Here is a 140,545-nt window from a genome sequence, read left to right on the forward strand (position 1 = left end):
TATTCATAAACAAAGTGATTTATACATTTCTGGACAGCTTAAGTCTCTAGGAATATGAATAATTAACTTTCAGAAGGTAAAAACGTCTCCAGAACGATGGAGAGATGGTGTTTTGAGACCCTTTTTAGACCACCAGAACCCGATCTGACGGCGAAATTTTGGTGACCAAATGTGCGCTGCGCTACCACTCCATCCACACAGTGGGCTCCGTCTATGGAGGGCCGTTGCGGACGTGGTTGGTTGGGGCATACGTGTGGAGAGGCAGTGTGCCCGTTTCCATGTATGCCCCAAACGAGTTGTGTCCGCGGCGGCCTTCCATATCCATCGCCTCTCCCTCGATTCTTCTACCACTCCGACTTTGCCACTGTCAATATCAGTGTTATTGTCACTGTCATCACTAAATTCACTCTCTATGTCAAACTCAAAATCTTTCCGTACAATATAAGGTAAAAATTGGATGTTTTAATGTCTCAGCCGAGAAAGCAGAGGCGACTAAAGACATGCCAGATATTGCATCCGCTCACCAAGAAATACATGTTTTATGAATGGTGGTCTCGATGTCCCGCTGCACTCGTAAAGGGTTTTGTTCATTTCGTGACGTCATATTTTAGGGCTCGAAAAAGACGGCTGTTCCGGAGCGAATATCGGTGAAGCAAAACGGTCAGTTTTAACTCGCGATTTCTCCTGTGGCAGGAATATCTTTTAATAAGTCACATTAAAAATCTGTTTTAGGAGACATTTCCCTCTGCTTTCACACCTTCCTTTATATGATTTTCTTGATTTTAATGTCTCGTTCACCATACTTTAAGCCTTCACTTTCCAGAGTATTCACAGAAGTAAGCAGATAATACAGAGTAAGGACCAGAGGTGCTCAGTTGACATGTTCTAGGTCTAGCTTTACAGTTTGACATGCATTGCAGCATTGTCTAGATGCTTTTCACTGCCAAATGATTCATTCTCATTAGCTTTATGTATTCTACAGTCAATCCCACCCCAACATGGTGTGTACACAGATGCAGATTGAAAGTCTGAATGGTCCTTCAATCTTGTCAAGTATTCATGTAATTTAAGATTATAGTGTGTATTCTTCAGTTTCTTTGTCTTTCTCTGTTCTGGGACATCTGATTCCACTTCATATTGATGTACCAGTGGCATGCCTTGTACAAAATCCTGTATGTGTGTGTAGAAATTGCTACAGGGCTTTGTTAAAATAGGATAATGTATGCATTGAGTGCCTTCTTTCTTTGTTTCATTCACGAATTTTTAATTGTAAAATTCCATTCAGGCTTGAAATGTCTTCCTTTAGTTACAGACTGTATTAAACTACAGTGAAAACTCAATATTATTAACGAGATCTATGGGACCAAGGCAACTTCTCCTTTATACATGTACTGTTGAGCTGAAATTTTCGCGTACAGATATTTTCGCGAATTGCTACTTGGAGGACATTTTTGCATTTTGTTAATTTCGCGGTTGCGAGGGTCTACAACTGTAACTGAACTTAGTTATTCACATGTTATTTTCGCGGTTCAAAGGCGATTCGCGAAAATAAAACCACCGCGAAAATTTCAGCTCGTACGGTATATGATATTTTGTTACATCAAGAGTCAATAAACAATACAAAACAAAAGAAATACATTCATTGGGACTGGAGAAATTAGCTTGTTATATATCAGATCTCTTTTTATCGAGTTTCCACTGTATCACTTCCATTATATGTATTCATAAACATTGTATTCAATGTGGATTCACAGCATATTTGGGCCTTTTGTGTGATGTATCCATTGTCTGAAATGATACATGTGCAGCGCTATATTCTGTGGCTGCTATTACTTTTATGCATATGTGTGCAGGTGGAAGTCTAACCCTATAGCACCTGAAACAACCAGGGCTGCCCCTCTTGAAAATCATTATTAAACTGCCCATGGCGGCCCTCAAATGTGCTGGTTCGGTTTATGTGTGTGTGGATTGTAGGCATGTAATATTGTGAGTGTTTCTTTGCCTGGCTGAATGTGTTATCCTTATCTGGAAGTTAAAAGACTCAGGAGCATGTGGAAAGAAGGATGGCCTAATACAATTGATTTTCATTCACTGCCCACAAGGGTATGTACATTCGCAAACCATGAATAGCGCACGCCTGCTAGAATACGAATTGCACATCAGTGAAGAGTGCATTTAAGCGTATAGCATATCAGTAACAGGCAACTCCAGTGGAGGTTCTTAATACTGTACTCACATAGAGATCAGTGATGAAGATGTACATAATTTATAACAGGGATTATGTGATTTTACAAGTTTAGCCAGCCTTCCCATTGCATACTTCTGGGTCTTTAATCTCTGAAAATTATCAATTTGTGTGAACCTATGTGAAGATGTAGAGGATGACCTTGCAAACAACATGCAGTTGGTGAAGGTTAAGTTTTGAGTACAATTAAATTGAAATAGTTTTGACAAGCATGAGCTGAAAGCTGAAAATAACTGCCAGTTAGTGCCAAATGTGTTATGACAATATTGTCTAGCTGTGTTCTGCAAGAACTACTTTTGTTTTTAGGGTTGTGGAAAGTTTCCCCTAAGTTATGTGGATTCTGTGATTGCAGGGAGAGGAGTAAAACAAGTCCGTGAAGGTTAGAGGATAATTGGACCATCCATTTAATAGTTTTATGAAAATATACATATCCTATGCTGAAATAGTCATCTTTAACTTTCTGAAGGAGCAAGCTCAAGTGCCATTGCGATGTCCTGAAAGAAAATTATTCATTATGTGAATCAAAATTTTGCAAATATAAACAAAATTTTATGGCCTAATTTTCTTGGAATTTTTGCTGCTATCTTCCCAATGTTTTTTACTGAATTCAGGGAATCCACACAATGCTTGGGTTAAGTTCCACATCAACTTCACACATTTATAAAGTGTATTTCTTTGTTGACAGTGTCCAAAGTTGTATTTGATGATGTCTGTCATGTTATGTTGTTGTTTTTTACCCAACCAGAAAGAAAATAAAGGAGAAATTTCCATTTCTTTCCTGAATGTTGTCTTTCTCAGAGGTATGCAGTATGGGGTGTAATCTTGTTTTGAAATACAAGCATTTAGCCTACACAAATCTTTGTTTCTTGGTAAAAAATGAAGAAATTTTTTCGTGTAAAAAGAGTGGTGCCTACAAGGAGAATACATTGTAGTACTGATAAAAACCAGTGCACTGCGCTGTGTGTGTGTCTGTGAGTTTGGAAAGGCAACCAAACATGCACCATGTAGCAGATATACAGTACATGTATACACATGTTAGCACTGAATCTTTCTCAGTGAAGGTGATCAAGCAGTCTGAATTTTCATCTTTTTTTATTGCATTCGACAAGATTCCAATGGGTGCGACTTTGCGAGGTTGCACATTATGTTCAGATGTTCAGAATACTTGTCCTTTTTTTTTCCTTTCAAAGTTGCAACATAATTTGAATTTTTTTTGATGGAAATTTGAATATAACCTGATTAACATGTACACTTGCCCCTCATGGTTCTGCTGACTTCCGAACATCTCTGACTCAGGATAGATGTGAGGAGTGGTAGTCTTACATCACTTTTTCAGATACACGTATAACATCTTTGTTTGCAAGAGGCATCTACTTGCACAGACCCCAGACTTCAAGCTGAAGAATCTGTCTCGTTCCTTAGTACTGGCTACTCAAGCGAAGTGTTATCTTGAAGGTGTTACGCAAGTCAAGCATTAAGACTGAAGAAATAGGTCCTCTGGGTCCTCGAGACAGGGTCACTGACCTAAGGAGGGGACTGCACCCCCCCCCCTCCTCCTCACACACACACACACACACACACGCACACGCACACTTTTGGCTCTTACAAACAAACCAACCAACCGAAAAGCAAAACAATCAAAAATATAGGAATAACACACAACAACATTAAGCATTACCCTTAAGTCCCCGGCCCTAAAAGTTTTCACATCGAGTGCTTAATTCCTCTCATCATAATACATTTACACTGTATCCGGGCAATTGCCCCCCGAGGACAATTTTAGAGTAATGATTACATTTAGGGTTGGGAGTTTGGGTTAGGGTTAGGTTCAGGTTCAGGATTAGGATTAGGATTGGGGCCAAGGGAAGGGTCCAGGGGTAATTGCCCAAGGGGTATAATTGTCCTAGACCCATTTATAGAATGGTTTACCCAAAATATGTACATGGTGAGATGACCCCACGGATTTGATGGTGCACCAAATGCCATGGAAATATTGCTGTGTGTGCTGGAGAGACAATTTGGCAGATGGTGTAAACTTTGAAATGACAAGATCTGAACATCAACAAGAAGATGCACTGGTACACATGGGTAAACTCGGGGCCAAAAGGAGGCTGAATAAACTTTCAGAAAAAAACAGGTGATTTTAGTGACCGTTTTACCCAAACCACAACATCAACTGGAATGAGAACACAATCCTTGTCAAAATAAAGATGTGAGAGGCCCTGTCACATTCACATTCAGGATAAATGGGGGCGCAGAATTGTGTTGACATAGCAAAAGTAAACTTTATATCAACCACACACATTCCTCTTTTCCTGGACTGCCACAACACGACATGTACCTACTGTCATGAGGTCACACTGACAAGTCTCATAAAGCCTTTCAAAAGCGTGTGGGCAAAGTCTGGGGGAGATACAAATTTGCTGATTGTGAGCTCAGACATTTTCAGCATTAAAGGGACATTCCAGACGATTTTCATAATTTCACATCATGTAGTACATAAATCGACAACTATATGTATAGGTTTGTGGAATTTATTGTGGTTCTTGAGCAGAGAAACAATACTTTGAAACAAATTACACTGAACAAGGATGATGACATAGGAGGTTCACATATTTCAGAAATGCAGCAGTGTAATTTCATTACAATACCGCTTGCTTGCGAGTTCACCTGTGTATAATCTATGCATGCCTTCTTCTTTTGTTCTGCTTCCTTGAGCCCCAACTCATGCATTCTTATGGTGACTCTGCCATGTCATCATCCTTGTTCATTGCAATTTGTTCTAAATTTTGAAAATATTTTTATTCTTCATCCCAATTATCACAAATTCTGAAACTCTGTCCTCAGTAAAACTAATTTATAGTTGTTCAAAATAAATGTAAAAATCTGAAAATCATCCGGAGGTGTCCTTTAAGGGTACTGGTATTGAATCTACACCATACTGTAATGAAGAGATATGCTAATTAAAAAAAAAAAAAAAAAAAAAAAAAAAATATATATATATATATATACAGTGTATATATATATATATATATATATATATATATATATATTTTTTTTTTTTTTTCAAATTGGAGCCTCTCTGTGTAAGAAAGATTTTCCCCCTCAGTTCCTGAATGCCTTTCCTTTCAGCACAACCTTGGTATAAAGGGCTTTTCACCCCTTCCCCCCCCCCCCCCCCCCCACACACACACACACACACATGCACACACAGAATCCAATCCTGGGACAGTGCAAACTAGAATATGCTGCAATTGTGTAAAACACTTTCATAGCCTTTATGTCTAAAATATTATGCAGGAAGCTTATTTCACACTCGAAAGAAAATCATACACTGCAAGACTTGTGCATGCTATCAAGTTTCAAGCAGTCCTACAGTTACTATAGATAATGTGACCCTGCTTCACAAAACCAACAAAAAATCACTAGACATGGATTTTAAGTTAAGAGCAGATTCTCAAAGGGATGGTACAGTATTGGTGGAGATGAGAATTGGGCTTTTAACTTTTTGCGAGATATACCAAGAAAACACTTATGGAATAGTACAGAGCATACCATTTTAAGAGGAATTCAAAGTTTATTTGATGAAAATCAGGTATGGAATGACTGGAACATCCAAAAACAAAGTAAAACAAAGCGATCGTAATAAAGTGTGGGTCCCACACTTTATTAGAATCGCTCTTTTTTGGATATCTCAGCCATTTCAAAACCAATTTTCATCAAATAAACGTTGAATTCCTCATAGAATTACATGATCTTTCATATTTCATAAGAGGTTTCTCATTATCTCACCAAGAATGTAAGAAATCTGAAATTAGGTCTCAACCAAAACTATACGATCCCTTTAAAGTGATGTATTACTCCATTCAAACAGACTCTCCTAGCCTGTCTAAATACTGGAAAGAATTAAAGCACAGGAAAAGTGTGACCTGAGAGAAGAGGCTCTGAATTGGTATTGGGTATATTCAAGCTCTAAATCTTTACCAAGACATTTTAGCTGTTCGATGATGGGACAAAGAACAGGATGTCAACCACTGGAGCAACGACAATGTTCGAGAAAAACTGCTAAAACACAATTTATCATTCTTTTTGTGATCCTAAACTGTACCTAAACATAAAAGACTTGCTATTTCAGAAAATATGGAAAACTCAAGATTGGTTGACCCATTTGACCTACATGTATTTTCAGTCCTCGCACAAAATCAGTGTGTGCAACTTTTTGTTGGTTTTGTGATGCACGGTCAAAAATACAGCTGTACATATATTGCACAACAATCATTCAACCAAGTTCTATATAGAAATACAGTACAATGTAATCAAAATAACTTACAGGAAGATCAATGCTAAGAATACTGAGAAAAGTCAGATAATTTATTCAAAAATATGACAAATATTGGGTATCAGGTGATAACTCTAGCTGGCACAGTCAACTTCATTGATACCAAGGTACTGTCTTTCCAAGAAAGTATACCTGGTACTTTTACAGTTATGATGTGGAGTATGATGAATACTACAGGGAATGTTCCAGTATATTACAATACTCTTCTTTCACAATCAATGTGATCCACTCTGAATGAATACCTAAGTGAATACTGCCTCTGTTTTGCAAACATATGACAGATTCACACAATCAGTGAGTGGAAGAGATATTATACAGTCACACATGGATGAACTGCTATTGTGCTAGCTCTCACACACCCAGTGTAAGAGATTATGACAAACAAAACCACACAAAATAACATCAATTACTGACAAATACAGTAAACATTGCCTAAGTCAAATCTATTCGGCTGAGAAAATAGCTTTGACTTACAGAAAATTCAACTTATTAGGTATTGAAATCAATAGAATGTAAAGAGGACTTGAAAAGACCTTCGACTTTGACAATTATTTGATGTATCTGAGGTCAACTGTATACCTGAATGCCAACATGCTCAAGAACAAGTGGTACTCCATAGAAATAAATGTAGCATGATACTAGTATTGTATGCAATATGCATACCAGATACTGTTGTGTTTTGTTTTTTTCCATTATACACTAAAAATTATGACAAAAGTACCAATTTAAATTATATCAAATCTCACTGGAATAAATGTCTTCCCAGGATTGGCAGTATGCAACAACAAAATGACAAAAGTGCATTAGAATCTCCAAATTCACTGTGGGAACAGGGTTTTCAATGCACAACTGCACAGTTTACAGAGAAAAATTTGAGTAATCAACAAGATAATCTTGTTATAGGCCTATATACCTACATAGGTATACATACTGTATGTTGTTGTGTGTGTGCATGTGTGTGTGTGATGTATTCATTTATGAATATAATCATCACACAAGATCATAGCTAAAAATAATTCTATTTTTCCTCTGGTGGCCCATTTGGTTCACTAAAATCTTTAAATCTTAAATTTTGGAGGCCCAACAAAGAAAAGTACGGTACTGGCCTGGATATAAATAGAAACATAACAATCAATTTTTAATGTTAAGTGCATGATTGGGCCACCAAAAGACGGCCTTTTCCAGAAAATTTGGTGGCCCGTCATCTAATTTTTAGTGACCCTGGGCCAATGGGCCACTGCTGGAATGAACCTCTACTGTCTCTTGAATCAACCTCTAATGTTGAGCCTTGCATATACCCATCTTCTATAGCTTTATACATATACATTATTCTTTCTCTTATGTACAATAATGTTGTAATGTATATATTACCCTCCTCTGGGAATTCTTTAGAGCACAATGGTGTCCCATAATCACATGACATTACATTTACTGTTGCAACCTCTTCATACTATATTACATTTGATCTTCAATATTGAGAGACAAGGCTTCAAATTTCAAGTGTTGTGGCCATATAAGAGAGTCTGAGTTTAAGAGCCTCTACGCAAGAGGAAAAATTGACTTTTAATTATCAACTCAACATGATCTACATGCTGAAGCTACCCCATGAACAATTCCTGCCAAATCTGATCTTGCATTTTGAAGAATTATGAAAAGGTTAATAAGTTTTCCTTTAGGGCCTGAAAACACCACTCCTGTGCTGGCTATGAAGTATTTCATCATCTTTCTGCGCAGGTACATGCACCAAGATACCAACACAAAATTAAATACCACTTCAGAGAACTAGATCTGGAAATTATGTGTTCATTGTTGTAGCCCCCAACTTCAGAGACAGAGAATTGTATGATTGTATACTGTGGAATATGTGAACAGCTCCAGTAACTTTGTATCCCCTAATTGTAGAGAATAATACCAGCAGAGGATAGAAACTCTAATCAGTTTTGAACAGTGGACATGTTAATCATAACAATTTTCTTCCTCAACATGTCTTTTGCTACCCACATCAGAGCATATGGTGTCCATGGCAAGACGATGGACATAAATCTGATCAAAATAGCTCACATGAATCCTTAGCTCAGATGAGGTACAGCAAAAAAAAAAAAAAAAAAAAAAAGTACACAATTCTGTCATATTGCATTAATAATAGTACTGAATTAGGAAATATATATTCACATCTAAGTATTGAAAATCACACATCTTCATGCAAAATATATGTACATGCAATTTCATATACAGCACCAAGTCTTTTGTGGCTACATGCAAATTTTACTACACCGTTGTTGCATTTTGTCATGTTGGATAACGGAAGACATATTTATATACTAGTATAGCCTCACCCAACATACACAACCATTTCTACCCACAAACTGGTGTGCCAAGTTTCAAAGCCATGTACAGTGTAGGAAAAAAGGTTACAGATTTTCAAAGCAGTACAGATTTCACAGCTCTTTCAATACAGATTTCACAGTCTTTCAAAATGGATTTTACTAAAATGGGAAAGCATGCTTGCTTACTTTCTTCTGATGTGCTTTCATACATACACAATGTTGCATAGCTCCCACAAGCCAGTCTCATCTGAGCCTTGTGTAACAATCCAATGTGACTTTTCCACATTTTCATAGAAATGACAAGAATGCACCCTTGAAGTTTTCAAGATCTGGATCTTCCTGGTTACTTGAATGATTCAACATTTTTCAGTTTCAAGTTTTCAACTCAAAATCCCCTTCTCAAGAAAAGAAAAGAAAGCAAAATGCAAACAGGAGCCACATACTGTTTAATCCAGGACTCAAATAGATAAGAGCACCACTTTTAAATAAGAGGAAAATAATATCACGGCAACATCTCCAAGGCACATTTTGTCGCCTTCCTGGCAGAGGGGCCTAAAAAAGGCTTGTGCGTTCGGGAGATCACTAAAAATGATGATTACAATGTACATGTATATTATATAAAAGAGTTTTCAAAACTCTATCAATATCTATCCACCAAACCAAAATTTGGTTTTGGGTTAAAATTTCATGCCAAGGCCATTTTGACAGGCAGGCGACGATTCATACTGCATATTAACTGGGATGGAGACAGCAGCTTAACAGGGGGGAAAATGTTTTATCAGGTATTTGTACATTACAGAAACTTCACATTAAATAAATCTTGACAAAGGAGTAAAAATGAACTCAATACATGGAAAAAGAAAATTTAGCTGATGGTTCCATGTTCCAGTCACAAAAGAATATCCATTACTCTAAGGCTTTATAAGTCATGCTGCACTGTCAGACAAGGCTCCCACTCATTAGAGCACCGAGGTTGAAGAGCATCTTGCAAAATTACTACTTTCCAAAGATTGATTTTGATACATCATGTACATTGTTAATTAACACTGGCAAGTGAGAGATCAAATACTGCAATCAGAAAGCTTGAAGTATGCGCATGGTCTTTTCACTGAAAGGTCGATTAAAAGTGATTTACCCTAATATCTCTGACTGACTGTTAAATATCCATTACTCTAAGGCTTTATAAGTCATGCTGCACTGTCAGACAAGGCTCCCACTCATTAGAGCACCGAGGTTGAAGAGCATCTTGCAAAATTACTACTTTCCAAAGATTGATTTTGATACGTCATGTACATTGTTAATTAACACTGGCAAGTGAGAGATCAAATACTGCAATCAGAAAGCTTGAAGTATGCGCATGGTCTTTTCACTGAAAGGTCGATTAAAAGTGATTTACCCCAATATCTCTGACTGACTGTTAATGGGTTGATAAAAACAGTATTTCTTCAGTGGCTAACCTGACATACAACCTATCGGTATCTTCAATGAATGCCAACATATACCTGTTATGTTTGGGCTCATTCGTGATAAAGCATTGTGGAACTGTGTGAAGTTTTTAGATGAAACATTTTTTTTTTTTTTTTTTTTTTTTTTTTTTTTTTTTTTTTGGGGGGGGGGGGGGGTTCACAAAGACTAAGTTTGAAGTTTGACTTGCTTTTATGGGTGGCCATTCAAGTCCCTTTGTTTGGCCTGTGCCTGGCAAACAGTATCATGTATTTCAGGTGATTTTTTTTTTTTTTTTTTAATTAAAGGGATGGACAGTTTTGGTTGAGATGGGGTGACAGGTTCTAAGATTATTGTTTTTTTTTATATAATTATTATTATGATTTTTGAGATGAGAAACATCTTTTGAAATATGTAAAAACAAAAAATTCTAAAAGAAATTCAAATTTTATTCGATGAAAATTGGCTTTAAATTGGCTGAGATATACAAAACAGAGCTATCCTATTAAAAGATGGGACCCATCTTTTCCTAGGATCTTTTGTTTTACTTTTTTTGGAAATCTCAGCCATTTCAAAACAGATTTTCATCAAATGAATTTTGAATTTGTCTTAGAATTGTACGCTCTTTAGCATTTCATTTAGTGGTTTCTAAATTATGAGCTGAAACTTCCCCTCAACCATTACAATATCAGTGACGGCCATCCATGGGCTAAGTGCAATTGAAGTTAAACTTAGATTTAAGTGCATCTACATGAAACAACCCCAAGGTCTGTTTTCTTTTCCTTTTTGAATTGGGGTGGGGTAATCCCTGCTCCAGATAAGGTGATAAGAACTCATTCATTTTGATTGACTGGTGACAACTGTAGCAGAAGGTAGAGGGGGTCACTTATAAGGGCCTTGGCTTAATAAGAAACAGAGTGAAGGCAGTGTGTCTTCACTGGCCTTTTCCTTGTATAATAATCTCCCAATAATGGCATGTAGGTAAAAAAAGGAGGGAAAAAGCAGACACTAGAATGAAGAATTGCATCATAGAGCAAAGGGCTTCCCCCATGAGACTTTGGAGTCAAAGACTGAATGTGTAAACACATTCAGAAAGGACTTTGATTATCCGAAAAACATCAAATCAAATATGGCAAGGTGATTAGATAATTGGTATCAAAGTTCATCTGAGTCATATCAGTGGAATGTTGTCATATTACTCTCTCAGGTCTTATTTGACTTATGAATTTACTTTACAACAGGACAACTATGAACATCTTGATGAATAGCCATGATGGGAAAAAAAACCATATACTCAAATTGAGCTAATCATGGAATGCATGTATGTTACTTACTTCAGATCTGCTTTATATAAAAAAAACAACAACAAAATGAAAATATCTTGTTTGGCATATAGAATATAACAATTTAAGGATTCATCATGAAGAATTAAGCTGCCATATTCAAGATATCGACACCAACAGTAGACAAGACATGTGCATCACAATCATTTCAGTTAATGGACTTCAAAGGATGGACAGACAATAAACACATTACTTTGCATAGTAATACTCTACACACTCTACACATTTTTGAAACTGCATTGTTGAAATAGGAAAGCTCAGAGATATCTTACACAAACCATGAGTCATAGGATGAAATACAAAAGTTTATTTACAAATATTGTTCAACAGTGCAATGGGAAGAACCGTAGCTAGTAAGGAACTACATGCATTTGTAATCTGAATTAGATTATCTTGGCTTAAAAACTACCTCCACTATCTCTACCAGAAGAATAAAAAATTGAGCTGTTCATGACTCAGCTATGTCAGCTTGCTGTAACCTGTGAAAATGATGAGAATTAGAACATCTAAAGCAGGTAACCAATCACAAATAATGTATAATTTACTTCTGGAGTTTCTAGAAATAAGATTGGTAGTTACTGAAGTAGAGAAATCTCATTATTACATTGTCATGATTGTTGGGACCATGAGTTGTAAAAAAAGAAATGCATGATGCTTGAATTCCAATAAAAAAAAACAACAACCTTACTTTAAAAATGTAAAAACTGCTTTACTGGGAAAGCAATGTTGTAAGCTATGTCGAAGCAGTGATAGCAAGAGAGCATGACAAAATCATAAACACATTCTCTGAATGGTCCCACTTTTCGACAGTCCACTTTACCATAGGACAATATTTAAAGAAAGGTTGAGCCCAAAATATGAAGTTTGTGAAAAGGAGACATTTACTCCAGCAGATGTAATTTTAACAAGATTCTTTGCCAAGAGGAAGTTTTACAACCCCTCTGTGGTCAGTTTTGATCCAACCAGGCCAGGGGAATATTGCTACTGAAATTATCATCTTCTCTTCATTTAATGAGCTCCTCTGACTTAATGCACTTAATATCACAGATTTGGTGGTACTGGTAAGATTAATCATATCTGCACAAAATCAGACTGGACTTTACAGAAATTTCTCTGTTTCCTTGAGATTGACACATGCAAAATGAAAAACTAAACATCGCCAGCGCACACACTTTTTCTCAAGACATATGGTCAATGTGTGTCATGATTGGATGTTGAATTTTTTTGTAAGTTCATCAGCTGCAGAGGCATTCTTAGTCTCTCTCAGTGTAGTAATCAGTCTTTGGTATGTCAGTTTCTTTCCTTCTTTCTTTGACACAGCATACAATAGCTGAAATCCAAGATCACTACGATACAGATATCTGTCTTTGATGTTGTTGATTTTGCTCTGCTTCATTCCCAGCGCTCTGCACACCTTCTCAACGTCTGCATGTGAAATCTCCTCTGCAACTGCATCCAGAAAACCATCCTTCACTTTGTCACATCCTGTGCAGTACATAAAAAATTTATACCAGTAATAATCGACAAAATATTGTCCATATCGTTAGGAAGTTATTTAAGATTACACACTGCTTTTGAGGATGAGAATACTATTAGCATGATAATGGAAATCAAAAGAAACTGGATTTGTGATGGTGGTGATGTTTGTAAATTATGTTTTTTCAAAACTGGCAAATTAAATCAAATTCTCAAATATACTGGCAAAAGTTCCAATTCAGTGGTACCCATACAGGCAAATGTGTATTGTATCACTAGGAATGGATGCTGTAATAAGCTCGACTCAGCATACCTTGCATGTTTCTGTGATATTAATGTGACTAACAAAAGACATGGTGAGAGAACATGCCCCTTACGTTATGCTGAGTCGAGGGGAACAAATCAACATACATTTGGAGTTCAGGGGCCCTTCAAAGCAACAAACCACTTGTGTTCATATAGATCTACAGATGATTGTGACAGTAGCAGCACAGAGCAAAAGCAGGAATTGTATTAATCTCACCTTTAATAACCAGAGACTGACTGCAATCGGAATCCTCAAACTTTTCTTGTGATGATAGCTCAGATTCTTTGGGTGAAGGGCCAAACTCTTGTTGTGATGGGTCAGACTCTCCCAGTGATGGGCAAGGCAATTCTGGCAGTGGGTCAGACTCATTTTGTGAAGGGCCAGGTGATTGGCCAGAATCTTGCTGCCCTGGTCCAGACTCTTTTGGCGATGGACTAGGCTCTTTCGGTGATGGGCCAGACACTTCCAGTAATGAGCCAGACTCTTTTGGCGATGGACCATGCTTTTCTCCAGATAGACTTGGCTCACACTGCCTGGTATTCAAAGGTTGGACTGAAGTACTCCTTCCTGCTTTTGCTTGTAGTTGGTCATGTACAGGTGGGGCTGTAAACTGTACGGTGCCTGTTACATGGTTGACATGAGCTGTTGGTCTGACTTCTGAATTTGAGTTCCCTTTATGTGATTACAAGAGAGTAATGTTAATCACAACCACAATGCAACTTAGATTGAAAAAGTAAGTCATTACCTCAGAACTTTCCAACAAAAAGACAAAACAAAACAAGAGACCTGGGGGCCTTGCGCTCACCTGAGTATCGCATGCTTCACCTTCCATGCATTCTTGTAGACTCTTACCTGAGAACATTTAGAAACTTGTCAAGTAGGGTAGCTTTGAAAGCTTGGGGCGTGGTGTCCATTTGCATATTCCATCACACTGGTAAAAAATATCTGTCAAGTACATTGTACTTTATAAAATATTGGACTATGCAGTTTGAAAAAAAAAAAAAGACTTAAAGCTCCATCACTTCTGGTTCTAGAAAAGAAGAATTGTAAATATTTAATGTTAGGGGGATATTGAGCCCCCTAAGGACGCCAAGGGGAGCATGGTGCCCTGTTGAACAAATTGAGATCTTAATCCCCTGGCATGCTACAATACCTGCCAAGTTTGGTGAATATTCATCAAGGGGTTTTCAAGTAGAATATGAACATGTACAATTCAAGTCCCCATTTGGACCCATCCCACCCACTCCCCTGGGTTCGGGGGGGGGGGGGGGGCACTCCTGATTCTGCTGTGAACAAACTTGAAACATCAGTCATCAATATACTGACTCATTATTGTAATAACTCAGCTCAATCACTTCTGGTTCTAGAGAATGTCTTCAAAGATTCCCTACTGGGGGTGGGTTAGGGCCCCTGGGGGACCCTAAGTGGGGCATGGTGCCCATTTGATGGAATTGAGATTCTATCCCCCTGGGGATGCTACCTGCCAAGTTCGGGGAAAACTCATCATGGGATTTTCAAGAAAAAGCTGAAAATTTACAATATGGCCCCAATCTGGTCCCCTGGGGCCCCCAGGTGGAGCATGGTGCCCATATGACGAGATTGAGATTCTATCCCCCTAGGGATGCTACCTGCCAAGTTTGGTGAAAATCTATCATTGCATTTTCAAGAAAAAGATAAAAATGTACAATTTGAGCCCCATTAGGACCCCTCCCCACCCCCTTCCCTGTGTTCCAAGGGGGGCACCCTTGATTCTACCATGAACAAACTTGAAACCACATTCATCAATGTACCAACTCATAGTATAAACTTAGCTCTATCACTTTTGGTTCTAGAGAAGAAGATTTTTTAAGATTCCTTAATTTTGGGAGGTTTGGGCCCCTCCGGGGGCCCCCCAGGTGGGGCATGGTGCCCATTTAAACAAATTGAGATCCTATCCCCCTAGGGATGGTACCAGTAATGTTTGGTGAAAATCGGTCATGGGGTTCTCAAGAAGATGAAAATGTAAAAAGTTTAGGCATGACGCAAGACGCACGATGTACGCCGGACAAAGAGTGATTGCAATAGCGCTCAGGTGAGCTAACAAAACGCAGCAATCAAACAAAAATAAAAAATTTAGACTACTTTTAACATTCAAATTCCATCATTAGGAAAATCATTTTCACCATACCCAAAACATTCCTACAATAAGAAGAATATTGCTTACAAAACTTACTTTCATCACAACTATTTCATCATAAAGAGTTTTTTCTTTGTTGCATAACTCGTATTATTAAGCAAAAATTGATTCCAAAATCAAAATACCTTTAAGAGAGTTAAACTGTAAAAAGTAAATAGAATGGAAGAAGCTTAATCAAACTATCAGCCATATGGAATCTCATAAAGTGTGCATGTTTCCACAAAACAGTGGTTTTGGTTACATGCACATGTACGCAATTGAGATATCATGTCATTACCTTATTGGTTTCAATCCCATTGACCTACACATAAAACTACAATAAATTTCTCTTGAAATCAAACAAACAGGAATGAAACCATTTCATTTACATACATACGTGAACAATAACACTTTTAGTAAATGCACATTACACTAACATAACGTAACAATTTTCTCTTTTTTATCTGACTTTTTGAAACTTTCATATACCTGCTTGACTTAATTATTCTACTTACTAAAGTCAACAGGAAAACAGAGTACAGTTTACCTGAAGTAATCTTCATCATATTTTTTTAAGTACAAGAATTACTTCCATTCCCATCTGATTATAATTTTAGATACAACAACTGTACCGTGCGGTAATCACATCCAGTTCTTACCCTGTACATCACGTGGAGGAGGCTCGCCAGGTAATTGGGTCCCCTGACCACCCTGCCCATGGATTCCAGGATTGCCATTTTCATCTTGCATTACTGTCACTCTCTGCAGTTCTGCAAGGTGAATAGTAAGTTGTGCTCCTCATGATAATATAATCTTAGCAGTGACTGTACCTTTGCTATGGATGTGATCCAACAGTAGCATTGGAAAACAATAACAATACAATAACAATAAGGTCTTATTTAACCAGGGTAGCCTCTTCAGTGTTGCCACTGCTCTATCCAGAGGGCCCTGCCATTATTATTACCCTAGCGTTGCCAGGTACCCATTTGTACACCTGGGTCGAGAGCGACACAGTGGGTAAAAACATCTTGTCTAAGGACATAAGCACTGGGCGGGACTCGAACTTGGGTCTTCCGATCAGGAGTCGGGAGTCTTACCCACTATGCCACTATGCCCCCCAAAGACCTTTATCATGATCCTCACAGCAATGTAGTAACGTCTCCAATTTCCATACCCTACATTGTCATTCTTTCAGTATCTCACAATTAAAGCATGATTGATAACAAACTGTGCCCAAAATGGTCGGAATAGAAAACAACATTTTCTGCCAATTCCCAGCTGCACAATGGGATGTATAGGTTTTCAGAATGACACCCTTTGGGAAATGTAAGAGCTGAAGCACAGGTAAGAGTTATTTATTGTACCTTTATCATTTAGAGTTATCCAAAAATTATCACCAAGAGCACTCAATATTAAATAAATATTGCTATGCACTGAATAATATCTGCCTTAATCAGTATACATATCACATGCAATATCAAGTGACAAAGTATTTTCTGCATAATTGCACACTAAGAGGCTATAAAGTGTACAATTGTACCTCATCATTTGAATTAAGTGAGTTTGATATCAAAGAGGACTGAATCCTTGAATATGTACATATAGATTGGGTAAATGTGGCAATATTACAGTTGAACAAATCTGTAAAGTTTGAGGAACAATCCATTCAAAAGTTATGAATCTTTAAAGCTTCGCTGCCATCATCCCTGGATGAGAAGATCAGTTTGTTAAATCAACAACGGAGTATCAATAACACATTTTACAATGAAACACTGAAGCAAGAGATTAAAGTAAAAGTGAGTTCAAGGTTTTCTATGTTCCTCCAAATATGTTTGACAACGATGGGCAAACATGATAAAAAGAAGTACCGAGTATTAACACACTCACCTGCATTTGAATCTTGTAACTGACAAATCAATATCCTCTGCAATGTACACTTTACGCAGGTGAAAACTAATGCAATCAACAGGACAGCTACCATGACCAGCAATACAGCTACTACTGTGTTATTGCCTGTATGCAAACAAAATTAGGTAAAAAAAAAAAATAATAAGCAGCAACCACAAATTTTTTCGGTAAATGCTAATTTAGGCATGTAGGGCTACACATCTCAAGGTTAATGAATCAATGCAATAATTTTAGAAGACAATAGAGACTGATTAAAGCCCAAAGAAAGCTTTGGTACGCCTGCAAAAGTTGTCAAATTTTGCTCCAAAATGTGAACGTATGCCTAGGAAATGTGCGGAATAACGCTGCAATAACAAGATATTCGATGGGTAACAACGAAAATGGGAAATATTAACCAAAAACGTTCAGTCTCAGAACTTACCCGAACGGGGTCAGGCTAGACTCGGACTCGGGGATAACTCGGCCTCGCTTTGCTTGACGGCGGGATGAGTTGTATTGGTTGTCCCTCTGGATTGTACAGCGTTGTACTATGCATATGGGAGCGGCCTGTATAAACTACATTGTAGCGTTCTGGCTACTCGCAGTAATGGTCCGAGTTGTTACAACGCGCGCATCAAAAACCTTTTTGGCGTGCATGCAAAATTAGTGTGCACCTCTCAAGCACCTCTAAAAACAATCAAAGACACTTGATAAACAACAACAAAAACTTCAAAGACCGCGCGTCTCAGCAACTGAGGTGATGTGCGTATACTATATAGGCTTGAGGACCGCGCGCTGTCCATTTGTTTTGTACAGGATTAGCACGGACTTTCCTGTCTGCTCATCAAGGCCTCGTTTGGTACCCGTAGCATAGAGTACTGATGAACGTGGCGATCACGAACTGTGTGTAAATTGTCTGAAATAGGGTCGAGTTTTCCCTGAGACCGAGTTAGTCTGGAGCCTTCTGGAATAAAAGTCGGTCTACCGACTTTCATTATTTTTCTCAAAATACTCCAAAACGACTCATCATTCCAGCAAACCGCGTCAGCCAGGTAAGTTTCTTTGTAGACTCTTTCGATATATTGCAAGCAAATATGAAATGGTGCCAGACGGGTTCTCAGGCCCTTACCAGAACTTTGTTTTCACTTTAAGCAATCAATGTTGGAGATGATCAGAAAGTGGAAGTAGTATAGATAAAATCTATCAAAGCGAACAGATCTACTATCGCAAACTACACGTCTTGTCTAAAATTTTCCAGATAGGTGGAATTCTGAATATGGCATACATGCCATTTTGAATACCTGGTACACAGCATATTGGTCAGGTTTTTGTTTCTCATATCATATGATTACTGAAAACTTAACAAATTGCACACACACACACACACACACAAAAAAATATATATATCTATCTATATATATATATATATATATATATATATATATATATATATATGTATATATATATTGCTTCCGTTAAGAAATATTTTGTACAGTGTATCCAAATTGGGAAACTGTTTGTTGATTTGCACAGTCATATTCATTTCACATTTCATCATTGTGGTTCTCAAATATGAAATTCAATAACTTGCAAAATTGTCTTACAAGTCCTCATATACAAAACATTACAGGTGTGAAATATATGATGCAAACAGTACCTCTTTTATCCACCACAAATGCTTTCTTCAAACTGTAAAACCGCAAACATTTGCAGCACGATACTTTTGTAAATTGGGGCTGATGGCATTTTTCTCCTGGCCTTCTGTTGCAAATTACCACTGGCATTCAATGCATTGTGCAGACAAAACCTTTTGCATATACTTACTTTACCTTTACAAATAAAGTGTATCTTCACGCATCTCAGCTCCTTGGTCATTTTGCAAAAGTTTCACGCATGCTAAAATGTTTGGTTTTATAGTATGTATCTACTGAATTTACCAAATAGGTTTGGAGAAAATTAAAGAGGCCACTGTTCCTACATACCTCCACGATCAGATTTACAAGTCTGAGACTTGTCATTGTCTCTGTCCGTTGCATTTGCATCACTGGGCTCTTGCTGTACTTTTGTGGGTGTGTGAGTTTCCATGGTGTCATTGATTGTGTAATCAGCAAGGGGTGTAGATTGGGATGAATCTCTCCACGGCATGGAAGAGACTGTAGAATCAGACATCGGTTGTCTGGTCGTAGGGCTGTCTGCTCGCTCTGCACATTGCCGGTCCTGCTCTGGATCGCATTCTCGCACAATCTCTTGAGTTGCCGTGCACTCTGTACATCGTCTGCATTGTCTACAATTGTTTCTGTATGGTTGGTATGTTCCATGTGGACAGGTACTACACCTGTGAATCGGATTATATGACAGCTGGATTCAGGAGAATCTAGAAACATCTCAAGTCAATATTCCTGCAATTTTTGAATAGTCTGGTTCACTGTTATTGTGACATATCATGACAATTATTGTAGGAAGATGGTTTACTGAAAAAACTAGAAATGTCGCTACAGCGACTGGTTATACCCCCGCCAAACAACATTTCATAAGCTTTGGTCAAAACAACATTTCATAAGCTTTGGTCAAAAAACTGAGGAAGTAGTTAAATCCACAAGATCTTTCCTTGATCTGCTATTAATATGCCGATGGCAACGTACTTTCGGGTACTGTCGAAAAATGCGTCTTGCACATCTACAACCAAAGGCACACATCTGTACCAAGTTTCATGGAAATTGGGCAAAAACTGAGGAAGTAGTTTGCAACACAAAATTTTCCATCATTTTGGCTCATAATATGTGAGCTGTTACCATGGCAACATACTTTTTGTCACTGTCAAGAAATGTGTCATGCTGACCTATATCCTAAGACAAACATTCAATATGAATTCCATGAGAATTGGAAGAACACTGATGAAGCAGTTTTGTCATGAAGCATTTTGCCCTATATTTTACCAATAACATGCCATTACCATGGCAACTCACTTTTTGCCACTGCGGAAATATGTGTCTTGCACATTAACATATTCAGATGAACATCTGTACCTAATTTCATAAAAATTGATCAAAAACTGTGGGAGGAGTTCGCAACGCAAGATTTATACCCATTTTTGCCCATAATATGCCGTTACCATGGCAACGTACTTTTGGGTACTGTCAAAAAATACGTCTTGCACATCTACAACCCAAGGCACACATCTGTGCCAAGTTTTATGGGAATCGGTTGAAAACTGAGGAAGTAGTTCGCGACGCAAGATTTGCAACGGACCGACCGCCCGACCGCCCGACCGCCCGCCCGACCGCCCGACTGTCCGCTGATTCCTATATACCCCCTTCAAACTTCCTTTGGCGGGGGTATAAAAAAAGAGTACTGATGGCCTGTTGGAGACTAGTCCTGAGTATACTAGCTCTGGCAGGTGTCTACGGGAAATGTATGTTGGAGCAGAATCAGGCCTTCCTCAGCAGGTTAAGTTTAAATGACAAATACTATGCGATTTTGACAGCAAACAGTGAACGTACACATAAAACCATAGTATTTGTGCTCACATATATGGCTCATATTTCTGATAAATACTAGTAATGTGCAGTTTCATTTGCTAAGTTGATTGCTGTGAGTACTATCAATTCATTCGGAGCAGGAAAAAAAGAAAAAATAACCAAAGGTCGTTTCCAAATCTTTTTTCATGTCTCCATTCATTACTGTGTCATAATTTGGTTCTTAGATTCTTCTGAAAATGTTTAGAGCAAAATGATTTAGTATTGGTATTCCCACACTTATTTGATTATATTTTTGGTGTACAGATTAGAATGATCTGTTCAGTCATGCATGAGGGAGAACACATTAAAAACAAATTAGTCACTTTTGAAGGAGATGGGGGGGGGGGGGTCTGTGATCAACATTCTGCTTCTGGTGTATCTTATCATTTCTGGTGTATCTGTATAAGTGCTGTTGTTATGTTAGCATCCATCGTTTGACCACCACACCTATCCCAACACTTTAATGGTCAGGTGAGCACAATTTTAGGGCACTTGCCTTACATTCAACCCACCTATAACAGCAAAATCCATTTCATTTATTAAAGAAAATGACTTCAGATATTGTCACCAACATGTAACAGCACATGAAGGGTTTGTTTGCAAAAACCGATAAGTCCATTTTTGAAGATTTTGAAGTACGATCTCTGTCATAAAGTACAAAATAATTAACCTTTTAAATGATATATTGGTCACTACATAATAAAGGTACATTGTATATTTTTGAAGTTATGGTCAAAAGAAGCAAAAATTTTCTTATTATTCTCTTTATTTTTCTTGACCTTTAATCGCAAATATCTCCATTTGGCAAATATGGACTTATCAGTTTTTGCAAACAAACTCTTCACATGTTACTGAACATACATTGTAAAGAGGGAGTCATATTGTGGTGGAGTATACAGTAGGTCTATGGGTGGGGTGAGCACATTATATTTAATGTATGTGCACTTTAAATTTGGCATAAGGGGGTCAAACAATGTAAGATGAAACAACACCAGCACTCAAACATACTGTCACAAATGTACACACAAGTAGTTATGTACATGTATCAAGGCTGTATGCATGGTTGTTTTAATGTGTATGTACACGGGATGACCAGATTAATGGAGAACATTCTATATGATATAGATATAGTACATACAGGCTGACCAGATCAGTGGAGAATTTTCTACGTGGTATAGAATGTAGCTACAGTACATGTATGCATGTGACAGGAAATACGTTATAGCTCACTCAATCTAGAATGATTTAACCCATTCCAGAAAATTCTAGGAAGTGCTTACATATTTGGCTGAGTGAGGCACTGTCCCTGTAACCCAATGTGATTGGTAGTTAATTTTGGCAATGATGTTATGCACATTGTTAGGCAGTGAGTCATCCAGGATTCCTGGAATTTGGACTTGCTAGTATGTTCAGGTATGTGGCCCCAGTAGTCCAGGCGCAGCGACCAAGAAAAAATGACTTCGTTCAACCCACCCCGCAGAAAAGGTTTGACTGCATGGGGTGGTCGGTTGGACCCTCTGGAACACCCCTAGGTAGTATGTGATATCAAATTGTGGTATCAATGAAATTTTACAGGCCATTTTAGTTGCGACATGACCATATTCTTCGAGAAAGCGTCTGCGCAAACTAAGACTACTACACGTACCACTAGCGCTGCTACAGGCGCCAATGCCAGTGGTGCGTGTTATAGTCTTAGCGTACAAAGACTTTTTCCGCGACAAACATCGGTTTTTGCCTGCAAACTAACTTTTCACGCTAAGCTGGGGTCGGTGTAGTGTAGTTTCCAGACGTTTTTATTTCGTCTTTATTTCTCCGAGTTGAAGCAAGCCAAGTGAGAGTGCATACCCAGCGATTGTGACGCCCGAACTGTTTTTTGTGGCAATCACTGAGCATGCACTCTCACTCGGCTTAGCGCAATACAGCAGGCTTCTGCACAATATACAAGGTGTAACTCAGAGAAATAAAGGCGAAATAAAAACAGCTAGAAATTAAGACTAGGGTCGGCAACTCTTGTCGCTATTGGGGCACTGAAAATGAAATAATTATCACAGTTTTTGCATTTATTTCACGTAGGATTCATCGAAACGCCTTAAAACTATATATGGGCATGTTGCTAGAGATGTCAGCAATACAATGGGATACATTGTAAGGTATAATATTGTGCATGGTTACCATGGTAACCGGATGCCTACAGGTGATTGGTAACTCCCAAAAATATCTGGAATTTAGACAGGTTTGTTTCTTTTGCCTTTCGTGCACATCACTCATTGAAGATGAGCTCTACACTGTAAAATTAGTCTGGATAAAAAGGGAAAAGACGCCCAAGATTTTTCCCTCATTCTCTCCTCAGCATTAATTCATTACTGCACGTTTTGAATGAAATTTACATATCATGATATTTCATTTTATTATTATTATTATATATATATATATATATATATATATATATATATATATATTTAACAATAGCTAACGAACACAAAAGTACGCTTAATTCTTTGATGGATAATCCAGCGCACGTGTATATTCCTTCTTTAGAAAGGAATTTATCGGTATTCTTGAATGAACTTCCTTTAAGAACATAAACAATTAATTGCTTTCCTCTGCTCTTTTCCAGGATTGTTTTGAATAACCATCGCTCTGTAAATACTCGAAAGAGCTACTATAGAATATTGGCTTTGCTTTCTGTATTCATCTTATTTTTAAGGGAAATTTGTGTCCATACATTATTAAAAACGATATACATTTGCCTATGCTTTGAAGTCAAATTTGTGTTGAAAGTACGACGGGTGCAACTTTTTCATGCATTTTACTATTCGAAAATGATATTTTTCTTTCAATGGCCGTTTATTATGCCTTTGCTGACAAATTTTGCTGTAACTTGAGAATGCTTCAAAATATTCTTCACATATATGTCGTACACTTTATGCAGAAGGAAGGACATGCTTATTGAGCTTTTTGAAATTATGGGCTTTAGTTTTTGAGTTATTGACAACTAAATTCTGATTGGGTAATACTGGTTGCCATGGCAACAGGGAAAACTTTTTTAATGAAAATCAATAAAAAAAAAGGTGTGTTTTTTTTTATTGCATCTATAAGATAAAAAAAAAGTGTGTGTTTTTTTTATTGCATCTATAAGATAAAAAAAAAACAATGTTTGCAGCAGCAGGAGGCATTTTGGGGGTTACCAGTCACCTTTAGGCATCCGGTTACCATGGTGACCATGCACAATATTATAACTTACAATGAATCCCACTGTATGGAAGACATCTCTAGCAACATGTACATATGTAGTTTTATGCAGTTTTGATGAATTCTTCATGAAATAAATGCAAAAACTGTGTGAGTTTGTCGTTTTCAGTGCCCCAAATAGCGACAAGCGTTTACCGACCCTAGTCTTAATATCTAGCTGTTTTTTCGTCTTTATTTCTCTGAGTTGCAGCTTGTGTATTATGCAGAAGCCCGCTGTATATATTGCGCTAAGTGGAGTGAGAGCACCCACCTAGTGATTGCGATTCGGTCGTCACAATCACCGGGTATGCGCTCTCACTCGGCTTGCTTGAACTCTTGAAATAAAGACGAAATAAAAACGGCTAGAAACTACACTACACCGAACCCAGCTTGGCGTGAAAAGTTAGTTTGCAGGCAAAACCCTTGTTCATTGAAGAAAAAGTATATGCGCGCTAAGACTACTACACGCAGCACTGGCACTGGCGCCTGTAGCAGTGCTAGTGGTGCGTGTAATAGTCTTGGCGTGCGCAGACTCTTTTACGTTTGTTCCAACAAATCATGATGAAAAGTGGCCAGTAAAATTCTACTGACACCACAATTTGACACCACATACTACCTGGGGATGTTCATAGAGGTCCCATCTACCACCTTGTCTGGTCAAACCTTTTCTGCGGGGTGGGTTGAACGAACTCCTTAATTAAGCCTCTTACAGGAATTAGCGCCTTGACTACAGGTTGGAGAAAATTACAGAATGTACTAGAAAGGGGTGAATGGATAGTATATAAGCCGGAGAAATTCTGAGGTAGGCAGAGTATCCAACACCTCTGCTCTGAGAGTTACGTCACTTCTGGCTCTGAAGCGACTTGTTATAGTCAGTCCTGTGTTATCTGCTGACCTGTTATGTTTGTGGAGATAAGGCCTACGAGACATTTTGCCTGCAGAGAATTAATTTGCCTACGTTGGAGATAGACTCCATATTTTAATGTCAACGGACATTGTTACGGCAAAGCTGTGACGGGCTGGATTCCTCGCTGGACATTATAAAGTGAATCATCATTCAACGCATCAACTGGACGTGGTCGTCATAACGTCTGGATTCTACACGTTTCGCTGTGAACATTATACCGTGGACATCTACCGCGGATTTTACCCCGGATTTATACTGTGGATTAATGCAACCTGTGCCTCTGGAGTTACGTCGGAGGAATCATTCATCGGTGCGTCGCGGATCATTCATTTGTGCATGAAACAATGTATCTGGACACTTCATGGGAATTACATGGATTATGTGATTTAACATACTTGGCTGTAATGCATGTAAGTGATTCCATTACCGATTTATAAGTGTTTTATTGATCATTATTGTGCTGATGTGAAAACCGATTACGAGTCTGTACCCACAATATCACTGTTAATAAACCGCCTGAACATTAGTTGATGGTTTCTTTTGTGCGATCATTCTCAGAGTGATTTTGGTCGTAACAAAATACCAGATACAAAATGTTTCACAAACCCCAAAATATTACTTCTGTGATCGACTTTTGGAAAATGACTATTTAATTTTGTCTTCAATGTGTGATCACGCATGCATTACTAAACAGACCACTCTCATTTTCACACAAATATTAGTCAATAAGTGTAAGAATATGCCTCTTAAACCGTTTTGCTAAAAACCTATTCATCAAATTTACCGGCATGCTGTTTTGATTAAAGGGAGTTACTTTTTTTGGTTGTGTGTGTAACACACACCATACTGACACTGGGTCTTGGAAGGAAGACATGCAGACCATTAATAGTCTTTTCAACCCTGGCATAGTTGTTATAGTTTATAGTCACTTGATCAAATACCATTTGGACTAATTTCCAGATCATTAAACACCAGTACAGCTTTTAAAATCCATTTTGGTCAACACAAGATTAATCCATGTGGGATGAAACCAAAATTTTAACGGGCATTAAGACAAAAAAAAAAAAAAAAAAGGATTAACAAGTGGCAATATATACCTAGTTGTTTTGTGCATCAAACATCAAGATTGTATGAAAAATTACCAGTTACTTATCATTCCAATCATTTGCATAGGCCTACAGTACTTTGATGGATTTGCCACATGATAATTATGACAATAACACAATAACAATATTAACTATGATAACAAGAAAAATATACTGGGTATTTTGTTAAAATAAATACAAATGCATGGTTATGATGTTTTCTTTCACCCCAAAAATGTACCCTTCAGATGCAGAGCAGTTCTCCAGTTGGTCTGGATCACAAATAACCCTCTGTCCTTCCATGCACAATGCTTCATGAGAGTAAGTGTCTGGAAATTCACAGTCAGAGCCATGCTGTAACAGATAAAGATAAAATACACTTTATAATCACAGTGATTACAAACAATTGCGGCCACAAATAACAGGCCATGGCATAAATAAATAAATACAGTCCTATAGTACCTAAAAGAGTACTCTGAGCCCGTTAATATCATGAATATATATACATCTAAGGCAATGTATCTATAAATTAATTGATCTAACATACTATGAGCAGATAGCCCCACATTATTCAAGTAAGCGGATACACGATTGAAGAAAGTAGGCCTAACGTCCTTGACTCATGCACACTGTCATGATAATGCTTTATGCAGGGAAGGCGCACCACCCTGCTTAACATTACTGTAATAAGTCCTCGGTTGTAATATACAAATGAGTCCTCAGTTTACCAGATTCCTACTGGCACACAGGTCCTCGGTTACGTGATAAATTCTTGTGGGTAAAACATATCCTTGATTTCTACCATAGACGTGTATGTGTGTGTGTGTATGTGTAATGTACCAATATCGCTGGATGGCCTTTTGTGTGAATGTCTATCTTTGTCATGCTCTTTTAAAATTTGTATTTTGTGACTATAATATGTTCTTTCAGTACTTTCTGAAGATCCATCCATTTTCCATTCTTATTGTCATTTTTTTTTTTCAAACATTAATGTATTTGTATCTTTATTTGTATGTCAACGTATATCATGTTCAGTGTTACATGTTACCTGAGCTTTTGAGAGTGGAAAATAATATTCAATTCAATTCAATTCCATTTAATCACTTGAGAAAAAGGAATGATAAGCAGGGTGGTCCAAAACTTGAAATTTAAGCACATTGCAAGCGTAGAGTCTGAGAATATTGCAGAAAGTGTATATATGCACAGAGCGTACATCACTAGCACATAGTATGCAATATTTCACAGCTTATCTCTTTTTGAACTGCTTAATTACATACATTGTTCTCTCTCATATACACAAAATATCTAAGTACCAGGTAATTTGACATTTCTTATTTTTTGCACATAGGTATGTTTTTCATATGTTTGAATACATTTAATTTTGAGCTTGTTGCAAATTCTTGAGGATGTTGCAAGGCATGTTGCTGGCTTTTGAGGATGTTGCATAAGAATCTGAGCATGTTGCAGCGGCATACTGAAACCCCTCATGGACCACCCTGGTTAAGTGTAAAATGAGTACTTAAAGGACAAGTTCACCTTCATAGACATGTGGGTTGAGTGAATGCAGCAATATTAGTAGAACACATCAGTGAAAATTTGGGGAAAATCCGACAATCTGTTCAAAAGTTATGAATTCTTAAAGTGTTTGCACAATCACTGCTGGATGAGAAGACTACTACAGCGTATGATGTCACATGCGTACAACGATATAAGGAAAATAAAAGGAGAATTTCACAAAATTTTACTTTTAGAATAGAGTACACATTTCTTCAACTTGTTGTTGACGTATATTAAGGGTAATATTATTACCCCTGCCTTCTAAAAGACAGAAGTCGAGTGACCTTTTGTTATGCGAGAAAAGTGAAAATATGTTGAATTTTCTTTATACTTTCTTAATATCGTTGTACTCATGTGACATCACAAGCTATAGTAGTCTTCTCATCCAGCCGTGACTGAGCAGAAACTTAAAAAATTCATAACATTTGAACGGATTGTCCGATTTTCCTCAAACTCACACTGACGTGTTCTACTAATATTGCTGCATACACTCAACCCACATGTCTGTGAAGGTAAACTTGTCCTTTAATATGTCAGTGGAGTGTAACAGGGAGAAGTCTGATTGAAAAAAGAAAAAAATTAATAATGCATCTTCTCATGTTCACATTTCCATAGGTTGAACTGTGTGATGTGTTGGTACAACTGTGTACACTGCATGCAATGATAGTACAGATGACTGTGCCAGGACATGCATGCAGCTATAATACAGAGCTGAGGTTCATGCCCCAGCCCTGGTGTAAAAATGCTTTTCATTTTGTGCAACCTCTGATGCACAAACGTAACAGTCAGTATTTGCACACTCTGTTATACATGTAAGCTTGTAAATACCAGGAATATCCTTTCTTTATAATTACCCATCCCTACTGTGTTGAATTCAGACAATATGTGTACTCTCTGCTAGGATTCATATCTGATACCCTAAGGTCCGGTTAATGACACCGTGCACATTAACAATGACGGTTTTCAAAACAATAATGAACAAAGGTTCATCACCAAGACAGATCTGCAACTTCAGGCACTGGTACTTCAAGCATATAGCACATGCTGCAGCTATCATTGCAAACATATATCTGGTGCCAGCATTTAAAGCCGGGCTACCCGACTCAATAAGTTTAAGCTTCTAATGGGAAAGTAATCTTGAGCATACAAATTTTACGTTGTAATGATTGCAAAGAGTGTCCTACTCTTTTGCACTTGAGTTATACACATAAAAAGAAACTACCTGCATGTTAATACATCACAATACCCACTACTGCACATCTACATACAAGTGACAATGCATTATTTGTACCATGTAATGCAACATCTGAGTAACAATAACCATCACCAATTATTGCAAAAAAACAAACAAAACAAGACAAAACAAAACAGAGAACATTTACTGCAGTAATCCTTGAAACCCTTGAAAATTCTTGAAGTACAAGGCTAAATTACTAATAGACAAAAATGTCTTTGTTAACTCTAACATTCTAGATCTTTGAGGCATTTCCAGGGGTTAGATAAACGCAACCGTGTTTTCAAACGCGTTTAGAAACGCCGTTTTGAAACGCCTTTCAAAGGGCGTTTTGAAACACGTTTGAGACCACGATCGCCGTTCTGTGAGTAGATAAACGCAATGCCGTTTTGAAACGTATTTATATCTCAAGGTCAAATTCCAGATGTTTCCGGTTGTGTTCTCTGCCTATTATTTGTGTGTGACTGATGAGGCTTGTTTGGTGGTATGCAGTTGACCTTTGCTTCCCGGGTCAAATGGCACAAAGCAGCTGCGCAGTGACACCACTTGAATTGCGATTGTAGGATGGTTAGATAAACGGCGGCACCCGGAGAATCGCGTTTCAAACCACGTTTGCAAACACCGTTCCAAACGCGTTTAGAAACGTGATTCTCTCTCTCAAGTTAGATAAACGCAGCCTCAATCTAGATCTTTGACCATGCACTGAGCTTCACTAGGAAGAACAGAAACTAGTTGCAACAACAATGAAATGTGTTGTTCTGTACATGCTGCAATCTGGGACTTTGACATTGACAATCAACCTGACCTTAACAAGGGCTCTTTTCTAATGGTAAGTTTAGTCACCTTTGAAGGGACTGTACAGTACTGGTTGAGGTGGGGATTCATGTTTTGAACATTCCTAAATGAGATAATGACAAACCTCTTATGAAACATGAAAGATCATGTAATTTTAAGAAGGATTCAACTTTTATTTCATGAAAATTGGTTTTCAAATGGCTGAGATACCCCCAAAAAAAGTGATAATAATAAAAGGCGACCGGCCATGCCTTTTATTAGGATCTCTTTGTTTCACCTTGTTTTTGGATATCTCGGCCATTTCAAAACCGATTTTCATCAAAAAAACTTTTGATACCCCTTACAATTGCATGCTCCTTGACATCTCATAGAGTGGTTTCTGAATATCTCGCAAAACGTTAAAAGCTAAATCCTCACCTCGACCAGAACTGTACACACCCTTAAACTTAAAAAAAAAGAGAAAAAAATATACAGTAGACCTCGCCTAAGTCGACTTCGCATAAGTCGACAACTTGCTTAAGTCGACACAATAAAAAAGTCCCGATTTTTGCCTTTGTTATTCCTTGAAAATTTCCTCGTCTTAGTCGACATTTATAAGTCGACACCTCGCGTAAGTCAACCTGATTTTTCAGTGCCAATTGAGCTGAAATACGTGTTAATTCCCTCGTCTAAGTCGACATAATTTTTTGCTCAAAATCTTATCGCCATTCTCTGAAAAAGAATTGTTTTCCGGCCGCTCCGATTCGCTGCGTTTCTACTCGGTAATTCGCTAGTGTACGGCGCGGTAGCGTTCGCGCCATGCGTCCATTGTCTTGTATATGCCAGAATATAGAAAGGACATACACTCATTTACACTATGGAGCATTACATGTAGTACCCAAGACAGTTCACTTTACCCATTTTCTCCCTCTTTTTTTTCTCAAAACGCACAAATTTTGTACACTTATATGTCCCAGTAGGTATTCATTATCCGAACATGAAATAGGTGTTTTTGTAAATCCGAATATTCTTAATTTGATTATTCCGAAGCTGTATTAAAACCAGGGCATTTTCTAAAAAGATTTATTACAATGCAACTAATAATGTAACTCAAAAAATCAAATGCAGGTGTATCAAATCACACGCAAATTTTGTATTTAAACGCAAGTGCGTTGCTGAAAAGACTTGCGTTCAATAATCATATGAAACTAGAAAATAATTGTACGAACCTGAAACTCAATTGCGTTTAAACGCAACTCTAAAAATCAAATGCAAGTCCATCAAATCACACGCAATGATGTATTTAAACGCAAGAGCATTGCAGAGAAGACTTGCGGTTTTTGTACGAAACTAGAAACTGCGTTTAAATACATCTCTATACATCTACGGAAGTGCGTTATTGTTGAAAAGACTTGCACTACTTTTTTCATTTCGTAAGCAAAATTAGAAATTAAACGCAACTCTGAAAATCAAATGCAAGTCCATCAAATCACATGGAACGCTGGAAAGACTTGCGTTTGATAATCACACGAAACTAGAAAATTGTAGGAAATTTAAACTCAATTGCGTATAAACGCAACACTAAAAATCAAATGCAAGTCCATCAAATCGCACGGAACGCTGAAAGACTTGCGTTTGATAATCATACGAAACTAGAAAATTGAGGGATAGGGAACTTTTTTTTAACTCAATTGCGTTTAAATGCAACTCTAAAAATCAAATGCAAATCCATCATATCACACGTAACGCTGTATTTAAACGCAAGTGCGTTGCAGAGAAGACGTGCGGTTTTTGTACGAAACTATAAGAAACTGTGTTTAAACGCATCTCTAAACATCTACGGAAGTGTGTTATTGTTTAAAAGACTTGCATTATTTTTTTATTTCGTAAACAAAATTACAAATTATATGCAACTCTGAAAATCAAATGCAAGTCCATCAAATCACACGGAATGCTGAAAAGACTTGCGTTTGATAATCATACGAAACTAGAAAATTGTAGGAAACTTAAACTCAATTGCGTTTAAACGCAACTCTAAAAATCAAATGGAAATCCATCAAATCACACGGAACGCTGAAAGACTTGCGTTTGATTATCACACAATACTAGAAAATTGTAGGGAACTTTTTTTTAACATAATTGCGTTAAAACGCAACTCTAAAAATCAAATGCAAGTCCATCAAATCACGTAACGCTGTATTTAAACGTAAGAGCGTTGCAGAGAAGACTTGCGGTTTTTGTACGAAACTATAAGAAATTGCGTTTAAACGCATCTCTAAACATCTACGGAAGTGTGTTATTGTTTAAAAGACTTATCATAAGCAAAATAAAAAATTAAACGCAATTCTGAAAATCAAATACAAGTCCATCAAATCACACTGAATGCTGAAAAGACTTGCATTTGATAATAACACAAAACTAGAAAATTGTATGAAATTTAAACTCAATTGCGTTCAAACGCAACTCTAAAAATCAAATGCAAGTCTGTCAAATCACAAGCAACGCTGTTATTAAAACGCAAGAGCGTTTCAGAAAAGACTTGCGGTTCTTGTCCGAAACTAGAAACTGCGTTTAAATGCATAAAAATGTACGGAAGTGCGTTATTGTTGAAAAGGCTCGCATTATTTTTTTATTTCGTAACGGAACTTTTGTCGTGACCGAACTTAGTCTGCACTTGCAGGGGAAAGACATCGCAATATTTACATGTTTCAAACTACCGAAATGCATGCTGCTTCACAAAATGTCAATGAAAAAAATGATAACGAATTATTGTTAAAGTTCGCTATGCCGAAGTTTTAAATCTCAGTCCAAAGTTAAATCAGTCCGACAATGGTAAGAGGTTTGTTTTTACGAAGGTTATAGTAGTCCGAAAGATGTCATTTTTGGATGAACAAACTTTTCTTCTTCGTTTTATTTCAGACGGGACCGCGCCGTACAGAGCGGTAATGTTGCGAATCGGAGCACGAGAACAATTCATTTTCAGAGTATGGCAATACAAATTTAAGCAGAACAAATATGGCGACTTAGGGAAGGAAAATCACAAATATTTCAACTCAGTCGGCACTGAAAAATAATCTCGACAGAATCATGCGAAATCACACGCATATCATCCCAGCAACGCACTTGAATTTAAATCGCAAAGTTTAATGCAATTTTTGGGAATTTGCCTTTGATATTTCAAATCAAGTTTAAAACGTTAAAGGTAGGGAATCCCATTTGCATGCCTTAAATGAAGAGTTGTATAAATACAGTGGTATGTTGAAGAGAGTATCATTTTAGAAACTCCCATAAAGTATTGAAAGTGGAAGGTAACATTTAGTACATTTTTATTGACCGTTAGATTTTGAATTGAATTTTTTTCGGGGCTCACCGTAAATTCCAGTACATTGCTAGGCTACCTTTGCAGACCCATGCACTGCATGTGTGTCCATCATGTATATTTTGTGAAGAAAGTTCATCAAAACTTTACTTTACAAACATTTCTATATACATTCTTGCCACACACTCTATATGTTATTACATCAGCTCTTATACTTTTAGATTTGTGTTTATAGATAAAAAAATACAGAAGACTGCAACAAAAAGGCTTAAGTGTGGCTGACACACAGAACTACTGAGTAGTTGAGTTTTGTGCATTATTCAAATTGTAGATAACTGTTGACTTCCAAATTTCTCAGCAGTGGCCTAAACAAGTCCCCTGAGGTTCATATTTAATGTTTTGCTGCATTTTGGGAGGTCTGTAAAAGGTACCCCCTACCTTTAAGTGTCTAGAAACGGGCCTAGGTTTCCGATCCCGCTCTCTCAAAATATCTCCCGTCTTTGGGACGCGAGATTTGGGAATTTGGGAATTGTGCGTTGTCGTTACTAACCCGCGCAAGATTTATGCATGAACTAAAACATTATTGTTGCTCATGTCAGTAGGCATGTTTTGGCGGCAAAAGGAGTAATATATGGGTAGTGATCCGCATTGTGATCCAAATCTTACTCTGTACAGGGGAAATTAATTTTCATTTATAAGTCGACATTCACGCAAGTCGACGTGTTTGGCTCAGTCCCAATTATGTCGACTTGCGCGAGGTTGACTGTATATATACTACACTTCCTTAGTAGTGAACTCCAAACAGACAGACTTCCTGTCAGACAACCCTAAAATAATATATTTCATTAGCCTTCTTTAAACACAGGCACAACACGTACACAAAAAGAAAAGTTTCACAATGACAAAACATTCCAGCAAAAGGCATCTACCCTTGAGCATCACACTACAACAACACTTATCACTAATGAGCTAGGAAGAAGTGATTTTGCATGCTTGGTGATCAAATCTAAAAGTTATCAATGTTATATTAAACAATCTAGTACCAGACATACAACAAATGTAAAGAAAAACACACTTCACAAAATTCACATTGTTTATAAAACACTAACATCAAATCCTGTAATTATGTGTGCTAACTAAAGCAAATAATGCGCATTCCAAGGATCTAAAGTGCTGTAGCACTAAGGCAATCTTCATATTTTTCATGCAAACTGAAGGAAAAAAAAAACTTGAACAGCTGTGCATATGGTCTAACAAACCAAAGTTAAGAAAATAAATCATATCAACAGAATGAAGTGGTATGTGATAACGATCGAGTGTGGTGAAAGATTGTGAAGGCCCTTTAAATAAATGTTACATTATCCATAAACGCATAAATGAAGTAAGTATCTTATACTCAATGTGTGACCACTTTTATCCTCAATTTGTGACCACCTTGACCCCTAATATTTAAGGTATACAGCGTATATTTGGCAGGGTTGGTTTTTTTTTTGGTTTTTGTTTTTGTTTTTTTTTTGCATGTGCATTTCAATGTTTAACTCTTATCCCGACATGAATGTGACATGCATTATGTGTAAATGTTCCGGTGCAGAGTATATGGTACATGAACAACATGCATGACTATTAAGTGTAAGTCTCTGTGCATCTAATATGTGAATACATGCGCTCATGTCTTGATTTATCCGTCCATTGCTGCACTCTACAAATTTCATCAAAATCACAAATTTCACCACTCATGACACTGTCGGTAAGTCTTGATTCGTGCAAAATTAATCTTGCAACAATATGCTGTACAGGGCCTATCAGTAGTTTGCAAGTGAAATAATGATACTGGTAGATGGAATGAGATTTAAAGGGACTGTACAGTACTGGTTGAGATGGGGATTCATGTTTTGAACATTCCTAATTGAGATTTATGAGAAACCTCTTATGAAAAATGAAAGAGCATGTAATTTTAAGAAGGATTCAATGTTTATTTGATGATAACTGGTTTTCAAATGGCTGAGATATCCCAAAAAGTGATAATAATAAAAGGCAACAGGCCACGCCTTTTCATGGATCTCTTTGTTTCACCTTGTTTTTGGATATCTCAGCCACTTCAATACCGATTTTCATCAAATAAACTTTTGATACCCCTTAGAATTGCATGCTCTTTGACATCTCATAGAGTGGTTTCTGAATATCTCGCAAAATGTTAAAAGCTAAATCCTCACCTCAACAAGAACTGTACACACCCTTTAACAAAATAAACTGTGGTCAGTGCTGCTGAGGATATCACCTCAAAATGTTCACAATAAAAAACAAAAAAGCCAACCACACTTGGCCCAACAGACATAGCATGCAAAAGTCCAAGATTCAACAGTCTAGTGGTATTTAAATATAAAGAATAGAGAAGTAGGTTCTGGTGCATGAATCAGCAAAAAAGTTTTACCTCCAAGGGAATCCCCTTCCTGTAAATGGGATGCAAACATAAATGATACACATCACATATTTTAGACACACATAGCTTTGGACACTGACTTCAACATCAGGTCAAAGTGAAGTGAATAAGCACTTTTAATTGAGGGATGAAGATACATGTGTACTGTAATTTCTTAACGATGTTGAAAAAAAAAATAATTTGTGTTACTATACTGGCATTAACTCTTTGATTAAATACACTTGTCACTGATGTATTTATCTAATTTCATACCACACTTTACATGGTGATGTGACACTTTTAACACAATCCCTTGATGTTAAATTTGAAATATAGCCATGTGGTTTCTTAATATTTTATTCATTTTTTTTCTCCAATTCTTACTGGTCACCTTTGGGCTTAGGCAAATCACATGGTGTCAGTAGATGCCTACCCTCACCTGATTTCTACAGAGTTTGTAGGGAAGACATTAAAAATATGTAATAACACAGGACTATGCGCCAGTCAGGCTCTGAACCCGAGACCTCCTGATTGCAAGGCAGATTTGCTACCTCTGAGCAAGTTCGCCCTTGTACACCTGCCAAGGAAACTAACTGGTTCTATGGCAGTGAGATATTAACTTGCCTCCATGTAAACAATAATTTTTTGCATAGTAGTACTGATGTCAAAGTTTGTTCAATAAACATGTAACATGTATGTGCACAAATGTGAATAGCAACATTTACGATCACAAGTCAAGCCTTGGCAATTTGTGTAGCAATACTGTAAAAGAGGAAATTTTTGCAGTGTTGAAATTTTCACATAATTGGTGCAACCAGAATGTAGCGTGAAAATAAAAGCACACAAATATTTTTGCTCGCTATCTGTTCAAGTAGTTAATGTCGTCCTGATTGTTAAAAACATGCAAAACTCATCTTACAAGACTAAGCATGAAAAATTACTCATGTGAAAATATCCACTTTTACAGTACTTAGTGGAATAAATGGTGTATATTTTATCAAAATAATTTTTTTTTTACGTCTTGAATACTCCTTCATACAAAATGGCTTCCATTATGGCTATATGTAATCAATATGGCTCCATTTTTTTTCATTCAATGTTTTATTAAATTTTCTACACTATTCTATAAAGAGAATACTCTCTTTTTTTTTCAATTAAATGTGTCCCAATAACATGTGTAACCAATGCCTCCTCCTATAACAGCAGTAAGATATAACGTGCCATGGAAATATAAAATAGCACAGTAATTTTGTCCCACAACCAGTGTTCCTGTTTATCCAAATCCTTATTCAACAGCAGTAAAGTACTTCAATAGCAATAACATAAGTTGGAGCTTTAGCTTGTATCCTTACAGATAGTCAATGTAGAGTTCATCTGAAAACTGATACTGCTTCATAGATATTATATCTTTCTTTATATATGAATATATTTATCCTTTTTTTTTCTTTGGAACAAAATTTTTACTTTCAAATCTACCAAGCAATGATTACCATACACTAATGTCATACAGAGCACACAATACTTACGGCTTCATCTGCTGATGAGATGATACAATGGCCCAACTGCAAAGAGACCATCAGTATGATGAGCGTCCTCATGTCCTATTTACATGAAGCATGAGAAATGATGTGAAATAGTAAAATGTGCAATCAAAAGTCAAAGAAAAGTTTCTCACCATGATCAAAAGAAATTAAGTCACGTGAAGAGGACTTGTAAAATGCTCATAAAAATTGACATGAAAAAATGTGTTAAAAATGTTTTAAACTAAAATGCAAGTTTCACATGCTTTCACTGAACAGTGACATTTAGTCGCAAACCAGACACCAAAATTAGAAGAGGCACTGATGTGAGCTCACACTCTCCCTTCAGATATCCCTTCATATCCTCCCCGCCCCATCCGCTTTCATAGACTACTGTAAAACACAATATATTCGTGGCATGAAAATTTTGAGAATTGGAGCCGACGGCCTTTCTCGCAGCATGAAATTTTCGCAACTTGCCACTGGCATCCATAAATTACTCCAATACATATTGTGTAGCCAAGAACTTTCGCGCCCTTTTCGCCCTTTCGCTCCCACACTGTCGTGCTCGGCTGGGATTGCTTCTTCACTCACCCAGAAAGCAACGCAATACAGCGAGAGGGCCTTGTGAAAAGGCTACATTGCACTCCGGTTAGCGCATGCGCACAGGTTTCAATCCCGTCGAACGGAGCAGTTGTCATTCTCACAGATTCCTCTTGAGTCTTGACCAGATCATTTAAAGTCATCAATTTTGACAGAAAGAGACTACTGGAGGAACCAAATGTTCCCAGCTAGTGTTGTCAAAAATCGGACTACATCTGTATGTATTCAAACTGAAGCAATTTTTAGTACCTAAGTTGGAATTTTAGGGGCGATACTACCCTGTACATGACTCAATATCCTACAATGCCCAACTGGTCACATTTGGCTCATTCCCAAATGACCAAAATTTGGGGATAAACATCCAAAATGATGTCTTGCCGGACCATCTTCCATAACAATAGACTCTAATTCCTAGATGAAAGATTAGAAGCCTGAAATAATTTAGCCCCCTAAAAGTAAAACCCATGATTGCCATTATAATATGCACATAAATTCTAAATGTGAATTAGGGCAAGTGTTTGCCAAATTGCACAAAATCTCATTCCAAAATGAAACAGTTCATGGGGGGGGGGGGGGGAGGAGGGGACCTCCCCACCCCTGCCTCCTTCAGTTGCTTCAAATGCTGAATCTAAATCACTGAAATACAGTTTCTCACTTCCAAACCGCTAGCGAGATGACAAACTGCATTGGCATCTCTTCTCCGGCAGCCCTCTCCCTGTTCCATGCCCACGGCCCCTGTTTCATGTATAATATAGACCCCAGTTTTGATATCTGAATTCTAAAGCCCGCCGCACGCTATACAGTACTCTCCGCGTAATTGGGTATCGCTTAAACGGGTACTCTGTTTAATTGGGTAGTAATGTCAGAGTCAGTTCCAATGCACATTAAAATTACCTGATAATCAGGTTTCCTCTCCGCATATATGGGTAAATAATTTTCTTTGTCTCTTTCTTCTTGGGTAGTATTGTCAGAGTCAGTTCCAATGCACATTAAAATTACCTGATAATTGGGTTGCCTCTCCGCATAAATGGGTAAATAATTTTCTTCTAATCTACTTTCTACCCACATTTTATCGTAGATATAACATTTTAAGAAATCATGCATGTCAAATTTTCCACGACTAATCGCATTTTCTGCTTAATTTGTAAAGAAGACCGATCATTTGGGGGAGTGATTAGACATGAAAACACATATACATGTACCGACTTGCCACGCAAAAACGAACATTACACATGTAGCTGGCAATTGCATAGGCAGACAGGAGTTGAACACACTTGCGCTCCTCCCTTGCTCCGCAACAACATTCACAATATGAGAAGTTTGCAACGAAAATCAGGCCATGCACCAGCTCCATAATTTTGCTTTTCCCCAGCCACTTCTCGAAAAGTAACCCGACGTTCTAGAATCTACATAACTAGTGCACGCAAAGAAACGTATTCATTTTGGAAAACACCCGCATGTTAACGAGGAGTCTATAGTCAAAAGACAAAGTTTTCTGAAGACCACATTTGTCCATAAAAAGAGTGTAAATTATTGCTCTTGACTGAGCAAGTGTAAGGTATAATGTGCCGTGTAAGCCGGTGTTTGGTGCAGTGTAAAATGCATGTACACTGTATATACACATTGACATTGTGTGTGTCAATTGTAAATGAGACATGTTATTCTGTTAATCGGGTATCTGCTTAATCGGGTGAGAAACGCTCTGCCCGAGCCTACCCGATTATAATCAACATATTACTACAGACAACAGTCCATGCGGAAAAATCCTTAAATTCACTTGTGGTTGATTACACTACAGTGGACTACCGGTACTGCACGTACTTTTGTACGTTACGTTACGGCGCCCCAGCCCGCGGCGCGGTGCGGTGTAGACCTACCTGTCCCCTGTAGTACATTGCCGATGACTGTCGATGTCGAGATGGTCGTACCACGCCCAACCCAGTGAGGGCCTGGGCCAGTGAAGAAAGCCAGCGATGATAGACGAGCGATCTAAACTCCATCATAAAAAGGCTGTGTTTCAACGCCTGTCGCGCGCTGTAACTTGACTAGCATCTATCTCCGATACTCAGATACTACTTTACTAAGTGGTAGTGGTAGTGATAGTGCCAGTGGTAGTGACAATGGTCTGTCTGACGGTTCGAACCACATGATTTGAGGTATGCAAGAGAATTGTCACTATTGTCAGATTGCAGGTCATCAACCTGGGGGTGTTTCATCAACGTTTGTCGGCGCTGACAACTTGAATCACCATAGTAACAGTCAGTGACCAGAGCATCTCAGCCAATCAAAACCAAAGATTTCGTTGAAATTGGTCAGCGCCGACAGTTGTCGGTCGGCGCTGACAAGCGTTGATGAAACACCCCCCTGGTTACTAGTAAGTTTTACTTCTACTTCTACGGTGCTTCTCATCAAAGCCTGTTCAGCAACTGGAGTAGGGTATACCATGGAGGTAGGCCATGGGTATACACCACAGAACTCTTGGTATACACACAGCTAGTCCAGTCGCTGTAAATCGCGACACTTAGCACGGCTATGCAGGGTTTACTTCTACGCTCTTTGGCTACGCCATACCCACACACTGAACAAGAGCGTTCAGTAGCCGTTACGCTACGTCATGCAACGCACATGCGATCGGTACGTGAGAAGACACAATCTGACCTCCCTGTAACCCCGTCGCGGGGCGCTGTAACATCGCTAACTCACTCGTACTCCGAAATGTTGCGAAATGACTAAACGGGGAATTCCCTTCTTATATAGTAGCCCTACTACATATCGACCACCCTTATTGAAACCGACCGCGTATAATTCGCGCACTGAACACTAAGTACGCACTTTTCTGCGCGCAAAGCACATAAAAATGGATTGGCTTTGAATGTAGATTAGGATGGTGTGGGAAAACGCGATAATTCACTGTTCATTAATGGTTTTAATCAAGGACAAAATTTCGAATGAACATTTTCACCGAATCGTAATGACAGCACAATGTAATGTCTATGGAAGTACCTAAAAGGCTTCTAAAAAGCTTCGTACAACACGGTGTTCAATACAACTCGGTTTACGTGCATTGTCAATGCAAAATCAGCGGTCGATCCTAAAAACGCGATTTACCGCGGGGAGCTGAAACGAGGCCACGCAAGTTTGTCGGCGATATTTTTGCACTGAAACTTCGAATCGAAAAGGGAACAACGGCATTTGATAGAGCTGGATTTTCTCAATCACGTAGGTCAAGTTTTTTACGTGAATTTCAGTGTTAAATATTCTTATCAAGCAAATTGGAAACATTAGGCGGTCGATTAGTAGTAGGTCCAACCCTACTTTACACCGTTGAATATAGTATAGGCTAATGTTCAGACCATGGAGGTACAACAGTGCATTGTAGCTCTATGTTCAGGCCATCTACGATCTACCTGAATGAATTTGCTTCCTAGAAACGCTCTCGAAAGAAGTAACAGGTTGAGTTGAATTATTATAGTCTTGCCTTCGGTAAAGGGTCACGTCTCCGTCGCCGCGAAGGGTGCATCCCGCGGAAGGGACTGAAGTTGGCAAAGGGTCTGGAAATTTAACTAGTGTTGTTCTCTAAGGACGCCAAAATAAGGATTTGGCGGGGAATGATAACGCCGACTAACAACACGGGAAAACCGGCTGCATGGGTTGTGCAAAAAATCTAGTCAATTTCTTATAATTAGTCAGACCTCGTACCTAGCCACTGATTTTAAATTAAGAAGCCCCCAAATCGCGACCTATAATATAACTATCGCGAACTTATGGAAATTGCTGGGAAACCTAACTCGCGAACTTATGGAAATTGCTGGGAAACCTAAGGAGCCTTTCAACCCAGAGTTACCGCGATGACAAAATGTTGCTCGGACATTGTCGCGGTAACTTCTGCCAAAATTCTACCCTAGCCAGCTGGGGTAATTACCCCAACATTCAATTGATAATAATAGTAATAATAATGATGATGATAATAATAATAATAATAATAATAATAATAATAATAATAATAATAATAATAATAATAATAATGATAATGATAATAATAATAATAATAATAATAATAATAATAATAATAATAATAATAATAATGATAATGATAATAATAATAATAATAATAATAATACAATACATTTATTAGGCGCTTAATACGGATGTTTCTAAGCGCACAGTTTACCGGAAAAATTAATATTTAGTCCAAAATTATACAAAAATACAACTTGAATAAAAAAATACAAAAATAGATACAACAGTGTATAAAAGCGATAAGTACGGAAAATCAAAATCAGTGTGCACCTCCATCGACCGACGCACATATATTTACTGTACCATTCCAAAGGACTAGATCTATCTATACCAAAAAGATTATGTTTTCAGCAGTCTTAAACTGATTAACGGAAGTAGCTATAGATGTATATAAGCAGGTAGAGAATTCCACAGAGAAGGAGCAATTTATTAAAGAAAAAAGCACGATCACCAAATTTTGTGGAAGTACGAGGTCCAGGAGTCAACTGCATTGTAAAGGATGAACGGAGGGATCTTCAGGAAGTAGTGGAACGTAAAGAAACGAGATCTGTCAGATACTTGGGGGCTTGTCCATTCAGAATTTTGTATGTGAGCAGAAGAACTTTAAAAGATATGCGGTGATGTTTATATGTATGGGAAGCCAGTGGAGAGAACGGAGGCTTGGAGTTATGGGCTCGGATTTCCTGGAGAGGGAGACAAGTCTTGCGGCAGAATTTTGTACCCGTTGAAGTGGGAGTAAATGTGTCCGAGGGAGGTTAGAAAATATGGAATTACAATAATCTAGATGACAAGAAACAAAATTAATGCATGACTTAATTTGGCAGTTGTAGGTCGGTCAAGTATAGTTTCCTTATCTTCCCATCACAATTTTGAACAATCCAAAAGATGCTGCCTTGCAAAATAATGTGCTTAAAGTGGTGTTGAAGGGTAAGATTGTTGTCAATGATCTAACCAAGATCACGTACCCATTCACTACACTTGGTAGAAACATTATCAGAAACTAAATCTGGGAATGAATTGGTGTTTCTATGTTTGGAATATATGGATCATCTCTGATTTTTGTTCATTGAGGCAAAGCTTGTTGTTTGAGGACCAGATTTTAATGTTCCCAAGACAGTTCTGAAGTTTTTGAGCTGCTTCAGCCTTCTCATTTGGTTTGAGTGTAACATAAATCTGTGTGTCGTCAGCATACACCACATGTTGAACGCCTTGGTGGGATTCAATGACTTTGGACAATGGGCTGGTATAAAGAAGAAAAAGGAGTGGCCCGACCACGCTCTCGCGGTAGCATGATGCCGTTCATACACACATTGCAGCACGCACACCGCTCGCCGATCATTGTGCACGGATTGTATAACACCCCTTCGCACATGAAACACTGATCTCTTACATAGAAATTTTAGAGATCACTGGCATGAACTTGTATGTTGTCATGGAAATTTACCCGGGAAAAGGTTATCGGTGTGTGCCTCTTAAAACGATATAGCGCTCTTATAGGATCTCCTGCTATTTTATTGCCCCAGGTGAGGAATTTTGTTCTCCGGACGTTGTCATACCCAATGCTGTCGTTAGGTCTGTTATCCAGAAATATCATAATTATGCTTACAATGAAAAATGAACAAGAAACCCTGAACAGGTAGAGAACGGAAAGGAAATTAAGAGTAAAATATCGTGCTTTTCACCCTTGCCTATAGTTGGAGGTGTCAATACTTCTTTGGAGATGCTAACGAACGACCTCCCCCCCCCCCCCCACCTCTCCCCGCATGCTGGTGGGCAAGGTCAGTGAACAAAACTGATACACGAGTGCATGGTATACATTTTGTTTGAATATCACGCCATAATGAACTAACATAGTTTTGCTTTTTTTAATAACCTGGATAAACAAGTACCAATCGTATATATATTGCCAACTGTTTTGGTGAAACTTTTCCAAGTATCGCACCCAAGGCGTGCACCGGATATAAAAAGTAGGTCATAATAACGACAGTTAAAGGGATACAGTATTGGTGGAGATGAGAATTGGGCTTTTAACTTTTTGCGAGATACCAAGAAAACATTTATGAAATAGTTCAGAGCATACCATTTTAAGAGGAATTCAAAGTTTATTTGTTAAAAATCGGGTTTGGAATGACTGAAATATCCAAAAACAAAGCGATCGTAATAAAAGTGTGGGTCCCACACTTTATTAGAATCGCTCTGTTTCGATGTCTCAGCCATTTCAAAACCAATTCTCATAAAAAAAACAACGTTGAATTCCTCGTGGAATTACATGTCCTTTCATATTTCACAAGAGGTTTCTGATTATCTCACCAAAAAATGTCAGAAACCTGAAATTAGGTCTCAACCAAAACTATACGATCCCTTTAAACTATATTAGAACAATGTATAGGGCCTACTAACACCGTATATATAACACGTACAACCCTGCCTGAAAAATAAATGAATCTATATAAGGTATTGGCCTGTCGGATGCTGATGGGGAGATTGTTCCATAGTTTATGGGGCAAGAGAGGAAAAAGGTGCTATCAGACACCATAATGTGAACTGGTGGTACGAGGTCCGACGGGATAAGTGGAGACTGACAGTGGTAGCGGAACGAAGACGTCTGGTGTTGTATATAGTGTAGGATGTGGAGAGAAACAAGATCTTGAAGGTATAGGAAAGCGCGTGTCAGCTATCGGCTCGTGAAATAATGCAAATGTGACGAGATGATGGAGGCATGGGATAATCGTTCCGTTGATGACTTATTGAGATATCTCCTTATCTTTTCGATTTTGCAAACACCCCGTGAGGCAGATGGACAGATATTCTTAATCAGATGATCTGAGAGTCAGGTTGATGTCGAGAATGACCTCGAGGTCTCGAATACTCTCTCGATCGAAGAAATGCTTTCAGATTGAATTAAGTCAAGAAATGAATGACAGTCTAAATTACGGAACTTGGATGTCAAATGGAGCATTTAGATTTTGAGCTCGTGAAGCTTCCGTTTATGCTCAATGACAATCTCTTAACATCACTGAGACAGGCGGAGAGTCCTAGCATCGCCCCTTCGTGATCAAAATGAGCTCATGAATGTCCCACGATCAAAGGTTTACTTGACTGTCATCAGCGTAGGGTGCATGTTGTATTCCATCAGCCGGCCCCCTGTTTCACAGTGTTTCTCACCAGTGTACACTTAGCTTTGTTAAAAATGGTTAAAGTTATATTATTGTTATTATCATTATCATTACTATTATTATTATTATCATTATCATTATTATCATGAGTATTATTTTCATCATCATCATCATCATCATGCGGTCCGGAGGTGATGTCAATTGTCATAAGAAGATCTGAATGTTCAATTTTGGGTGTGTTTATTCGTTTTTATTTTCAGTATCTTTTGAGCTTTTATTTCAGTCTTTATCTTCATTTTACAATGTAGGGCCTAATACCTTTTGACACACATAGGCCCTACCGTATTGCAATCTCTGAATCGGAGACCACTGAAGCGACTCTTGGGTTCGTGAACATACTTCGTAAATGGATATCGAGGGCAGAGATCATAATATGTCTCTATGACATTAATGGTTTATTCACTGCTCCTATAATAATGATTTTGGCATTATGACTTTTTAGTTTTTGTCTCGCACACTGCCAATTTTCTCTCAGCACCCATTGCTAGTCCCTGCAGACTATAAATACCATGCAGAATATGGTCATTTTGTCGTCTAATTTAAGACAGCTGGTCTTGGAATCATTCGGTACACATTATATTGTATAAGGAGCCCCTTCCTGATAACACAACAGAAACACGTGTTTGGGTTGCGTGGAAATTATATACCTTGTTACCCTTCTGACCCGCTCTGATTTTAAGTCAGTAACGAAGGCGACCGCAAACAGCAAACTGAAAAGGGAATAACCTTGTTATACGGTAAAAGAGAGGTCATGTCATGATGTCATCATGTGAAATGGATAAATGATTGTGTATTGCGTGTATAAATGAATATAAACACACTTGAATAATTGCTATATATGTATATTAGATCCACCTCCCTGTCATGATATTGCATGGACAGCCTCATGAAGGACGGCTGTAGGTCATAGCCGAGCCCCCGGCAACGCCCACAGAACCAACCAATCAGATCTCCGGAGAGCCAACACAACCCACTGGAATGTCTGCGTTGGTGCTCTTCCACGTCTTTCACACCCCTTCAGCCCCTTTCTTCCTATTGTGTAGGCCCTACTCTTTACAAATGCAGCAGACTGTGCAAATAGACAAGCACAACTGGGCCAAGGTAAAACCCCATCCTTTAAAATAACATTCAAAATCTCCCCTTCTAGCTTACATGGCAAGAGGAATGGAATGAGATAAGAACAAAATAATTGTTATATCAAGCCTATTGCAACAGAAGGGAGTAAGTATTGTTTGTAATATCATGCATTCATCTACGTTAATTCCCATAACCCGTTGGACGCTCTTTGACTTTCAATATCTAATTATGTTAAGAAGAATGAGTCTCAAATACGCCATCTGTAGATCCAACAAGAAGGTTTTTATTCACATGCGTCATGCACGCAGAGTATTGCTATGTTGTTAGTTCTTTAGTTCAAGTTCAATCATAGTTTATTTCCAATCAAAGAAAATCAAAACGTAATGCAAAGTATACATATCATAAAATGATATTGTCTACACTTTTACAAAAGGTTCATGTAATATACGAAATAAATTATATACATCAACATATGTACAATAATCAGAAGGAACGATGCGTATACATGTATACTTCGCGAGCTTTCAGAAAATAACTTCAATTTTGGAAAATAGCGATCCACAAAAAAGCTAAGCTTGTAGGACGTGGATCCCTAGATAATTGATGAGTAAGCAATATATTATTCAAGTTTGTTTTATTATTTTCTTACAGCATTTATATTAAATATAGATTACTTAAGTCGTTTGTAAAAAAACGACTTAAGTAATGTTATGATTCATGTTATGATTCATATTATGATTCATGTTATGATTCATGTTTGCGAAAACTTTATCATTGTCCTAATACACTACCCTGACGAAGGCCCGACGAGGCGGGTTAAAAATTTTGTGAATAAAAACCTTCTTATTAGATCAACAGATGGCGTATTTGAGACTCATTGTTCTTATAATTATAAAATTTGAAGACCAACACGTGGAAAATTCCAAGATGAACATTATATAGTTTGTGTAAAATCATGCAATGGTATGTGTATACATGAAACAAAAAATAACCACACACACACCAGGGAGGTGAGACACCTCCCTGCACACACACACACACACACACACACACACATGAAGGAAAAAGAAGAAACCATGCACTCACAAGGTACAAGATGTAAAAAGTTAGAGAAGACACAAACATACAATGCTCCCTGCAATTCAGTGCAAGTACAGGTACAACATGAATGCACAAAAACGGTATAAGGTATATTGGCCTGTCGGATGCTGATAGGGAGATTGTTCCATAGTTTATGGGACAAGAGAGGAAAAAGGTGCTATCAGACACCATAATGTGAACTGGTGGTATGAGGTCCGACGGGATAAGTGGAGATTGGCAGTGGTAGCAGAACGAAGACGTCTGTATGGTGTTGTATATAATGGAGGATGTGGATGAAGAACACTGCGGAGAGAAACAAGATCTTGAAGGTATGGAAAGCGCGTGTCAGCTATCGGCTCGTGAAATAATGCAAATGTGACGAGATGATGGAGGCATGGAATAATCGTTCCCTTGATGACTTATCGAGATCATTTTATCTCCTTATCTTTCCTGTTTTGCAAACACCGTATGAGGCAGATCAACAGATATTCTTAATCAGATGATCTGAGAGTCAGGTTGATGTCGAGAATGATCTCGAGGTCTCGAATACTCTTTGACGATCGAAGAAATGCTTTCAGATTGAAAGTCAAGAAATGAATGACGGTCATATATTACGGAACTTGGATGTGAAATGAAGCATTTAAAGGTCCAGTTTACCTTTGGGAGCAGTGATTTCAAAAATGTTCAAGATATCACATTTGATGCATACGTGTAGATCTGTTGTATCATAAAACATCCTACCATATGAAATATTTGCAATAAAACCTAAAATATAAGGAGATATCAGGGTTTTTCTCAGTAAACCGTAACTGTATACGGTTTAGTCTGGAAACATTTTTTATTATAACTATTGTTCACATTTTGTGTATTTAACAACACTTAACATCGATTATACGGATTCAAATTTTGACAGTGGTTGTTTCTATCCCTAACTCACATTTTAGAACTATTTTAAAGCACTAATGCTTTCATCTGCAAATGGTAAATTATGCCTTTAAGTTTTGAGCTCGTGAAGCTTCCGTTTATGCTCAAATGACAATCTCTTAACATCACTGAGACAGGCGGAGAGTCCTGTGAGTGATCAAAATGAGCTCATGAATGTCCCACGATCAAAGGTTTACTTGACTGTCATCACAGCGTAGGGTGCATGTTGTATTCCATCAGCCGGGCCCCCCTGTTTCACAGTGTTTCTCACCAGTGTACACTTAGCTTTGTTCAAAATGGTTAAAGTTATATTATTATTATTATTATTATTATTATTATTATTATTATTATTATTATTATTACTATTATTATTATTATTATTGTAATTATCATTATTATTATTATTATTATTATTATTACTATTATTATTATTATTATTATTGTAATTATCATTATTATTATTATTATTATTATTATTATTATTATTATTATTATTATTATTATTATAGCTATCATCATTATTGTTTTCATCTTTATCCAGGGTGATCTCATTGTCAGAAGAAGATCTGAATGTGCAATTTTGGGTGTGTTTATTCGTTTTTATTTTCAGTATCTTTTGAGCTTTTTCAGTCTTTATTTTCATTATACAATGTTGGGCCTGATACCTTTTGACACACATAGGCCTTACCGTATTGCAATCTCTGAATCCGAGACCTCTGAAGTGATTCTTGGGTTCGTGAACATACTTCGTAAATGGATATCGAAATGTGAGGCAGAGATCAATATGCCTCTATGACATGTAATGGTTTATTCACTGCTCCTAACGATGATTCTGGCACTATTATTTAGTTTTTGTCTCGCACACTGCCAATTTTCTCTCGGCGCCCGTTGCTAGTCCATGCAGACTATAATACCATGCAGAATATGGTTACTTTGTCGTCTGGTCTTGGAATCATTCGCTATACACAGTATATAAGGAGCTCCTTCCTGGCAACACAACAGAAACACGTGTTTTGGTTGCGTGCAAATTATACCTTGTTACCACATGACCGGAGTCTGACCCGCTCTGATTTTAAGTCAGTAAAAGCGACCGCAAAACAGCAAATTGAAGAAGGAACCTTGTTATGCGGTAAAAGAGAGGTCATGTCATGATGTCATCATGTGAAATGGATAAATGATTGTGTATTGCGTGTATAACTGAATAAACGCACTTGAATGATGATTGCTATGTAATAGATCCACCTTCCTGTTATGATATTGCCTCATGAAGGACGGTTGTAGGTCATAGCCGAGCCCCCGGCAACGCCCACAGAACCAACCAATCAGATCTCCGGAGAGCCAACACAACCCACTGGAATGTTTACGTTTACGTTGGTGCTCTTCACGTCTTTCAGTCCTTCAGCCCCTTTCTTCCTTTTGTGTAGGCCCTACTCTTCACAAATGCAGCAGACTGTGCAAATAGACAAACATAACTGGGCCAAGGTAAAACCCCATATAACATTAAAAATCTCCCCATCTACCTTACATGGCAAGAATAATGGAATGAGATAAGAACAAAATAATTGTTATATCAAGCCTATTGCAACAGAAGGGAGTATTATTTGTAATAAAATTATCATCATGCATTCATCTACATTAATTCCCATAACCTGTTGGACGTTCTTTGACTTTGAATATCTAATTACAAGAAGAATGAGTCTCAAATACGCCATTATTCTATGGATCCAACAAGGTTTTTATTCACATGCGTGTTGTTACGATGTAATATGTGGTTATGATTCATGTTTGCGAAAAACTTTATCATTGTCCTAGTATGACACTACACTGACGAAGGCCCGAGGGGTCAAAAATTTTGAGAATAAAAACCTTCTTATTGGATCAACAGATGGCGTATTTGAGACTCATTCTTCTTATAATATTATAAAATTTGAAGTCCAACATGTGGAAAATTCCGAGATAAACATCTCTCTCTCTCTCTCTCTCTCTCTCTCTCTCTCTCTCTCTCTCTCTCTCTCTCTATATATATATATATATATATATATATATAATATATATGTATATATAATAGTGCAAGAGATAGTTCCCTTCCCAAACGTCCGCGGTGCCTCATTGTGGGTATAATATACTGAAAGAAATTAGACCAAGGCAGACGTTGCTCTCGATCTTGAGTCTCCCTTTTATTCAGTCAAGCTTTCGACCAGTCATCAGACCTTCCTCACTCCTAAGGATCTACCAACAGAATACCAGGTAGTTATTATCTGAATAACCTCATGTGTCATATTATGGGATGCAATGTCATATATTACCAATCTTCTGAATTATTTCCATTATATACACAAATCAATCATTCAATTCAATACAAATATCCAATCTAGCCTCATCTCATCACCAAAATAACATCATATATCCAGAAAATATACATGAATAAATTCTTATATCATAGTGCTGACATGTAATAACCATATTTTCTCATAATTCTAAGCATAATAGTCACAAACAAAATCATAAACATATGTTCATAATTTGCATTGCGTATGTATACATACACACACACACATGCATATACATATTCACATACACACACATACCCAAGCAAACACACACACAGACACACACACAACTCCGGTTGATGTAATACTATCTAAATCAACATATCATATATATTTCTTATATTACCGAAATATGATAACCTGAACCACTGCCAAAATATATCAACTCTTGAATCAGATATTTAAACAATATTCTATGAATTACCTGCGTGAGACCTGTATCATTTGACATGTGTCCTGCATCACAGCACCATGTGCTCATCTTTTGTCCAAAAAATACAATAATTAACATTCAATCATAATACTTCTTATTTTGCATTATACATTTCATTCATATCAAATCACATAAACTCATTACGCTCAACATTATTCATATATACCCTCTTATGATCACACAATAAATATCGGTACATACAAATGAAATCTCAACAGTCGCGATATATCTAACCTGTATTACCTGTGTTGGGCTATATGTCCTGTCTGGTCATGGCTGAGTGTTCTGCTACGGGTGTCTGAAGTTAGAGTGAGGGGGTTCGGGAAAGGGGCTATGTTAGTCTGGGTACCAAAGGCTGAACCTTGTTTTACCGTCCACCCAATATTTTTTGATGGTTTTATCCTATTTCGGGGGTGCTGAGCCCGAATCTGCATGATGCAACTCTTGCATCCTTGAGGGTTTTGAGATATTCAAGATGGCCGCAAAAATGGCCGCCCAAACCGGAAATTCCCATGTATTTCCTTCTAAATGGTGAGAAATTGAAAACAATTGATGGTTTTACCCTATTTCGAGGGTGCTGAATCCAAATCTTGATGACGCAACTCTTGCATCCTTGAGGGTTTTGAGATATTCAAGATGGCCACCAAAATGGCCGCCCAAACCGGAAATTCCTATGCATTTCCTTCTAAATGGTGAGAAATAGAAAACAATTGATGGTTCTAAGCTATTTCGAAGGTGCTGGATCCAAATCTGGCCGATGCGACTCTTGCATCCTTGATGATATTGAGATATTCAAGATGGCCGCCAAAATGGCAGCCAAATTACCCGGAAATTCCTATGTATTTCCTTCTAAATGGTGAGAAGTTCAAAACAATTTGTGGTTCTAAGCTATTTCGAGGATGTTGAATCCGAATCTGGCTGTTGCGACTCTTGCATCATTGAGGATTTTGAGATATTCAAGATGGCCGGCAAATTGGCCGCCAAAATGGCCGCCCAAACCGGAAATTCCTATGTATTTCCTTCTTAGTGGTGAGTAATTGAAAACAATTGATAGTTCGAAGCTATTTCTATACGGTGCTGAATCCGAATCAGGATAATGCAACTCTTGCATTTAAGGGTTCTGAGATATTCAAGATGGCCGCCAAAATGGCCGCCAAAACCGGAAATTCCCCTGTATTTCCTTCTAAATGGCGGGAAATTGAAAAACTATTGATGGTTTTACCCTAGTTCGAGGGTGCTGAGTCAGAATCTTGATAAAACTCTTGTATCCTTAAAGGTAGGGGATACCTTTTACAGACCTCCCAAAATGCAGCAAAACATTAAATATGAACCTCAGGGGACTTGTTTAGGCCACTGCTGAGAAATTTGGAAGTCAACAGTTATCTACAATTTGAATAATGCACAAAACTCAACTACTCAGTAGTTCTGTGTGTCAGCCACACTTAAGCCTTTTTGTTGCAGTCTTCTGTATTTTTTAATCTATAAACACAAATCTAAAAGTATAAGAGCTGATGTAATAACATATAGAGTGTGTGGCAAGATGTTTGTAAGTTTTGATGAACTTTCTTCACAAAATATACATGAATTGATGGACACACATGCAGTGCATGGGTCTGCAAAGGTAGCCTAGTAATGTACTGGAATTTACGGTGAGCCCCGAAAAAAATTAAATTCAAAATCTAACGGTCAATAAAAATGCACTAAATGTTACCTTCCACTTTCAATACTTTATGGGAGTTTCTAAAATGATACTCTCTTCAACATACCACTGTATTTATACAACTCTTCATTTGAGGCATGCAAATGGGATTCCCTACCTTTAAGGGTTTTGAGATGATAAAGATGGCGACGAAAATGACCGCCAAAAATGGAAACTCACATATAGACCCCCTTTTTCCTTCTAAATGGTGTAAAATTGAAAACAAATTCATGGTTGTACCCTATTTTGAGTTTGCTGAATTTGAAGCTGCAGGATACAGCTCTTGCATCCTTAATGGTTTTGAGATGATAAAGATGGCCGCCAAAATGGCCCCCAAATGGCCGTCAAAAACGGAAATTCCCATGTAGGCCCCCTAATTCGTTCTATATGGTGTAAAATTGAACACAATTGGTAGTTTCACCCTATTTTGAGGGTGCTGAATCCGAACCTGGTTGATGCAACTTTTGTGTGTGTGTGTGTTTTTTTTTTTTTTTTTTTTTTGGGGGGGGGGGGTTTGAGAATTCCAAGATGACTGCCAAAATAACTGTCAATATTGAAATTTTTGAGACCCCATTCAGCACCCTCGACATTTTGTTGTTGCCATTTTTGCGTTCCTTAGGGTTTTGAGATGTCCAAGATGACCGCCAAAATAATTGGCAGAAATTGAAATTCCAACGTTAATATTTTTTCTAAATGGTGAAAATTTGAAAATAAATTGGTCTCACCCCCATTTCGAGGGTGCTGAAGGTTTTGAGATATTTACAAATGTCCTGTATAAACGGAAATTCCTTGATATTATCTTATAAATTGTGAAATATTGTGCTATAATGTGAAGCGAGTGATTAAATGCAATAATCCGTATTCTTGAATTCAAGTCGGTTGAGCAAATTTGTCAAATCAGCCAACAATTAATGGCATCAAAAATGACTGTCACAATGGTATTGTAATATACTGAGATATTCCGATATGTCTCAAACGGAACTTTAACACGTAATGGAAAGAAAAATGATATTGACATCATACTGACACGTACAAACACAAGGATAAGACTGAAAATTCCTTTATGCACAATTGTTATAAAGTAATGCCTGTGGTAGCCAATAAGGGCTCTGCAGACTGATGTGAAGTTAATCCTCTTTGGCTATAAGAGTAATATTAAATTATGGCCTGCTGGTATGGTGTTGAAATTTGTCTTGTATTCTTATGAGTCTCGCCGCGTGCTCTTATGAAACTTGTGGCATATTCTGATTACGTCACTAGTAATGGTTGCATCCATGACCACTATAGTAGATAATTATCGATATAAGGGTAATTTCAAAAGCACTTTGCGTGCTTATGATATTCGTAAGTAACTTGATACTGGACTATCAACTATTACCTTAGATGTTGTTGTTTGTTTGTTTGTTTGTTTTTTTACTGCGCGTTACCTGTGATTTTTCCATCCCCTCGTGTGTATATATGATATCGTCGCTTGGGCGACAAGACCCTGTATCTAAAATTTTAGTGAAAATGACATTTTTTAAATAAACAGATAATCAGTTAATGATGCCCTGTCCAAACCTTAGCTCTCTTACCCCAAAAATGAAGCTACCATGGCATGTCAAAGGAAAGGTTCTCTCATTTGTTATAGTGCTTTGGCTGCCATGTTTGTTTGCTTTCTGTTTTTGTTTTTCTCTCCCGAACATGTGACATTTTGTAGATACGAGGTTTGTCGCCCCATATGTATGTATGTATGTATATATATATATATATATATATATATATATATATATATATATATATATCTCCAATATTACATCATATTGAAGAAAAATTTGAAGCAGAACTATAAAAATGTCCAACTCTTGTCTTCAACAATGTCATCAAGACTACCAATATAAACCAATTAACCAATGTGAGTGTTCATGGATGAAACGATTAAAACTGTTCATGGATTAAAACTGGTAATATTGGGAATCTCGGTAAACTTCTCTACATCACTATCACAATATGATCGAGATGGGTATGTCTCGTCCACTGATTGTTAGTGTTCAAAACATATCAGTGATATATAGATGAAGCAGTGTAATCTTTCAAATATTCAACCGCATCTGTAGTCTTGCAGGATTCATTCCTGGCACAGCTGTATCTTACAATCTCCAAGATATCCGGTAAAGCTGGTTTCCCTGTACAGCAAGCTCAGACTGGGATGGACAATATGCGTTCGTTTATCGGCGAAGTATGTGTGGGTTTAGATTCTGCCATTGACGAAAACATAAAATAGGGTAAAACCATTTATTGTTGTCAATTCCTCACTATCCTGGCGAGCAAATTGTTCTCAATTGCGAAACATTAAAATTGAAATACGTAGAAATTTCCGGTTTTGGCGGCCATTTTGAAATCGGAATAGGACAGAACCATCAATTGTTCTCAATTTTGAACCATTGAGAATGAAATACGTGAGAATTTCCGGTTTTGGCGGCCCTTTTGGCGGCCATCTTGAATATCTCAAAATCCTCAAGGATGCAGAAGTTGCATCATCCAGATTCGGACTCGGCACCCTCCACACAGGGTAAAGCCATCAATTGCTTTCAATTTCTTACCATTTGGAAGGAAATACATCGGAATTTCTGGTTTTAATTGGCGGTTATTTCGGCGGCCACTTTGGCGGCCATCTCGAATATCTCAAAACCCTCAAGGATGCAAGAGTTGCATCATCCAGATTGGGATTCAGCACCATGGAAATAAGGTAAAACCATCGTTTTCAATTTCTCACCATTTAAAAGGAAATACATGGGAATTTCCGGTTTTGGCGGCCATTTTGGTGGCCATCTTGAATATCTCAAAACCCTCAAGGATGCAAGAGTTGCATCATCCAGATTTTGATTCAGCACCCTCGAAATAGGGTAAAACCATCAAGTGTTTTCAATTTCTCACCATTAAGAATGAAATACGTGAGAATTTCTTGTTTTGGCGGCCATTTTGGCGGCCATCTGAATATCTCAAAATCCTCAAGGATGAAGGAGTTGCATCATCAAGATTTGGATTCAGCACCCTCCAAATGGGGTAAAACCATCAATTGTTTTCAATTTCTCACCATTTAAAAGGAAATACATGGGAATATCCTGTTTGGGCGGCCATTTTGGCGGCCATCTTGAATATCTCAAAATCCTCAAGGATGCAAGAGTTGCATCATCCAGATTTGGATTCAGCACCCTCGAAATAGGGTAAAACCATCAAGTGTTTTCAATTTCTCACCATTGAGAATGAAATACGTGATAATTTCTTGTTTTGGCGGCCGTTTTGGCGGCCATCTTGAATATCTCAAAATCCTCAAGGATGAAGGAGTTGCATCATCAAGATTTGAATTCAGCACCCTCCAAACAGGGTAAAACCATCAATTGTTTTCAATTTTTCACCATTTAGAAGGAAATACATGGGAATTTCCGGTTTGGGCGGCCATTTTGGCGGCCATCTTGAATATCTCAAAACCCTCAAGGATGCAAGAGTTGCATCATCCAGATTGGGATTCAGCACCCTCGAAATAGGGTAAAACCATCAAAAAACGTTGGGTGGACGGTAAAACAAGGTTATGCCCAAAAAGTGGCTTTGGCACCCAGACTATGTGGGGTTCATTGGTCAACGTTAATGCCATTGGGGGTCAGTGTTTTCAATTTCTTTATCCAGAAGGATTCTCTATGGAGGATTACTTGGTGGGATTTTGTTCTGATTGTCTCGATGCCTGTGATCTCTACATTGTCAATTGAGTCATGCATAAGCGATTCTGAAGTGGTGGGTGCGGGGGGGGGGGGGATCGTGGTTGTAGATCGTTGTGGTGTGGTCATTGTTCTGTTGGTAGGCTGGAGATATATGTATATATATATATATATATTAGTTTGTGTAAAATTATGCAATGGTATGTGTATACATGAAACAAAAAATAACCACCACACACACACACACACCCACACACACACACATGAAGGAAAAAGAAGAAACCATGCACCCACAAGGTGCAAGAAGTAAAAAGTTAGAGAAGACACAAACATACAATGCTCCCTGCAAATCACTGCAAGTACAGGTACAACATGAATGCACAAAAATTACACTCTGCATGACATACACCACAAACATACAATACATATGCAAATAAAAGTGAGAGAAGATACAAGGGGGAGTGGTTACTTGCCACATATGAAACTTGGAAATGCAACCATCACATACAAGTATATGCACCATGATTATATTTAAAAAAACATTCACCAACATAAATGCAATGGAAATTCAATCTGTATGTACAAGTTGTACTTACTAACACATTTATTGTGACTTGATAAGTGGCCAAGTAACTTTCTTCAGAGGCAGTGTAGAAGAGCATGTGTTCAACGACATGCTACATTGCACGCTCTCTTTCTTAACCTTTCTATTCTCGGTTAAACACAAGGCAGGTAATTTCTCTTTATCGATTTCTACCTTGAGGCCACTGGCAGTGATTGTAACATTGCACTGGCATCATTTCAGTATGTCAATGTAATTCACACAAAGTATACATGAATTGCAAATTTACAGTGATAACTACTGTACTAGTCACCCTGCTAATAACAATATTAGCAGAATAGGAATGACATACTATAATATTTCATCAGGGCTTGATATTAGCAGAACCACTGTCCACTAAGAACAGATGTCTGGCCATCAAATTTCCAAAAAGACTATCTTTTAGAGGCCTGATTGGGAAGGTAAAATTTTAAATGATTTTCTTTTATTTTGGGCTGCATTTTTCTTTTTTGGTGAGTTTGGTGAGTTTGACTGCTTAACAATGTTGTGGTAGTTCACTTCACAAGACCTGAAGAAAAATGCAGTTACCACGGCAACACATCAGGTACAAACACAAAGAGTGTCTTGCATAACTACACCTATAGATCATTTTAGGCCCTACATACTGAATTTGAAATAAATTGCTTAAACACTGTGAAAGTGGTTCACTCCACAAGGTTTTGGGAAAATTGTGGTTACCATGGCAATGCTTTCTCTGGCAAACATACAAAAAAGCATGTCTTGCACATCTACACCACAATGTCATTATGTACACCAAATTTGAGTTCAATTGCTTCAAAACTGTGGAAGCAGTTCACGCCACAAGATTTTCAAGAAAATATGCCATTACCATGGCCACGCCTTGTCAGGTACAAGCACAAAGTGTGTCTTGCATAACTTCACCTATAGATCATTATACATACCAAATTTGAAATGAATTGCTTAATTACTGTGGAAGTAGTTCACTCCATAAGGTTTTGGGGAAATTGTGGTTACCATGACAGTGCTATCTCCGACAAACATAAAAAAACGTCTTGCACATCTACACATCAATATCATGTACAATTTACACCAAATTTGAGTCCAATTGCTTCAAAACTGTGGGAGCAGTTCACTCCACAAGATTTTCAAGAAAATATGCCATTACCATGGCCGCGCCTTGTCAGGTACAAACACAAAGTGTGTCTTGCATAACTTCACCTATAGATCATTATACATACCAAATTTGAAATAAATTGCTTAATTACTGTGGAAGTAGTTCACTCCATAAGGTTTTGGGGAAATTGTGGTTACCATGACAATGCTATCTCCGACAAACATAAAAAAACGTCTTGCACATCTACACATCAATATCATGTACACCAAATTTGAGTCCAATTGCTTCAAAATTGTGGAAGGAGTTCGCGACGCAAGATTTGCTACAGACTGATGCCCGACTGATCACACGCTGATTCCTATATACCCCCTTATACACTTCGTGTATAAGGGGGTACAAAAAGCACTTTCTTGAATGATGAAAATGCAAATTATCTGAGGTTCAGAAAGATGAGTATAAAATCCCCTTAGAATGCATAGAAGAAGTAGAAAACTTGTACAGTGGTAGAAGAGGCTAAGACGATACTGACCCTGTTTGCAGCACTCTTATGTGTGTGTGTGTGAGCGAGCGAGTGTGCGCGCATAGGTGCATTTGTAATGGAAGACTGGTGATAGTTGAACATTCTGATGGGGCATTAATGAGGAAAAACAAACATGAAACAAACTTTGATTTTAAATGATGCAGCAAGTAACTGATTTATCAGTATAATGATCATAAATGTACTATTGGTAAGCAAGGAAATCTAGATAAGTGTGTGTGTGTGTGTGTGTGTGTGTGTGTTTCCATCATTGTCAGTAAACTACAAAGTTTTCTGAAATACTCCAGGCAATTCAAATATTTCAAGTTAAAAATTTGCTGCACTAGTAAAAGTTTGCAATGCACACAGAGTGTTTGCTGAATGTTATATGTTCTACTCAAATGTACCACTTTTTCATTTTTTGGAGGGTGGAGTGGGGAAGGGGCAGGTTGGATGGAATTAGCAAATGATAAATACTTCATGGTCTACCACTGCATTTAATGCAACACACTCTACTTCATGGTCTACCACTGCATTTAATGCAACACACTATTCATCACATATGCATTATTTCAGTTTTGAAAATTCTGAATTCAGCATGAAATTCTGTTTCAGTCACCTTTCAATCAAGTGCAGGAAATTGAGAATATATTTCCTGAAACAATGGTATAAGAATAAACTGGAACTCAAAGCACCATTTCAATACTTATTATTTAAACGAATAATGAATTCATTTACCGTTGAGGACGAGCTCATTTTGCCGTGACACAAATTTCCCATACAGACACCTGCTGGAGTATACTAGGGACCAGCCTTCAATGAAATATCAACACACAACAAAGTGACTGTCCAATACACAAATCACTCTACTATGATACACAAGGATTCAAACAGTACATATGTTTCATTACACCTTTTGTAGACATTTGTACCATAGTATTTGGCAAAAGGTAACAACCTGGCACATTACAGCTTACTGTAAAAACACAGTATTTTCATGGCAATTTTTTTTTTTTCTAAATTGAGCAGATGGCCTTTTTCACAGCATGAAATTTTCTCAAAGTACTGTACCTCTGGCATTTAATGCACATAGTGTCAACAAGAACTTTTGTGTCTGCAAATCTTTGTGTTCGTGAAATTCAAGGAATTAAAATGTAAAGGAACATAAAACTTGGAAAATATAAAACAATTTGTATATTATAGTCAAGTGTTCCTTTGACAGCTGTTGACTCTCCCATCTCAGCAGTATTTCGTCACGGGAACACACACACATAACAAAGTCTTTCAGTACAACAAAGTATGAGGCACTATCACCACCAATTTTGTATCCAATAAAATCTACTACGCCTATATAAAACTTTATAAATGTATGTTAAAACTTTTTCTGAATACATCTTCTATACATATCTGATGATCATCGCATTATAACAATTATATTACCATCATGGCACACAATAACTTGTTCCACCAAAACCATACTGGACCCCACGCAAGACCAGCTTAACGTAGCTGAATATGGGCTATCCAGCCATCTTCTCAGATGGAAAATGAACAAACAAACAAACAAACAATACCTTTTCTGGCTTGACATACTCATATCATGTAAACAAGTCATGCATTGTATATATTTTGCAATCATATACACCACATATATCATCATATATCTCACCCATTTTCATGACTTGAAGTAACAAGAATGCTACCAGCTAAATTAAGGAATATGAGCTATTATACATACACATGTATCAGCAATGCATCAGCAATCTTTAGGAGCATGGGAATTGTGCGGAATACACATTAACCAGACAGGATGGAATGTCTATTTGCATCAATCAAGCAATCTCTACTGACCAACCTACCACATATTGGTACAATCAGGAGTCTGAGGTTGTTACCTTTGACATACATTGGCACTAACAGAAAAACATATTTTTCCTATTCATTCAATGTACATGCAGTTGCACCTGATCATATAAATAAAACTTAGTTCACACAGTTGATGAGAGATTCTGTAATGCACAGTAATGGTGGAACTTTCTCCCCGTACTCTACAAAATCTCAAGTTGTAACAGCTGAGTAGTATTCATTGTACCACTGAACCACAGTACATTGACTGGTGGAGGAAAAGTTGAACAGTATTACATATTAGACTTCTATTCAATGATAATACAAAACTTTTTCATTAATTCCTCAGCATGATATTTGCTTTCAATGCTTATGAGACAATTGTAAACTTGGCGGTAGGTGAACTCCTTCCCAAGGATATGTTTAACCTTCAGCAGCAGCTGATACTTTAGTTCCCCAATATCACCCTTGTTAAGTTCTTCCAGATCTATAATGTTGTTCTCTGTGAGTTTCATATTCCTACAGAGATTCTTGACTTGTAGATGACTGAGCTCCCTTGAAATCACAAGACAATGATGGTCTTCCACCGTGTAATCTTTAAAAAAGAATGGTGAAAAGAACAACACATACAGTAAGAGATGTGGAATCATCATCACACCTTTACAAAAAAGAATTAAATAATACATTGGCAACATTAGAAAAAAAAATTGTGATCCATGTTTCAATGGTATGCAAGTTAATTGATAATAGAATATACAGATGTTTCATTCACAGTGAAAATAATCTGTCCAGTGATAACTTTGTCGAGTGAAAAGAAAATAACAGAAAATAAATGCACTCAGCCTATTTCAAGAAACTGGATGATGGGGCACCAATTTGCAATGTATTATAGAAAAGTATAATAATATGTATATAATGTTTTACAATTCACTGAAAATGATCAGTCTTTGCTACTTCCACATTCTGAGTACATTTATGGAATAATAATTTATCCAAAATCCCTCATTCATTTCACAATGACAATACAGAACTATCAGGGAAATATAAACACTTACATCTGATGGTAAGATTTCTTTTTAAAAAAAGACTAAAGACCTGCACGTTGAAATGCCCAAATATTGTGTCACAAACCGTTGTCATTTGGAGTAAGTTTTACATTTGAGAGATGACAATATCTTATACAGGGTGTCCCAAAAAAAGCGGAACGGTGGATTTTTAGTACCTTGCGGTCTAAAAGTTACATATCTTTTGACATCATTAGAAAGAGCATCTTCCGCAGAAGACTATGATACCAAAATCATTACATTTGGTTTAGTGCTTTTTATTCTACGACAATATCTGAAAATGCAGTCATTGTCAAATTTTGCCGGATTTTTGCGACTTATGATGTAATAATTTGAGTGCGAAACACGATCCATACGAAGAATATTGTGTAAAGCTCGGTGATCCATGTCAACAAAAGATACAGCTTTCACAGTGGGCATGGGCCAGAAAAAACAGTGTCTGTGTGTGTGTGTGCCCCCAATATGAAGGCGTTATCTTCTGTTGACATGGATCAACGAGCTTACACAATTCACCGTATGGAACACGTGACGCACCCAAATTATTATCTCATAAGTCGCAAAAAATTGAAAATGACTGCATTTACAGAAATTGGCGTAGAATAAAAGTACTGAACCAAATTTAATGATTTTGGTATCATGGTCTTCTGCGGAAGATGCTCTTTCTAATGATGTCAAAACCTATATCACTTTTAGAATGCAAAGTACTGAAAATCCACCGTTCTGCTTTTTTGGGGATACCCGGTATATATCTTATAATTTATATATATAAGTCTGGAACTCCTTTACACACAATTCCTTCAAACCTAATTCATGTGGACATAGTCATATCTTTGAATGTACAAGTTCAATGCTCCACCTTTTCATTACCTCCGCCAAGGGAGGAGGTTATGTTTTTGTTACCGTTTGTCTGTTTGTCCCTGTGAAAAATAACTCAAAAAGTAGAATTTGGATGAAACTTACAGGAAAGGTTGAGAATGACACAAGCAACAAATGATTAAATTTTGGTAGTGATCCGAGAATTTGGGGGGAATTTATGAGGGATTTTTTAACATTTTGACAGGCAGGGTCAATGAACTTGGGAGTTCAAGCTGCGCATTTTTGAGGTTTTCAAACGCGCACTTTAGTGCATGCTCCACTTTCTGCAGCTGTGCAAGGCACGTCGCGCAGCTGAGGGTTTATGATGTAACAAAGGCTTCTGTTTTGGGGAAATCAGGTGAGTTTACAGAATGTATACCTATGGGTGTGGAAATCACTGATCTCTATGGAAGAGCCCATAGAGCTTTTCCCCAGTGGTGGAGAGGGAAAAAAAAATCTTTTTGGGAAGAGCAAGATCATTGCTGAAAAGTAGCTGCTTGGCAGAGGTCTGTGCTCTCAGAGTGCTTTTCTAGTTTGTTTTCCATTCAAGACACAGGCACAATTATAATGCTGTCTCATTGAATCATATGTTTTTTAACACTTATTCATAATCACAATAGTGAACTGGATCTTGATCTTGCATGTGTGTGTGTGAGCCTTTAGCCCATAACTTACAAGTTCTACATGTTCTCATATAAAGTAAGATGCTCTACTTGTGTGATCTTTGGAGTTAAGCGCTAACCCCATCATTCTGATCATACTTTCAAAGAGTTTAGTAGCCAGTAAAAGACAGAGATATATATACGTACCTGCCATATTTCGTCTTTGTGCAGGTTCCTTAACTGGGCTTGGCGGTGGCACAGGTTTAACATTGGCTCCAACTGGGTTGACACTGTAGACATCAGATGCACTATCAGCTTCCCTACTTGGACTTCTGGAAGAATCATTGTCCGACAAGTGAGTTGCACCACCAGTCTCATTACATTCTGCTCGTGGAGACTGGACTCTGCTTCCTTGGTTGCCATCATCACTCCTGACTTTTCCTGGCCCAAGTGTCAACCTCATAGTTCCGTTTGGTTTTAAACATGGATCTCCTCCCTTCCGGGCATGACCTCCTGGGAATACTTGAGACATATTTCCATTGGGTTTTTTCTTTGCTACATTTTCCTGAGTTGGTGAGAGGTTTGACTGATCAGCTGCTGTTGAAGAGGATTCCGATGTGGGTGATTCTGACCGACTGTCATGGAACTGACTTTTTAGTTTGCCTTCTTGATTGTGCACTGAGCCTCTGTCTTCTGCTAATGTTCTTTTACTCTTTCTATCAGCACTCCCTTTAACTACAGAGATTTTAGCAACGTGGGTTTCTCCACATCCTTTATCAGGTCCATTCTCAGTGACGTTATCCTTCCTTCTATGCATATCATCCTCACAAGAATTTTGGATCCTAGAATCTTGTCCAAGTTCTGTAACTTCAAGTTCAACTTGTTCAGAACCGCTGGTTTTCGTGTCACTAACATGTGATGCTCTTGACACTTGGGATTTACTTCCGGCTGGCTTTGAACCTTCCTCAGTGCTTTTCTCCTTGCTCTTATTGACAAACTGAACTCTTTTTACATCTCCTGAATGCTTCTGACCGTGTGGTCTATCAGCTTCCTGAGAGTCTTTTGCAGCACTGTCTGTATTGTTGTCTGCGATGGACAACTGATCACCAACTCTTGATGATCGCACATTTTCATAATGTCCCGTTTTCCCTGCATGACGTGGATCATCAGCATCTGACACGTTACCCCTAGAAGAAGAAGGCACCTCTTGACTTTGCTCTCCTCCATTTGGACTGTGAATGTGGGCTGTGACTTTCAATCCTGGGCCACATCCAGGATCTCCTGGTCTCCCTAGCTGTCCTTCTGTAACAGATCCTGCTCCCCTTGCTGAGTCACATCCACTTACCACACCTGGACCGGTGCCACCATTGGTATTTATCATCTGGGTTTCCATGGTAGCAGACAGATTGTCATCCAAATCACCTGTTGCTTCTTGGGTGTGGCTTCCCCTGCCCCCATTGGAAAGGGAAGGATTCCCTCCCACATCTTCACTTGGTACGTGTAGTAGAGGCTCTGCAGCAAACAAACAACACACACACAATCATGTTATACGGAGTTGTTACTCATACATTACATGTGAGCTTGTGTACACATGAAATCCTACACTTATGGAAAGTACACTTTCCTTTATTGGATATGATACAGAGTGTGCATATATCCTTTATCAAAAGTATCATCAGGGTATGAATATCTAGCATTTTTAGCATAATACAAAAAAAAAAAGATTATGAACATTTTATTAAAATAAATATGTATATATCATTCACCCTAGTAAAGGGCACATTGATATTGTGATAACTGAGGTGAGTAAAGAGCTGCTTTCTATTGCTGACATAATTTGGTGATAGTCATGTTTATAATGCTTACCATTTAATTCCCTCTAACATACATCCCTATTTAGGGTGCTTCACTTAAAAGCATCTACCAATAAAAGTTTTGAAAAAGTAAAGAGACTCTTTTCTTTGCCCTCTTCACCCACCCTCCCAACACTTGAACTTCAACAAACACAAAGAAAAGGTGAGAAAAAAAAAACACAAAGTGTTGTTATTTAATTACTTACTTCTTTCTGGTGATTCATCGCCATCAGGCTGTTGGTTCCTTTCAATTGCATTTAGCTGCACAACTGTAAAACATGTAATGGCATATAAGGCTAATACACAATCACATGCGAGAGATGATTACATTGAGGTTTTCAATAGACTGGCACAAATACAGATTACAGATTACCTAGTGCCTATATATGCTAAAATCTTATTCATTATTACATAAAACCTCAAAACATACTTCCATGTAAATGTATCTAATGATGAAATATCAATGGTCACATTCCAGCAACAGTCAAGATGACAAAGGCTGCAACACAAATAAAGTATCATTGCCTTAGATGACAGAAATCTGGAATTTTGTTGTTACACTAATCTTTCGTCAAAAGTTGATTGTTACACATAATGTATTTACAAGACACCACTGCACATACTAAATCAAACTGCATAATGCATGTAATTTTGAATCATATGAGACAACTGAATCAATTAACCCCTTCCATACAAGAACCTGGTGGCCTGTGTATCAAATATATGAGGATTTCAGAATTTAGTATGCAATGGGTTAACATGGTGCCAAAATAACTCTAGAAAAATGAGCATTTATCATGACTGTTATAGAAGTGTACAGGATATCAGTGAAGATATTTTTCACCAGCTGAAATTGCTAATCAAATTTGATTTTGAAAATTATTCCCTGACTGTACAGGTGCATGGAAGAAGCCGGTAATCTATCAACATATAACTTCATTGTAGTCTCTCCCTCAGACCAGCCCCTTCTTCATCCTAGACTATGAACAAGGGTACACTGCGAATGCACTGTACCCTGAATGTGCTAACAACCATGTAGCATCAAGTTGAAAACATTTAGTGTAAGCAGGACTATAGCATCAAAACATTTGGTAAGACTGTAAAGTCTGCATGAGTTAGCCATTTGGCGTTTAAGTCATGGTTTGGTGAGGTATAGAAATGTTATGTTTGGCCCTTTTCCTTTACAAAATTATAAATCCAAATCTTCCGTATGCCATTTTACCCAATCACAGTTTGACTAAGTTTCTATGCATCAAGCTTTGACAAAACGAAATTGTAAATTTATTGCACAGAGGTTTAAAAACAAATATTTTCAGAGTTGTGTGTGTGTGTGTGTGTGTGTGTGTCTGTAGTTGATTGCCCATTTTGCTTTAAAAAATGCTAGAAACAGATTGTAAATGCATGCATAACACAAGCGGCCTTCTAATTAAGAAAGTCATTACCCCATTACACACACATCAAGAAGTATTCTGGATTGGAATTGTACACATCTTACCATCAGAACCATTGTTGGGGACAGTAGGTGCATATCTCTTAACTCTCTCTCTCCACCACATAATGGTCATGATGACCAACAGCACAACTGCGATGACCAAAAAGACTGCCAGCACAATCACTGTAGTGGAGTAGTCCTTTGTGTTTGTGTGGGCTGGAAACAGAGAGATGGAGGGGATAGCAAATAGTAGCTTTGTAGCAAAATACTGCTTTGATATGTATCAAAAATGTGGGATATTATTATGAAGCATTTACAGTTCTAAAGCACGTCTGAAGAATATAAGAGTGCCCTTCTTATTCTGGTGACATGTCAGAATAATGTTAAACTATCAATATTAATCTTTCAAAATTTGTTTGAAACTAGAAATGTCGCTATGGCAACTGGTATGCCTCTGCCATAATGCATGGTTCTATGAATAGGTCTATAGCACAATGTCTTGACAATGTGTGATGACAGTTTTACATAACTGGCAAAATATTAAAATGACAGGTTTGTTACAAATGCATTGAATGTTCACTTTCCTTGAACTAGGTTTACTTGAATGAATGACTATACTGTCAAAGAGTGCAGGTATTAGGGGATTTGAGGATCTGCACTTTTGACCCTTTTATAACTTTAAAGAAGAAGTGAAATTATAGCACTTTCACTTGACTTTTGACCTTTTGGCAAGAAACTTCCAAGAGAATCTGTATTGGGTAATACATGCATACTAAGTTTCAAGAAAAAATCCTGCAGGCATTACATAAGATGAGAGGGAAATAATGACATTTTGATGAGTTGACCTTGATCTTTGACCCATGACCCCTAAAATTCCTACATGATCACTGCCAGTCAGTACATTCATATATACTAAGTCCCATGAAGATACGTCCCATGAAGATACTTTGAAATATTTGTGAGATATAGAGAAAAAAAGTGAAATTTTAACATTTTCAATTGACCTTTGACCTTGACCTTTGGCCTCATGACACAAAACTCTCTCTCTGGGGAATCTTTGTTTGGTAGTTCATGTATACACCAAATTTCAAGAAAATACCTCAATGCATTGCACAGATATAGGGGAAATAGTGAAATTTTGAGCATCTGACCTTTACCTTTTGACCTTCGACCTTGAGCATGTGTACCCAAAAGTTGATAGGCACAACTCTGCCCACTCATACATATTCATGTCAAGTTTCATTAGGATATCTCAAAGGGTTTTTTTTAGATATGCTGTCCCCAAATTGATTACGGACGGACGGATGAATGCACAACCCGAAAGCATAATGCCTCCGGCGACACATCGTGGCGGAGGCATTTAAGTACTGTGGTATATGTAGTGACAGTTTTGTTGTCAGTAAAGTCAAGATAAAGACCTATCAAGGGATATGGCCATCCAGTTTTTGTAGACAGGTACAGTGCAGTAGACATTTTTTCAGAGACATTCCCAATTTTCAGGAGTAAGTAAAACAAATTTACATGCAAATAATTTGATGCACATGTTAATATTACACAAGCACAAACAAACACACACACACACATACATACACACACAAACAAAGAACACAAAAAAACGAAGAACAATCCAGTACTTACACAAAGCGACCTCATTTTACCATTTTATAAAAAAGGGGGCATGGTGCTCATCTGAACACAGTGTCGTCTTAATGATGCTTCCTGCTATTAAGTTTATAACTTTTATAATTTCCACATTACGTGGAAGTTTGGGCCATAACAAAATCAACTAGAAAAGCACTTTTGAGAGCACAGATCTCTGCTAAACAGCTCATTTCCACCCATACTTGCATGGCGAAAATAGCTCTTACTTCCCAATGATTAAGCTCTGCTGTGTCTCAGAGTCTACATCATCAGCAGCTCATACTGAAAGCTACACTTTGTGTGCCGTTCATCAGTCGTACTGAAATATTTGAATTCCCTGGTTTTTTGGCTCAATTTGCAAATGAAAATCCTTCAAAACATAAAAAAAGTGTCCTGAATCCAGGCAGTGATCCTAATCAAGACCAAAATTTAATATGCTGTTCCCTGTATCATTATCAATTTTTCCTGTATTTCAGTTTTATCCAAATCTGTTCACAACTTTATGAGTCATTCTGCCAACAGACAGACTTAAACAAGCAAACAAGTGCTGACAAAAAAACATAACCTAACCTCCTTTGTGGAGGTAATAAATTTCTGGTAAAAATTGCTGCACCAATGAATGGAATCCTTTAATAACTTCGTAGTTGCAAAATGCTGACTAAGGACCGTGTGAATAAAAATTAGATGATAATAGCTGAATTGTGTATTAAAAGGGTGCCAAACTTTGACTTGAAGGAGAATGACATGATTCATAGAGAATATATGTGCATACAGAGAATGCAGCAATTTCTAGTAGAAAGCATCAGCAAAGTTTGTGAAGAATCGGACATTCCCTCCAGAAGTTGTGAATTCTTACAGTTTTGGTGCAACCATCACCAGATGAGAAGACTACAACACTTTGTAATGTCATGTTTGGACAACATAAAGAAGATTTACAGAAAATTGGTGTATAGCATACTTTATTTCCATTGCAAATTAAAGCATGTGATAAATAATCCTAGGATACTACCTGCCCACAGGCAGGTACGTACAAGGAAAAAAATACAGTGGACCCAGTCCACATTCCATATATTTTAGCTTTTTTAGCATCATGACAGAGTACCTGACTTATGTTTTCAGAAAGCAAGGGGTATAATGATACCTTCAACATAAGTAACTAGAAAAGCACTCTGAGAGCGCAGACTTCCGCCAAGCAGCTACTTTCCACCGATGATCTTGCTCTTCCCAAAAGAGATTTTCTCCACTCCACCACTGGGGAAAAGCTCTTTGGGCTCTTCCATAGAGATCAGTGATTTCCACCCAAAGGTATGCATGCTGAAAAATCATCAGATTTCCCAATATAGAAGCCTTTGATTCGTCATAAACCCTCAGCTGTGCTGCACGCCTCGCCCTAGCAGAAAGTGGAGCATGCACTTTCGTGCGCGTTTGAAAACCTCAAAAATGCGCAGTTTGAACTCCAAAGTTCATTGACCCTACTTGTCAAAATATCAAAAATCCTTCATAAATTCCCCAAAATTCTCGGATCACTTTCAAAATTTAATCATCTGTTACTTGTGTCATTCTCCACCATTCCTGTAAGATTCATTCAAATCCGTTAACTACTTTTCGAGTTATTTTACACATGGACAAACAAACAAACAAACCAACAGTAACAAAAACATAACATTCTCCTTGGTGGAGGTAATTAACAGGTTGAGGTAATGTGTACTTTGCATAAAGAATGAAACTTTGTAGAACCCTCTTTTCTCTATTTTTTCCATACATGGTGCCACTAACTGCAGCAGTCTTCTCATCCATCTATGGCTGCACTGACACTTGAAAAAATCATGGTTTGTCAGATTTTCCTCAAACCTCACTGGTGTGTTCTACTAATACGCTGCATTCACTATTAAATCCACATGTATATTTGGCTTTAATTTCCCTTAAAAATCAGGGAAAGAAATCAGAGAAAATCCTTGCATTTTGCTTTTATGCTTCCACTATAGCCACACACACACCTATGGCTTCTGGCTGAGTTGGTGCAACTGGTGTAGTACTGGTACTGTCATCATCCGGCCCAGTTGATGTACTCTGTGATGATAAAGCCTCTTGGACTACCTCAGAAGATGAAAGTCCCTGAGTAGGCGTTGAAGTGGTTGAACCACCCTCTGGAATGATCATTGGAGAACACACTGTATCTGTCTCATCCGTACAGGGCTGCTCCTCATATTCCCCATCCTCACACTGTGTGCATGGGTTGCAGGAGCGACAGTTGGGCCGTGACTGATAGGTCAGCGTGGGGCACCTCTCACATCTGTACAGAAAAACAAACAAACAAACACACAAACAAATCTTGGTAACTGGTTATTCTAGATGCCACAGGACACAATACAGTTGAACCTCTCTTATCCGGCCTCCCTTTATCCGGATCTCTCTATTCTACGGACGCAATCTCGCCGTGATTTTGTTAAAAAAATAATTACGGGAGGAAAGGGGGATTCCCAACTCCTTGAGAACTCCTGTACAAACACACATGAATTACATATTACTTCCAACATGATTAACCCTATAAAGCCCAAGCTATTTTGACCCCTTCTAGGCCCAATGGAGGGGGGGGGGGGAACACATTGTGCCCCCCCCCCCATATAACCTCTTTATTATAGGGTGTATGACTGTCATATTTGGCACATGGGTAGAGCAACTCATACTCTACATGACCCGACATTTGGAATTTCCCAAGGTCATCCACTGAGGGCGCTATTTACCAAAATATAAAGAAATACTTCGGAAATATGCTAAAATCATGTTTTTTCTTTGTATTTCTTTATCCCCAGTATATATGTTTCTATTTTATATCAATCATTTTCATATTTACCATAAAGGAAAAGCAAGTCAACCTTCACAATTTGTAATGGTTGAAATTGCTCAAGGTCAACATGTGGGGGCGCTATTCATTACAATATAAAGGAATATATGAAACCTATGATGTATTGCTTGGAATGGGTACATATATTGGTATCACATTTCATATTTCCAAAATATTGAAATTTTGAGTTTGCAGATTGATAATATGATAAACAAATGATATTACAGGCAAAGCTTGTGTGAAAATAACCCAAAATAAAAGGGTAGTCTTTGAAAAATGCTGTATTTTCGATTATTTCCATCATATCTATTGTTTGATGCATATGTCATGGAAAAATAAAGGAAACAATAAGAAAAGCATTTCAGGGTAATTGACAACCATTATTACTTCACATTTTGGTCCTTCAGCAAATTACAGCCAAGAAAATCCCCATTTCATCCATTATTATACTGTTAACTGAAATTGGAACAGAAAATCATGCAAAATCTGATGAACATGGTTGTCAGTTTACGGTTGCCATGGCAACCAGCCATATCGAACATGGCTAAATTATATATCAAAATGTTCGCAAAAAGATTCTAGGAAAAGTCACCAAATTTGGTTGAAATCGAGTAAAGGGTGTGGGAGTGGCAAACGAAAATATGGTAGGGGGGCACAATGTGCCCCCCCCCCCCTTGGGCTTTACAGGGTTAACATACATTACATCAAATTTCCTTCCAAATTGTTTACCTTCAGACATTTTAACATTCCCAAACATCCCCAAATCATCGCAAGAACATGGACAGATTATGCGCTCGAGTCCTCTCATATCGCATTGCCACATATAGGTCCATACACAGCCATCGATATGACTAGATAGACATGCATTGTTTCGAGTCATTGGCTGAGCAACGAATGATATTGAACACTCCAAATTTTGAAGCTTAGTTTCGTCGACTTGTACTGTTTTATTTTCAAGATCTACTTGATACATTTCTTAATAATTATTTAGGTAAATCATCCCAAGAATTTATAAAAGAAAATGATTTCATTCTTGCAAACACGAACCTCTATTTTGGGGTCTGTTACTGAGTGTAACAAAGAAAAGGTTGCAGTATACACATTACTATATGTGGTACTACAATGGGCTACATCAGTACATGTGTATGTATATGTACATGTATAAAGCATTGAGTCTCCCGTATCCAGCCAAATCCCTTATCCGGACGAGCCCCGGTGCCGACTTGTCCGGATACGAGAGGTTCAACTGTATATGTTTTTGTGTTCCCAACTGTTGTGAAGAGGAGAACAAAGCACAAACCATCAATAATAAAACTTGCTGTTAAGCATTTAAAGCAACACATAGTGATTGTAATGGCTCAAAATTTATCTTTCACCAATTGGACTTTTCTCGCAATATATCAGAAAGCACTCTGAAGAAACTTGTCTGGCTGATGCAAGTTTCCAAGAAAATGAGCTATTTTTAGTAGTATTCTGAGATCAAAAGTGTAAAGTACTAAAAGTTGGTATGCCAACAGTTATTCCTGAAGTGCCCTTCTCACTCACTAGTAGTGGGTATGCTGAACGCTGCTAATATGTTAGTGATGTTTGAATTGTGTCCAAGCAGTAGTATTGAATCACATGCAAAAAAAAGCCACAGGCAATTCACTATCAAACTAGATATATCGCTACGGTGACTGATATGCCTCCGCCATAATGCATGGTTCTCCTAATAGGTCTATAGTACAATGTCTTGACAATGTGTGATGACAGTTTCACACAATTGGCAAAATATTAAAATGACAGGTTTGACACAAATGTGCTGAATGTTCACTTTCCTAGAACTAGGTTCAATTGCATGAATGATTAAAATGTCAGAGTGCAGGTATTTGGGGAACTGATGATTTTTACTTGACTTTTGACCCTTTCATAAGTTTATGCATTGAGTAATTTTCAAGGTATTGAGAAAAAGTATAATGTCAGTATCAAATGGGAAAATAGCATTATCTCAACTTGGTCTTTAACGTTTGACCTCACAGTTCCAAAGATGTTAGGTTGAACATGCATAAATATGTAAGTTTCACGATGATACCTTGAGTTACTTTTGAGATATGGAGGAAAAAGTGCAATTCAGCACTTTCACTTGACCTTTGACCTTTTGGCAAGAAACTTCCCACAGAATATATATTGGGTAATACATGTATACATCAAGTAAAAAAAAAAACACCTTCAGGCATTGCATAAATATAAGGAAAGTAGTGATATTTTGAGGAGTTGACCTTGACCTCTGACCCCCTGACCTTTGAACCATGACCCCCAACTTCCCTAGATAATCACTGCCCATTGGAACAAGCATAAATACTAAGTTCCATGAAGATACCTTGAACCATTTGCGAGATAAGGAGAAAAACATGAATTTTCAACCTTTTTTTTCACAAAATAACCTGTGACCTTTGACCTTTGACCCCGTGACCCTAAAATCCAAACAAAGTATTATCCCCCCAGGATACCTCATACCAAGTTTGATGTAAAAACCACCACACGGTTCTTGAGATATCGACAAAAACAAAACGGGACAGACGGACGACCCGAAAACATAGTGCCTCCGGCCACTTCGTTGAGGAGGCATAAAAAGTTCTGCAGGCACACAAGAACTATGTTTTTACTTTAAAAGTTGCTTGTTCTGTAAACCTTTACTCAACTGCTTTCAAGCAGTTAACACAGGATACATTTGTATAACATATTCAGAGAAGCAGTCAGGGCATTTGTGGGATAATTTCATTTGGAAAGTGGTACCACACACAAACTGGTGTCTTTCAAAGTCATTATCCATTATATGATCACATAAGGTGAAAATATTCAACCTTTCATGGAAATGAATTACAGGCCATACATGACATATGACAAGCATTTTTTTTTCCATTTTCTTTTTTTTTTTTTTAATGAAAAGTATGCATTACCCAGCCCTGATGAAAATGATTTTTTTTTTTACATTCCTCAAACAAATCTTGAAAAAAAGCAACTTAGGCAGCAAGTTGTCATATTTTGAGAAGTTTTGCTAACCTCTACCTTCTCAGTGAGGACACGATCACTTGCAGTTGTGAATCCAGTAATGTAAAATCTCACAGGATTTGTTAATGTGGCATCTAACAACAAGATTACTGCCATTCCACAGAGCAACCAGTGAGATACTTGTATATATCACAACTACATTTCCATGGGCAAAAAAGAAGTAGAACTACGTGTATCACTGAATATGATTAATACCTCACCTAAAAATTGGGGAGTTAGCTCATCCACAATATTTTTGAATGCTTTTTATTGAAAAATGTTACAATTGCATTGCATAACTCTGATTAAACGTGTGCTTTGCTAATTAAAATATTAGTCACATGTTCCAATCTCAAGGCAAATGATTAGAAACTAAGGGAGTGAGCAAAATCCACTAAGATTTACATCTTTTAATTAAAATGCTGTTATCATGGCAATGCATTTCTACACTGATGAAAGATGAAATTTACACATCTTGGTACAGTACCAATTACATGTGCCTAATTTCAAGCCAAATGCTCAAATTCTGAGGGAATTAGCTTAAAGGACAAATCCACCTTCATACACTGGTGGATTGAGTAAATGCAGCAATATCAGTACATCTACATAGTACAGTAGACACATGTGTCAAATTTCTAGTCAAATGCTAAGAAACTGAGGGAGTTAGATCAATTAATCCACTATTTTTTTTGTCATGCTTTCATTGAAAAAAATGTGGTTACCATGGCAATGCATAGCTCAACACTGACAACACTGAGATGTCTTTTACACAGCTTTAAACTACAGTAGACATATGATATGTGCCAAATCTTAGGTCAAATGTTAAAAAAGTGGGGGAGGTAAGAGCAATCCACGATAATTTTGTGTGATTATTTATTTTTTAATATTTTACCATGGCGATCCATTGTTTCATGATGATAATGATGATGAAATTTACACAACTTCTTATCATAGTGGTCAAGTATGAAAATATCAGCCAAATTTTCAACAATGATGAAAGATAACGTTGACACATCTCTGTACTGTACCGGTTGCCTGTGCCTAATTTCAAGCCAAATACACAAAATCTGAGGGAGTTAGCTTAATGCTTTACAGTAAAAAAAATAAAAAATAAAAAAAAAAAAAAATGCTGTTACCATCGAAACGCATCGTTCAGCATTGCTGAAAGTTGTGTCTTGCATATATATCTGAATTTTACATTGGCCAAATGTGCAAAACTTCAAGTCAAATGCTCAAAAACTGAGGGAGATACCGGTAGCTAAATCCACTGGGAAGTTGCATGATTTTCATTAAAAAATCCTGTTACCATGACAACACATTGTCCAACAATTATAAACTACAAAGTCTGCACATCTACATGCTGCAGCAATCACGTGTGCAAAATTTCAAGTCAAATGCTAAAAAATTAGGGAATTAGCAAAATCTGTTGTACATTTTTGTATGATTTCCATTTAAAAATGCTGTTACCATAGCATTAGCGACAAACTGTGGATAAAAAGAGATGAACTTTGCACATTAACATACAATAGCCAACAAATGTGCCAAATTTCAAGTCAAATGTTCAAAAAATTAGGGATTGACTCTAATATTCAACATTTTTGGATGATTTTCATTAGACTATAGATGCTACTATGGTGATTGGTAAGCCTCCAACATGCCGCATAATGTATGGTTCTTCCAATAGGTCTGCAGCATATATCGTAACAATGTGTGATGACAGTTTCACATAATTGGCAAAATACTAAACAAGGCAAGTGCCGTAATGTGTCTCGCCCACAAACGTACAACACCTTTTTTTTTTCACAATGGACCTAAGGATCAAAAGTTAGGAGTCATAATTAAATGCACAGTACATTGGGCCCTAAAAGTTCATTGACCCCTGCCTGTGACCTTTGACCTTGTGGTGACCATCAACTCCCCGAGGGACATCTACCACCCAAGCTTAGTCACAAACGGACTTATGGATCAAAAGTTATGACCCATAATCGAGACCTGCCTTAAAAACATAATATTGGGCCCTAAAAGTTCATTGACCCCTGCCTGTGACCTTTGACCTTGTGGTGACCATTAACTCCCCAAGGTACATCTACCATCCAAGTTTGGTCACAAATAGACTTACGGATCAAAAGTTGTGACCCATAATCAAAACGCGCCCTAAAAACTTAACATTGGGCCCTAAAAGTTCATTGACCCCTGCCTGTGACCTTTGACCTTGTGGTGAGCATTAACTCCCCAAGGTACATCTACCATCCAAGTTTGGTCACAAAGACACTTACGGATCAAAAGTTATGGCCCATAATCGAAACGCGCCCTAAAAACTTAACATTGGGCCTAAAAGTTCATTGACCCCTGCCTATGGCCTTTAACCTTGAGGTGACCTTCATACTTGGTGAAAGGTAAAACTTTGTATGACCTCTCTTCCCTCCAAGTTTGATTCAAAATTAAAGCCCAGAGTACAGAGTTATTCCAAGTTTTTATAGCGTCACAGACAGATAACGGACGGACGCCGCAGGCGATCGCGTAGTCTCCCCTCACCTCCGGTGGGCTCGACAAAAATGACATGGTTGTTACAAATGTGTCAATTATTCACTTTGCTTGAACTAGGCTTATTGGATGAATAGCTATATTGTCTAGAGAGTAGGTATTTGGGGATATGAAGATTTGACTTATGACCCTTTTTAATATGACTGTGAATGTTCTCAGTCATCCAGGTAAAGTATCACATGAACTATATAGGTAAATCTAGTCAACTGGACTTCCGAAATTCCCTGACCCTGTTACGAGTCAACAACCAATTGCCGTCAAAGATTAGTCGGCCTGATGAAGCATCCCGGAGCGGACGTGAAACATCGCTACTCTAAATTACAAGTAAGTCCAGTTGACTAGATTTACCGATATAGTTCATGTGACCCTTTTTGATATAATGCTGCATTTACACCATGTTCACAGCACCCACGGCAACCACGTTTGAAGCCATCATGGACAAAATGGGATGGACGATCTGACTTCTATGCTTGTTTGAAGATATTCAATAAATTTATGACTAAATGAACTTCAATCCAACATCACATTCATTATGAGAACTCAATGTCTCTTTCTGGCTACAAAATTATTCACTTTCATTCTGTAATGACCATGAAAAAGCAAGTCAGACTTTTAACAGAGTTTATCTCAGAATCAACATTTCACAGTGAGATGCCACGTCATGAAATGACCAATGATGTATATCCCCATACACACCATGTATGGGTGGGGTAAGACAAATCTCAGATCAGGGAGATTCTTTTGTAAACTCTAGTGTCTAGCGACATGAGGAGATACTCCCCGCGTTCACATTGGTCCCCGCGACGCGTGGACAGCTACAAGAGATCTTATCTTTTTTACGACTGACCGTTCACATTGGTATCTCATCTGTCCCCGAGCTGTGGGGGCATTTTGGGGCTTGGAGCGAGCTCTGCCACTTGAATCCAGGCATAGCGCATGCGCACATTTGATGACCACAGCTGGACGCTATCAATTGCGCCCCAAGGTCACTCTCCCCTCCAAATCTTGTCCCCGTTCCCGACTTGCTTCGCGGGGACGAGGGGACAAGTCCCAGCGAGCGTTCACATTATGGTTTTTGAGGAGAAAGTCCCACAGCTCGGGACTTTCCCCGCGTTGCGGGGACCAATGTGAACGCGGGGTTTGATGTTATCAGGAAAGGCACCTGCAGACTCAGAGAGACTTGGCAGTGCTACAATCAGCTAGTTCCTGTTGATTTTTGTAATCAGTACAGCTCAAAGCTCACATGTAAAACCACTTATTTGATTGTACATCTCCTGTCTGCAACTTCCTGTGGGTTTTCGACAATGCACATCAAGCTGTGAATGGACACAATACATCATTAGTGCAAGTCTTGTGTATACTTTATAAGCTTTTATTTTAGCGAGGGTTTAAATTTTGCAAATTTTGCGAATCACAGTTTGACCATGAATTTAACAACACGCAAAAATGTCACCATGCATTTAAGTGATAGTACACTAATGAACTGCATCTGTGTCAAATATTCATGAAAAACAACATCTCGCGAAATGTCTGTTACTTTCTCATTCATGAAAATATCTGTAGCGTAAAAATATCTGTAGCACAAAAATAACAGCATATACAGTATCTATAAACAATTTCAAGGCAGAGTTTAATATAGTTATCATTACATTTCACCAGAAAAATTTGCAGAGAAGTAAAATATGATGAGTTTTGTTCTTGAATGTACAAGTAACAGCTGCCTGTATGGTCCTATCCATCATGGAATAACTACATCCAACAGACATCTAAAACTACATATATTGTCTAATAATGTGTACATTTGCACATACATCAACCTCCTCACTTTGTGGAAGTACAATTATCATAATACTTACAGTTGAGATCTAGTTGTTTCATCATTGTTCTCGCAGCTTAGGTCATTTCTGTATGTTCCTGGAACACATATCAACAGATACTCTGTTCCATCTTCACAGATTACTGTCATATGAGAATCACTGCTACAAGTTGAATGCCGCTCCTGTTAAAACAAAAACAAAACAAAACAATAAACACACAAAATTGGTAACGAGAAACACGAAAAGAGGATTTGGGTCTCCCTATAATGGAAAGCACACTGAACGGTATACAAAATTGTGGATTTCTGCTCATTTTAGAGCTTTGTCTGTTTTGTGCACATAAGAGTGTAATAGATACATTGTTCCAAACTATAGGCATGCAATAAGGCAATGATCAACATTCTTTGACTTGTTGGTGACTATTAGAAAATTCACTATCTACAAATTTTATGCAACTACTTTAAAAAATCACTGACAAATGGCAAATGGCTTGTGTATGACATACAGGAGAGTAGTGGGGTTTACACAACCTCAGGAGAGTACAATCTGTAGTGGGGTTTACACAACCTCTGAAGAGTTTATCAATCATTTCACTGAATATAACTGGCTTCATGGCAATCTAAACAAGAGACCTAGGGCTCTTGCGGTCACCCAAGTATCGCATGCTTCATCTTCAATGCATTCTTGCATACTCTTACCTGAGAACATTATTTGGAAACTTGTGGTGGGGGGTAGCTTTGAGAGCTGGGGCATGGTGCCCATTTGCATATTCCATCACACCGGTAAAAATACCTGCAAAGTACACTGTACTTTATAGAATGTTGGACTATGCAGTTTGGAAAATAAAAGACTTAAAACCCCATCACTTCTGATTCTAGAGAAGAATATTATTGAATATTCATTAATTTAAGAGGTTTGCACCCCTGATCACGTCATGAACAAACTTGAAACAACAGTCATCAATGTACAATCTCATAGTATTAACTTTGCTCTATCACTTCTGGTTCTAGAGAAGAACATTTTTTAAGATTCCTTAATTTTTATTTTATTTTATTTTATTTTTATTTTATTTTATTGTATTTCATTTTATTTTTATTTTTTATTTATTTATTTATTTATTTATTTTTTTTTTTTTTTTTTTTTTTGGGGGGGGGAGGTGGGTTGGGCCCCTCTGGGGGGCCCCCAAGCCATTCCAGCACTGGACCATGCACAACAAGCATTCAGACAAGTACCAATTTGCAAACTGCACATTATCAGCTCTTAATGTACAGTAAATCAGGATTATGTGGGGAATTGACAATGTTAAATTTTTACTGCATATATTTGGCAAATATTAGGTAGATTTGGTTAAGTGCAATCAATATAAAAAACAAATCAGAGAGCAATGTACCAAAACTTACTCCTTTGAGTAACAAACTGAAAATGTAATATTTCAAAATATGCCACCAATTAAAGGATCAGTCACATATATTTTGAGACTGTGGTCTTTTGAATATTCTGTGGTGAATAAGAAAATCATCACACAAGAAAATTTTGCTGAACTGCAGGACAGTTGCTTCTTGGACTACACTGGCTAGACATCAATACAGGAAGAGGAGGGCATCAAACTTTCCTTGCATGTGTCATCTTACTTTCATTTATTGCCAATTTGCAAAGTGCGACTTCTGATGTTTCATCAACAAAAATAAAAAACGCTTTGTCATCGCACTTGTCTAGATCTCACCTGAATAGACTTTGGCATCCGTTGAACCGCATGTTCTCCAGTATAGTTACTGATGGGGTTACTGTAAGACAGGTGCTGGAGACAAAATAAACATGAAAGTCAAATGTGTGGACGCTTTCTGTTCTTTATTTTCATGCTGAAGAATCATTGACTTCAGAGAGATGATGATATTGTTGGGCAAAGACTAAGCCTCCGTCAAATCAGATAATTCTTTTGAGCATCATAATTTAACATTAAACCACATCCACCACGGCCACAAGGGCAATCATGCAGTGGGTGCATGCAATTATTTCTCACTGTGGTAAAATTGCCAATGACAAGAAGCAGTGGGACAGACCAACAATTGCACAACTCCTGGCTCACACAAATATCATAGAAAGATAATGCAGTGCTCATTATATGACTCATGCAGGCTGTAAAACATAACATCAAAGGGAAACTAATGCTAATGCTTTGGGCCTATACTATCTTACCACCAAAACAAATAACAATGACAAACAAACAAATAAAAACAAAAACAAACAAGCAAACAAACAAACCTGTCACGACAAGGGTCACATTTTTTCCATCACAATAGGCACATGGAAAATTAGATTAATTTGGGTGCAGCAATGCATTGTAATGCATAACTAGAAATGTCGCTACGGCGACTGATGCCTCCGCCATAATGCATGATTCTCCCTATAGGTGTATAGTACAATGTCTTGACAATGTGTGATGACAGTTTCACATAACTGGCAAAATATCGAAATAACAGGTTTGTCAGAAATATCTTGAATGTTCACTTTCCACGAACTGGGTTTGCTATAATTGTCTATTAAAGAGTGCAGGTACACATATTTGGGGAATTGAAAATTTTTACTTGACTTCTGACCGACCTTCTTATAAGTTTATGCATTGAGTATAATTTTCAAGGTATGAAGAAAGAGTGTAATTACAGTACAAAATATTTTTTTTTCATTTAAACCTGACCTTTGACCCTTAACCTTTGACCTTTGACCTTCTGGCTGGAAATTTACAAGAGAATCTCCATCAAGTAATACATGTACATATATTAAACACTTTTAAAACTAATAATGCAATCATTGCATATACTAGTATACATGTATGAGGGAAATACAGTAGTAACATTTTGAGGAGTTGACCTTGACCTTTGAACCCCTGACTATTGACCCATGACCCCTAAATTCCCTAGATAATCCCTGCCAGTCAGTACATGCATATGTACCATGTTCCATGAAGATACATTGAACCATTTGCGAGAAAAGTGATATTGCAACATTTTCACCTAACCTTTGACCTTTTGACCTTTGACCTTATGACATGAAACTCTCTCTGGAGAATCCTTACGCAGTAGTACATGTCTACACTAAGTTTCAAGAAAATAACTGCGGGCATTGCATAGATATGGGGGAAATAGCAACATTTTTAGCATTTGACCTTGACCTTTTGACCTTTGACCTCTTGTCAATGTCACTAGAATCTACTCAACTAATTGTCCCATCATACATCATCCTTGGACCAAGTTTGGTGAAAGCTGCTTCATCCAGTTTTGAGTTATCACATAAACAGATAAATTTTAGGATTTGACCTTGATCTTTGACCTTTGCCCTCTGTCCGATTTCACTGAAAAACTAATCAAGTAATTGTCCCATCATACATCATCCTCCAACAAAGTTTGGTGAAATTTGCTCCATACAGTCTTGAGTTATCGCGTAAACGGATACAATTTCATGATTTGACCTTGACCTTTGACCTTCAGCCGATTTCACCCAAAATCTTATCAAATCGTTGCCCCATCATACTTCATACTTGGACCAAGTTTGGTAAAATTCCAGTAAATATTACTCAAGTTATCGCGTAAACGAAAGCGGACGGACGTACGGACGGACGGACGGACAACCCGAAAACATAATGCCTCCGGCACCACTTCGTGGCGGAGGCATAAAAAGGACATACTTCTCCATACCACTGGGAGCGTGATGTCAGCAGTTGTTTGGTAGTTATGAAAGCCAAAAAGTAATTAATCATTTGGGGAGCATACAAGACACAGTTCTCCAGTTGATATTAGGCCCAGCAAAGTTTTAGCCACTAAAAGTTTACTTGAAAAAACCTGGTAATATAAACTATACAATTGTCAAATACAGTGCACATTAAAGAGACTAGCTGTACAGTACTGGTTGAGGTGGGGATTCATGTTTTGAACATTCCTAAGTGAGATAATGAGAAACCTCTTATGAAATATGAAAGAGCATGTAGTTTTAAGAAGGATTCAACATTTATTTGATGAAAGTCAGTTTTCAAATTGCTGAGATATCCAAAAAAGTGATAATAAAAGGCGACAGGCCACATCTTTTATTAGGATCTCTTTGTTTCAAGTTGTTTTTTGATATCTCAGCCATTTCAAAACCGATTTTCATCAAGTAAACTTTTGATACCCCTTAGAATTGCATGCTCTTTGATATCTCATAGAGTGGTTTCTGAATATCTCGCAAAACATTAAAAGCTTAATCCTTACCTCAACCAGAACTGTACGCACCCTTTAAGATACATTATTTCATATACACTGTGCTGATTTTTGAAGATTTAAAACAATAGAAAGTATGCCAAAGATAACTAAAGAATCAATTGTAAAGTGATGCATTTATCACATTTTTCTTCCGAGGAAAATTTTCTAATCTGAGTAAAGCAAACTTTTCTTGCCCAAATATCACATATGTGACCATTAGCATAAAACTGTGGTAACTTTACATATGAAGATTTACACAGTTTTATGCGATGGGAATTACAAATGATGGCAACTCTGCAATCAGTGGTAACTGTATATGGCCGGAGCCACGTTTGCTGTACTATGACACAAAATTCTTTCATAACCAATCAAAGTCAAGGAATGACCTATGGTTATCACTGAATGCAGAATTGCCATCTATTGTACCATAGATACCATACCATACCATATACCATACCATACCATACCATACCATACCATACCATACCATACTTGCACCTGAGGAGTGCTCAAATGCTCCTAAAGTGTACTGTACCATATGCCTACTATATCAAGCCAAATGTGGACCACTTCCCATTGTGCTCCAAAAGTGTACCATAACAGCATCACAAGTTGGAACAAGGAGAATGTCATAATGCAAAGAGTTCTCTTTCTTCTAGACCCCCGTAAATGTAGCATATAAGTGCACCGCATGCATGACCCTTTTGCTACAAAATGAGTTACCCCTCTGACCCGAGTCCAAAAATAACTCATGAGATGTGCTTTTTCCACAAAGTACTAAAACACTCCAAATCTGGCATGGTATGATATTGTTTGCATTGGATTACATGTACTTAGTTCACTTGGTTCACTTTTGAGTGCTCAAATGCAGCTAATAACGTTACCATATAGTTCTATGCAACAGGGCCACTGTTTCCTCTCTGAAGATGGCTGTAACAACAAATGTTTGATTGGATTTACCTTTCAAGGATATATGAGGAATGGACTTTCATGTGTGATAGATATTTTAACAAATAAAAGTGATACAAAATTTATTTACAAATTATGGTGTGCTCCCATATTATATAAATTGCCATTGAAATTCCTGGCAAATTAATACTACGTAAAATGCTCATTCTTTTAAATTCATTTTTGTGGTGGGGTGGGGGGTGAGGGATCTTAGGATGCATGAAGTCACTGGGATGCACAAATACTAGCAGTACATGCAAATAATGTGAAAGTGTACTCAGTGAAATATAAATAAAAAAAAAATGTGCGGGATGAGTTTCATGTGCACGTCTTTCTAAACCTACTTATCCAGGGTAGGTCAAATAAATCCTTTCATTGAGGGTGCAGTGATTCTGTTTGATGCATTTCCCATCAACACCTGCCCATCAAGTATATTTTGAATCAGACTTCAGCAGGTAAAGGAGGCAAAATTCCTCCATTACATCAGCCTGGTTGGGCAAGTATTGTAAAAGGGGAAATTTTCGCAGTGTTGAAATTTTCGCGCATTTCGCGCAACCCGAAACTAGCGCGAAAATAAAATCACGCGAATATTTTTGCTTGCCATATGTTCCAGTAGTTGATGTCTTGATTCCGCGGAATTAAAAACACGCGAAACTCTTCTTACCCTGACGATCGCGAAAAATTAGTCGCACGAAAATATCAACTTTTACAGTATTGGTATCGAACATTTTACAACATGTTAGTGCTGCGTGCTTGCTTATTGGGCCAGTACATACATGTATGGCATCATGCTGGGTCAGTAGCTTTCTAGCATTCATGATTCACTTTGGCTAGTGTAATTTATCTAAATTCACAGATTTGTAGAGCAACATGTTGTTTTACATTGTCACAACAATGCATCATTTTCCTGAGGTTCAGTACCTCATGTAAATGGTTCAGTGGAACTCTCCTCCAATTAATGCCAAAGTTACGGGGAAGATTATGAACACAAAGACCATGCAAACACCAAGTTAAACAATAGAGCAAATGAAACGGAAATAAATGAAATGACACACCCTTTTAACAAGGCTAAATTACAACATGCATTAAGCAAACTACTGAATCATCACATGGAAATGAAAACAAAAAACAAACATGTATATTTACTTCAGATTCTAAGCATGACAATCTTTATTCTATATTTACCAATTATAAGAGAGTCACATACATTGTATGACCAACTGTATAAAGAGAAGAGCAATATATATGACTCATTAGCAATGATTTATTGAAGGAACTGTAAACTTGCTTGACAAGAGGTGTACTGAATGACTTGATCACAGTAATATTTGGAAGTCATGACGTTTTACGTCTTCCTTCAGGAAAAATTTGAACTCACTGACAGCAATTATGCACAGAATGCCTTCATGAAAAAGAACATGCAGCATGAAATTATGTTGGGTTTTTTTTTTTTTCTACAATAAGGTTTCCTGTACGTCTTTCCGATAAAATGTGGTTTGGTGGCTAACTGACTTGGCAGTCACCTCTTGCAACTACACGGCATGTTATATGAGATGACATACAGTATGATAACTGCTTTTATGTGGGAGTATAAAGCAAAGCAAAAGGTAGTTCTTTGTTAATGCATGAAAGCAATAATAATGTTTGATTACATGAGGTGATTTCCATTACTGTATCTGTTGTGATCTTCAACTCATCTTCTCAGATTACGCAGGCAAAATGGTCAAAAAGATAACGTCAGCCCTTCCACTTCCTTAAAAAAATATACAGCAACAGAGATTTCCTGTATGTCTTTCCGATAAAATGTGTTTTTCAAACCCTCACAATAAAACAGAATGATTTCTCTGTGTTTGGCTCATACTGCTTTCATGTTCTCTCAGAGAAATTATAACCGTGTTATGACAATAATACTTACTGATTCTACTTCTGCAGGCAAGGAAAATGGCGCACTTCGTGTATGACGTGCACACAGGGCCAGGAGACCAAAAATCAAAGTATAAAGCAGTCTATCATAGCAGATGTACATTGTGTTGCTGAATGAAGACCTGGTCCCGCATACAGGCTGTATATGGGTAGAAGCAGGACTTGCATGTCATTTAATTTCTCACTGCCATAGCAACTGTTCTACATACCCATGGCAAGACGTTAATCTTTAGTTGTGCTGCTGGTCTATTGGCCAGCAGCATTATCCACACGGTGATCAACTCTCAACAACATCACCTAGCCTGATGTACTCCTACATGGTATTTTATATTAGAATTCTGAGAATCACATCTGCCTCATAAACTTCGTGATAGGAGGTAGAATGAATCAATTTGATTTCTCCCTCGTGTCAGAGTTATCATCAGTTTTACGAGTGGTTAAATCCACCATCAAGAAGAACATAGATGGACTGAGAATACAGTGTTGTATAAGGGTTATTCCCTCTCTGTAGAAAACAGTCCGATTATCCATCTTGTATTAATCATATGGTATGGATACAGCATGATGAGTGTACTTGCAACAAAACAAAAAACAAAACAAAATCACGAACAACATGATTTTCATGTCATGAATGCCATGACCAATAGATGAGGTCAATTATCTTTCTCTGGATTCTTTGACAATGTCAGGTAAAATAATCAGAGGTAGAAATTTTAGAGATTGACAGTAATACGAATTTGAACTTACTGTACCGGTATCAATCACAGTATTTTAGCTATATCCAAGGCATTTTTACCAATGATATATATCCTCAAATAAATTTATCACTGACATTTTTACCAGTGACGTTCATACTACTTCTGTCTTCTCTCACAAATTTAGTTTGACCGCAGTTTATGGTGGGATCCTCTACTGCATATCTAACATTATATCAGCATGCTTGAGATGCAATCTCACAGAAATTGATGGTTATCATTGAAATGGCAGAATAACCCTATTTCACAAATTAAGATAATAATGTCAACTCTCCCATGTTGATAGAGATATTGACTAAAAAGTGAGGACACAAAAGTCGAGCTAAGAAAAGGTGCACTTACTGTATAGGTGTTTATAATCCACTCTGGTTTACATGAACTGAGTCATTACAGGCTGAAGCAGTAGTGTCTGTGGGCCTGGAGTGTGTGTGGAACGCAGATCACTTGACCAATCAAGGCTAAATCTACAGCACAAAAAGTGAGTACCAGGGTACAATTGATTGCAAATCTCTCCATGTATCAATTCTGATTGTATGGTATCAAGACTAGTAGTATTACATTTCTTCCTGACAGTGGCGTAACTACGGGGGGGCATTGGGGGGGGGGGGGGGCACGTGCCCCCCAATCCGCTGGTAAAAAAAAAAAAGAAAGAAAAAGAAGAAAAAAAGAAGAAAAAAACCCTACCAAAATGGTAATTCAAGGGTTAGTAAACTGCTTTTGAAATCGACATGAAAGGATGATCAAGAAAAAAGATATTTTTGTAAGATTTCTTTTAACCATATAATTAAAGAGATATTATAGTGATACATTGTTCAAAAAGCCCAGAGACGACAAAAGATTGTGATTCAGTGTGATTCCTGGTTGGCATTTTGAATACAAGCAGGATGTGCGCAGTGTACTCAGAACATCGGAATGGCAAAAAGAGTCGCTGCAATGTTGCGCAATGTGATGTTTGATAGGTTGTACACATTTTGCTATCAAAGCTTGATCATTGATTTTGCAGTGTTGCTTTACATACTAGTCTATATTAAAATGCCTTGCATTGCCAATAATAAGACTTGACCTTGGCTATTTCCTAACTTTTCCATCTATATGAAACACACACACTCACAAACACAAACAAATTAGGGGATGCTCTATATAAGGTGCAGATTTTGGACATCCTTCTCCCGCTTGGTCACTTCGACGCCCCCTCGCTGGTCATATTGTACCTCCCCCAATCATGAACATAAACCGACACCCTTGACTACCAGTGGCGGATCCAGGGGGCGCACCGGGCACCCCCTCCCTCCAAAGCGAAAAAATATATAATGTAGCTACAAACGACAGTTTTTGGACCGTAAAATGTCAAAATTTTTAAGCTCGCTCGCTTCGCTCGCTCGCATTTAATCGCTATGCAATTCTCCTGATGTTGCTGTCAGTAATTGCCAGCAGTTGCGCCTGGTGCGCCCCCTCCCCTTAATTTCCAAAGCGAAAAAATATAGCTAAAAACGGCAGTTTTGGGACTGTAAAATGTCACAATTTTAAAGCTCGCTCGCTTCGCTCGCTCGCATTTAATCGTTATGCAATTCTCCTGATGTTGCTGTCAGTAATTGCCAGCAGTTGTGCCCGGTGCGCCCAGGCCCTCTCCTTAATTTCCAAAGCGAAAAAATATAGCTAAAAACAGCAGTTTTGGGACTATAAAATGTCAAAATTTTCAAGCTCACTCGCTTCGCTCGTTCGCATTTAATCGTTATGCAATTCTCCTGATGCTGCTGTCAGTAATTGCCAGCAGTTGCGCCCGGTGCGCCCCCTCTCCTTAATTTCCAAAGCGAAAAAATATAGCTAAAAACGGCAGTTTTGGGACTGTAAAATGTCAAAATTTTCAAGCTCGCTCGCTTCGCTCGCTCGCATTTAATCGCTATGCAATTCTCCTGATGTTGCTGTCAGTATATAATTGCCAGCAGTTGCGCCCAATGCGCCCCCTCCCCTTAATTTCCAAAGCGAAAAAATATACCTAAAAACGGCAATTTTGGGAACCTAAAATGTCAAAATTTTCAAGCTCGCTCGCTTCGCTCGCTCGCATTTAACCGTTATATGCCATTCTCCTGATATTACTGCCAGTAATTGCCAGCAGTTGCGCCCGATGCGCCCCCTCCCCTTAATTTCCAAAGCGAAAAAATATAGCTAAAAACGGCAGTTTCGGGAACATAAAATGTCAAAATTTTCAAGCTCGCTCGCTTCGCTCGCTCGCATTTAATCGTTATGCCATTCTCGTGATGTTACTGCCAGCAACTGCCAGCAGTTGCGCCCGGTGCAACCCCCTTAATTTCCAAAGCAAATATATATATATATATATATATACATACATGTATTATTATATATAGCTACAAACGGCAGTTTGGGGACTGTAAAATGTCAAAATTTTCAAGCTCGCTCGCTCCGCTCGCTCGCATTTAATTGATACGTTATGCAATTCTGATGTTGCTGCCATGAGGTGCCCCCCCAATGTCTTGACCCACGGTACGCCACTGCTTCCTGACTTGAGCTTTTATTACTATAGGGTTCAGAACAATCAATCAATTGGTCATTTGTCAAATCAGTCCATTTATCAACCACTGATAAAAAACTAGGTATCATATTTTGTGAATTATCTCATTGACAAAGACAGCATGCAATGTATGTGCACCTACATGTACATGAAATTCACTCTATGCAATTTCTCCTAGATCAGAGATCTTCCAAGAACATAATGTCCTTCAAATTCTGTTCATATTAACTCCTGTAAAACAAGAAATTTGTGCATGCATGAAACTTTTGTAAATTTTGTGAGGAGCAAAGATTCCCCATAGGTTTTTGTTTTGTTTTATTTTGTTTTGTTTTGTTTTGTTTTGTTTTTTCCACAATGCATTGAATGCTGGTAGCAATCCAGGAAAGTAAAATGTCAAGTGTTTCTGGTTTTACAGTAACTGTGTGTTTCAAGGGGAAGTGAATGCAGGATGCAACTGTTACGGATGTTCATTGTAAAGATATTCATGCCACCATTAATGGGATGAACATCTAACATGACCTCCTTTGTCTGCAGGTTTTACATATTAATCCAGACAAAAATCACACCACTCATGAAATTTGTAAGAATGGTGAAATTCCACTTTTCCAGTGAAATCACAAAGTTTCATCAAGTTTATGAAGAATTGCCAAAATTAATGTCATTCTCAGGTAACACATTATTAACACATTTATTAACTTAATAATTCATAATTACATGCCATCTTTAAGCTGGTTTTATGTTAGAATGATTAGAAATTCCAACAAATAGACTGGCAGTATAAGGTACGATAATACGCCAGAGGCAGACTGTACCAGACTGGAAGAAGAAGAAGTAGTATATTCTTTTCTTAAACTTGGAACTTTTAGACTTTAGAAGATTATGGAATATCAAGTTTTATGTATTCATGATACAATGTAAGTAGCAACCTCATTAGTTGCCACTAGGTAACTTAAAGCCCTTCTCATGCTCAGCTGACGATATGCAAATCTAATGAGGTATTGATTTCAATTGATTTCAAGCCTCACAAGCCCAAGAACTAACCTATATGTACACACTAGAAAATAAAATGATTATCATCTAAACTATAAATGCCCTTCTTTGATATGAAAATCTGAATACTTGTCATAAAAATTACAATTGTGGTACATACATCATACAATAACAATAACCTAGCAAATGTAAAATTTAGTGCTTTTTGGCTTAATAACGCAAGTTAGGTTTGGGTCTGTATCTGGTCGTCAGGGATATGTTCCATGGAGACTGCATCTGGCTTCAATCATGGATCCCGTCCTATACGAAGAAGAGCGATAACATAAAAAAAAAAAAAAAAAAAAATCAATAAATAAAATAAGAGTAAGACTCCTCCAGACAGACAGATCTTTGGCCATGGTAGTTTTGTGTGTTGTAACATTCTTCACACTTATCTTCAGTGAATTAATTTGCTTCAATATGACAATGGACAATGTTGTTGTGAGCATAGACTGTTTAGCCTGAATTCACAAAGGTGGTACAAATGAAACCATGGAGTGCCAAGTGTTGTACAGAATATTTCATTACGAAATTGGTCATTTCGTCTACAAAATGACCATGTCGTTAACAAAATTATCATTTCGTTACAAAATGTCATTTCGTTACAAAATAATAATTTCATCGACGAAATGATTGATTTCGTTACGAAATATTCCATGCGACACTTGGCGCTCCATGGTTTAAACCATGGTTTCATTTGTACCACCTTTGTGAATTCGGGCCACATTAGAGGCTACGCGACAATTTCAAACTCCATACCTTTGGCTATGTTTACGCCTAACCACGCCTGTTTCATGCCAGAACTGCTCCCATTGATTAATCATTAGACATTACCTTTGTCTGATTTTACCCTTTCAAGTTTCAAGTATCGGTATGAAAGTGATATATGATTTGCTATGACGATATCCAAAGATTTGTCTAGATCGAATTTTCCTGATGCAGCACCGATAATGACTACAATTGATGACGTTGCTTACCCTGCTGGCGAACCCTCCTTTCTCCTCTTGATAGATTAGAATAACTCTCTGAGATAGTGTAATTTACTTGATAGGCCTACATGTCATTGGTTGTCTTGGAAGCAATGATGGAAGGCAATGATCTTATTCTTAGCAGCACTGCTCCATCTTCACGAGTTTTTCTTGAACTTTTATTCCAGTTAGGATCTACAATCACATCTTCTTTTTAAGATTTTTAAACTTTGTTGTAAGAGCAGGAGTTGAGTGGCTGGGCACTTACCGAAGTAGAACTAGGTGGGCGGTGGGTAGGTAGAATGAAGGTTGTTTGTAAACTCGTAACTCGTTCGCACGGGAACTGAAGGACAGTGATACTGCATGCAGCCACCACAACAGCGCGCAGCAGGTTACGACTCTACGAGATATAGGGCCTACTAGTACTGTACTACTACCTACCTTGACCGAAAGATCGGTCTGTATCTGGTCGTCGTGTTCAGCGGAGACGCGTCTGGCTTCACGATATCCCCTCGTGGCCCTCCTACACAGGAGAACGATACATGTAACGTCAACCGAAAAAATACAAGACCCCTCCGGACTGTCTAATTACTAACGTTTTTATAGTACAAACTATTTAGTAGATTTACTAGCTACATGTTTCTACCATGTTTCAAAATGGTTATTCTTTCGCGTGCGCATCAGCGCCTGGTTGTGTGCACTTTGGACGTACCAATGTACAGTATGTACTTCCGCTTAGTGTAGCATGATGGCCTATGCCCGTAGAGCTGCATTTACAATACAGCTCTTTGCCTATGCCGCATGCGCGCAGTGGGGAAAACCCGTCCCCGCCTAGAGCGCCTCCCCCCCCCCTCCCCCCCCCCCCCCACACACACACACAATAATAAATACGCCTCTAGTCTGGTTTCTAGACCATTTGCCAAATGGACTCCGTGGAGACGAAGGGTGCGTTCGAGCGCTCTCCTAAAGTGAACTGTACCGTACCGTACCGCGCCAGGGGAGCGTTCGAACGCTCCTAAAGTGTACCGTACCGTACTGTACCGAGCCAAAAGTGGACCACTTCCCGATGTGCTCCAAAAGCGTACCAAAGCGTACCAAAAGTTCGTTGTAAAGCATGCGCGTATTATGCGCATACGTCACAATGCAAAAACATCATTCTCTTTGTTCGGGACAGCTGTAAGTAGGTCAAGCGCAAGGTGAATGACCTTCTTGCTACAAACAAGCGTGACCTTTTCTAAAAATAACTCGAGAGGTACGCTTTCTCAACAGAGCATTCGAACGCTCCCAAACTAGCACAGTACGGTACGGTACGCTTTAGTTCAGTTCGCTTTGGTTCGCTTTAGAGCGTTCGAACGCACCCCTTGTCGCCGCCGTTGCCGAAGGCAAAGTCGTTGTTGTTGTTGTTGTTTTGGTTTAATGGCGTGTATCACTCAAGAATGAGTATTTACGCCGGTGTTGTTGTTGTTATTTCCCAGGGGCCCGTTGCATAAAACTCCAACCGGATTTTTTTCCGGTTGAAATCACAAAATTCCGGTTGGAAGCTCCCAACCAGAGTTTTTATGCAACGGATTTTACATTCTTAGATTAGCAACCTTAAAAAATTCTGGTTGGGCAAATCCCAACCAGAATTTTCTAAGGTTGCTAAAAAAGTTTTATGCAACGGGATCTCCTTGGTTACTGTCGCGATCGAGATGACTTCGCGCTACCGCCAATGAGGGCGCATGAAAGAGTGACAAAAAAGAAAAGAGTCCCGCATCGGGACTACAACTCGACTGGAGTCGAACAGTCTATGTGGGGGATTCCCCCGTAGCCCCAGTTGTACCTGGTACCACCAGCTAGAACGCATTAGTATACCTCACTCATACCACCGGGTTTTACCACAATCGCAAATGAAAATCTTGGAAGATTTTCGCTGGGGACAAGAACCATGGTACAGTCTTGAGGAATCTAAGGTTTCTCCTCTTTCTGCAGGTATGAAAATCTACAGGGTTTTCGGTTTTGACGCAATAATTAAGCTGTGGATATGCCTAACTATACACAGCCCAGTCGCCGCTGTACATTTAACAGCGTCTGGTCGGGCTAGGATATGCCATGCTAACCTCGGGCGCAGTAACCAGTACGAACGAGTTGGGTGTTGTCGCTGGTGCGGCATGTATATGGATATAGGACCTAGGTTCTATATTATTGTATTAATATATGCTGCTACAGTGCTAGCCATGCTAACTTGTGGTCTTAGAAGAATATTTTCCTTGATTCACGAAGGATCAATATAGTTCTGAGTAACAAAGAGCAATCTGAGAAGAATTAATGTCGGAGAAACGTTTGAATACTTGATACGATTATTGATGAATTTTAACTCGTTAGGCTTGATATTGAAAGATGTTGAAAGATGTCGCCCCATTTTCATGCATTTATCATCTATCAAAATAGGACAATTTTAAAGAAAATTTCATGACATTCACAATGTTTCAATAGCAGTGTCATCCATATTATGTGTTTCCAGAAATATTTGCTTTGACCCATAGCCATGTGACAAAAAGGAGGCGTAACGAGGAAGGCCGATCAGCTTATGCATGGCAATACGCCATTAGCTGGGTTTATTGCCAGTGCAATACAATAGTACTACTAGTGTATTGTGTATTAAATTAAATGCTTTTAAATGCGTTTGACAAAATTAATGGCTATGAATGGAATGGTGCTAAAATACACAATAAATTTACTAAATGAAAATGAATGGATTTGCTCTGAGCTTGAATGGTAAATAATATGTAACAACAGGTTTGCTCTTTTTTAACTAATTATTCAAATTGCAATCATCCTGAATGGGACCTTTGAATATGAATACAAAAGCATGAGATAAAAGATAAACAGATCTGTAAAGTTTGGGAAAAATGAAGTAGTGTGTCTAAAATGTTTTGAATGCAATTCATGAGCAATTTTACATGAGACACATTTAGTATTATGGGGATCTTGAAATACTACGTAGGTTACCATGGTCATAGAATGCTCAGATCCAGTTCTGCAGTTTCCATGAGTAGAAATGGACAAAAGTAAGATGTTATTTGGGTTCAACCTCAAACCTATACCTTGATTTAGTGAATGCAGAGATTGCATTTTATAGATCAGAAAACTTTGAGGGGAAATGAGATATTCCAATCAAAAGTTATGAATTTGTACAATTTTGGTTCATCGTTGTGAAAGTCCATCATTGGATAAGAAGGCTACAGTTTGTGATGTCACAATATATGAACAATAATAATGATAATAATAAAGGACATTTATATTTCGCAGCTATTATGATAATGTACTCTACTGCACAATACAATAAAGTATAGGAAAACTCAGTCGTAAGTCATGGGAATATAATATTCCCATGACTTGCTAATGATACTTTTCATGAAAGTATCTTTTTAACTTTTTTCTTTGGGCCTGATACTCATCTTGCTGTCACAGGGAGAAAAAGTCACACAATCGGTCAAGGTGTTTGACTGCAAATTGGTATGTATTTCCACAAATAGCTATTCTCCCCTGATAGACCCCTGTCACCATGATGCAGACATCAGGGCACAGTGCTTCTGCTTTGCAGGTAAATTCATCTTGGAATCATTCATTAGTGTATTACTACTTTAAGTGAAACTTACCAATAGTTTGTACTTATATAGCATGTGGCAATGCTGCCAGAATAGTTAATGTTTTTTCTTGAACGTGCAATTTTCAAATACTTGTAAAAGGCAACTCGAAAGGTTAAGAGAAATTGTACGAAAATGTAAAGGATGTAGAATGTACACAATGTAATGAATTGAATGGTGATGGTGAGGGGGCATACCTCAACAAAATATATTGGCTAGAGGGGTATCATATAGTGTCATTTTCACTTTTTGCAAAGAAAAAAAGATAATAGATAAATAACAATAATACTGAAGGGGACAATGATCAGACTTATTAAAAAACAAATTTCTTCTTATAATCTTCCACACGTAAACTGCATGTTGAAAACCATGTGCAAACGTTCACACTTGTAATCAATACACATACAATGCAGTGTCACAACATAGACACAGCTGTTAGGATTAATGTTTTTTTTTTTCACATAGAGGCATACTCAAAGAATGATTCACTTTTATTAGCAACCTGAAGTTGTATTAAAGAACCAACCATTTTGTCCAAAAGTTTGACCTAATTTGTTCACCTTCTGTCTGAGTCTGTTTTTGGATTGTTTTGTTTTTGTTTTTGTTTATTTGTTTGTTGTTGTTGTTTTTGTTTTTTTTTTTTGGGGGGGTGCTATTTCATGAGCAAACACTCTATTTGCATGCAAGTCTTTTGTTGGTTATGACAGTATATTCCACTGCTCCATGACACATTCACATGGCCACTGATATCACATCTTTGCCTTTTTCACTTCTAGCAAAGAAAGTGCTTGCGAAGGGATGACAGCCCATCTCTTTTCAACCACTGTAAAGGAAAGATTGGCCATGCTTGTCAAGCAGGGATGTACCAATCAGACAAATGCAGTTTATTGCAAGAGTAAGTTACAAAAAGTGATCATTTTCATTTGTACCACTGTACAAAGACATCAATTTGTCATGATTTGACTTGTTATATGAATATATCTTCTTTGCCTTCCAAGCAGGCCTTTTCAACATTACTCTCTTGAGAAGATAATGATTCTATGAAAGCTTTTAGGTGTTACTGTTCTACAATGAATGCTGCATAATTTACACGTGGATTAAGTAGACCATTTTGAATTCATAGCCAGTTTCAGTAGTCTTATCAATTCTTGACAAAACTTCATTTTGCATGCTCAAACTTGTTCGCTAGGTATTAAATGTCATTGGAATTCTCACAAATTCCACATTGTCAAGAAAAGAAGATAACGTGTACTTTACACTCAATGTTGGCTCATGTTCCTTTCAGTATCTCCATAGATCTATCACTGCATAGAATACTCAAAGTTATATAGCTTATAAAGCTTCCTCATGATTCTTTTCCCCTATACAGGAGCAAACACCATGTAATTGTGTTCGCCTAGAAATTGTTTCATTTCTGAATTTTGTTACAGATACTTGTCCTGCTCTTTGTTTTTCTTTCCAAATTAAATTCAGTACATGCAGACCATGTCCTGAGGGGACATATTCACCAAACTGGAATAACTGCAGCGAGTGCCTGGAATGTCAATCATGTAGGTTTGGTGTAAAGGTAAGATCTTGTACTTGTACATTGAAATTGTGTCATGTTGTAAAAGAACACACTGGAAATAGTCAATTTGTGACTATATTTATGACTGCATAGTAACTATATACCACAGCCCTGTCGCTGTACATGTGCACGGCATCTGGTCTGGCTAGACTGCATGTAGATTTATGGAGGTGTGGTACAGGGTGTTTGCTGAGTAGATGATACTGATAATGATCACATCAACATCATTTCTTATTGAGATTTGATAACTTTTATTCTCTTGCAGGTTTCTTGAATTGCCCAATACCAGTATCAATCAGTGCTTTCTGAAGTGTATCAATTAGATAATATGCATGTGATTAAACCCACATCACACATACATGTTAAGGCAGGATGAGCCAAATACTTGAAATAAATAATGTGCTGTGCATGTACATTATGCTGACAAAACTTAACATTAAAATACTAAAATACTGATAGCGTTACTTCACATAATTACCAAGACTTGTGTTACTTTGTTGCTCATCCAACTTGCATGGTTAGTAAGTTTGTAATATTTGCATACAGGTATGTGATTCACATTTGCTAGCCAAGTATCTGATCTGTGGCAGTTGCTTCATGGTTGCAGCGATATCATAGTCCACAATCTTTTTTTTTTTTCCTTCTTTTTTTTTTTTTTGGGGGGGGGGGGGATGTGACACGATGTGGGCTCTATCTTTTGATGGGGCTGTATCTCTGTGAATTTTGCAGGTCAACTGATAGTTTAGGAAATTAAAGGGGAGTTCACCCCAAATAAATTGTTATGTAACCTCTTCTGCCACTGTACATGCTCCAAAGCAGAGTTTGTTTGAGGAAGTTTGAGCATTGGCTTGTAATGAGTCAATCTAAAGTTCACTTTTCCTTTCATATATAACAGCAAAATTGCACAGCAGAAAGAGATACAGATTGTTGGGATGAAGAACCTTCATCAACATCTACTTTTGGTGTGACATCTGACAAGTCAGGTATATCTGTTGTGTGTCTTTATTCCTTATGCGTGAATTGTATGTCGTTCTTTGTTGTTGTTATTGTTTGAAACTATTGTGTCTCAAAATATTCTGTTGTCATGACAATGAGAGTAATTAGCATGTATGCCCAATAAACAAAGAAACTTGGGTCAGTTGTTTTGCATGATTACAAGTATTTGAAATACACGAAATGTATGAACCGAGCTATTTGGGTTTCAATTTTGTATGCAAATTAATTTGATATTCTTGGTACAATGAATGATGATATTACTTGTTGTTGTTACTTGTATTTACTTGTAGTCTGTCCTGTTTTGGTTCTTCTAGACTAGGTAATACAACCACACTTTGTAGAAAAGTTATGTATAAATACTAATAGAAAATACAATTAACACACAGCCATAAGGTATTTATGTATTCCAGTTGTAGATCTTTTCAATCTAGTAAAGTTTGATCTTTTTTATCGTAGGGGCCTCAGTTTTTCCTTCATCTCAAGTGCCAGTGGGACGTTCTACACTGACACCTAGTCCTGTGCCCGGCATGATCTCTTTAAGCTACCCTATTGGCACAAGGAACCATCCTACACCAAGACAAAGTGAAACAGGTTCGCATGATAAAACTTACAGGTTCTAGTTTCCCATTTTCACTATTTTAGACCTATGTAAACAACATGAATGCATGTCTGCAACGAGGATATCCATCATGTTACAAAAAGCTGCAACAACAGATGGTAAAGTCTAGATGGATCAATTTTTGTCTTAGTGTTTGATGGCATTGAACAATGCAAGTGATAGTGGAAAACTTTCAACCAAGAAATTCAAGTGACTTTGCAGGATGAATAAATGTCATGGTGTGATGTAGTACAAGATTCATCATTATTATTTCTCACTGAATGCAAAATCTTGTTCCATTGCATGATCAAAGACAAAGCATGATTAAAGCCTATGCACTGCAGATACATATATCCTTCGAAAGATATCAAGCCCATGGGCGTATTTTTTTTTTATTCATTGCATATGTCATCTTGGAAAGACTTTGTGACAAGGAATAGAAATTTGTTTCTGCCACATTGATGTGAATAAACATTGAAAGACAATCTAGTCAAAACAACATATCGATTTTATATATCAGGGTATGTCTGAAATTCACTTTTTTTCCTTTTTTAAAAATAAATTTAGATATCATGGAGTTAAGGAATACAATGGCTATGGATTTGATATGTACATGTACAGGAGAATTTTCAATGCATAATTTCTTACAATGATATAAAATCATATTTCCATTGCTCTTCACATGGTGTTTGGGAAGCACCACTGAAACTGAAACTATAATCAGACTAATGCAGATTGAGAGACTAGCTTCATGATTGCATATGGTTCACCGTTCTAATATACACACCATGTATTTGTTATCATTGATATGTGTCCATAATACAGGTCAAACTTCGGCACCCTTCATAAAATGTTCATGTTTTGCTGCTCTGTGATTTTCTCTTCCAGTAATATTCCAGTCAATGTGCTCAGCTGGCAGCAGTCCTCTGCTGTGGGCTATAGCAGGTTTTTGTGTGGTCATCATTGTTCTGCTCATCATAGTCATTCTGTTTCATGTTGAACAAAGGATGAAAAGAAATGCCAAGAAACATCAACCTGACGGTAAATAATGATAAAAAAAACTGTTATAAGATAAAGTTGTAAAAGGAATGAACATGATACAAGATGGTAGTTGATAATTGAAGTGTATTTGAAAATACTACATGTCTTATCATTGGCAACTCAATGAAATCAAGCACGTCAAATGATAGTCATAAATGCCAGATCCTAGTTCTCAGAAAGTTTGACATCTCTGTACATAGTACATACATGACAGCAAGTTGTATCAGTCACAGTACTACTGGTACCTGAATTTTTATCTCTAGTTGTTGTGTACAGCATTTGCTGTGTTCTCTAAATTTAAAAATCCATTATCTTAGTAAATACTTGTGACTTGTGTGATCCTTTTGTTAAAATCCATATATAATATGTCCATTTATCTTGTATCATGCATGTTTTCATTGCAAGATGTTATTACGAGGTAGCCTCTGATGTTTTCCTTGCACATGTGTATTTGCCAAAAGTTCAAAGAATAGAGACCAATGTACTGTCTGTAGTTGTCTGCTGCCTTTGGAAATTGTCATTTGGCAAAAACAGAAAGGAGAGAAATCGACACTATTTAGGAAAGACTGTATTATAAAAGTGGTTATTGACAGTGAAAATCAACAGCTGTTGTTTTATCAACAGACTCTGATTAGTGTGAATTCACATACATGTACACTAGTGTATATCATTATCAAATGAAAGGACCATGAACTCAGAATTCACATGGTATCAAGATCAGTTGAATCAGACAAAAATCAAGTGGCTTTGAATTTATGAAAAGTATTGTTATTATTATAGTATGTATCAGCCTTATACTGTTTGTATGAATTTTTAAAGAAATGTTTCCTACATGTCTACAAAGAGAGGTAAAGATAAGCTTTCCCAGATTTCTTTCCATTCTAGATTTTTCAAAAAGTAAAGAGACAAATACTTTTAGCTGTTCATAGTATCAAAGATAAGACAAAGATAAGGAAAAATCTGTACAAAGAAAGCAGGGAATGGTAAAACAGTCTTTTTAGGGCATGCTTTTTATATTGGAACATTCAATTTGTGAAAACATAATAGCATCTGGTTGATTTCTATTTCCTTTGGCAATGTTGTCCTTCATATGCTCCAAATTGGGATATGTTTACTGTTTCATTGTATGCCATATTGTATGTTTTGTATTCCTTGAATAGAGCCTGGTAGAAATGATGGAGCACATTGTGAGCTGCAAGCAGTCAATGAACAGGAAGAGGCCCAAAGGCTTCATCAATTTGAGGATGCCGAAGATCATGCTGATGAACACCAACATCCACAGACAGCAGGTGTTGGCATAGTTGGTTGTCAAGTCAACCGCATCATCCAGTCTACTCCACAGGTGCCAAGGGATGAGGCAAAGGATGCTGGAGCAAGGAGAGACTCACATGATTTTGACATTGAGAGACAGGTTGGGTCAAGTGATGTGACCCCGAGGACCGAAGGTCCTTTGTCATCAAGGGGTGCTGCTGGACCAATAGCAGGTGCTACTACCACCATGTCCCTGGAGGGACGATTCATCAAGAAAGGGAAAGGGAAGAGGAAGAGGGCTTGGAAAGATGACAGAGGGAATAATTACACTCATGTAAATGGTAATACCAATAGCAAACACACCAGGTCTGTAGAGATGGGGCCAGAAGTAGTGGAGTTGCTGGATTGCAATGGACAGTGTGAATCCAAGGTATGAGGTTCAATGTCATTAAGCTTCCACATTTGACCATCATCTGCTGTACAATGTCTATAGAGAAGCACTGCATTTCTGGTGTCAGTGGGACTGTCCTTTGTTTTTTTCAGTCAAACATGTTTTCTTGTCCTTTAAGTTAAATGGATGGTACAATTTCGGTCGAGATGGGGTTTGAGGTTTCCAATGCTTTTTGATGATTTTTTTTTTTTTTCAGAGTCGGGAAACCTCTTATGAAATATGAAAGAGCATGTAATTCTAAGAGGAATTCAGAGTTTATCTGATGAAAGTTGGTTTTGAAATGGGTGAGATATCTAAAACAAAGGGAACCCAATAAACGATGGGACCCACCTTTGATTAGGATCCCTCTGTTTACTTTGTTTTTGGATGTCTCAACCATTTCAAAAACTGATTTTCATCAAATAAACTTTGAAGTCCTCTTAGAATTGTAGGCTTCTTAACATTTCATAAAGTGGTTTCTAAATATCTCGCAAAAAGTTAAAAGCTGAATTCTCACCTCAACCATGTATATAACATCCCTTTTATGATCTGTTTACATTTTATATGCACTTATGTGGACAGGGAACTCAAGGAGTAAACTGTGATAAACAGAATGAAGTCTATTTCATACTTGTGTTGCCAATCCCTGCAAAAAAGGAAATTTAAACATTATGCACCATGGTGGCTGTATGGTGCAGAAGGAAAGGCAGCAGAACCGCACAAAGGATATCTGTTTGCACAGCCAAACTTTGTGACATGTATTATAACAAGCCACAGTTTCCATGGCAAATGATATGCTTGCCAAATTTTGCCTTATCTTCACTCAAACTTTTAAAGGAGGCTGATCTTTTTTCTCACTTTTATTTACAGAATATGTAAAATAAATTAAAGAGATACAGCTGTATATTGTTCCACCTCCCTGACTCAAATGGAATTCATGTGGGTTGTCTTGTGGTTGTAGTTGTTGTTATTTATTTTTTTTTTTTGCAAAATACAAAGGAGGTATATCCATGTTTGTAGAAAAGGATTTCAAACTTATACCCCTCCCCTTTGTCATAACACTCGCCATTTCTTTCCTGTGTAATCCACAGATATTGGTTGGTGTTTCTGCCATTGTGTGGGTTTGTATGATCAAATAACAATGTTTTATGTTCAATGAAATGAATACATACAAAAAAAAAAACTTTCATTTGAAATCTCCTGAAATCATTATCAGCATTTCTTTAAACATTTAGAGGCTGTCTTCGCCTGATAGCGTTGCATGCAGATTGCTCTACTGTAATTAAACTATTTAGGCCATTAATGTTGTGAAAACTCCTTTGACTGTAATTGGAAAGCAACAGCCTTATCATTATGACTGTTCTCTGACAATCTCGCATATACTGTCTAGCTACCCCTGGCACACAGTATCGTCCGAGTATCAAGGATGAAAAGCTACACAAAGAAAGAGTCTTATACAGTAAATCTTGCATGTAATGTAACAAAAACAGTATATTGTATGATTTTTGTGCCAGTAGTAAACCCAAGGTTTGGACAAGAGTTGCTTGATTTTCTCAAATGAAAATGCAAATGTTAGTGCTGAATAGACACAATGTATGACATATTAGTTTTGAATATTTGCAACTCTTATGGAAAGTCCAAGGACAAAATGTGATACAATAAAACTCACTAAATTCAATCCACAAGGTCCTACAGAAGGACATCATTTCACTTGAAGTCAAGCTTTTCTGCGGTTAAAATGAGTGATATGCCACTTTGCTTTTATGTTGCATCTAATACATTGTAAATAAAATGGAAATAAAAAAAAAATAGGGGAAGTCTGACATAGAATTAGAAATTTATAGGATTATAGCTCATCTTTTTACCTGAAATACCTCTACTTTAATACACATATAATTGTACTGGAGGTGATGATCTTGTCATGTCTTTATATTGACATACAGTTGAACCTCTCTCATCCGGCCTCCCTTTATCTGGATCTCTCTATTATACGGACGCAATCTCGCCGTGATTTTTTTTTTTTTTTATAATTACGGGAGGAAAGGGGGATTCCCAACTCAATCTAACAATGGCGACCTACAGTCGACTTTGCCGAGTACAGTTTATTTTCAAGATCTACTTGATACATATCTTAATAATTATTTAGGTAAATCATTCCAAGAATTTATAAAAGAAAATGATTTCATTCTTGCAAACACGAACCTCTATTTTGGGGTCTGTTACTGAGTGTAACAATGAAAAGGTTGCAGTATACACATTACTACATGTGGTACTACAATGGGCTACATCAGTACATGTGTATGTATATGTACATGTATAAAGCATCGAGTCTCCCGTATCCGGCCAAATCCCTTATCCGGATGAGCCCCGGTCTCGACTTGTCTGGATACGAGAGGTTCAACTGTACATACAAATCTTCACTAGATTTTTTGTTTTGAGTTTCTTTGAATGAAATGAAGATAACTTGCATTCTTTCCATTCGATTGTAGTAAATGTAGAACTGAAGTATCACACTCTGGAAAGTGACTGGAGAAGCAAAGATATTGATCACAAACATGATGTTCATATATGCTACATATACTTGCACTTTGCAATTCTATAACTGTTGAATTTCAATTATGAGGAAACTTATGCAATTCTGTGATTTGTTATACACTGTATGAACTCTATTCCAGTCAACTTCAGCATGTACTATGCATGTATTTGTAATTCATAGACAATGATATGGGCCATTTTTTGGACCTTATGTATGTTCTGAAAGTGATTGATGTGGTTCAAGCAACATAAAGGTGTTAAAAGGCAATCAAGCGGGCATGAATTGGTACATAATTCATTTATATGTCTTTCAAAATGTATTAAATCTTTAAAGGGATGCATGAGTTGGTACATGATTCATTGATATGTCTTTCAAAATGTGGTATTAAATCTCTAAAGTGATGGTGAAGTATTGGCTTAGATGGGGATTCATGTTTTGTAATTAACTCTTTGCAAGATGAGGAGAAACCAGGAAGTTGAAATACAGAAGGGCATATCATTCTAAGAGGAATCAAAGGTTTATTTGGTGAAAAAACAAAGTAAGACAAAAAGGTTGTAATAAAAGGTGGGACTCTTTTTTTTTTTTAAAGCACTTTGGTTTGCATATGTGTATCTCTGCCATTGAACACCAATATTTGTCAATAAACTTCTAATTCCTCTTAGAATTGCATGCTCTCAAATATTAATATTTCATAAACGTGGTTTCTAATTACTTGCAAAATAACCCTCATGAAACCTGAATCCCATCTCAACCAAACTATAACATCTCTTTAGAGAAAAAAAAAGAAAGTATTCTTTCTATTTTTAGTAGTAAATGTATATGTGTATAGGTCATTGCCAGCTAATTATGCCAAATAAGAGACCAGTACTACCTGCAGTGAACCAGGTTTGCTGTGTATTTCAGTATACTATCTAAGTGTGTGGAAATTATGCACAGCATAAAGTGTGTTTGATTATATGTCTATCCAGTAACATTTAAAAAAATACCAAATTGTCAGTCATGATTAGCATTCATCTTGTGGTAGTTTCATGTATAGATTAAGATTAAGCACATTCTTCTATACTAACAAAGATATATATACACTGTAATATGCATTGTTTCGTCAGGATAGTGCTGTTTGCATCAATATTTGCTAGGTGTACTGATGTGCTGAAAATGTTTCAACCATAGTGGAGAAGAAAACAAACTGCTCTTTACCTTTAATGTGTACAGCAGGTATTCAGTAGATAATACATGGATATATTTTACTAACATTCATATATTTTACTAACATCCATAATCATTATTATCACTGTATAAATGAATATGAGGTATATATTGTATATAGTGAAGTAACGGAATTTATAAGTTTGAAATGATATAAGCATCTTCCATTGATAGTTTCAAAAAGAATCTCAAGACGTATATTTTTAATTTGAATTGACAATATTGTATGCCTGTATGTAATGTATGTGTACGTATATATTGTTTGTTGGTTTATTGTCTTATTATTTTCTGTGATACTGTTGTAACGTGACACAATATGTACTCTGTTCTATAGCGCCTTGAGTATCTTTTTTAGGTAGAAATGTGCGCTCTACAAGAGTCTCGCTATTATTATTAAAACAGCAAGTCTCACCTCTGAAGGCAAACAATAAAAATAGTTATTGCTTTAAAGGACAAGTTCACCTTCATTAACATAAGGATTGAGAGAATGCAGCAATATTAGTAGAACACATCAGAGAAAGTTTGAGGAAAATTGGACAATCGATGCAAAAGTTATGAATTTTTAAAACTTTTGTGTTGGAACCGCTGGATGAGGAGACTACTAAGGCTCGTGATGTCATACGAGTACAACAGTATAAAGAAAATGTAAAGAAAATTCAACATATTTTCACTTTTTTCGCATAATAAAAGAGCACTTGGCTTGCCTCTTTCTAAAGGCAATGGGAATAATATTACCCATAACCTATGTCAGTATACGAGTCAAGGGAATGTGTACTTTTTTCAAAAGATGAAATTTTGTGAAATTCTCTTTATATTTTTCTTATATTGTTGTACGCATGTGACATCATACACGGCAGTAGTCTTCTCATCCAGCGGTGACTGCACAAAAACTTCAAAAATTCATAACTTTTGAACGATTGTCCGATTTTCCTCAAACTTTCAATGATGTGTTCTACTAATATTGCTACATTCTCTCAATCCTTATGTTAATGAAGGTGAACTTGTCCTTTAAGAATGCCATAGGTGCATTACGCAAAACAAGCTTCATTCGTATGTACAGTATTTCAAGAGTCACCCAACACACGCGTATGAATGCCAGGAAAATTTCACATCCACTTGATTTGTGTGTTGATTGTATTCATGACAACTCCAAAGTCTTTCAATTTTGATACACCTCTCAGCCTTCTTGATTGCAAATGCAAGTAATTCTATGCAGTCAGTATTGTATATTGCTGCTACATGTTAATTTTATAAAGTAAAGGCGTCTATTCTCACAAGCTTCTCCCTCTGCGTGTATTATATTTTGAATGATGCCGTCACGAATTGTGTTTGTGGTAATGACAGAGATGTGATGACGATTTGGCCGTTTTGCTGAATTACTTGTACAGAACATCCTTGTTTCTATGGCAATTGCTTGTTTCTGAAGATGTCTTACTACCCAGAGGGAATCTCTTGATGTAGAAAACATGTCCATCTTGACAGCGTTCTGTGCTATTTGGGCAATAAGAAATGAAAGATGGAGGTTATAAAGTCAACCTCATCCAAGTCAACCTAAGCTGAAGGAAAATTTTACCCCTGGATGGATGTAAACTTATGTTAAATCTATTGTGTATGTCAAAATTTATTCATGAAAGTCAAAGGATTTTCTCCAAGCTCTTTGGATCTGATGAAGGGGAGGTTGACTGTAATTCCATCTTCCCGCAATTCGTTTTGTTTTATGCAAGTGGTATGTGGCACACTGGAGAGTTTTACAAAGGTCTGTATTCCTCGCACACAATGTCTTACCTTCAATATCCATCTTGATCCAGGTGTACATATATGCTAGTACAATGTAATGCAGGGTGCTACATAACTTCACTTTGCCACTTGCCCAGTCAGGCAGGCAGATTTTCACATTTGCTGCAAAACAAATGCCCGAAAAGAAAGTCCCAAATATAACGAAATAAATCTAGTAAGGGTTTAATAAAACACAATCATCTGAATAAACAGCACAAATTCTATTGTATTGCCTACTTCAACACAATCGTCAATGAAGTAACAAACTTGGTCTGATCAAGTGTTGCTGTTTGCACTGGGGCTTCTTCATGTAAGTGTTGGAAAGTTGTTGAAATGAGATTTACAACTGTACTAGCCCAACCAGACACTGTTAGTATGCTACTATGGCGACTGGCTTGTGCATAGTTACAACTGTACATGTACTGTATAAAGTGTGTTGCATTACTTAACAGCCATTATCTTTGGGCTTCTCTATGGCTGACTTTCTGCATTTTTGTTGGGGGAATAAGTGAAAAAAGATGGCTTCAAAACTTTTTGCTTGCCCACTTTGGGCCAGCATTTGTTCACCCGGGCAAGTTCATTGTTCACTCGTGCAATCGGGCAAGTGCTTATGTAGCACCCTGTAATGTTGGGTAATGATGGCAGGGTCCCTCGGGAAGGGCAGTGCATATGTTTATACAGACAAGGTAATAGATACATTTTTAGCATAAAGTTTACGATTAAAATGTACTCCCTTTGTTTTTAAATTTCCCAGATTTAAATCTGAATTCACTCATAAATACCAATAGGTTTTCTGCTTGTAATGTAACAGTCTAATCTGTAGTATGTGCACATAATACATGTAGTTTCCATCTTGGTTGCTTGTACTTCTAACCACTAAAACATAGTTTCAGACTTGATTCACCTTGACATGATAGAATTTTATTTCATTCTGAAATTTGCAACATTTTTTTTTTTTTTAAAGGACAAATATTACGGTTCAAATATAGTTACAGACAAGACATATTGGCAAGTTCAAGTGATGAGAACTACTTTGTATGTGATAGCAAATTGTAATGTATAATGAATGCTGTTGCACACAAAAAAAAAAGTGCAACCATCACTGTTCCCCCTACTTTCTGTAGTTTACCCTGGCAGAAGGCAATTTGGGATTCTGGTCAAACTGAGATGCATACATTGCGGTTAAAACCATCTGGCTCGCAGTGTTACATGTTTCAAAAATCACCCGCTGAAGTACTGTGCCAAATAATTCTTGCCTAAAGTAGACAAAAGTGATTACTTTGAATTACTTCAATGACAGTTGATAAACACAAGCAAAAGCTCAGTAAAATTGTCAGTAACATCGATCGAATACTGAGAAGTAATGATCATTTAAAGATAAACATGTCAGCCTACATGGTGTTTTAGCTCTAAACAGGTCTTCGGGACACATGATTCACGTCACCTGCATTTGTTACACTCTGACTTTAATTTGATTTTTGCAAAACAGTGTATGTACATGTACTTTTTTCAATAAATTTTTATGACATACTGCCAATAGTCTATTTCTTTTCTCTTTTGTTTGTATTGATCGAAATTAATGAGGATTATAACTTGGGGAACCTTACTACTGATGGTTATGTTATATCTGGGAGCAATGCATTTAGAGAAATAGTATTATATCAGAGAAACAAATGAGTCCCACATTCATGAAAATTAAATAATGATAGGAGTATCTACAGTAAGATCCACTGGCACCAGTGACCTTTTCCTGAACCCTAAACCACATGACTGTCACATCAGCTGAACTCACCCTTCATATTTTTGCTCTTTCAAGATCTTGCTCATCTCAACGTTTTAGAAAGGAATAGACAAAATTATTGAGCCAACATCAGATCACAATATCATGCATATATTTGGAGAGAGCCATGAAGGGAACAATTATATCATGTTAAAATGACAGTTTGAACGCCTAGAAATTCAAATGTTTATAGATGATGCGGAGCTGCACACTACCCCATTTTTTTTCCTACTGGTCCAACCTGTCACTTGGACTGGTAGGAACCCAGTTTTTCTATCTTTTACTAGTCCATTCCTGAAAAAATTACAGTGATTTGTACTGGTCAGGGACTGTCAGACCAGTGCCAGTGTGCAGCATTGGATGATGTCAGTGACATGACCCTGTCATGGGATTCTCATAGAACACCACATTGGCTGCTTTAGGGTGCTGCTAGATCATCACTTGTACAGTGAAACCCCGTTATAACGAGTTCGGTTATAACGAGGAACCGCTTATAACGAGGTGATCGCGTCGGTCCCGTTTTCCTTTGCGAGTAAACCTATGGCAAAACGAATCGGTTGTAACGAGTTCGGTTATAACGAGATTCCGGTTATAACGAGGACATTTTCGGCGCATCATGATAAAGAAAAACATAAGAAATTTGATCGGATATAACGAGGTACCATTTCTTGACTTGCCGCTTTTCAAACACGAGACAAATGAAACATTGAAAATCGAATTCACGCTATCCATGCCTTTTTCCCGTTTTGCAGAGAACGGTTCCTTCCATGTTTTCTTTTAAACCACGCAAAAAAAAAAAACAACCCACATTAATACCATTCGATATTCCTACTAAATTATTAAACATAATCACTCGATTTTCTTTTTCGCGAGATCACACGCGTGCGTAATGTTATAGGTCAGACCACATCATCGCGATCTCGACGGTTGACAGTAGCGTAAAAATAGTTGAATAACGCATGTTAAGCTACTTAGTCGGTGTTCAGAAAAAGAAACAAACGCATTTAAAAATTTGAATAGATCTGGGTTTGTTCATTATCACAATCTTAACAACGCATTTCACAATGAAGATTTTCTTTCTTTCAGAATGGTCTATGAGGAACAAATCTGCGTAAAAAGGATCACAACCTTCTAAATTCAATCCTGTCGCTTATTTTTCAAGAACGGATGAACAAAACGCGAAGAGATTTTCGGAAGAAAATAAACATCGCATTTTAATCCTTTCGGGCGCAACGATCATACATTGTATAAGAATACAGCCGAAATGATTCATGAAATTATCGCATTCCCGCTTGACACCAACAGCGTAAAATACCTCGCAAGTTACGGTAAACAACGCATTTCATACAATGTGATTTTAATATAATATAGGCCTATACTTCTCAAGAACATAAGGTGCACTATTATGCGAAGAGATTTTCGGAAGAAAAATAAAGAATTAACCTATTTCAACCCCGACTTTTTCGCCTAATTCACAAATAATTTCCCTTTATTCTCTCGATAATAATGATCCATAATTGTGTAATAACAGCGCAAAGGATGTTCTTAACTTTCATTGTTGGGTATATTATGACGTCGTGCTTATGTTTTTCTTTGTTTTTGATGCGTACGGTTATAACGAGGTACCGGTTATAACGAGGTAATATCGGCGGTCCCACGGACCTCGTTATAACGGGGTTTCACTGTACAAGTTTGCCTTATATGCAAAAGCTTCTGTTTCTATCTTCCTCTTTATATTCTACAAACGTTTGTGAACAGGAAATGTACCACTTATATGTACAAAAGAGCATGGTGCATATACAACATTGCAGTAAATGTCTGTGATACAGGTGAGGACTATGCTACAATTTGTGAGACAGGCTTCAAATGTGACAATGTTGGCTTTTGAGAAATGACATAAATCAAAATGAAACAGGTGACCTGTCGCACACTTCTACTTGGACTTCTCTTTCCGTTTCCCCGCTTTCCTTGATGTCACCTGCGTACTTTCTGGCTGTTCGTAGACACGTGGCTCTAGTCGCGGCTTCTGCCATTGCACTGGATTTCTTCTGTACATTGGCCATGGCGGCAGTGTCAACTTGAATAGATTAAAGAAAAATAACTTATATTAACAGATGTGAGTACTTTGAGCATCATGGCAGAATGATGCCACACAAGAAGATATTGCTACATGTATTATAATTCCTATCAATCATTATTATCATCATTCTTGCTATCTATATAACTGTAATATTTTCTCAGTCAAGGACAAGGGGGAAAGAAATACAATAGGTAGAAGAAAATTTCTCTGCAGACATTTTGTAGGGTTTTTCTTTTTTCCCCATATGAAAATATATCATAATTTCAGAATGTGACCCTTTGCCTTTGATCTTAATCTTACCCTTAGAAACTAATCAACAAAGTGCTCTGTTACAGTTTCCAAGTATTTTGATGTCTATTATAGGCATTAAAATAGCACTGCACTTTTTTTTCTTTAACTTAATTCTGCCAAGTAAAATTCCATCAGGTAAAAGAATGCAGTTGAAATAATAATAATAATAATAATAATAATAATTGCATTTATATGGCGCTTCATACTGACGTTTCTAAGCGCACTTTGCTACTCATACAAATAGATTAGAAAACACAATAACATTAACAAAATCAGCGTTAACAGTAACAAAAGAAGAAGAAAGAAAAGAAAAGAAAAGAAAAATACATGTGATACAATGGTACAATAATTGATAACTGTGTGCGCCTCCAGGAGAAAAAAAAATAATACAACCTGACTCCAACGGTGTAGCCAGGATTTCATCTTAGGGGGGGGGGGGGGGGGAGGGAGCGAAGCGAGCGGAGCGAGCGAGGGGGGGGGGAGGGTGTGGGAGGGGGTTGTCCCCCCTCCCACGGTAAGAACTTTTTGCATTTTGATGTTGTAAATGGTGCAATTTGATGCATGTTTTTGCGCATTTTATCGACGTGAAACAGTCCCACTTGTTTAAGGTAGCAGTTTATTTTGATGTCGATTATTATTGAACAATTTGCCTGTAAAATGGTATAATTTAAATACCCTTCTTGTATCAATTCTTTTCACTGAATCATGAACGCGACTGAACCCGACCGAGCGGAGCGAGCGAGGGGGAGGGGAGGGTGTGGGAGGGGGGTGTCCCCCCTCCCACGGTGAGAACTTTTTGCATTTTGATGTTGCAAATAGTGCAATTTGATGCTTGTTTTTGCGCGTTTTATCGACGTGAAACAGTCCCACTTGTTTAAGGTAGCAGTAAATTTTAGTGTAGATTATTATTGAACAATTTGCCTATAAAATGGTATCATTTAAATACACTTCTAGTATCAATTCTTTTCACTGAAAATCATGAACGCGACTGAACCCGAGAGAGCGGAGAGAGCAAAGGGGGAGGGGAGGGTGTGGGAGGGGGATGTCCCCCCTCCCACGGTAAGAACTTTTTGCGTTTTGATGTTGCAAATGGTGCAATTTGATGCATGTTTTTGCGTGTTTTAACGAGTTGAAACAGTCCCACTTGTTTAAGGTTGCAGTATACTTTACTGTAGATTATCATTGAACAATTTGCCTATAATATGGTATGATTTAAATACACTTCTTGTATTAATTTTTTTCACTGAATATCATGAACGCGACTGAACCCGAGCGAACGGAGCGAGCGCGGGGGGAGTGGAGGGTGTGGGAGGGGGTGTCCCCCCTCCCACGGTAAGAACTTTTTGCATTTTGATGTTGCAAATGGTGCAATTTGATGCATGTTTTTGCGCGTTTTATCGACGTGAAACAGTCCCACTTGTTTAACCCGTTGAGGACGAGTCCCGAGTATACTCGGGCAGGGGTCTATGGGAAATGCGTGTTGTAGCAAAATCAGTCCGTCCTCAACGGGTTAAGGTAGCAGTATATTTGGTGTAGATTATTATTGAAAAATTTGCCTATAAAATGGTATCATTTAAATACACTTCTAGTATTAATTCTTTTCACTGAATATCATGAACGCGACTGAACCCGAGCGAGCGGAGCGAGCGAAGGGGGAGGGGAGGGTGTGGGAGGGGGTGTCCCCCCTCCCACGGTAAGAACTTTTTGCATTTTGATGTTGCAAATGGTGCAATTTGATGCATGTTTTTGCGTGATTTAACGAGTTGAAACAGTCCCACTTGTTTAAGGTTGCAGTATATCTTGATGTAGATTATCATTGAACAATTTGCCTGTAATATGGCATGATTTAAATACACTTCTTTTATTAATTTTTTTTACTGAATATCATGAACGCGACTGAACCCGAACGAGCGGAGCGAGCGAGGGGGGAGGGGAAGGTGTGGGAGAACTTTTTGCATTTTGATGTTGCAAATGGTGCAATTTGATGCATGTTTTTGCGTGTTTTAACGAGTTGAAACAGTCCCACTTGTTTAAGGTTGCAGTATATTTTAGTGTAGATTATTATTGCACAATCTGCCTATAAAATGGTATCTTTTAAATAATCTTCTTGTATTAATTCTTACACTGAATATCATGAACGCTGTCTGTTCAGCAATCAAACAGAAAAAGCATGCACACGAGGGTGTAGATATAGGGGCATATCCCCTGCCACACAACGTGATTTTGTGTTTTCAGACCTGAAATTCAGCGATCTAGTGCAAATTTTTGGTGCAATACTTTTTCATCGAAGTGTTAAAATCACGGAATTTAGCTCTTATTCCGAATGTGCACCATCTGTGTGTATGTATAAAGTCTAGTGAGGTAGAGCTTAGGGGAAGGGGGATGTTGCGACACAGATTGTCGCCCCTACACGGATTGTCGCCTCCTGCTCGGGGCGACAATCCGTGACGGGCGCTGGCGGCACGGATTGTCGCCCCCTACACGGATTGTCGCCTGGCGACAATCCGTGACGCTTGTGCAGTTCCCAGTTTTTGACCTCGAAGGCGACAATCCGTGTTGGCAAAAAAATTGTTGCGACACGGATTGTCGCCCCGTCACAGATTGTCGCCCCGGGCTCGGGGTGGTTCCTCCGGTGTTAAGCTTTGGTGGGATGGGTATGACTGGTAAGTTATGTGTGTGTGTGTGTGTGTGTGTGTGTGTGGGTGTGTGTGTGTGTGTATTGTGAGCTGCATGATATGTGATGTGTATGATTTGTTGTGTGTGTGTGTTGTGTGTGTGTGTGTGTGTGTTTGGAGTATAATAATACAATATGTAGAAACTGTGCATGTGTGGTGGTCATAGTGGTAGTGGTTTGTTTGTCTGTGTGTATACGTGTGCCTGTATGCTTACGTGTGTATGTGGAATATAGCGGCGCTACTGTGGCAATACAAACGCGCCTTCAGAGTGTATGAGCACGTGTTAAAAAAAATCACACCAGCGTTGATCTAAAAATAGCATGGGTGTGTGAACCAATATCAGCGGTGAGGCAGGCTAGGCGAGAGAGAGACCGAGAGAAAATACATACGAGGGAGGTACCCTCCCCAAATGTTATTTGTCTTTGTTCATTTTTCACTGCAGTCATTTTCTTCCATCAGTCTTATAAACTAGAACGTCCATACCACTATTCTTTGTCCCAGAATAGGTTTGGCATGCTTTATGCATGAGCGAATAATTTCCACACGCCGTAAAAAAATTGTCAATCGTTAGTTGATTTTAGCACAAACGAACTGCCATTGCACACCGCTAATACATACGTAATACAAACAAACACCAAGTAACACTCAAACAAATCCTCATAATGCAAATAAACCAACTCAACACTTTTTTAATTGATATTCATTGATTTCATTCAAATCATTCATAAATCGACTCATTCTGGGTGTAACATGAAAAAAAAAAGTTACAAATGGCAATTCGAAACAGAAACAAATCCATTTGTCAATTTATACCACAAATAATCTCACTTCAACATAGATAACTCGATTGTAGACCAACCCTACGAACAATTTCTTCACGAGAAAGTTTTGACGTGTAGGGCCCTACCAAACCTATATTCCTTGAATACATTGGTTTGGATCATGTAACACCTTCTTACTTACAAGGGCATATACATAAAAAAAACACAAATATATTACACGAATCTAGAAATCTGTCATAAAAAACCCGACCACCCCCTCCCCTCCACATCCGAAACAAATCTAGGGCCTACATCTATCCTAAATATTAAATCCTACCAACATCTGTCATACCATTTATAACTATCCTTCTTCAAATCCAATCCCTAACCCACCAACCCCTGATGAAACAAAACCTAAATCATCCCACACCCACATTCACCAACCCAAATACACACACACACACACACACACACACACACACTCACACACGAAGGTTCCGTTATTCCGAAGTTTCGTTTTTTCCGAGGCTTCATTTTAATATCCGAAACACACAATTCCCTATACCTAGAGGTTCGTTGATCCAAAAATGAAATTCGGAATAACGAACCTTCGGAATAATGAGCCTTCGGACGAATGAGCCTTCAGAGTAACAAACTTTTGCAATAACGAAATGTAACCCCCTTCCCACATACCGACGCACACCCGAACCGATACCACATTCCTTCCTGATGAAACGATTTCCCAATGTTGATAAATAAGACATAATGGACCGTATGCAGAAAAGCAGCATCTGCCCGCACGCAAGCTCCACTCCGAATTCATAATTATACAAATCAGCAACAGCTTACTAGTTATCCCTACCTATACGCGCAGCTAAAAAACACATACGCAAAAAACTGACATAATAAACACATTCTTCCATCACACACACACACACACACACACACACACACACACACACACAGACAAACGGACACTAAATTATCATATGCACGCGCACATACACACTTCCTTGAAACCTCACCATGACTTTTTACATGGCATGTTTGCATGGATGTAGCCATGTAAGTTATGTGTTAGTATTTCAATGATTATGTCCAGAACGATATTACCCAGCAAAATGTGCTTCGAGGGCGGGCGACAATCCGTGCCGCCAACGCCCGTCACGGATTGTCGCCCCGAGCAGGAGGCGACAATCCGTGTAGGGGCGACAATCCGTGTCGCAACAGGGGATTTCCCCTCCCGCTCGCGGAGCTTTTGCGTTTTTAGAATTGAAATAAAGCGATCTGGGTATAGCCACAGTCTACTTCTATGCATGGCGGAAGGGGGGGGGGTGGGCGAGCAGGGAGAAGGCGTGGGCGAGTGTTATCTCCACCCTTCCCTTCCGATGGAGCTTTTGCCTTTTTAAGGTTGAAATTGAGATATCTCGTATACGCATATTTAATGGAATCAACATTTGGGAAAGCACAAAAAAAAAAAAAAAAAACTAACTGATGGGGGGGGGGGACTGAGGGAGGAAAGGGTCGATTAAAAGGGGAAACTCCCCTTATACATGAGGGAACCTTGAGTTTTCGGAATATAAGTGATAAGTCTTGTGCACTCAGAATTATTCATAATTTTTGTGCAAATCTAAAAAGTGTACTAAGCTAGGGAAAGAGGCACAGAGGGGGAGGGTTTGGGAGGGGGTATCCCCCTCCCAAGCACAAGAGATTTTGCATATTTTGAATTGAAATTCAACGATCTGGTGCACACTTTGAGTGAAATATTCAAAAAAAAAATCTTATTTGATGAAAGGTTGCAAAGGAGACCCGCTTCATGTGCATGCATACAGTATACACGCATTTTTTTTTTTCCGCCTCCCAAATCCCCGGTCCAAATCTTAGGGGGGGCGACCGCCCCCATCGCCCCCCCCCCCCCCCCCCCCCCCCCCACCGGCTACGCCAGTGCCTGACTCAACTTACAATGCAGGAAAGCACAAATCCAGCACCAAGAATGTAAACGGTTTGCACAAACTGCTCACAGACATAACCCCAGATGAACCCGACAACCTTTTCAGAGGAAAGAAGAGGCAAAGAAAAAAAAAATTATGTGCACTCTTACAGTGACCATTATAATTATTCACTTTAAAGGGACTGTACAGTACTGGTTAAGGTGGGGATTCATGTTTTGAACATTCTTAAGTGAGATAATGAGAAACCTCTTATGAAATATGAAAGAGTGTGTCATTTTAAGAAGGATTCAACATTTATTTGATAAAAATTGGTTTTCAAATGGCCGAGATATCCAAAAAAGTGATAATAATAATAAAAGGCGACATGCTACAACTTTATTAGGATCTCTTTGTTTTACCTTGTTTTTGGATATCTCAGCCATTTCAAAACCGATTTTCATCAAATAAACTTTTGATACCCATTAGAATTGCATGCCCTTTGACATCTCATAGAGTGGTTTCTGAATGTCTCGCAAAACGTTAAAAGCTAAATCCTCACCTCGACCAGAACTGTACACACCCTTTAAAATCATAATCAATTATTTTGAAACCTTACAAGATCAAATATGTCTAAGGGTAAATGAGGATGCAAACAAGCAATGGAATAGTACACAGAATTTAACAGGAAAAAAAGAAATACAGTGCATATAAAAAAAGGGATAAATTCCAACTTTGGAGGGCTACTACAATGTATTTCATAATTGTCAGCAATGGAGAGCACAATGTTGGTTGTGAGGAAAGACAAACTCTTCTTCTTTCCATTGATACTTAATTATGTTGACAAACATCATGCATGACTGAGCACATAAACTTCAAAGACAACAACAAACTGCACTTTTTCCAAGTTTGTGTGTTATTGTGAAGGAACAATGCATGTCTTTCTGCATGGGTGAGATCTGCCAATGTAAGTGGCCAAATCATCAGGCCAACCTGCATCAGGCCAACCTGCATTCGTACAGACTGGCCTATCTGGCCACTTTCATTGTATCATCCATGCAGTGAGACATGCATTGTTTCTTCACAATAACATGCACACTTGGAAAAAGCGCAATTTGTCATTGTTGTCTGTAGAGTTGATGTGCTCAGTCATGCATGATATTTGTTAACATAATTAGGTACCAGTGGAAAGAAGAAGAGTTCGTCTTTCGTAACAACCAACAATGCTCCAACTCTCCAATGCTGAAAATTATGAAATAGTAGCCCTCCAAAGTTGGATTACCTTTTTTTTTTTTTTTTTTTGTTGATACGCACTCTATATCTACAACAGCCAAAAAAATAAAATAAAATAAAATACTGGTCATCAAAAATTGGAATACACACAATAGTCACATATCTAAATCTGTTCTTTACCAACCCCCCCCCCCTACAAAAAAAAAAAAAAAAAAAAAAAAAAATTCTATGGTGTCCAATCTGTGCATGTACAAACATTAATGAAAATGAAAGATGAAAGGCAGGTAAATCTTTTTCCTTTCATGTTTTCTTCACACTAAATTCATGTGTTAGGCATTAACAAGATAATTGTAAGATATATCATGGTATCCTGTTATTTCCAGTAAATATATAGGAAATTTGCTGGTTGTCTCACAGTAAACAGGGAACAATTTGAGTACCGTAATTAAACAAATAATGGACTGCCATAACATGTATACCTCAAACTTCAACTATAATCAATAATATTTGTTTCTACCAGAGCCCTTGTAAACAATACTGTTGAGGAACACTAGAATATTACTTACTATGGAATGAAGTCACGATTCGATTGCAATCATCATTATAGGGCCAGGCTTAGCACTATTTTCCTTTTATTCTTGCTAAAAGACAATATGATATAAAATGGAGTTCATGCTCACTTGTTCCTGTAATAAAACGATACGGAAGGATGCCTGGACCTCTAAAATTTAACACAAAACCATTTAATTGTAGATACAGAAATGAAAGGTACAATGTAGGTGTGTAAACATAAATATCTAAGCACATCCTCATCATCCTCATCACTATAATGATAATAATAATAATAATAATTACAATAATTATAATAATAATAATGATAATTCAACAATAATAATAATAATAATAATAATGTAAAAATGAATGCAAAATGAAAGGAGTAAATGATTTGAACACACAAAATCTTCTTTAAAAATTTTTTTGAATATGAACTTTGTCTTTACTGGATTTTATCATAATGAATTAAATTTTGTTGCTTAATGTTTGTACATTGTACTCTCTAAAAAGCTCCTTATCTGAATCAGCTTACCGCAAATAGGACTATGATGGCTTGGAATATCTGTTCTGCGAGTTTCTGCCCTTTAAAGTCCTGATGTGGAAAATGAAGTAGGGAAATATTGTACGAAGGTTAGACATTTCAATAATAAAATGAAAATTTACAAAAAAGAAAATCAGAAATCTTCACTGCACTGACAGTGACACTATCTTTCACAAGCTCAGGTTCTGTGCACAATGTGTACAGAGGCAAGTCTTCCTATCAAGCACATAACACAAAACTATTGCCCACACGTCATGGCATTAATAGATAAATCATTCTCTTGATGCCTATGAATCACATTAGATAAAGGCAGCTGTAAATAAAATGTGGTGACAGAAAAATCCGTCTGTCCAGAGGAGTCTTTATTTTTTTAACTTTATAGGATCTCCTACTGTACATAGAAGGGGATTCCATGAAGCCAGATGCAGTCTCCGCAGAACATATCCCAGACGACCAGATACAACTACAAGTTGCGAGGAAATGTCATCACTGAGTATAATTAAAGCACATGCTCTGCTCAGGCAAGACCTAGAAGCCGATTACGTAAAAAAAAAAAAAAAAGCTGGGGATTTACACGTACACAAATTAGCAGGTAACAAAACTAGAGTTTTGAAACCTGCTAGCAAATTCGAGGTTTTTGCACGTGTGGACACAAAACCCCCCCCCCCAGAAAATTAGTGCTATCAGCAGCGCAATCCTAAACCCAAGAAATCTTCCTCGTATTTCTGAATTAGCGTGCTAATTTGCCCCACCAGTATGTGTGAACTGTTGGGTTTAGAAACTCAAGTTTTTATATCCCATCATTCAATGCACACATCATAACATAACAGCTTTTGCTCCCCATAACAACAGCATGTGAACCATATCACTTGAGACGTGCTAAAGCAACACTTAATTGGGCAAAGGGAAGCGCAGGCAGTGAAGCGCGCTGTGTGACCCAAACAATTTGCAAGTTTGGCAATTATCTCAATCGGCAATTAGCGGGTTATTTCTGTACATGTGAACAGTTGCAAAATAAATTCTACTTGAGTTTCTAATTCTGAGCATTGGTGATCGATAACCCAACCCGATAATTTCTGTCCGTCAGAACTGTTGCAAAAAAAAAATGAGTTTCTGAATGGCTTGGAAACCCGTCTTTTGCACGTGTGAATGCGGCTAAATGCTCCTATAACAGTATAGGGGAAACTGCATGCAAATGAGATGCTGACATGTTGGCAGAGGTCTGCACTTTCCGAGTGCTTTTCTACAATTTTTTTTTTCTTTAAATGCGCAATTTACACTCAAGTCAAGAGTAAGACAATGCAATGCATGGTGATCATGAAGTGAATTATAACCAATAGTAATACTCAATAGGCCTACAACAGCTACTACTAGTTACTCCGCAGATTTAACCGTTTCGGCAAAAATCGTTTTTTAAACAACATTTCCAATAGAAGGCCTATTCAATAGTATACGGTACAAATATACTTGGCCTTGAGAGTTTCTTGTTAAAACTATGGGCAGAGGTGCCTCCAAAAGAACTATTCACTGAGGGGCGCAGCCCCGAAGTGAATAGTTCTTTTGTAGGCACCGAGGCCCATAGTTTTAACAAGAAACTCGAAATTAGGCAAAGTATATTTGTTTTATATTTTGGATAAAAAATTCAAACAAAAGAAGGGGAAATGGGGGAAATGCAAAGCGAGAAGTCGTATGTGGTGATGTCGTGAAGGGATCCTACATGCAGCAGCACACGATGTCAGAACTGCTTTGTGATATTTCGTTTTAAGCGCGACGCACAGTGCAAAGCAACGCGCAATGTAAAAAATGTTTTTATGACGTCACAATTGTTTTGTTAGAAATTATTGGGGGTAATACATTTCACAGACTGACTCTTCGAGCAGTGCGCAATGTCAAAATTGATTTGTGACGTTACAATTGCTTTAATAGAAATTGTTACATTTTACAGGATATAAACGGGTACAGAGCTGCGCACAGTTTCCGAATTGCTTTGTGACATCATTTTGCAAATAGTATAAAGTATTTGCAAAATGCCGTAGAAGTGACGTCATTTTGCAAATAGTACTGCTTATGATATGGAGTGTCAACTTTCTGACATAGCTAAAAATACCTGTAATCACGTGAAGCCCTTTCAACCAATCACCAGAGGACAAATTTTTGATCCAGAATATAATTCGGTATAGGCCTAATCGTGATATACTACTACTAGTAGTCCCCACCGCTCCCCCACTGCAGTGCGCGTGCACCAATGCGTTATACTAGGGTTAGTCACTAGGGTAAATAGGGTTAGCAGGTTAGGTAGGGTTTTATTTAGAAGTCTAGTACGGACACGCAGCGGTGGGGACTAGAACTATATCACGATCATGCCAATAGTTCTTCGTTACAACATTTACATTTTTAACACTGCAAGACTATTGACGAGTTTCCCCGAGAAACATTGCACGCATGCCGTTGCCCGATCGAAGAATACTAGTATACCCTCAAACAAATTGCAATATATGGGACTACAATACGCATACGCTCAGACTTTCATTTATTTAGCTTACCATATGTGTCGGTATACTGTCTAAAAAGCCCATTTTCTACAGATTCTCCCAGATAACCACAATGAGGAGAACACAAATGCTAGAAGCGTTTGATAAGTCTGCAACTAGAATCTATGTGTAAGGCTTGATCTTCTGCAAGGGTAGAAGGTGTTCGTCTTCGCTTTGCGTGACGTGTATTACCAAAAATCCATTCTGGCGTTGTTGTTGTTCTTTTAACTTTATGGAGCTCTCTGCCGGGTGCGTTTTTTTTAAGACGGCACAGATTGGGGCATGGCGCGTGTTAAACCTATGGGAAAAACGTTGGGTTAGGGTTTTTGGTTATGGTTAGGGTTAGGGTTAGGGTCAGGGTTGGGGTTAGGGTTAGGGTAAGGGTTAGGGTTTGATGGTTAGGGTTAGGATTAGGATTAGGGTTAGATTTAGGGATAGGGTCCCCGATAGATTTTTATTTCCCCACAGCTGTGCCGTCTAAAAAAAAACACGCCCGCCGGGTGGGCAATTTACTCCAAAAAATATATTGAATTCAAATATTTATCTAAATACATTACAAAAATCTACACTACTTTTAAATATCTACAAAACCTAATTACATTTATTTTAATATTTACAAATGAGAATATTTACAGAGAAAAAAGAGGACAGGTTTTAGGAAAGATGTCGCCTGCACCGAAATGCAAGGTTACGCCGTTCCCGTCGGCCAGGTAGGTAGAGGACCCACCGGCCGACGCCGGTGAAGTCTGGGCCTTACCCGCGTGTTTTTTTTTTTTTTTAGACGGCACAGATTGGGGAAACTAAAAATCTATCGGGGACCCTATCCCTAAACCTAACCCTAATCCTAATCCTAACCATAACCATCAAACCCTAACCCTAACCCTAACCATAACCATAACCAAAAACCCTAACCCAACGTTTTTCCCATAGGTTTAACACGCGCCATGCCCCAATCTGTGCCGTCTTAAAAAAAAAACGCTTCCCGGGGGCAGGCGCCTCTAGTGACTTATCGGCCTATAGGTGTTAATAATAATATCATTATTATTAGCCTCGTAGGCAGGGACATCATGGAAGAGGGGAATGATAGAAGACTAGCGGAAAGGGTGAGGACAGAACAGAGAAAACAGACAGCTAGGGGGGTGGAGGGTGCTGCTATGAGCTCCTCTCTCTGACATAGGGTCAGCCCGTTACCAAAATTACACAGAAAAAGAATGTTAAAAATGAATCACACATAAGAGGCATTGCCACGAGCCATTGATGATCCAGGTCTGAGAGAAAAATACCGGTATAAAAACAAAGCACGGCGTTGAGTACTATTAGTAGAATGCCATGGTACCGATATAAAACAGATATCAGACCTATGTATAATGTAGGTAGTGGGATAAAGAAAGAAGAAAAAGAAAATCAAAGATTAAAATATTGGTTTGTGTCTTTGACATACTGAAGCAGGTGGTCCATAGATTGCTGATTCGAGAAGAGATCAGACAACTGCAAGATGGGTTTATGTAACCTTTGGGCTAATGCTGTGCGTTGTTTCAGGAACCGTGTGCAGTATAGCAAGTACATGTAGTGTCCTACAGTATCTGGAGAGTTGCAGATATGACAGAGGCCAGTGGGGTGTTTATGAATTAAGTGTAAGAAAGCGGGGAGTCGAGCACGACCCATTCTGAGTCGATGGATGATAATTTCGTCTCGTCGACAGGTGCAATTGATGAAGAAAGGCTGTTTATTATTATGGATAAAGTATAAATGACGACCATGGGCGGATGTGCGCCAGGTCTCGTTCCAGGCGTCCAGAAATTTTGTCGAGATTAATTGTCTAATTTCAGAAACAGTAGGAGGGATCATGATGGTTATATAATCTTTTTTAGGCCATTCTGACGATGGTCGATCAAAGAGATTTTGTGGTCGATCCACTCAATTTAGTTCATCGTTTTAGTTATAGCGCCATCATTGTGTCTGAGGAAGCTTTAGCTGCCTGCATAGTGGTCAATATTAATTTTTTTGTATCAGTATTTTTTTTTCTGTCTCCTACCTTATGGATTGATTGCGTTCGCTCAATGAATTAAATGAATATGAAAGAATATGGGAGTCACTTTTCAGCTACTCGTTGAGAGAGTCACATGTGACACAGTGAATAAGGCATTTATTGGAGAGGTAACTTTAGCTCGTCCTTTTGCTCCGAGTGTCGAATCTCCAAGTCTTCATGATTCTTACAATTCTCTATATACCGCAATTAGCTATACACAACTGGGTAGTGAATGGGGTGGAGTCTTGATGCTAAAAAAGAAGGGTTTTCAGTTGGGTAAAACTTTGGTTGTGATGGAAACAAAGGCGGGACTAACTTCAGAGGGTTAGACTCAACATCATTTCCAAGTACTCAATGGGGTAGGACAGGATGTTTGGGTTGGCTCAAGCTGGTCATAAATCGTGGTCTGGTTATCCTTGGACCTATCCTATATTAAGATGGACTTGGATTTTGTCTTATACCAGCTATAGTGGCGTACTCAAGGGATGATCAAGGAATGATAGTGGCCAGTGACTCACTAGAGGTGATGAGAATTGTTTGTGCAGGTCAATGACTGGCGGGACGTATATTATAGGGAGGTAAATCTAGCCGTCATAATGGAATGGAAGGGAGAGTAATAGATTTGGGTATCATTACACAACATAAGCTCAACAGGGCGAGATCCATCGCGGGTCGCTCTTTAATTGACCTTGGGTGACAACGTGCAAGTCGGCCTTCTCACTACAAATTTTGGTGATACACCTTGTATTTTGCTATGTACTCATCGTCTGGTCACCACCAGTGCGTGCTCAATCCATGTTATTCTTTGGATCTTCTTCCCTAAATCGCAACCCTAGATTCCAACCAAAACTGCATGCGTAACAAAAGGCATCTGCTGCATGTATCGCATCATAAGAAAAGTTTGTCAAATTGTCTCTACTTTCCTCTTTTTTTTTCTTTAATACATGTACAGAACGTCTTTAGATTAGCATCAGCATGTGCCAAAAGTGCATAATACAAGAATGTAGTTATACACAGTATTGTTTTCCCCGGAGTACATTACGTCATCATGTTTGTCCCCAGAGAGAAGAGAGAAAGCCATAGGAACCTTGGGAGGATCACCTTAAATTCTATTTTCAGTAAAGGACATTTTAATGTCAAACTCAAGGGAACCAATGCAGACTTTGTGAAGAAAGTCCTTTATCATCTGATTATTATTTACACTGTCAGTGTCATAATCTATGTAAAAGCCTCGATGAATTCAGGTTTTATGAAAAGTAGACCTATACGCATTTTCTCTATTTGTTACTGACATTGCTGAGGGTTATCCATGTGACCAACATGCAGAGTTTACAATCACTTTGTTACCTTGTTGGTTCGACACTACTTTTTTCTCAAGTGGTCATCAGGTGGCGCGAAATGAAGGAAAACATTAGGACCCAATTTGAGTCCTGTAACTTCTCTTGAAAATTTGGTGGTCCGACATTTATTTTTTAAATGTTTAAATTTATTTTTATTTACTTATTAATTATTATTATTATTATTATTATTATTATTGGTGGTGGTGGTCCTGGGCCACCGGGCCAGCGGAAGTGTCGAGCCCTGATGCCTTAGTTGAGTGGGAGGTATATCAGTGCGGCGCTCTTTCATTCTTCTAAAATAAGTGAAAAATGTGTAATAGGCATTATTCATCTATGTCGTTTCAATACCGTGCATCATGCAGAGCAAGGTTCAGTTCTGGTCTAAATTCTCTTCCAGCCATGCAAGACGTGAACATCAGTCCGCCTTTTATATACAAGAAATTAAAAGTTACATAAATCCTAGCTTTTGAAAAATAGTCCTACGCTGACCAACTTTTTTTTTTTTTTTTTAAAGACATGCATGGTTGTGGTTTAAAAGAGAACGAGAAAACCCCAAATCATGGATTGAGTGAATGCGCAGCATTATTAAGACATCAGTGAAAGTTTGAGGAAAATCGAAAGATATGTTCAAAATGCATAAATCTTTAAAGTTTCGCTTTTTAAGGTGCAACTATGAGCAGATAGATTACAAAAGTTCCTGATGCCAGTGCGGGACAACAATAAGAAAATATAACAAGAGAATTCAACATAATAATATCTATCATAATAATATCTATCAACTTCTTTTTTTCATAACGAAGGGAAAACATTAGTGCCCTTAACTACCGAGTGTCAGTAAAATGTTGATAGGCCTATAATGATTATACTTTTCATTACAGAATAGAATTAACAATTGTGTGGAATTCTCTTTATTTTTATATATGTCGTCCTGTGATGACGTCACAAATCTTTGTACTCTTTCTCATCCAGTGATGGCGGCACCGAAACTTTTAAAATTCACAATGTTTCGATTTTCCGTTGAGGACGAGCTGATTGTGCTTCAACACGCATTTCCCATCCCAGACACTTGTCCGAGTATAAACTCGGGACTCGTTCTCAGCGGGTTAAATTCCACGATAATATTTTTGCATTCACTCAATCTATCACAATGTTGAATTAATTTGTCCTTTTCACAATGATCAGAGCATGACCCCATGCACCTCAGTATAATGACAAGTCGCGTTACATTGGATGACTGAGTTATGAAAGCTTCTTCTTCTTCAGCAAGTTGCGAGAGAATGTCATCACTATAATGCATTCATTTGCATGTATCTAATACTAATTAATGTACACTAATACAAACCGTTAGCGGTGAAAATTAGTGTGAATTACAGCACCTGGACCTGGCTCTTCCTAGGCCACTTAGTCGTCTCGAAACAGATATCGATCAAGTAAATCCATCCTATCGAAGAATGACTAAAGTCACGTTTACTTCAGTTCCTCAAGCATCTCACCTTAACAGTCAACTAAAACTCGGAGAAATCATTTTATAGAAATATCATTAAATTCTTCTTTTTTTTTTACCAAACAGATGTCGTTTACATTTTATTCTGCTTAATTCAAAATTCAGAAAATGTAGAAGAGAATGAGGCACAGAAATACGGATTTTGATGATCGATCATTACAAGCTGAAATACTGATTAAAGCACACTTGACGCAAACTCCAAGAGTATATCGAATACATTGGAAAATGACACCCCTTAATATCAGGTGTTACAAAAAAAAAAAAAAATCCGGTTTTGATCCTTAGTCGTTCAAAAACTATATATCAGATAACGCTGACATCGATATGAGCAATAGCTGAATAGTTTACAATTTTTGTGGAGGCAATTTCAAAATGACAGCACAGTTCAGTTTCATTAATTAAACATTAATTTTTCAGATAGGTTTCAGATTTTCCTCTATTTTCAACCCTCTGTACAAAACTTTAACTTTGCACAGAAGTCAAGTGGCGTGTATGGGAATGTGTAGTTGACACCCAGACACGTGGGCCGAATGCATAAACGCTAGCAATTGCTTGTGCTAGCCCTTTACTTGAATCCGTATGCATAAAAACAAGCAACTGCTTGCGAGCAGAAGCTTTTGCTAGCAAGCACAAGCAATTTTATTGCTTGTAGAGACCAAGCATTTGCTTAAAAACGTATGCATAAAGTATACCTTTTGCTTGTTCTTGCTAGCAATTGCTTACGATTTTCCAAGCTCTGTAAAATGAGCTTGAGCTTTTGCTTAACTGGGACGTTCCCTTTTAAGTATCATTTTTCATATTAAGAAAAAGAAAGACCACACTTGTGCAGGAGTGGTATAAATCTAGAAGATATTACTCCTAAGTAGTGTAAGAAACTTCTTGTTTCAACAACGGGAATGTCCAGTGGTTAGCACGCAAAATGTGATGAAAAACAGATAGGATGTCTGGCTTCGGTGGAGAGCAAGGAGACCTCGCTCCACGTGCGATCTGGAACATCCGGGCTACTATAAGCAGTGATGGGAATCAGCCAGTACGTGTGTGTGGGGGTCTGGGTGTGCATTTAATGAGTGTCATTTCATAGCTCCTTTGCTATGTCAGGGCCCTGTTTTATGAAGAGTTAAAATCGATTATATAGTTGATTTCAACTGTAAGTCTATGGCGGCCTGTGTGGTAAGGAAATTTAAAATTGATTTTATCTTTTGATAAAACGGGGCCTTAAATGTTTCCGTACACACATGCCCTTTCAAATACATGCTGTCACATTGCAAGCTATTGCACTCGCCTTTGTTCTTGTGTTCGCACAGGCGTGACGTCCTTTTTGTTGAAAACGCAAGCAATTATTGCTTGTGCTGGACAAGCAAAAGGTATAAGCACAAGCAAAAGTTTATGCATATGGATTTAAACCTTTTGCTAGACGAGCTTGTGCTTTTGCTGAAAGCAATTGCTTACAAGCAATTGCTTGTTTTATGCATTCGGCCCATGGGTCCGGGGCAATGACCAGGATTTGAATGCTACATTATTCATGAGAAATCCCACTTTATCACAGCTAGTCTTTATTCATTCTGAAATGTGGTGTATACAAGCACGTGGAAACATGTGCTTACTTTTTGCATGTGCATGCATTTCATCCTTTGCTAGGAATTTAAACTAGCAGTGCCCAGGCAATCCATCATGAATAATTAGTAAAGCATTCATGTGCCTTGGAGCAGAGCTCTGAACAGGTGGTATCCAGGTCTATTGCTGAGGGTCATTGCATGTATACACGTCATTAGTTCCTGTGTAAAGTTCAGGTTTTGTACAGAGGGTTAAAATGTGACCACAATCTGGAACCTAACTTTGAAATTAATCATGGATTTCATGAAACTGACATAGGTTTTCATATTCATATTTTTTCAATCTTTTCTGAATACGTACAAAGCCCTTTTTACAGCCTGTGCCTTATCTGCAACATGTATCCCACTCTCCCCTCATTCTCTTCCTTTCTCTTCTCGCTCTTGTGTCCATATGTCATGTAATATTTATTCGACCAAGTAAAGAATATAGGATACATATCATAAACATTTCAAACATGAAACAAAACCAGAATGAACATTACAAAGGAATACACCGTACTGTATATGTCACACAAAATGAAAATGAAATAAATGGAGCCAAAATGAGGGTCAGAGGACACAAAAGTTATTTACTATTGCCCGTAGACATGTGAACCCACACAGTCATGTTGCCCCTAAGAAACATTTAACATTCTTTATTTATCGTATGAATATATTTCTGTACGTTTTTACGTTTCTTTAATTTTCTTTTGTTGTTGTTGTTTTTTTATTATATGTTACTCATATTTCTTTTGTTAAATTGTGCAAGGAATTTGTCATCAGCTTTGTGTCTTTCTTACTGTTTCCTCTTACTCTTTATTTATCCTCTCTCTCTCTCTCCCTCTCTCATCTGTCGTCATATTTTCCTTCCTTTTTTTGTTCACTATATCGTTTATATAAAGCATGTGTTTCTGTACATTCTTCTTTGTTTCTGTTCACCAATCGTATTTCACTCTTATTTACTTTATCATAGTTGTTTGTATAAACTTAAAGTTACGTGCAACTCTGTATTATTGAAGTAATAACGTGAAATATGATTTTAAATTGGACTCCGATAGCCAGACTATGGGTTGTTGAGTAAAATGAACTTTCAACTTTCGACTAATCACAGTCCCGCAAACACGTCATGAAAGGAAAGTGTCGATCGATTAACAGATCGTGTAACGCAAACTCCCGAGCGCATTAGATCGATTTTCTTTATAATATCTGATTGCTACAAATTGTTGCCAATTACTGCGCAGAAACGATGGAATAATAGGTAATATCAATTTTGATAATTGACTTATATTTGTATGTTAATACTTTCATGAATGCTTGTTCACAACAATAGGTAAAACAAAATGCACCGTCTATAGGAGATTGATTGATTGATTGATTGATTGATTGTATGAATGATTGATTAATTCTATTCGATTTAGAATTATTTCCACTTTGTGTTCGCCAGCACAAAACAAACATAACTGACTTACAATACAATACCATTTTTGTCCTTTTTTTATTGAAGTACAAAAAAATGATAAGCACATCAAACTTTTGCAACAGAAGAGCATTTATAGTCAAAGGGGGAGCCTACGCAGCTTGTATTTCCAGGGCCCGCAAAATAAATCGCATCGTTACTTTGATAGAATTGATCCGAATTCATTTCCACTTTGTGTTCACAAGAACAGGAAAAAATGAGTTACAATGATTATGAAAAAAAAAGAAAAAGTCTATTTTTTATGTAATCTCAGAACATGTTCAAATAATATACACGCTTGCAACAAACCGTAAATAACTAGTCGTCATAAGAACCTAAGTGGAGGAGTCTAAATCAAAAGCACAACCAGTATACTAGATAGGGCCCCGAAAAAAATCCCATCATAACAGAACCGTAATTTACACAAACAACAACAACAACAAAGTATTCATACCTTTAAAAACAAGCCAATAACTATAAATTATAACAACTGAAACTAAAGCCCCGCAATGATAACAGAAAATGAGATGGAAGGATACGAAACAGAAGGAATAGATTAGACAACTTGAGATTAGAAGGGAAAGAAGAGATGGAGAGGGGAGCTGATATCGAACAGAAGGATTTAACATTTCAAATATAACATTGTTGTGATATTTGATTCCTAAATTGTCTCTTAAAATAAATGATAGACTGTCGATGTGTCAAAGTTGAATATAAATTGGTTAGTATATAAGTATTCTTTGAATGCGGGGTTTTGTTTAACCTGATGTTGTGAACAAATATTGATAAAAGTACTAACATACAAAGGCAACTATTAATATAGCTAATGTGATTTTGATTGTTTCGGTACAGTAATTGTCAGTAATTTAGGGGAAACAGATTGATTTTACGACCAACTGTGCTCAGGAGTTTGCATTTCAGAACCTGTTAATCGATATAGACACCTTTAGCAGTACTGTGATTATAGTGGAAAATTAAAATTTTATGTTCTTCACTATAATTTATAACCCATATTATTGGTATCGGAGTCCAATGTAAAGTCATATTTCAATTCAATAATACAAACAGAGTTGCAAGGAACTTTGAAAATATACATAATAATTGTAATCAAGTAAATCACAGCGAATTACGATTGGTGAAAAGAACCAAGAAAATGTACAGTAATATGTAATGATAGGCCTATTATAATACACGACATCGTGAACAAAAAAAAAATGAAGGAAAATATGACGAGAAAGAGAGAGAGGCGGTGGGAGAGGAAAAAAAAAGGGGGAGGAAGGGGAAGAGTGAGAAGGACCCAAAACTGATGACATGAGCACAGCTGTACAAATTTAGAATGAAAGAAATACAAGTCACGTATAGTTAAGAAAAACAAAAAGGGAAAATAAAAAACCCAAAGACGTTCGGAAATATATTCGCATCCATGATAAGTGAACAAAGAATGAAGGAAAAATGGAGACGAGAGAGAGGGGAGGAGAAATGAAGAGAAAGAAGGGGAGAGTGAAAAGACACGTTACAGATAAAGAAGTCACAGTCTGTAAAAAGGCTTATGCAGTAACTAAGAAAAGGACGAAATATAGTCATCTTAACATGTCTCATTATACAAGTACAAAACTTAGTTTAACTAGAAAGAACTGCCCTCTTTTCATACTTTTCACAATTAAATGATTCCCCTTCATTTTGGGCATTTTTCTGTGTTATCTTATCACGCAGGTCTATTTCTTTCGCTGTTCATTCACAGGCTGCAATGAAAAGGTAATAGAATTCATCACCACTTTTATTCACACAATCTTTGATTTTGAAGTATTTGAATATCTTCCAGAAACTGTTGGGAATTTGTAATTAGCACAACGGAATTTGCGAGAAAATTTCCCTGCGAATCATTCCAGTGTTGGATGTACATTGTATTTCTTAAACTGAGGTTCCTGCTTGAAAATTCGATAGTGCAAACATTGGGGATTAAAATGTCTTCTATACATCACTGCGCCACTCTTCCTTACTGTTTTCATTTGATCTGGCGCTAACTAAACTTTTGCTTCTGCTAGAGTGAGATTTGATGCTTGATTGTATCAACTTTCCGTTAAATCTAGGTTGTATAATATCTAGCTTTTTAAAATATTTTAATGGGGTGTTATTTTCCAATGTTTGTAATCGAGTCAGGTCGTTTTTACATAGGGTATACGTTGTGTCTTGGAGTTTGCATTAATTAAGATTTCGGGGTGTCATTTTCCGATATTTGTAATCGATTTAGGTCAGTTTCACATAGGTTCCATAGGATAACGTTGTCTCTTGGACTTGGGGTGTCATTTTCCGATATTTAGAATCGATTTAGGTGGTTTTCAATAGGATAGCGTTGTGTCTTGGAGTTTGTGTTGAGTTTGCATTGATTAATATTTCGGCCTTCAAAGTAGTCAGTAATCATTCTGTTGTACATTTTCTACATTTTAAAAGCAAAATAAAATCTACCCGACATCTATTTGGTTTAAAAAAAATATTTTAACATTTCAATACAAATGATTTTCCGCGTTTTAGTTGACCGTTCAGGTGAGATGCTTGAAGAACTGAAGTAAACGTGACGTTAGTCATTCTTCGATAGGATGGATTTACTTGATCGATATCTGTTTCGAGACGACAAAGTGGCCTACAAAGAGCCAGGTCCAGGTGCTGTAATTCTCCCTAATTTTAACCGCTAACGGTTTGTATTAGTTTGCATTAATTAGTAGTTTGCATTTAGTTTGCATTAGTTTGCACAGTTTGCATCAGTTTCCATTAGTCTGCGTCAATTAGTAACGACGGGGCATTCGGCTTTACAATGTTGTTTCTGAATATGAACAGGGAGGTGACACCTCCCTGTCCATATTGAAAAAAAAAAAAACCACTTTTTATGAACAAACAAGTCAGATATCAATTGTGAGGCAATGACAATGTCCTCGTCACATAATACTAATGTGCTTGTGACGGCCATTGAAGTTTTGGAAAATGCAATAAACTTCGATAGTTATAAGCTTTCCATTTTTTAATTTCTGGATTCAACTTTTACCAATATCTACTTGTTTGGCCTCACTCTCCTGCCTAACACTACCACATTATTCGTACCAGATAGTGTGTAGCGATGTTAGCACTCCCGAGGGCAAGCCGCCCTATAGATAAATCTGACTTCAGAGCACTGTAGCTTATGGCAGCCATAACTGGGAGCCAAAAACACTTTCAATGGGTTATGAGATGAGTCAGGGCGTTGCAATGTCAGTGCATGAATTATCTTTTATCAGGCATACTTGAAGACACCGGTTAGAAATTAGCATTAAAACATTACCCAAACCGAATTGGTCTATACGAGTGCCTCACATACTGGCAACCGAGAATTAGTGAGCATTGATTTCGCATGATATCAAAGAATCTATTCTCCGTATAGAATCTTTTATGACATTCGACATTGTAAGGGTTTATCTGACAGGGGGTTATACCATATGCGTGCAGTTTGAGCTGAGTAATGGAAAATCTAACGGGATCGCTGATTTGTTAGCTATTTGAATGAAGCAAGTACAGTAATTAGTCACTTATATACTATGGAACGATTTATTCCAAACCCTTTAACACGGTAGTATAAAATAATGGACGAATAGCAAATGGAAATAAAAGGATGAGTAGCAAAATGGACAATTAGAAATGGAGTGCTCGATTCAAATGTTTACTGCAGACTCCTCATGTCTGGAAAAGTACCAAATAGAATGCTTGTTAGGCATTATAGATTCAGGAACTCATGCATGCTGTTGGAATAGAATAAGACTGGTAGTGGCGCAGATAATGTAGATGTAAAGATTGGTCGAGATGATGCATCGGCAGAGAGTATGAAAATTTTTTCTAGAGGTACTTTTTTTCTTCTTCTTCTTTTTTTTTTTTTTTTTTTTTTTTTTTTTTTGGGGGGGGGGGGCTAATTTAAAAAGAAATAATAATTGCCGGATCAAAAAGACATGAACACTGGGTTGGCCCCTATCCTGAATTCCAATATCATGGCCGCCATGAAGAAACAATTAGGGCTTAAAAATTGGCTTCTAAATGACTAATGGCAATAATATTTCGTACACAAGGGCTTTTGGACATGCTAAATTCAAATTCATGTGATGGATGGATTTGAAATGTCTGACAAACATATCGAAAGGCCGCCCATTGAATTTCAGTGTGCCGCCTCGACGAAAAGTTGAAAATCCATATATTAAGTTCTAAATGACGAATGTCGCTCCGTGCAGGGAAGAATTGATGAGATCTATAGCAGGTGTTGATGAGTTGCTTTGACGAAACACAGCGTTCCTGTTTAAATATGCATAGTTCCTCAATCACAGCAAACCGAACGAGCAGCAGTTCGATGCCCCTTTCAATACTTTCGGCATGATTGTGTAACAGGACACGTGAACAAAAATCAGTTAAAAAAGCAGGCATACTTCGGATCGTTAACTGTAACATGATACTTAAGTATACACAAAAGTAGGGCCCTGCTTTAGCCAACATTTCATAATCAGATTCCCAGAAATATTTCACATTCAAGTTCTAAACTTCGCAAACCGAAGCCATTTTGTGCGCAAGGTAGTTGATCGATTTTTTTATCAAGAAAAACTGAAGTGATTTGTTCGCTGCCATATTACCCCCAAATCCCACACAGGATTTCCACATTTCTTCTGAACGGAGGTGTCCGTGATATATTCGAACTCTGTAAAAGAGCGGCTTAGAGCACTGTCAAAGACAGTGGAATGTCTGTAAGCATTCAAGAATTGTCATGCAATGAATCTACGAAAAATTTGCACAAACTGCAAAGAGATTTCGCTCCTTCTCTATAAAAGGCCTATCGAGACAACGAATTCCCGAACGAATTAAAAAAAAAAATGGAGATGGGTTCGGATCCGTTGCTAATGCTTCAGAATAGTTCATAACAATCACCAAGTTTGACGTTCTTTTTCCAGTAGCTAGTTTCGCAGAGATACGCTGGAGCAGGTTTTTTTTTTTTTTCTTTCTTTGACATGTTCAAAATAAAAGTCAGCTCCGGCGTGTCTCTGCGAATCCCTGTACAGCATAGCAACAGCCCCGAGTTTTACATGCATTTGCATGATATTCGACGGTCGAAAGGCTTCATTTGAATAAAGAAACGTTACCCGTTTTGGCAAATTACGCATTACTTTACGTGCCGGGATTACGCGTCATTGACAGTGGCATGGTGGTGTCAGAGGAGAAAACATGCTAAATTCAAATTCATGTGGCGGATGGATTTGAAATGTCTGACAAACATATCGAATGGCCGCCATTTTGAATTTCAGTATGCCGCCTCGAACAAAAAGTTGAAAATCCCTATCTTAAGTTCTAAATTGCCAATGTCGCTGAAATTGGTTGCACATAAATATTATAACACGCTTGGTTAGGAAATGGAATATGAACCCTGATCTGTCTGATGAGCGGTTTGCCCGCCATTTTGAATTCCAATATGGCTGCTAAGACTAATATTACGACCAATCACTTGAAATACAATAGGAGCTGGGGGGGGGGGGGGACTGCTGATTCAATTTGCATTGGTGAAGAGAAGGATTTTGTCATTAGGGCAGGAAGTAGGTCTACACATCTTGCTCCTTTGGTTATGTCTACAGAAGTTGGTCTCAAAGGTAACAGGCGCCGATAATTGCTTGAGTAATCATAGAATTCAATTTTTCACAGTTTGCAGGGTTCATAATGACAGGCCCCATGCAAAGCACAAGCTGTTTTGATTGCGTAATATAGGGTATGAAATCTGCTGAATCTCTGGTTGTTAGCACTGAAGACGATAAGGAATTTGTCTTGAAGGAAGAGACCTGTTTGTTTTCCTCCTTTGTAATGCTCGCTGTTGCTTGCCTCACACAGCAAAAGGCAGTCAGAGTTTCCATGCATTTAAATAAAATTCAGCTTTTGAAAGCATTCACTTAAAGACCTAATAAAATGCTTGCAAAATTTTTTAATATGCAAAAGAAATGTAAAATATATGTCATGATTATCAATGTAAATATGTTGTCAGTGTCGTTCCGGTTTTCATCGCTTCTAGAAACTCCCCCAAATATCACATTTTTGGAGGACCCCGTTGCAGCTTTTGCGAAAAAGATAGTCACGTGACCAACACCCCTGAACTGATTGATGACGTATAAGCACGGAGTTGTGCTCAGTTAGCAGACGCCGCTCAGCACAAGCACTCAGATTACTAGCTTGGTACACGCGCGTACACGATAGCTAGCCACGCAGCCCGGCCAGGCCCGGGCCCCGCGGGATGTGCGCTCCCGGTCGACACGTACTGACTGTCGACATGTACGCATTACCACGTACATTATCACTAAGTTAGCTTGCACAGATACCTGGTACCTCTAGCATAATGTCTTCCCCTATATGGGTAAACTTCGACATTGATGATGATGATGAAGACTGCAGCTCTGACGATAGCGGAGAGGAAGAGGAGGCACATGAAGTTGAAGGGGAAGATGGGGAGGGAGAGGCAGCCGATGAACCAGAACGTTATCGTGGGGCTGCATCTCCCCCGCTCGCTGCCAGTGCAAGAGCGTATGAACATGGCACCAAGCCCGAGAATAGATCTCACGGAAACGATCGCCTGGGAAATACAGAGTGGTATGTCTGGTATGCCCCCATATAGTTTAACGTTAGAAAGGATACACTGTATTCTACATGACTGACATCGTAAGTTGTAACTGTCTAGTAAGTAGATTAGAAGAACAGGCCCAGCTAGCTCGCTCACAAAGTGAGCGGCTACTCCGGCCGCAGCAAGCAAGCGGGAGCGTCCCGGCCGTGGCCTGGCCCGTCGGCCGGCGCTTACAAGTTAAACTACCAGTAGTAGTCTAGTAGTAGATCTAGTAGCAGTCTACTAGTAGTTATAATAGTCTACTAGTAGTAGTAGTCTACTAGTACTACTACTAGTAGTGTACTATTACCACTACGGCACTAGGTCTAGTAGACTAGTAAGTAGTATAGCGAGGTGCCCGCACCTCGTCAGGGGCCCGAATACCGTCACCCCGCTTAAAATTGTTTTAAGCGCACTAAACAAAAATTTATGCCCGGGACTGTGTTCAGTAAGCTTGAAACTTGGCAGGGCTACCACAACCAAGCAAACTGTGGTGAAAACCGAACGATTTTTCGCGAAAATCTGAAATTTAATCGGAATACGTGTTATAAGTATCACAACTGTCCCCGCACGCATCTTTTACGTGTATGGGAGCATCACGGTCACCCGCACACGTCTTTTACGTGCTTTGTCTATGGGAGCGCGGATGACGAGTTGCGGGCCCCTTCCTTAGCGCGCAACTTTTTCGCATCGTTCGCGTTTGACGACGATAGCAGCAAATTTTCGATATCGATCAGTGAAATTGTGGTTCCATTGGAATTTTCAGCATTTTTCCTGTATGTGAGTTGGATTTCAAAGAATTTCAGTGGCGAAATGTGATTCAAATATGCGCAAACATTAACTATGACGAGGTGCGGGTCACCCAAGTATAATAGCAGAATCTTTGGTAGTAGTACAGAGGCTACACTCTAACGATTAACGGTTAGGGGGATATGTTGTTACAGGGTGGGTCGTGGCTAAAAAAAAAAAGAAAAAGAAAAAAAAAGCCTAACACGTTAACCAGTTTCCCATATAGTCAGTTTCTGCAATATGATCAGTAATTTAGATGCGTCATTTTCTCAGAAAAACGATACCAAGAATGATCGTCAATTTTGGTCGAGTAGTTTTTGTTTTATGCTAAAAATCATACTGTGGAAGGAAGCCCAAACGCCGTGACCGATGAATGCCACGGTGGGGCTGGATTCACGAGTAGGTCTAGGCCTATAAAGCAGGCGAGTCGCCGTAGTATTAGTACAGACACGCAGTGGTGGTGGGGCTATAGTCGTGAAATAGGCCCCACCGCAGTCACGCGTGCACCGTACCCGTGCGTTTATAGCAATCAAGGGTACGTCCTCCTAGGGTTTAGGGTTAGGTAGGGTTGTATTTATGGTTAAATTAGTCGAGCCGAGGGCCATATTATGAAGTCATTTTCGCCGCATGCACGAGTATTCACTGTGGAAGGCAGCCCCACCGCCGTGCTTACCTACCGAGATGAACGCCACACGGTGGGGCTGAAACAGGCGAGTCGCCGTAGTATTACTATAGTACAGACACGCAGTGGTGGGGCCTATTTCACGAGTTTGCCGAAAATAATGGATATCCAAGCGTACCACAGTTGTAATCTGTATTATTGGCAGTATTAAATCCGATACAGTTCATTAAATATTTTCTATTCTTTTGTCTAAAGGCTTGGCCAATGACAATAGTGCAGCGCAGCACCTGCTATGCGCTCGCTAGCTCGCTCCCCCGCCAGCGCTAGCCAGTGCAGCCGCCGGCCGCGCGCCGGCTGTCGCTGCGCTGCGCTAGCATAGCCTTGCCAGCTCGCTGGCTACGGATAGACTGGTCGTGAACGACTCCGTTCTTAGACGTCATCACAATTTAGAAGTGATAATGCGCCGCATGCGGTGAAAGTATAGCAAGTTTTCCAAAACCGAGGAAATTGCATCCATTATGTTAACAAATATAGAACAAAATTCAGAACAGTAAAAAACCCCGCACAACCATAGAATTACTTAGAATTTAACATTTAATATTATTACATCATTGAGAAAAAAATGCCAAAACCATTTTATTAGGTCTTTAACTAGCAAAATGTTATCTGCACTCAGTTTGGTGGCGCAGGCAGGTGGTTACACCACGGTGGTACTGCCCTGTGGTACGTCCCAAAATACCACAGGACAATTCCTGTGGTACTGTTCTGTGGTACTGTTCCTGTGGTACTGCCCTGTGGTACGTCCCAAAATACCACAGGACAATTCCTGTGGTACTGTCCTGTGGTACTTGTGGCACTTGTGGTACCGTCCTGTGGTAATTACCACAGGAGTACCACAGGACTTTTTCGTAAGGATGCACTGTTTTCACGTGGAATACTACTGTCATTGAGTAATTTGAGGGAGGTTGGGGTCAGCAGGAGTGTGTCGGAATTGTTTCTGTGATGAGCGGGTCTTTTGGTGGAGTCTTGGGCTTTCAAATGGACGAATTGTGATAGACAGGGGACAAATTTGCGGTGATTTATGGTTTGGAAAGTTGTCGGGTTGGGGCGGTATTGTAAAACAGTGAAACTGCACTGAAGATCCCATGTTTGCTTGTTTTTAATCACCATCATTATCATCTCAACGCCACCTTCATTATCAGCTTCACCATCATAATCATTGCATTTTACAGTCATTGCCACAGACGGGTCATTATCATCATCACCTGGGATCACCATCTTGGGATTTTACAGTTTTTGGATTTATGATGTAGGCTGATGATGTTTGATATAGATTATGTTATTTATGAGCTGTTATACCTCCGCTTCCTTTTCCATTCTTACTTTTCTTTCTTTTCTCTACCGTTAATCCTCCCTTTATAATTTTTTCTGGCAAATTGACGTATAATTACAATATATTTAATATACAGTATTCTAAAGTGATTATGTGGAATACAATGGTGGAATGTAGAAAGAAATGTAGATGATGATATAATCACTGATATTGTTTTCGTATGTGTTAATTTGCTTGTTGTGTATATTTTAAGGCGAGTTGGTTTGAGTTGTTTCAGTTTATCGCGTGCTAGTAGGATATTAACACCTCGCTGCTAATATCACTGTGAAAATTCATTCGCACTGACGTCATCCCTGACGAATGGGGAGGACCCCCGAAAATTCGGATTTTTAATTAAAATCAAGATTGGCATTTAATGCATTCCCCTATTGTGACATTATTATTGCTATTTCTAGTACTGCCAATACGCGGAGCAACTATAATATATATATATGTATATAAAGTATTTGTTATGCTTCGTATTTATATAATATGTTAAAATCCCGCACTGAATTGTTCAATTCAATTCAATTCAATTCAATTTTATTGTCCGTTTCTGGAAATGTGTTTTGTTTGCATGCATATCCGGTTACATCGATACCTTTTGACATATACAAGGCACACGTATACATTGTAACATAGATACATAGACATGATAGACATACAAAAGATATACATCAATACAATATCACTATCATTGTCATGAATATATAACATCAAAGAAATATTAACCTGTATAAGTCAACATTGTATTGGATGTGGTGTGCATAATTAATATATACGGGTGTACAAATAATATGTGTCAATTGATAATTGGTATGTTTACATGCATATCCGGTTACATCGATACATTATACATATTATACAAAGCACACACATACATTGTAGCATAAATACATAGACATGATAAACATACGAAAGATATACAGCGATACAATATCACTATCATTGTCATAGATATATAACATCAAAGAAGTATTAATCTGTATGAGTCAACATTGTATTGGATGTGGTGTGCATATAATATCATGCGGGTGTATAAATATGTGTCAATTGATAATAACTTTAAATAAGCAATACAAATGAATGCATGTTTATATGTAAATAATGATTGTATAAAAATCTTGAAGGATACATACGTGTGTGTGTATGTGCATGTGTGTGAAGGTACAAAAATATGGATCTATGTGTTTTTGACAAAAAAAAAATATATATATATACATCACACCACGGTCATAATCATTCTATATACTCCTGAAGTAATATTTTCACTTGACTTTAACCTTTGGCCTTTGACCAAATAGCCCAGAACTTGCCCTGCAAAATCTTTGTATAATGACAAAATTGGTATACACTGAATTTAAAACATACGAGCAAACAAACCAACCTTGGGGCAATTGATAAACACAGCTTCATCCACTCATACATAATAATGATATACATATCTGATGTTTGACATAATACAGATTTGATAATTATAACACAAAACTACACAAACAAGATATTACAATCTGAGCAATGTCTCTCCGTTCAACATTCTAATCGAGCCAGGCACAAAAGAGTCCAGGAACCTACTTGTTCTACATCGAAGCGATGTTAAACGATTAAAATGAATTGAAGTGAAGTGAAGTGAATGAATTGAATTGAAGTGAAGTGAATTAATTATATCTTCCAGAAACAGTTGGGATTTGTGATTAGCACAACGGAATACGGAATATGCATGAAAATTTCTTTGCGAAACATTCAAGTGCTTGAGGTATTTCTTAAAGGGAAGATAAACCCCAAGAGCAATGTGGATTGAGTGAAAGCAGCAACATTAGTAGAACACATCAGTGAAAGTTTGAAGAAAATCGGACAATCGATGCAAAAGTTATGAATTTTTAAAGTTTTGGTGTTGGAACCGCTGGATGAGGAGACTACTAGAGGTTATGACGTATGAGTGGACAACAATACTAAGAAAATATAAAGAAAATTCTACAAAAATCCATTTTTCATGAAAATTACAAATTCCATCAACTTGATATTGACATATGTTAAGGGTAGCAATTATTCCCCCTGCTTTCTGAAAGAGGTTGGTCCATTGCTCTTTCATGATTCTAGAAAAGTGAATTTTTGTTGAATTTCCTTTATATTTTCTTTGTATTGTTGTCCACTCATACGTCATATCCTCTAGTAGTCTCCTCATCCAGCGGTTCCAACACCAAAACTTTAAAAATTCATAACTTTTGCATCGATCGTCCGATTTTCCTCAAACTTTCACTGATGTGTTCTACTAATGTTGCTGCTTTCACTCAATCCACATTGCTCTTGGGGTTTATCTTCCCTTTAAAATGAAGCTCCTGCTTGAAAATTCGATAGTGCAAACATTGGAGATTAAAATTTCTTCTATAACTATATGCGCCACTCTTCCTTATGAATGTAATTTAATCTGCCGCTAACTAAATTTTTGCTTCTGCTATAGAGTGAGATTTGACGCTTGATTGTTCCAACTTTCCGTGAGACCTAGGTGAGTCTACATAGACTACATTTGTTTTATATTTTGGGGTGTTATTTTCTGATATTTGTAATCGAATTAGATCGTTTATACATAGGGTAACGTTGTGCCTTTGAGGTTGCACTAATTAAGATTTCGGGGTGTCATTTTCCGATATTTGTAATCGATTTAGGTCAGTTTCACATACGATAACGTTGGGTCTTGGAGTTTTTCTGGGTGTCATTTTTTCGGATTTTCCGAAATTTAGAATCGATAAATGTGGTTTTCTCATAGGATAGCACTGTGTCTTGCAGTTTGCGTTGAGTTTGCATTAATTAGTATTTCGGGGTGTCATTTTCCGATATTTGTTACCAATATTACTTGGTTTTCACATAGACCCTAGGATAGCGTTGTGTCTTGGAGCAGGGAGCTCTGGGTGAGACCTTCCTGCTTGGAGTTTGCGTTGAGTTTGCATTAATTACTAGTACAACGTAGTAGTTTGGCCATCAATGATCGATCATTACAGTCCATATTTGATTTCATTATGATTGTGTTTTGTTGAATCGTGGATTCTATAATACATGTGATTTGATTTATCGTGAAACTGTATTGAATATGGAATCAATAAAAGATTATGGAAAAACAAAAAAAGTAACGCAAAAAAAATATTTCTGCGCTTCATTTTGTTCTACATTTTCTGAATTTTGAAAGCAAACTAAAATCTAAGCGACACCAAGAATTCTGTTTGGTCCAAAAATATAAATTTGATGGTTTTTTTTTTTCGAGTTATTGTTGACTGTTGAGATGAGATGTTTGATATACGAAGTAAAGGTGACGTTAGTCATTCTTCGATAGGATGAATTTACTTGATCGATATCTGTTTCGAGAGGGCTAGAGCGGCCTGGGAAGAGCCAGGTTCAGGTGCTGTAATTCACCGTAATTTTTACCGCTAGCGGTTTGTATTAGTTTGCATAAATTAGTAATTTGCGTTAGTTTGCATTAATTCAATTTCAATTCAATTCAATTTATTGAAAACCGAACCAAACATAGTCCCCAAGAAGCACAGCTTGTGA

The 140,545-nt window shown here is 37.8% G+C and overlaps 3 protein-coding genes and 3 long non-coding RNA genes across 6 annotated transcripts; 2 read left to right on the plus strand and 4 right to left on the minus strand.

The window, feature by feature from the left end:
- Positions 1-12,868: 12,868 nt before the first annotated feature.
- On the minus strand, positions 12,869-63,166 carry LOC140238592 (uncharacterized). Its single transcript, XM_072318493.1, has 7 exons — positions 62,911-63,166; positions 60,630-60,777; positions 19,505-19,857; positions 17,523-17,648; positions 16,295-16,405; positions 13,697-14,152; positions 12,869-13,182 (listed from the first exon to the last, which is right to left on the minus strand). Exons 1-7 carry the CDS (start codon positions 63,164-63,166, stop codon positions 12,899-12,901), a joined length of 1,734 nt encoding a protein of 577 aa, XP_072174594.1. The 3' UTR covers positions 12,869-12,898.
- An 803-nt stretch (positions 63,167-63,969) lies between these two features.
- On the minus strand, positions 63,970-66,144 carry LOC140238837 (uncharacterized). The gene is made up of 3 exons (XR_011901923.1): positions 66,052-66,144; positions 64,763-64,825; positions 63,970-64,215 (listed from the first exon to the last, which is right to left on the minus strand). It is a non-coding gene; the product is annotated as an uncharacterized lncRNA (long non-coding RNA).
- A 13,469-nt stretch (positions 66,145-79,613) lies between these two features.
- LOC140239351 (uncharacterized) lies at positions 79,614-90,774 on the minus strand. Its single transcript, XR_011901975.1, has 4 exons — positions 90,692-90,774; positions 86,066-86,187; positions 84,961-85,107; positions 79,614-79,663 (listed from the first exon to the last, which is right to left on the minus strand). It is a non-coding gene; the product is annotated as an uncharacterized lncRNA (long non-coding RNA).
- Positions 90,775-92,174: 1,400 nt separating this feature from the next.
- Positions 92,175-95,446, plus strand: LOC140238825 (uncharacterized). Its single transcript, XR_011901922.1, has 4 exons — positions 92,175-92,221; positions 93,769-93,836; positions 94,656-94,774; positions 95,353-95,446. It is a non-coding gene; the product is annotated as an uncharacterized lncRNA (long non-coding RNA).
- A 1,568-nt stretch (positions 95,447-97,014) lies between these two features.
- LOC140238480 (uncharacterized) lies at positions 97,015-99,923 on the plus strand. The gene is made up of 3 exons (XM_072318384.1): positions 97,015-97,033; positions 97,929-98,081; positions 99,242-99,923. The coding sequence occupies exons 2-3, from the start codon at positions 97,943-97,945 to the stop codon at positions 99,766-99,768; spliced, it is 666 nt and encodes a 221-aa protein (XP_072174485.1). The 5' UTR covers positions 97,015-97,033; positions 97,929-97,942; the 3' UTR covers positions 99,769-99,923.
- An 8,823-nt stretch (positions 99,924-108,746) lies between these two features.
- On the minus strand, positions 108,747-119,811 carry LOC140238768 (signal peptidase complex subunit 1-like). Its single transcript, XM_072318666.1, has 4 exons — positions 119,668-119,811; positions 117,116-117,175; positions 114,830-114,916; positions 108,747-109,137 (listed from the first exon to the last, which is right to left on the minus strand). The coding sequence occupies exons 1-4, from the start codon at positions 119,698-119,700 to the stop codon at positions 108,994-108,996; spliced, it is 324 nt and encodes a 107-aa protein (XP_072174767.1). The 5' UTR covers positions 119,701-119,811; the 3' UTR covers positions 108,747-108,993.
- Between the last annotated feature and the right edge of the window lie 20,734 nt (positions 119,812-140,545).

This window comes from Diadema setosum, chromosome 15 (genome assembly GCF_964275005.1).
Source record: "Diadema setosum chromosome 15, eeDiaSeto1, whole genome shotgun sequence".
Taxonomy (NCBI): domain Eukaryota; kingdom Metazoa; phylum Echinodermata; class Echinoidea; order Diadematoida; family Diadematidae; genus Diadema; species Diadema setosum.

Bases quoted from the DNA above. Each gene is read 5' to 3' on its own strand.
- LOC140238592 (XM_072318493.1), bottom strand. From the start codon at position 63,166: ATGAGGTTGACACTTGGGCCAGGAAAAGTCAGGAGTGATGATGGCAAC. The intron at 17,649-19,504 runs GTATGTAGGAAC...GTTTGCATACAG, and splicing joins TTGTAAATCTGATCGTGGAG to GCAATAACACAGTAGTAGCT. The intron at 16,406-17,522 runs GTGAGTGTGTTA...TTCACCTTGCAG, and splicing joins GTTACAAGATTCAAATGCAG to AACTGCAGAGAGTGACAGTA.
- LOC140238480 (XM_072318384.1), top strand. From the start codon at position 97,943: ATGTGCTCAGCTGGCAGCAGTCCTCTGCTGTGGGCTATAGCAGGTTTT. The intron at 98,082-99,241 runs GTAAATAATGAT...TTCCTTGAATAG, and splicing joins CAAGAAACATCAACCTGACG to AGCCTGGTAGAAATGATGGA.
- LOC140238768 (XM_072318666.1), bottom strand. From the start codon at position 119,700: ATGGGCTTTTTAGACAGTATACCGACACATATG. The intron at 117,176-119,667 runs GTAAGCTAAATA...TTTCCACATCAG, and splicing joins ACAGTATACCGACACATATG to GACTTTAAAGGGCAGAAACT. The intron at 109,138-114,829 runs GTAAGTTGAGTC...AATCTATTCAAG, and splicing joins GATTTGTGCTTTCCTGCATT to TTGACACTGCCGCCATGGCC.